General features: G+C 41.8%; 1 protein-coding gene across 1 annotated transcript; it reads left to right on the top strand.

The window, feature by feature from the left end:
- Positions 1-25,777: 25,777 nt before the first annotated feature.
- LOC121623069 (potassium/sodium hyperpolarization-activated cyclic nucleotide-gated channel 1) lies at positions 25,778-93,030 on the top strand. Its single transcript, XM_041960207.1, has 9 exons — positions 25,778-26,215; positions 32,901-33,324; positions 54,626-54,787; positions 67,175-67,393; positions 73,834-73,980; positions 77,801-78,041; positions 85,052-85,216; positions 91,922-92,043; positions 92,161-93,030. Exons 1-9 carry the CDS (start codon positions 25,860-25,862, stop codon positions 93,028-93,030), a joined length of 2,706 nt encoding a protein of 901 aa, XP_041816141.1. The 5' UTR covers positions 25,778-25,859.
- The last annotated feature ends 12,225 nt before the right edge of the window (positions 93,031-105,255 follow it).

The following is a 105,255-nucleotide window of genomic DNA, read 5'->3' as shown; positions in this document are numbered from 1 at the left end:
CTGAAATGGTCATGATGAAATAACCAACAATCAAATTAAAAAACCTCTGTAGGTATTATTTATATAAGTTTATGAGTCAAAAGCTGCAGGAAATCCTGATTGGTGCATGGACGTATGTTTTTCCAGCAGAGCCCCACCCGCTTCAAATCAGAGAGAAGAGCAAAGAGAAAAACAAAAAAGCCCTTTCAACTATGGCAGAAACTGGTGAATTTATGCAGAAAGCAAACGTTCATATTAAAGAAGCTGACAGAGCAAATCGGTGCTCGGGGCCTTTAAGCCTTTTTATTACATTTACCACATTAAGGCAAATAAAACAGAAAGCCACAACTTCCCTTATTACAAAAAGATATCTTAATTCAATTCCTGTGAGTCTAATGTTGTCTTGAGTCAGCACAGCTGGTGTGTCTGCAATTTGTCTGCGCTACTGAGAGGTATGTCGGCTGTGACCTTATTACCCATCTGTTTCCCTGCGTGCAGCGCGGCCAGTAAGGCAGAATTCAACCTGCAGTCAGCAGCCCTGCAGCTGAGCGAGGGAAGCTTCCTCATGAGAGCCCTCACCAGGTGGAAATAAAACACCCATCTATCAGCTTAACAAGTACACACATTTGGAAAGGCCATTTTAAAAAAGGAATTTGTTTGGTACGGCTGAATTACGCTGCCAGGACTTTACCGGATGTTTCCTCTGTGATTCAGACGTGGATCACATTAAATCCTAACCACAACCAAAAACATCCTGGCTGGAATTACATGCATTTAACACAAGTAAAAGGGATAATCTGGACCTGAAAGGAACTGTAAACTCTCTGTATAAAGAACTCATGCCTTCACTTTTTGTCTGCAGCAGGACATGCATTCATTCCACTTGACGCTCATGCAGGTAAAAGGAATTGAACACAAACTTGAAAGCTGGCTTTGAAAATGAACCCTCTCTGCATCTGCGTTCCATTAATCACATCAGCTGGGGCCTTAAAATTCATATTTCATGAAGACAGATATAATATTCTTGCAGCAGCAAAACCTTTGCTGTATCTTAATTAGGATATTTTTCCTGTCAGTGTGAATGGACCCGGTTATGAATATGTAATACTTCCAATTCCCACAGGAGGGCAGTCTGGGTGTGGCATTCAGATGAACCGCTGCACAAAGCAAGTTCAAGAGAGCACTGAGAATAAACAGAGATCATCTACACACACACACACACACACACACACACACACAGATCCTGAACCCCCCCCACCCCACCTCCCCTGCACGCTCCCCTCCTAGCTGATGATGCATTTCTCTGTCAGCTAATTTCTGTCACCCTGTTTTCTCTCAGATAATTTGATCTGTACAATGGATGACAACATAATAGATGACAAACAGCATGCGATCAAATGACTCCAATAATACACCTTTTAAAACCTGAGTAACATTCACGTATGCATGTTTTGGACTGAGATGTTTGAGTTGAGGTCAAATAAGTGCAACTGGCCTTAGTTTGCATCAGGAAATTTTCTAACTAGGACATCTACGTTTGTTTCAACCCAGGTGCAATTCACAAAAAATGTCAGTTTAAAGCGATCCTTTAGGATGGCATGTTTGTCATAAAGTGGACTACATGAATTAAGGCAGTACTGTGGCGAGAGAGGGGAGGGGGTTGACAGAATAATTTAGGGCACAGCATGGAAGCAATTCAGCACAAGTACTGTGGTAGCAGTGCGGCACGCATCCAGTGGAAGTATGAGCTCTGCCTTAGTGACGCTCGCAAAAAAGGATTTTAATTAACGATCAGGCAATTATGGATGCGCTATGGAGATATCACGTTCCCGAGCCTACTCTGCACCCACCACAGTGTCACGATGACATGACAGTGTTACCATGTTAATAGATTATTTTGAGCCAGGAGGGGGTTAGCTTAGCTTACCATAAAGGCTGGAAACAGGGAGGAAAAGAGCCTGCCTCTGTCCAAAGGTAACAAAATCTTCCTGTGAGCAGAACTACAGGTCACCAATTAATACTCTGTATTAATTTCCCTCTGCCTTCAGACTTTATGCTAGGCTAAAGTGCTACAGATCTTCTCTTCTGACTCCCAGCAAAAAATAAACAACATAACATTATTCCCAAAAATGATAAAGTATTCCTTTAAATGGCATCAGCAGGGGCCTTGCTAGAAATTCTGGTGCTCCCACCTGAAGGTCACCCAGGGCCCCTGTCCACAGAAGAGTGCACCGGACTCCTTCAATTCATGTAACTGCGGTTTAAATAAAGCCAATCCAGCCTGTTTGTGGTATTATTTATTTCTTTAAATGCTCTTTATATAATGGAATGATTTATTATTTAAATGTTAACCTATTGTTTTATGGTCTCTCTCCATTTAGGTGCATGCAATCAACAGCTTGCCCTCATTCTCCTGTGTTTGAGTCGTATTGTGAAGATTCATGCAGTAGAATATCACCATGCAGACAGCCACCCTCTTCTATTTCAGAAACATCTAAAATCTTAAAGCGTTTGCCACAAAAAATAACCTCAGGTGTAAAAAAACAGAATTGAGCCTGCTCCGCTGAGCTTGTCATTATCTTTTAGATGTCCACATAAAATCACAACATCACCACAGAAAGTGCAAAGTCATTCCATTAATATAATTCTATCCCCCCAGGGGAAATAGATCATTTGTTTGCATTCTTTTACAGACTGAATTCTCATCCCGACTATGACAAAAAGCAACATTTTTGTTCTAAAAACTGCTATTAAACAGCACTTTTAAAACTGAAGGTTATAAAGTACTTCATGTCCTAAAAGAATTAAACCAACAAACAACAACAACAACAAAAATACGAATAGAGGATCATGAAGTGTCGCCTTGCTGATAAATAGAACTGAAGGTGAAACAGCAATAAAAATAGCAGCTTTCATGAGATTTAAACAATGATTGTGCTGACCTGAGCTCCACATGCGGTCACCTGCACACAGAGTAAAAGCTCTGGCTGCAGCTTCATTTCAGCCTTGTTTTGCAAAACCACTCGAAGTTTTATATTTATTCGCAGTCAAATATTTTTTCATGCCTCTGCAGAATGGAGCAGGTCTCTCCATCCTGAATTTTTAATTAGGCAAAGGAGGGTGTGACCTACATAGTCTCACTGAGGCAACACAGGAGTGACTGGCCACCTGATCCCCCACCCCCACCTCGCGCTCCCCTCCTAAATCAGAGGCGCTCATTTCATCCGCACAGTGAATGGACGGGGGCTGCTGTGAAAACAAGGGCACTTGGGCGCGGGTCAGTGAGTTGCTGAGGTAACGCGGTGATGTGATGTGTGTCTGGGCTGCAGAGGGCTTGTTTGAGTATCCGCGCTGGCACCCCCTCTTCTCTTATTACAGGACAGGACAGGCAGAGTGTGACCCATGTACCTCGGAGACACCTAAGACTCTGGTACGGTTTCAGCCGGTGAAGTGATACGGACGTGCTCGCCTCCCTGCCAACCGACATCCAGGCTGCTGTGATATGTGGCAGATAGACAACAGGAAGGAGTTGAGGTTGTGGTGAAAGGCTTTAAGTCTGACGTACCCGTTAGCTAAATGTGAATTCGCTGAGGTACCGGAATTAATCAGTTTATGAGAAAACCCTTAGGCAACACAGTGGTTTGACATTTTCGGAAATACACTCGTGGCGAGCATCAATACCACTCTCATGTTAACCTATGTTAAATTTTAAGCTACATCCAGCGGGCAGTTAGCGTAGCTAAGCGCAAAGGCTAGCCTGGCTCAGTCCAAACCTCTGATAAACAAGGCTAAAGCTGAGTTCCCACAGAAAACAAAGTGAGTTCTCAGTTCATGTCATTCATGCTAACACGAACCATGTGTTTATTCACCCCAAACAGCCCATAAACCAGCTGTGCAGACATTAGCTGTAAGCTAGCTAGCAATGGACACACGTTCCTTCTTCGTCCTGTCCGGCGCTAATCTGCAAGTCACAAACAACTCTGACCTGTCATTGTCAACAGTTCTTGAAATGTTGTTTTCTTAGCTAGCTGTTAGCCAGCGTTAAACAAACATGGCAACACGTATTAAGTGTGCGCAGAGCTGTTTGACCGTGTAGCAGAAGTGACGTAGGTACCAACGAAATCTGAACACCAAGAGGTCAGCTGGACACTGTGGAGACGTGTGATAGACAAAGGTGACACTTAGATCACCAGAGACCCATGTTAATACCAGGTGTAAACAGGGTTAAAGTTACCTTATTCTGGAGACCCTCAGATCAAACCTTTCTGGTACTTACAAGGAATGTGATGAAGACTAATAGTGACCCTTCTTTTTCCATCAGGGTATCATTTTTAAGCATTTAAAACGAACTACCTTTTCAGTACTTTACTGCTGGTTTGGACAGTTATATGTTACTGTGTGCTTTGCTGAATATTATCTTACTACGAGCAGGTGTTGCTGTCGTGATGGAAACCTCTTACCACCTTGCTCTTTAGTCGTGGTTCCCCTCGAATGGCCTGTGGAGTGAAAAGGTGAGGTTTGTCATGGGGTTTAAGGAGGATTTAAGTGGCACTAGGTGGAAACCTGGTGAGACTGCTCTGATTAATAATGCAGTGTCTGAAGGGGCAACACAATCTTCTCATACTACTGGACCGTTCTAGGATGAATCAAAAGAGGACTCTAAAACTCTTGTATCAGGTGCACCTGTTTAATTCATTGGGACAGGTTATTAAGGTTTAAATTGTTTGCTATTTTTAAGCTTCGGTTTAGCACGGCTCAAGGATGCCAGTGTGCCAGTGACGCCAGACCCCAAACTAAGACTGCCAACTCGGTGAAAATTGTTCCCTCTAAACTTTTTAGCATTGTCTTTGTGAGCATGTTAGCTTTTCAGCTCAAAGCGCTGTAAAAACAGTCTCACAGAGGCACTAACATCTTGTTACTTCGCATTACCCATCGCTATATTTACCAGCAGACCACAGCTGCCTACAGCAACGCGTCTACCAGAAACATTCACTTGATAGTGTAAATCCAAAGCATACTGCTGCTGTCAGTGAAACATCAATTGCTAGAAGGCTACTATACTGTAATCACTTAACAGACAGCATTGCTATTGTCAGTAATTAGATTTTTGTCATGCACAATTAATAAAGCCAGTGAAATTATTTACTGGGGTGTCCTGGCAGTCCAGGGGCCCACATGTGTCAACTACTGCAGCGTCAGCCAAAACTCTTGTGTCGTGACTCATCGCTGTGGAACATGAGACGCAACAGCACCATCTCCCTTTTCCAGTATCTTCTCAAATGAACCTGAATGCATCATGTCCTACATTGCAACATTTACAGTACATTGTATTTATATTTGTCCTTTCCCGTTCAATACCATTACTTCTGCTGCAATCTAATTTCAGACTAATCTCATCTAAAGAGTGATGCTCCTCTGCCCCACCACTTTGGCTCCTCTGGCTCAAAGGCACTTGCAAGAAACACCAGATGTCAATTCAGATGGCTTTAAAATTAACTCCATATATGAGAGCAAATTTTACTCTGATTTTTTTTCCCTGAGGTTAAAGAGAACCAGGGTGTGAGCACTGAAGGGAGAAGAGCACAAAAAGTATAAATCTGTTGGTGTTTTTGTTAAGACTCTCAGAATTTAGGTTCACAATTCTGAATGTATTTGGCCAGATGTGCCACAGTGAGATATGCCCCATGCAACAAACTGCCTCTCATTCATTTCAGCTGCAGCATGCTTAATAGCATTTTCAATCAGATTTTTACGTCATGTAATAAGCTACAAGTCCATTTCTTGCGCCTCAAAAAACCTAACATGCTCTTCTCAGTGTGATTGAGCAGTAGTCTGATATTTTCTGGCCAATCAGTCTTTCTCACCACTTTCGAATAAACGTCAATGAAATCCTGCATGCAGCTGACACAAAATACCCACAGAGGCTCAGTGAATCCTCTTTCATTTAAATCCAAGTTATGATACGTCATCTCTGCTAAATGTGTATGGAGCTGCTGTTGTCTAATGTCTCTGGCTTGTCCATCCGTCCCTTGGCTTGTGGGACAGTTCATCGTCAATGGACGTGGCTTTGCCTCCTGCGGCTGGCAGTGGACATCAGCTCAGCTTCATGCAGCCAAAGCTGACCGGCTGCTCCCAGAGGTGGAAGCCAATACTAAACAACAGAGCTTTCATTTTCAATGAGCTATTACGCAACAACATCTGGACAAGGGACCTTGCTGAGACCAGCCCATCCTTTCATAAAGCAGCGGTGATTACATCAACACCAGCTAGCCCCCCCCCCCGGGGGGGATCAAAACGCGAAGGGCATTCCTATTTGCTTTGTTGATTCAGAGCCAGAAACAGGAATTTCCTCCCCCCCCACCTCTTTTTTATTTGCTAATGATGTTGAAATCGGGAATCATTTTGTATTCTCAGTAATCATGAACATCTGGTGCGCGCCATCTGGCCATGTTGTTGTCTGATGGGCTTGACCATGATCATTAGTCAAAAAAGAAGAGACATATAAATGTACGAGCTGGTTTAGGCTGAGCTATTTTTGTAAGATTAGTGATGTACCAATATTTCCGAGCACAGGAGGTGGAGTGTTACATGAATGAAGACTTTTTGTTCTTTCGTTTGATGGTTTGGACATAAAAATAATTAAAAAAAAACTCTTTTGGCAGCAGAAATAAACAAGGCAATGTTTTGATGTGTTGCAGAATATTATCTGGTGTTGGCTTCGAGACCCTCAGAGATATATTTTCTGGGACAACACAAGCCCATATGTCTCCACCATACCTGCTTACAAATACAACCCCCTGTTCACATGCTGTAGGGTCGGGACAGAGAGATGATGACACAGGAGAACGGGAAGGGCGAGATGTGTTGGTGAGGGACCTAGTTAAGCTCCCTGTGAGCTTAAAATACCAAACAAAGTAGGGCTGTATCATACAGTACAAACCTGACACCTGGGATAATGCACCTATAGCACAGGTCCACAAACAGCATGCTACACACTAACATGCACACATTCACACAACTGTCAAACAGCCTAAACCAGCTGCCAAGCTGTGTCTGCAGGGTAATCACACAGACCAAAATAACTGTGTATCAACCTTTCTCATCATTCATGTTCCGTTACAATTTACACCATTCAGTCCTCCCTCAGGTTTTACCTCAAAGACACCTTCCCTCCTCACACTACATGATCCATGATTCTCACACGCTGAGACCAAAAATCACTTCATCATGTGTGCAGAGCTCTTTCGGGATACAAGAAAAAAAATGAGCATCACCAAGACAGAAGAAAATGACAAATGAAAGAATAGCCACAGAATGTCAACTATCACAGCGACGAAGCTCTTGCATGAAATGAATATCAAAGACTCTGACGAGGAGGAGGCAGTAAAGCACTGCAATGCAGTGAGTGTATGCCACCGTACAGTACCTGTACAGTATGTGTGAGGAACAGACAGAGAACATAGAGCACACTGCACGAAAACATGCCTCACTGATGGTGAAATACAGCCTCCTCTGCGCTGTGCACACACCTCAGCCTCTAAGAATGAGGACCTACAGTACATGCATGCACTTCAAAAATAAACACTTCAAACTGAAAAATATTCGTCTCATGCGCAAAGAACCATCTGAGGCACAAGAGAGGGTCTTCAGGGAGGGTCGATGCAGAACACACAAGTGGCTGCTGCGTTGGGCCATTAGCCTGAAGAGCAGCAAGAAGCAGTAATGGTCAAGAGGGCTTGAAATGGGCTGCATATCCACTTGAGTGCGCCGTTAACACAACAGCAGCACGACTGCATGTGTGTGTGTGCGTGCACAGAGCCGGCATGAGCTGGAAAACATGTATGAGAATGCAGGTGGAGCGAGCTGCTGTAGGTACAACACATATAACGGCAACTCGACATCAGTACTTCAGTTTTTTTTCTCAAGAGGCTGAACATTTCTCCACCCTTCATGTACTGCAGCTATGTTTACTCTGGTTTTTGAGGCAACAGCTCAAATGGAAGTTGCACTGAATGAGGTTCACAGGGCTGCGGTATATCCAAGGTACAAACCTTAAATGAGATATTAGATTAGATTACTTTGTGAGAAAATCCAGATAAAAATTCCAGATCTGATCTTATACTGTATATTTCATATCTGTGAAAATACAATTTATTACCCTGACCCACATAAAAGTCCTTGTATACAGTTGTGCTGACATCAAAGCCTTGAAGATTATATTTTAAGCAGGGCCTGTGATTTATCTTCAGCTTCTTGGCTAACTGCAATATTAATCATGCAGTGAACTGTGCCTCGTGTATTATCCAAAACCTGCAAATGCAACCAACTCTCTCTGTGCCTGTGACGTTCTTGTTTATGTTCAGCAAGATAAAGAAAGAATACAGTGAGGAGCTCTCGCATTGCATGGCCGGGGATTTCATCTGTGTTTACTGGAATTGTTCAAGGTATAGTTTTTAAGCATTTGGCCCATTTGGTCATATAAAAATGTCTGTGCTGCAGATTTGTACTGCAGTGTACACTTCTCGGTCATATAGACCAAATAAAATACAGCATTCATAAAGTATTTGTTTGTTAAGGATAATATTCCCAGAGATTTAGCCTCTGATGGACTGTCCTTTCTTTGCACTTGAGGTGCCTGTGATCAAATCTTATCCTGCAGTGCCGGTGTGACTGTTGTGGGTACTGTTCTAATATTACACACAAAGTGTCAGGTGCCCTGGTTGCACTTGTAAACACATCCCAGCTCGCAGACGGAGAGAAGTGGCACTGTGAAACTCGAGCGCTTCTGCCCACCTTATCCAGAAGCATCATGAACGATTATAGCTCAAACCCACAGAGCTGAGCTTGCACACGAACGTCTCCCAGTTCACACAGAACGAAATCTAGGTAGCCTAAAAGAGTAATGCATCATGCAAATGTGCAGTTTTAGACTTGCATGAATGATTAAATGTCACCCTGTATGCACAGTACAGTAGATAGTAAGATCAGACACTGGATACACACACATCCACACAAAGGTCTAGCAGTATCTGTTGAGGCAGGAAGTACTAACAAGGAAACATTTGTGCCAGTTGGCAACAGTTAAGTCTTCCTCATTCATCATTAAAAAGTAGATTTACAGTGCTGTAACGATCTTGTCTGGGCTATAAGGTACGGTATAACATTCTTAACTAGAAGGGAGAAATGGTTTAACATGTGCAAACATGTAACATAGCTCTCAAATCATGTGAAAATTCAAAATGACTCATTCACTATAGTTTAGATTCTGTAGTTAATATTTGTGCCAATGCTGAGACGCATTTTGCAAAATGACATGTTTTTATTAGGATTTTGTGATAATTCAGGATTTCATTTTTCATGTGTTAATGCAGATACCTTAAAGTGGCTAAAATCCATATTTTCAGAATAGCGATGCATCAAATGTGAAACCAGTGTGACACTGTTGAACCTACAGACGTGCAAACCTGCAGCTCCCTTCAGTTTTACAGGGCTTTATAACAACTTTCAGCTCGTTTATCTGTCCGACACACAATTATTCACTCTCAGCACTCTAATGGCGTTGTTTTTGGCTGCAGCGGGCAGCTGTTTTCGAAAGGAAAAAAGCTTTAAAAACCCACTGTGCACCAACAGCAGACAGACACAGTCATCGACTAGCTGGTGAACATAGTGGAGCATTAAGTGGCTAAAAAGCCACATATATGCACATAATGCAGTTAATGTGTCAACAAATCACAGTTGACTTAAATCTGAGAGTGTGTACTGTACACCGTGAATGCACTGACCTGCTGTGCAACTGAGAGATCTTTATTCTGTTAATGTGATGTTTTTATATTTTTCTGGGTGAGACCTGCCTTGGTTTGACAGTAAAGTTTATTCTCTTGTATCCTGTTCCTTCAGGAGGAGGTAGGGACCAAAAAGAGAGCTAAAAAAGAGCAAATATGGGACTTATATTCATCAGGTGGCCGGAAACATGAAATTCGAACGAATGACAATGATTCTCCATAACTTCTGTTTGCGTAGATAAGCAACTGTTTGCTTACAAGTTCATCCTATCAGCTGGAAAGATGTCATGTTCACATTGTGTTTGCAATTTGCCACCAGGTAGCCAAAAAAAACCCCAAAAAACTTTATGGCAGGTTTAATTGTAAATAGTTCTCCACACAATGCCGATATGCTAATCTCATGGCTTCATGCAGAGTTACAGTGTCTTGGTAGGACAGCAGCCTCCCTGACGTAACATAAATCTAACATAAATCTCTAATCTGATAAGGAACTGTGGCCTGTATTGTACATTAGCCTAAAACTGACCCCCCAGATTAAAGCTTACGCTCTTAAATGACAAAAGATACATTATATGACCTTATATAATTATTATGATAATCACGAGAGGGTTTTGCCAATGATGTTAATGGCAAAGAGGAAGTCTCTATATTAAGAATACATCACAACAGCATATAAAATAGATATAGCAGCTGAGTCACCCGTTTCACTGACATTGGTTTTAAGAGGACTGTGTTTAAAATTAGCATGAATCATCAGAGATAACAGGTATTTAAAAGCAGCATCAAACCTGAATCTCTCTCCCGGAAAAACCCAGAGTCACCACGAAGCATCCGGCATTTATAGGGAAACATTAACAAGCAGCGAATTGCATAATGAGATGAAACAAGGGGAATGGTGCACAGCTGACCTCCCGGGGTAAGGATGCTGGCAGGGAGAAGAGGGGGGCTGGAACTGGCCACATTTGGACTGGTAGCTGTACCAGCTGTTCACCACGTGTTACACTGGCTGCGCTATTAGTATGTTGTCGAAGTCAGATAATACATCCTCACAGGCCTTTTTGGTTTGTTGCATAAGGGCTTTTGGTTAGCCACAAAAGGAGGGAAAGATGTAGAACAGGCAGACAAAAACAAAGGCGAATGAATGGGATCGCTTGTGAGGCTAGTGTGTGCGTGTTGCCTTTATTCATGCATAAAGTATGTACGAGTGTGTGCCTGTTTGTTTCAAGCTGATATCCCTGGTGAGCACACCGTCTTCAATTAAGGCAATGTTTGGGCTTATCAATCATGATATAGCTCGTTCCCTGCGTGGCGGGCGCTCAGTCACATGTCCCAGACAGCTGCTGTTTACTTTTGCTGCTGCTGCATAACATTACGTTGGGTTTATGGCGAGTTTTCATCATCTCTTTGGAGTGCAGCATTTTGCCTTGGGATCCGAATGTATGGCTGCGAATGCACCGTGGTGCTCAGGCACAATACACGGCGAGCGACACGTGCCGCTTGCATCATTATTCATTAGCGAGACCTCAGTTCCATCGGGCCATCTCGTGCATTGAGTAACGAGGACGGCAAGAGGAAGGAACCCTCGGCCCTGACATCCATAAAGGTGGAAAGTTGAGAGCAATCCATCAGTGGCTGTATGTTCTGCCTCCGAAACCTAATTTTCTTGAAAGCTTCCTCATGGTTATAACATCAGTCAATGGCAGGACGCTGCCAGCTTCCCGCCACCGCCGACTCTGAAATACAGCGCCAGTTTATACCCACTCAGCTGGAGGCTTTCTGTATTACTTGATAGCTTTCTGTCAGTGGGGTTACAGCTGCAAAGCCAAAGGTTTCTCACATGTGATGCATGACTGTGTGATGTAAGTAGGTGGGCTGATTCTGAGTCATCCTGTCCCAGCAGAGCAGATTTATTGCAAGCTTGGAAGACAGAGCAATGGATGACAGAAAAAAAGCAACACCCACTATCTTCCTCTATCCTACACAAACAGAGATATACTGTGTGTGTGTGTGTGTGTGTACTTGATCTTAATGTATATTGATCTTGATGTGTTGTTGTTGGCGCACCATCATAAAAAGCAACAAAATGATCAAATAACGTCTCATGTTGACCAATAAAATGCCAAATCATTTTAAAATTGTGGGTTAGTTTTGGCCCTGTAGACGTGTATGTGGCCATCCCTAAAGGCAGCAACACTCTGACTCGGGGTCACCATATAACAGGTCCTCATTAGTGAGTTTAGACTTGGCTCCCCCGCTAAAGCCGGGCATCTTAATTATCAAAATGGCAATTGCGTTCTACCAGTGGAAAGATTAGAGCAATTTCCACATCCCATCAAACGTTGTAAACACAGAGTGACAGCTTGCCATGCCGGACAAAAGTTTGCAGGCACACGAGTGATATGAGCAGATTATCAGGTCTTAGTTGAGTTAAAAGTCTGGCTTCTGGCATTAAAATGGACAAATAGAAACCTGGTCTGTTTTATGACTGCCAGAAGTTTTGACAAAAACATGAGGATATAAAGGTGAGAGCAGGTAGAATGACAGAATGAAGGAGTCTCAGTGGGGCCAATAGTTCTTAATGCGTCTGCACATATTTAAATGACAGAACATCTAGAGGATGGCTAAAGAATATCTTCAGACACTGGATCTATTTTCTGCAAACTCCTCACATTGCTGGACAGAGAAGGTGTGAGCAAGAGGATTAACAAGGCGACGCATCGTCTTGAACAACAACTAAAATTTGCAGCCTTGAGATCGTCTTTCTCAGTCCACGTCGAACGTGAAGGAAATGTTTTCTGACAGTTGAGCTCTGGTTTTGTCTGCCAGCCCCTGAGAAAAGTAACGAGCGTTTTGCCTCGCTTCTACTATCTTCACCAGCCACTTGTTTGCTTTGGCTCGCCGCCATCCTGCGCTGTCCAGGTAGTGTATAATCAGCTTGCACGAGCTTGAGGGCTGAGAGTCGCAGCCCACAGTTTATTGAACAATGTTTTGGTTTGCCAGGAACTAATATTGATCCGGCGACCTCTCAGTCAGAGGGTCGCGAGAATATCTCTAGAAGCCGCTGGGGCTGATGTTTTTGTCAGAGCCCAGCATTAATTATTTCTAAGTACAATGCATTCGTATTTATGTCCGAATGGGATTTTAGGTTTGTGGTTATTGACTTACACGTGGGAGGGAACGTACAGCAACATCGTATTTTTACATCCAATGGCTCATGTGTTCTTAAGGTTAATTCACTTAGGAATATAGGGATTAGATAGGAATAAAAGATAGGAATTAAAGTCGCATTACCTTTTTAGCAGCAAATTTTACTGCCATACACAACCAGTTTCAACTTATCTCTGGGCTAGCAGTTTCTCTCTGCTTCATATATTGAAAACAACAATGGCGTCTCTTAAAAAGGTTAGTGCAGATGCTGCTATAGCATCCATTAAATCAGATCTGGAGAGTATATTCATTGAAAGAAGAGCAAAGAACGGCACACAAGGCTTTTCTCCAGGGACAAAATTCACTCGCTCTTCTCCGACTCGCTTTAACTACATCATGTGGTTCGTTGATATGATTGGTTGAAGTGAGCCCATGATAGCAAGCAAGCAAAGTTTATTTATATAGCACGTGTCATTCCAGGTGGAAGCACAATGATAAAGGTATGTGGCTGTGTGGGTAGTAAAATATTAAACATAAATAAGCACTATGAAAACAAACGCAAATAGAACATGTGAGTTCAAAACCATTAAGAAAATGAAATAATTAAGACCAGTAACCAACCATTAAAAATAAGACACAAATTAGAACCATTAAAAAGAATAAACTAAATAAAGATACTATTTAAGACCAACAGTTGAACAATAAAAAATGACGAGATACAAGTTAAAACCAAGTAGATTTAAAAGTAAAATAAAATAAAGTTATAATTAAGACAGGCGCAGCTACATTTTTCAGCTTATTTCAGCAGGTGATTTTTGCATTGATACTAGAGCTCTGTTATTGTATGACGGTTTCCACTAACACTATCAATGCTGGTATTGCTTTAAGTTGACCTTGTGACATCGGAACTTAAGTTTCTTACAGAATTTAATATTTCATCTTACATAAAGATTTGGCTGCTTCTGTGACTTCTTTGGAAAGAGTCCCTGCAGCTCAGGCATCGGGAGGGCATTGACCAGAGCTACAGAGGTACGTAGATAGTTAAAAACTGTCACTCTGCTGCACAACATAACAGACGGGGGAAACCACTAAAAACAGGGGACAGCATTAGGCTCCAGCAAATTACACTCAACTAATAATGAGACATGTAGCAGATAAGATAAATCCACCCAAAGAGAACAGGGATTAAAATGCAGGAAAAAACAAGATTAGGTCAGTAAATCTAACCTCCATCCCATTAACGTCTCAATATTTTAGAAGAATAAGACAGGCAGGATAATAAAAACAATTGTCCTTCCCCTGCTACACCCTCTGGGGAAATAAGAGTTGCTGGAGAAAGAAGAGGAGCTTTGACACCTCCGGCTAACACTTCATGCTAACAGAGTCGTGCTGAAGTGTTGTTGGTTAAATGTTGGGTCTACTGATGTCAAGACTGATGAGCTAAGCGGGTCATTAGTGATTGATTCATTAGCTCGGGATCGAACTGGGGCACCTTGCCATTGTGGGCTCCTTAATTATTCATAAGGATGAGCTTAAAGGACTTAAACCTGGATTTAGAGCTTTGTCCTGGGCCTCGTTTGGTTCTAATGAATGCTGAAAAGACGCAGTGTAAAACACAGTCACTTCATGTTGCTATGGAAGACAATATGTTCCATGTACTGTCCAGTAGCTGTTCTCTCTCCATGTACAGTTTTCTTAGAGAAAAACACAACCTCCCTAACTAGTGCTGGGTCACACTGGATCAAACTGCCTCCACAGAATGTATCTGCTTATCATCACACTCCAGTTATCAATAAATCAGATAAATCACTCACAAAGGAATTACATGTTTAAGTGGGGGTGGCTGTTTGAAATGGACACTGCACACATTAAAAACTTGATTCCTCATGGTCAATTAAACATTAAGGGATCCTGACAGTGTGGCAGCGACCAGGAGGTTCCTATCTCACTTTCTGATCCTCGCAGACTTGAGGATGCAATAAATATTGTATTGGCTTAGCCCTGCTAAAGCAATCCAAACCAATGCAATGCGTCAGTAACTGATTGTATCATGTTAAAAAGCAAAATAAAGATGTTTTAGGCTAGAATTCACCTGAAACTGGCACCTCTCTCTCTTCTGGGCCAGTGCTTTACGGATAGGAAATGCTATTCATGAAAAGCCCAGTTTATTTGTTGCATTAAGCTTCTGAATGCATTCCTGTTCACCACTGGGACATGAAAGAATTCAGACAAACTTCATCAAAGCCGCATTTCAACATAGCAGCATACGTGGTAAGGCAAGCAGATGATTCAGTTTTAGTAAAATATTTACTGCAATGCGCTGTATAATATGTATATTAACCACGTGTAAAGCCATGTTGTAGCCCATTGGTTTATGGACATTTCCAAGGCCTCTTGTGTGGCATTGTGGCCGTCACCATCTTGGTTTCTCGGAGCCAAAAGCGACCATATTTGGAGGTGAGGGCAGAGCTGGGGAGGATACGCATTGCTATGCCTCTATCCTGATTGGATCTGACTGACAACTGGAGGAAACGCCCCGGTAGCGACTTGTCAGTGACAAGGCAGTCACACGCTACAGCACACCCTGCTTTATCATCTACTTTACTCGAAATGGGACCATCATTAACTAAATGAACATCATGCTGTACTGAAGAGGACTTGAAACTAACGACTCAGACCTCAACTCATGAGGAAACTGTTTACTGAGATAAAAAATCTAGTGAGAAGTGGAGTCATTTTCTCATAAGTATACATACAATCTGACTTCGGTGTGCAACCTGTGGAGTCGCCCCCTGCTGGCTGTTAGAAAGAATGCAGAGTTAAGGTACTTCTGCATTCACTTTTCAGACCTGGAAGCTTTGTTTGCTATATATACGGGCTACAATATTAATTTAAATAGACAGGACTGGGACTTGTATTTGCAAAATTCAAATACATCTTTGCTGAGCAGGAGAAATTAACATTTAAAATGAACAGAGAGGGTGGGGGTGAAAATGTGCGAAACGCTGTGCTGTTATACGCTGATGCCTCATTAATACGACCTGTCGGAGAGCCTGGTCCAACATGCAGATAAAGAGACACACAATTAAGCGATTGAAGACAATGAGGATACAGATAGCCCACATGAGAGTCTCTAATCAATAGCTCCTTCTTTAACAACTTCATAATTCTGAAGTGGTTCTTAATTATCTCTCAGCACTCTGTTTCTGTCTGGACTCGGCAATATTACACACAGTTAATAGGCTTTTCTCATAGTGGACATGTTGACATCGGGAAACGCACAGGTGGGACTAATAACCATAATGATCAATTGAAGGGCCCCTCAAGCCCTGCTGGTCAGTGCGGCAGGGACCAGGAACTGGACAGCCATTGTAACTAATGTTATTAGTTACACCTGTGCACAGCTGTGGCTGCATCTACATGAAGCAATTAACATGGTGAGTACAATGTTTTTATCACTGACAGGAACGATGGCTAAAACTGTGAAAGTAATCCTTTAATAATTGTGCAACATGTAATCATGTATTATGCTAAAGGATAAGTCTGATGTTCTGTCTCTTGTTATCATGATAAACAAATCCCCAAAACCTTCATCAGGGACTTTCTCGTCACGAGTTGAGCGTCTGAGACAACGCTTTGCCTGCTTACAAATCTTGGCTTCTTCACGAGGATTTGCAGACCCTGAACATAATCATTTGACTGGTGGAGCTTGTTGAGGGGCAGCTTGGGATTAAATGCTGCCTCAAGGGCTGGATTCAAGGCAAGAAATATCAGAGATTAAGAGACTTTGCCACTGTGAAATGGCCTTGACTCATCCTTGACCACCCCTGAGCTGGACACCTTCACCTTTATCACGACTCTCTGAGCCGCTCTAATTTGCTTTAATTTGAACATAAGTTTACTGCACTGATTGCATATTTTAGGTCAGTTTTAATTTCCTTTAAACTTTCTTTTATTCCTAAAAAGTTGGTCTTTGCCTATTCTTTTCCTGCACTTTTCCTTCACACCAAATATTTTTCTTTATCTATTTTCTGATGATTTTATGACTCGTCTTTATTTTGCCGCCTTCGTGAAGCACTTTGTGACGCAGATTTTGAAAAGAAATGTATAATCAAGCCTGAACACTGTCACTCTTCCAAGGTGAGGGCACCGTATGTCGTAATGGCTAGAGCAGCAGGGAGCCTCTTTCTCCTCCGACGTTTAACCTTGCTGTGCTGCTGAGGCAGCAGACCGAAACACCAGGAAGCCTCACCGCCATGACAAAACGGGAAAAATATAAAGAGCTGAGTGAGGGCTTGGGGCTTAGGGAGGACAGATGAAGAGGCATAAGAGGTACCAGGAGGATGAAAAAGGGTTGGGAAAAGGTGAGGGCTCGAGTGTCACTACTAAAAATATTGGTTGAGAGGCATAGTCGTCAGGGAGGCTCAGTGTTTGGACAGGAAAAAGGGGGATAAGGCAGAGAGGTGACGTCACAGGTTACGTATTTGAGTTCTGTAGAGCACCCTTCAGTTCATTTCCCCATCCTTGGACCAGGAACACGTCGTATCCTCTTACCCTAAAACGTTCTGAATTCATCTAAAGTAATTCCCTCCTCTCGTTCGCTGCCCCAAATGCAGACAGACACACAAGCGTGGGCACACACAGATGCACACTTGTCTGTCTGCAACTGGCTGTTGTCTGCGCTGTCTGGGAGCTAGAGTACTTCAGATCACCATGGATTACTCTGGGATTTTCCCAAAATCTCTGGCTTTCAACGTTTAGGCGATTTGACTTTTTGGAGCCATAATTAACGTTTAGATTCCTCTCATACTCAGCCAGCGCTGACGTAGCCGTCGCTTTACTCCGGGGGTTTCAACTTGCTCATAGCGCGGCAGACATGTATACGCAACATTTCAGGCATGATAAGGTTTAAAAGCTGTTTTTTTATGTATCCTAAAAACAGTCCACAAGTCATCCTCATTGCATAAAGTTGTGAGACAAGAAACAGCTGTAAAAATAAATAAAAAAAAGAGACATAATGACAGCAGCAGGCTCATCCACTGCGAGGTAAATGCACTGCATGCGACAGGTGCCTCAGAGAGAAAAGACAGACAGCTGCAGTAATACAGCAGATATTGAAAGTAATAATGCGCACAGACAGAAAGGCAGTGCTAAAACATGAGACTTCCCAGAAGCTTATTCATATATTAATATTGTTTCAAGTAAAAGAAGAGACTCTTTCTGTCCTAAACTGCACAGAGATACACAGAGAGAACAGAAAAGCTTCTTCCTTCTCCGTAATTGCTGGACCAAATTGCTTCCAAAGATTCGGCGAGGTGAAAAACACTCACATTTCAGCTTGATTCTCGGGATGGGAACACAAAAGTGTGATGGTGCAGAAAGAGACCAAGCAATTACTGATGCATTAGCAGAAGCACTTTGAAAGCAGATCTGTCTCGTAAACGGTACGTGTGGGTCAGTGCAGTGTTTAAAAGATGTTTTGGAGTATTTTAAAGGTGGAACATTGCTCTCTTGTAGTATCTTTAATGCGTAAAGTCAAATGAGGGTATTAAAACGGCGATTTCCTCAACAGCTCTTATTTCAGATCAGAAGACACAGGTCATCAACCAAACACTAACAAACCCTGCTTTAAAAATCAGTTCAGTTTCCAGTTGCACTGTGAACACTGTGGAGCAGAAAAGATGAAGAGAAACCGAGCAGGACCGGCACAGTCCAACAAACCAACATTTCTGACGAGTGTCTGATAGTCACTGTGAGGAGATCTTCATCAGATTCTCATTTGGTTTCACAATGAGTTTCAGATCAGACGGCAGACAGAAAGACATTCCAACTTTCTTAAGTTTGAATGGAAGAAAACCTGAGTGCCTGTCTCCATCGGGTTTGCTCCATTATTCAAGCAGCAGCCCTGCAAGAAGACGGTTAAGAGCCGACGCACAACCTCACGTGCATACTGATAAACACTTTGCTCAGCAAGGCTGGGGCGGCCCATTGCTCCATGCCTGTTCTGAAAGACGCCACCCATCAAGGGATCAACGGACGCCAGTAAATCCATTACTAAAAATACTTGCCAATCCTTTGGGATTACTCCGCGTAGCAAGTGGACACTGTGTATGCCACAAATCTGGAATTAGGCAGTGAAAGGCTGTCAATGGTGCATCAACACCTGATCCACTGTCTAGGCATGTGTGTTCGGAGGGCAAAGGTGCCTACAACTGTGCGGCTTGAGCCGACCTACACCATATGTTACACTGAACTTTGTTCGTGTTCTTGAAAAAGGTTAAAAGGAAAAGGGCAGCAAAGCCACTTTCAAAATGTTTGATTTTATGGAGAAAATAGCTGCTTAAAGGCTTTGCCCAATCTGTGCCACTATACTAGAAATAAACATGAATGAACAGCAAAATCCACTATAAACGTAACTGGATAAACGTGCGCTGTTATTTGAAATTCAATAGGCAATAGTAGGCTGCAGTGTTGGAGGACTCGAGGGCACACACTGAGAGGAGAGAGGAGATTCCAGGGCGAGGTACAGTGCACACACCGAGCTAATGGGCGTCTAAAATTAAGTAACTTGGAATAGCCACCAAGTGTTAGTCTACCAAGCTAATCAAGATCAGGTGTTCACTGGTAAAGCTGGGTTGCATCCAGGTTAGGCAGGCGGCCCTCTATGGTATTTGGAACTAACTTCTGCTGTGTCTCAATTCCAGATTACCTGATACAAATATAACACACACACGCGGTTTTTCTTAGTATGCGGTTTTTAGCATGAAATCAACGTGGAAAAAAGGACAAAAAACAGAATACAGAATGTAAAATAAGAAGGAGAATAAAACCCACTTGATGATGATGAAAATAAGGATGAAGATAAAAATAAAGGCAATGCATAAAACCACAGAATCAGAATAAGTTATGGACAAAAATAGAGCTGAATAAGGATGAAAATAAAAATAAGGATAAAGCATCAAATCACAGCACAAAATAATGAAATACAGGCAAAAATAGATTACATAGAATGAATAAAGACAGAAATGCTACGATCCCTAAACTGGTTAGAAATGAATGTAGTCTGGAGCTGAGGTACACGGCATGACACACCTGCCATCAAAGCATGACAAGCAGCGGAAAGTCGTCAGTGCTTATGCTGCGTTCAAGTCATATCAGAGTAATTTCTAGCTGCCGGTTTCTGACTCACGTCAATATCAAAGTCATAACTCTGGCTGAGCAAAGTTTTTCTGAAGGCTGCCAGATGTCTGACTAAGAGCTTGATAAAACGTAAGTGGCTGAAATGATGAATAAACACACATTTGTCTTTCAAGGTAACATTCTGCTATTCCATGTCAATGCACGGTATTTTTAACCCTCACATGGCCAAGATGTCCAGTGACTCACATGTACAAATTAAAGTCCAACAACAGGGTTTAATTTGAAGTCAGAGGTTGTGGGATAGTGAGCAGCTTTATGTGTGGTTCAGGCACGGTCGTCCTTTATCAATATTCCCTGATACTGTGCAGCCGTTGACCGCACTGTGTCACAGGGCCTCATTAGCTTTGAGGCAAACAAAATCTCTTTCTTATGTAATGTTGATAAGCAGTTGATGACCATTAATTCATGGATATGAGCTGAAAGGTTAAGTGTAGCTGTAGCCTCATGGCTGCATAATCTGCAGAGGTTAAACAAGAGCTCAGCTGTGTGGATCTAATTATGATATGGTGACGCCAACTGTCACATTAACCCCACTGACACGTAACTGGTTTACTTATTTGATTGATGCATAAAGTCCCATCCGACTGTCCTGCTGCAAATGACACCAAGTTAAAGACATGAGATGTTCTGCAAGTGCAATTTTTTTGATGAAATATTGCACAGGGTTTTTATATCGTACTGGAAACTCTAATTGATATATAAGGTGTGAATTCTTGTGGATGAGTTCATAGACAGGTAAAACTGCTCACTGGTAAAGAAGGGCAACAATTATTTCATTAATTGGTTTGCTCTTTTTGATGTTTACGAATCTATACCCCATCATTTCATCGTAATCATCACCTTGACTGAGCTCTGTAATGCTCTCATTTCTTTATAGCAGTCAGTTTGCTGATTAAGTCAACCTTGGCCTAAGCTGGGCCCCATCCAATGCCGCAGCCTCATCCCTGACGTCCATGATACCCTGATAGCCTCGGCTGGAGACCGACCAAAGCTTGCAATCCTATTACAACACTACCGTCTTCCCAGCCCCAATCATGGTTTAATTAAAGTAGTCAGTCATGGGACAGGAGTCCAAAGAGGACAAGTGAATTAGTGGTGATGTCTGGCCCAAGAGGTGGTAGATTTGGATTTTTAATTTGTGTCAGTTATTGAGCTTGGTCTCTCAGATGTTTTGGTAACAATATAGGTGATTTTCTCCAAAATCTGCTCCACGATAGATACCACTACAGATGACTTATTCCAGTAGATTCACAACAACTTTTGTTTTTTATTCCATTGTCAGCATCACGCTTAATGTTACCTGCAAATGTTGTGAGCAGAAACAAAGCGCCTCTGTAGGATAAACCTGCTATACATTGAATGACTTGCAGAAAATGAAAGGGGCCAAGGGGGGCATTGTAACACAATGCTGCCATCCTGTAGCCGGCTGATGCTATTTGTGGCATAAGCAATGGCTGGCAGTCCGGGGGTATGTAATGCTTCATGTCCAGATGAGGTATTGACTGTAAGCAGAGATGACTGGATGTAATCTTAGAGACACAATGCAATTTCAGCAGGGCCAATGAGACCGCCATAGGAATCAGGGCATATTTCATCGTGCAGAAAGCAGGATATTTGGTACATTTTCTGGATATTCTGTATTATAATATAAAGCAGGATTAAGTCCCACTGGGATCACATCAAATCTGATACGATGTACAGAATGTTCAACTGTTTGGTGTATTTTTTTGTATAAGGTTGGACATCTAACACTGAGATCTTAATATATTTTGCAATAATTTTCAATTTAACTAAAAAACGCGTATCACCTATCTGATTTCTGACATTTTCACCTGGAGCATCACACCCCACACACTCTCACAATAACTCACTGTTGCTTTATTAGACGAGTTATCTGGTACTTCAGATGCATGACATCACTTGGAATCTAAATGAAGGTTTACCGTTCACGAATCCATCTCTTTCTTCTTCTTCTCCACTCTGTAAATGCATTCTTGTTGTACTTGTTCCCTGACACGTGAATGGGCCATCTGGGATTTGCACTTTGTTCAATATCAGTATTACTTTAAGCCATAAATCTTATGCAACATTTTTTTTCCCCCTGTGTCAGTACCCCTCCCTGCCCCATTAACTGTGCAACTGAAGTTACACAAGCGTTGTGTAGGGGAAACAGTTGGCATGCCAACTAATCCAACCCAACACAAACCCAGCTGAGAGTGAAAACGCACAAAAAAAAAAAAAAAAAAAAAAATCAAGGGATGTCTGTTTCAATTACGCTAACATTTGGATCATTACATAATAATCCACTTCCAAACATGCAATATATCCGAGCTAATGTCCTCTCTGGTGATGTACGCGGCCAGCTGTGGTTCTGGGCAGCCATGAAAAGACTGAGTGTGTGGGTTCAGTGTGGGCATGCAATGCCACAGTATGACTGGTGGTCAAGAATGTTAATGAACATTTTAAGTCATAATAAAAGGTACAAATATATAGAGAGGAAAAAGTCTAAAAGGGTCTGAAAAGGGTTTTTACTTAAAGAGTAAAATAACTCAATGGATGAGCACTCCATTACAAGTAAAAGTGCTGCTTTCAAACTCTCACTCATGTAAAAGTACAGAAGTGATAAAATGCTAATTTAAACTGCTAAAATTAACAATACTCATTATGCAGCAATGCACCCTGTGAGTGTTTTATCATCATACATTATTTATTCTTGGATTATTTTAACTGACGCAGCAGCATTTTGCTATTTTAGTTAAGATGGAGCTAGTTTTACTAATTTACATACTGTCAGGTAGTTTAATCTCTAATAATACACCGTAATTATGAACTGATCACATGTTTTGTTTATACAATTTTAATCTGAGAAGTAGCCCATAAATTAAAATGTTAAACGTAGTGGAGTAAAAAGTGCAATTTTTCCTTCTGAAATGGAGTGAAGGGTAAAGTGGCAAGAAATAGAAACACAAGTGCCTCAAATTATACTCGATAAGTGAAATTACATTCCACCATTCACGGGTTGTACAGAATAACCCTGTGATGAAGTCTATATGCATCTGTGGTGGTGCTGCTGAAGATCTGGGTGGATGTGATGTGGAGCAGGACTAACCAAACCTTACCTCAAGATTAAAAAACTCAACAACAACATCGTACTTCATCGTTAAGTTTGGAGGACTTGTTGATACTTCCTGCACATATTAAAGCGAGGCTGGAGTCAACAGGAACAGTACAAGAACAATAATCAATTAACAAAGTAGTTGCTGATTACTTTTCTATCGATTGACTGATTAAACCTCTACAGTTATCTGCTGTGCATCCTGTGTTGCTCTCACATGCCATTAAGCCAACTCCCTCTGCTCTCTCCACTGTCGTTTCATTCCTCGGATATTTTCTCAGAAAAAATCAATATTTTCTAACCCCAAACACACCTCCCTCTTTAAACTTCCTCTGTCCCATCACCCCATCTTTATTTTCACATTCTTGCTTTTCAGCGGTGCAATATAATTAAGTACATTTCTTCAAGTACTGCATTTACTTGTACCCGAGTATTTTCTCTCCATGCCACTTTACACTTTTACTCAACTTGAATTCAGAGGGAAATATTGTGGGGAGAACCAGTGAGAGATTAGTGGGGGAAGAACATACAGCAGAAACCTGTGGATACGTCATATTTTTGCAGCATTTTACCCAAAAATCTGTTTTGGATAGCAACAGTTGTTTATTTTGTCCCTCTACAGTGACGAGCGTTACTGTTGCCTCTTAATTTTTCATCAAGCTAAAAGACATATGTTTGGAATTGCATATTAACAAGGACTTCGTCAGACATTTTAATAAAAGCAAGAATAATAAAAACAATTAAAGCTCATACTGTCGTATTACTTTTGTCCTGACTGACGGGGTTGAAAGTAACAATGCACAACTTTAAATTAAACTAAATTAAAATTAGGTAAATTCACGTTTGTACAAAGTAACACCTGGTATTGACAGAAAACACGTGAATCTATGATTCTGTCTTTCTATCTGTACCACTATGTTTTAAAATGACACTGATCTGAAAAGTGTTTCTTTTGTTCTGGTTCTCCTCTACTTTTTACTGCACTACATCCTTTAATTGCTAATTACTTTACAAATTAAGACTCTTTCATTAAAAACACATGAAGTGTTTAATATACTTGATGTTTTCTCATGAATCAAACTCACATTATATGCAAGTGCCAGCTGAAAGGCTTAGTTGGTTAATCAATTGGATGATGCAAAATGCAAAAACGTTTAAATTGTTTCAGCTTCTGAAATGTGAAGATTTGATTATTTTCATAAATCACATTAAAATGTATTTTATTCATTCATCATATAATATCAAGAGTTGTACTGTTGGTTGGACAAAACAAGCATTGTGAAGGTGTCACTTTGTGCTCTGGCTAACTATGATTTCTCTCTACTTTAACTATGATTAATGATTAATCAAGAAAACAATCAGCAGATTAATCCACAATGAAACTAATCATCAACTACAACAGTTAACGCCTATTTTAATATTAATGCATGAGGAATCACAGTCTAAAAATGCAGTATAAAGTACTATAACACTCACTGCAATGAGTACTTTTACTTTTAATACTTTAAATACATTTTCCTGATTACTTGCATTCTTTAACTCAAGTAACATTCTGAATGCAGGTCTTTTAATGGAGTTTTTACAATGTGGTATTAGTACTTTCATTTAATAAAAGGCTCAGTAATCACCTTCATTTATTTTGGCTAGTTTGCAGAGTACATGTGGCTGTTTTACCAGAACAATTAACCCTGTAATGCAATTCTAAATATCTCTTCAAGCATGGTTGAAAAAGCTAATATGTTGCTTTATCAAAGTTTGCAGATCAGAGGAGCAGTTTGTTAATGCATTCTGCAGCCATTACCTGATTACCTCTGGGTTAAAATGCACCATGCAGATGATTTTATCTGGAACAAATGAAGCCCAGGCTGCTGGAGAAAGTAGTCCCTGCAAACAAGTGCTTCTAGCTCGCAACTATGGACGGCAGAGCACACTCATACTCTAAATGTTGGATCATATCTGCGACACCTTGCAAGGTGTGATATCCACAAGATGTTCGACTAGTTTTCTCATACGACCAGCGGCTCAAACCACGATCGCACCGACATCACAATCTGTTTCACCGTGTTGTCTTCTATTATCACTCCTCGGTGGGGAGCAAACCTACCGCCAGCAAGCCCACAAGCTGTCCCAATTGATTTCAAAACACACGTGTCTTCATTAACTGCATATACCTTTGAATTGCACTAATCACACTGGCTTCCTCCTGTCATGTTTGAAAGTGGTGGCAGGGGGGGGGGAGAGGGGAGACGGAGGGGGCTATCATGAGCCACATTATGTAAATAAGGTGCAGGGGCATGTGCCAGTTAAACCGCAGTGCCGTGCGAAGCCTAGCCAAGGCAGAGGCTTTGGACGGCAGGAGCCGGGGCCGTCGGTAGATGGCGGTAACCCAAGAAACCTGATCCACCGGGCTCTCGGGCGCTCTGTCTCAGTTTGCAGCACTCGCACTGGAGGCAGAGGAGCTTGAACAGTTTGAAGGACATAAAAAAAAAAAAAAAAAAAAAAAAAAAGGAAGGAAGGAAGGAAGAGGCAGGAGAGGAGAGAGCTCACGGCGGGTCCTCTCGACTTCAGCGCGCAGCCCTCCCGAGCAGGAGACGGAACGCTTTGCCGCACAGAAAAACGGGAAAACTCCGAGCACCATGGAAGACAAATCTAATTCGTTCTCCAGCAGCAAGGAGGAGAAGGCGGATGGGAATAATGTTTTTCAGAGGCAAGACTCGATACAGAAAAACAACACGGGGAGCCAGAACATGAAGGACCACGGCAACTCAGTGGGCTTCAAGGGGGAGCGGGAAGAGGCCATGGTCGGGTTTGACGATCTGGAGGGGGCGTCCAGGCAACATGGTTTTATGCAGAGGCAATTTGGGGCCATGATGCAGCCCGGAGTCAATAAGTTCTCCTTGCGTATGTTCGGCAGTCAGAAAGCCGTGGAGAAAGAGCAAGAGAGGGTTCAAACGGCCGGATACTGGATCATTCATCCATATAGCGATTTTAGGTAAGGGCTGAAAAGACACCTGCTCATCCACACTCCCTCCCTTCCAACCCCCCCACCCCTCCCGCCACCCTCGGGTCTGCAAGCTATACACTCTCACACATAACGCTCTGTCATCGGCACACGCACAACCTGCCCAGAAGCGCAAACGCTAATCCACCTCTGAATTCAGGCTCCGCCGGCTCACGGCTTCACTGGCAGAATGTGTCCAGTGAGTGTGTGTGTCTCATTGCGGCATTTTTGTTTTTATCCTAATAGAGGGAGGGGGGCGCATTAAGGCTCCAAAGGTGTATCAGTGAAATGTCCTTGGAAAAAGCATGGTGAATGTCATGATCACAAAGCGCACGCACAAGCGCACCTTTTTTTTCTGATAGCCCCACATCAACAGCAGGGCTTCAGCTCCTCATTGCGACATATCCCCGCGTAGAGGCGACAGTACCTGCACACAGCGTGACAATGCCACTGCACCATCGCGGTTGTAAACATTTCATTGTAGGCGGCGTTGTAAGACGACGGGCCTGTGTGGGCAAAAAAAAAAAAAAAAAAAAAAAAATGCACAGGATGCGGTAAATCGTGCAGGCGAATAGAGAGGAGGGAATATGCGTGTTTTGAATTAATCAGCTGAAACTGAGATCAGAATGTGATGGCAGAGGTGCAAACATTTGGCAGCACTAATGACTGAGCGGTGTGTGTGTGTGTGTGTGTGTGTTTGGAGCTGAGGAAATGTGATGGAATGTGTTTGATTCGGAGGAGCTGCAGAAGCATCGTTGCCACAAATTCACTTGTGTGCACTAAATGCCACAGTGACGCGATTACTGGCTTCTATTTGTTTATTTATTTATTTACCGGCCTGTCATTCTTTCACCTGCGCAACTGCATCGTCCTATTCCCCTAAAGTGTGAGGCTGCAAGTGAAAACTGTCCCTGTTATCGCACATTTCTGATGAGCACTGGAGCAAATGAGCCCCGGTCTTTCTGAGTTGAGACGAGCCGCTTGTAATGTGCTGCGATTTGTTTCACAGTTCTCGCACAGTGCGTTCAAAGGGTAAACAAATGAGATCAGATACAGCCAGGTTCCCCACAAGCTGCGTGTTTACAGTTCGCCACTTAACCAATTAAGCGTCTCATCTGGCCCAGTCTCTGCACCAGTGTCCCCTGGCACGGCTTGATGGTGACAGTCAAGCCCGTTTTTCCATTGAAGCTGCTGTGCATGTAACGTGCCAGGGCACGTTAGAGCTGTCCGTGGTCCTGAACTCGGAGCAGGCCCGAGTCTGCAGCACTGCTGATGCAGAGCTGCTGGAGTCTGCACGCTCAGTTCAAACCTGGACAACCGGCGCACTGAAAGTTGCAAGTGCACTTCCACTGGCCTGTGCGACTTATTCATGCACAGTTATTAAAAAGCAAATGGGGTAAATTCATCACGATAGGCCTAAACTGCAGGCACCGTGTAATTACACATGAAAATAATGGTAACTAGGATATCCTGTACTCGCCTGTGCAAACACACAGGCATATGCACATGTCCTTATGTGCACACAGATGTACAGGGATGGTGGGCAAGGATTAGCAGCACAACACAGCAGTCAATGAGCTTAACAGTCTCTGAAAACAATTATGTAAGGAGATTGACCCCCCCTCTACAAAATGGCCAAAGGGCAGGGCCTGAACGTTTCAGTGATATGCATACCCTTTTCAGTTATTAATCAATCTAGCTATTAATTAGTTGACTAAAGTGTTTGGGCTGTATTTGTAATCTACTGTGGAACTTTTTTGCATACATAATGGAAAATGATGGATCATGTAGTAGTACACATGCAGCATGAATGTCTTAACATTTATAGTCTAAATATGTAAAATAAGAGACAAACTGGGCCATCTGTGGTGATTTTTGTGATATAATCTCTGCTCAAGGAGACTGGCCCTTTTATTTTCTGCTGTATTAGAAAACGTTTCACTAACTCAGGGCCCCTAAGCTTCCTTCCTTGTGACATTTTTTTTTTTTTTTCCTACAAAGTCATTGTCCTCCAGCCAGTTTAAAGGCGCAACCCCTCCCTGCCAGTGAGATTACCCCCTGGCTTGAAAGTGGTACAGTGCTGCGAGGTTTTAGTGCTTCAAGCTACCTGTCATGCTGGTGCATAAATGATGGAGGTGCAAGGGTACAATGTGCTTGGCAGGTCCTCTTCTACTGTAGCTTAAAAGGTAATCTGTTTCTCCACTGCGGGGCTTAACAACTTAATTATTTCTGTTTGTTTGCTTTTCGCAACAGGACTCTATATCACTAGCAACCTTTCATCACCATGTAATTATATTAAGCATTTTGTATACTGTAGCTGAACCTTGTATTACAGAAAAAGAGAGAAAACAAAACTGTATGGTGCTTTAATGAACAGTCTTACGTAAGTACAGTCCATGAATGACACCACTATTCACACAGGCTTTATATCGCTTTGTGGGAGTGTTTGAAACTCAATATCCAACATATTCTTTGTACACAGTGGCTGCTTAAAGATTAATGGCAGGTTAGTAATATTCATTATTCATAGATTTTTAGAGAGGCCTCATGCACGGCCTCATACACCTCTGGTTATGCTAAGGAGAGGCCTTTGTCGTAGTCTAAAAGACTCTCAGTGATGTTTTCTTTCAGACTCTGTTATAAAGAAGGCGTCTGTTTGGTCAGGACAGATGGCTGTGCTTCAGCCATTACAAAGGAGCATATGATCATAGTTGAAATGCCAAATTGCTGTTCATGCTCACATTATTATCATTATTTATTTTATTTTTTATTTTTTTGGAATGTTGCATTGTGCAGTAGAAATTAGGGGCAGTTTCTTTGCTGGCAGCCTCACTACTAATACCAAACTGTGAAAATACTGCAGTAAAGGTAAAAGTCCTGCATTCGCAACCTTATTTATGTATACATATGTAAGTATTATCAGCAAAATGTACTTAAAGTATTGAAGTAGAAGCACTGATTGTGCAGTAAAATGCTCTCTGCCAGTGTTTTACTATTATTGATTAATATTACTGCTGCATTAATGTGTATGTTTTACTGCTATAGATGTTTAGGGTAGAGCTCATTTTAACTACTTTATATACTGTTGGCTAGTTTAATCTACAGCAGTGCATCATATTCTGTAAGATCATCATATGTTTGTAGCGTCCTGTGAGAACCACAAATCTCCAACAAGCCGTCTTTTCATGAGCTCAGAAAAACAGCCCGTCTTCAGATGCATTTCCCAGCTCACCCAAGAGCGTTTTTCAGTTGTTTATTCAGAATAAGAAGTAGGAGAACATTTAGGAACATTTAGTCCCTCAGTTTATCAGGAGCATTCAAATTTAAAATCACCAAATTTGGAGATATACGGTCTTTACTGGACAGGAAGGGTCGTGGGTAGTGGAGAGACAAGTATTTGCCTCTGACATGTGGTCTAGTAGAAGTATGAAGTTGCATAAAATGGAAATAAGAACCTTGTATTTGCATTTGACCGAATGTGCTTAGTTACATTCCACCACCGTTGTGGCCGATTGAAACAAATGTGACGCCCACCAAGAGACAGACATACAGAGGATGATGCTGCCTCTCTTCACTTGATCTGCAGTCCATATTAGTTCAGCATGTGACACTGAGTGTGTACACTGCAGACTGGATCAGGTCGGGCTGCGCTGAGTACGATTGTGTGGGGTTCCCTCTGTTGCTTGGCAGGAGAGGTCTGGCATTGATTATAATGGAGCACTTGTTATAGGGAGGAAACTTACAAGAAGAAATGAGCCGGCTTGATTTGGAGCAGGATTGTTGCGATAACGACTGCTCTGCCTCGGATGGAGCGGGTTCAGGTAGTAGCTACATCACTGGTGCTTCACAGCCTTTCTTTTTGGGGGTTCTACGACAGCTCCCAGCTCACAGTTTTAGGTGGGTCCAAGGGGGCTGGTGACTAAGTGCATTGCTGGAGTAGAGCTGCAGTTACAGCTGGTTGCACTGCCCTCAGCTACTGGTTCAACTGGGGCTGGGTGCATTCGCAGAGTGGGAGCAATGAAGCAAGAGCTTTAATAGTATGATGAAGCAAGAGCTTGGTGCTGTTGCTGGAGATGACGGTGTTGGCACGCTTCCTGGCTGGCTCTTTAAAAAGAAAAGGGGGCAACTGCCTTAAAATGTCACTTAGCATTCAAACATCTGAAAGGCTCTTCTTTTCTCAGGGATTTTATCTGTTCTTTACCTTTGTAAACAACGTCTCCCTCACGGAGCCTGTTGTGTGGTTTCCTCTTTTGTAGTTTCCAATTCTAGAAGTGAAGCACAATGTTTTATTCATTAGCTGAGTGGGCGTCTTAGAGGTCGTGCACAGCATGAATACCACCAGCCCAGGTCATGAGAGAAATAGAAACATGTGGGCACTCTGTGGGCTTTTGATTATATTATTATGAGTGGAAAACATTTCCATTACTTGAAATTTAACAGCTCCTGATATTGAGTTCTATAAGGATGCATCTTATTTTGCCTTTAAACCCTCATTGTCATTTTTTTGTGACTTTTGCTCTGTTTTGTTACCTCGTTTTAGATGAGTTCAACAGTTAGCTGTTGCCCTGTTTTCAGTCGTAGATGACTTTATTTCAGATCATGAACTTTGACTATTTGAGGTCTCGTTTTAAAACTGTTCCTGTTTTATTTGTCTCTTTGTTCTAACATTTTTAAATCAATCGCATCAATAGACTGAAAAATTGACGATAGTGTGTGTGTGTGTGTTTTCAAACCGGCGTTATTCATGGTGTGTGTGGTATTAGCTAAGTCAAATCCTGCAGTTTTGTTCCTCGTTGTTGCAGAAGTCTGTTGTGATGAATGGATCACATCAAATAATCCAAAGTGCATCATGTTTTGTGCTTTGATATCTCACTCAGGGTGATAAGTTAAGGCTTTCCATATGAGGAGTCCACTTCGCAGGCCCCAGTTCAATGCCAGCTGGTGTAAAAATATCTAAGGTGGATATTATGAACCACCTAGATGACCGCTGTTTAGTTGAAGTGAAGACAATTATCAGACACATGATCTGTGGATATTTATAAAGCCAAGGCCCCATCTTAATTCATTCAAACAGATCCATTACCGAGTGGCCAGTCTGCCAGACAGGCAGCCTGCCAACCAGCCAGCCAGTCCATTTCCATCTCCAACAGCAGCAATGAACGGGCAGCAAGGCAGGGCAGAGGCAGGCAGTCGGGCAGGCAGCTGCGATGGCGTCAGAGGAGAGTTTTTAGCACGAGATAGGATTCCTGAAAGCATCTATTTTCATTCATGGTTGCTCTGCCTTTATCGAGGCCCAGGACACTTCGTGAAAAGAGCAGGGCACTGATGAATCACTTCTGGCTCTGTTCATCACAAGACAGAGGGCAGGGACATTAACACAGCCGGGAAGGATGAGAGGGTCTCACTCTAACAGGGCCCTGAATACGTACGTGCAGTAAGTGCTAGCAGCACATTTCTGGATGTCCTTGAAACAGAGTTAACTTTCGCAAAAAGACTCAGAAATTTAGAAACAACACAAGCATACGGTATGTAGCTGTCAGAGCTGGACCTCATGCTCATGACTTCCCTTTGTAGGATAGCATGTGAGGACCCTCTACACATCGACAGACCCCACGCTTGAAGAAGTTACTACTGATTATTGTTAGTTGTTTAGACACATTGGCCACAAGTTACATAATGTATGCTGACATTACTGAGACAGACAGTATAGCTGGAAATAAGTCAAACTGTAGTAATAACATTGTTGTTTAGCCACATTAGCTGTATGGATTTAGGAAATGGTGGTTGAGGCGTTTATGTCCCCCTCAGGATGAACTACAATGACTTTGGTGATCCTCTGACTTTTCATCCAGTGGTATCATCAGGTCAATTTGTTTTTTTTGGCATTCAGTTCTTTGGTTTATGACCAAATGCCCTCTAAGTAATGACATTTCCATCGGCCTCAGCTGTACTTTGTGTTTAGTAATAACTAGCAACTGTTAGAATGCTAACGTGGTATACTAGGATGTGTTTAGCATAATGACTTCTTAGTTTACCATGTTGGCATGCTAACTAGCAAATGTCAGCATGCTAATGTGCTAAACTAAGATGGTGATTATGGTAAACACTATCTGCTACACATCAGCATGTTAGTGTCGCATTGTCATTGTGAATATGTTGTCATGTTGATGTTAGCATTTAGTTCCAATGTGCCTAGCTCCAGCCTCACAGAGCTGCTAGCGTGGCTGTAGACTCATTGAACTGTAATAATGTTGGTGATCCTTTCAGTTTTCATCTATAGCGCCATCATCAGGTCAAATACTTTGATTTATGACATCATCCTCAGCTGTGCTTTATACTTAGTGCTATTTGCAAATGTTAGCACGCTAATACAATAAGCTAACATGGTGAACAACCTAGTAAAACATTAGCATTTTAGCATTGTCATTGTATTTTAGCATGCCAATGTTAGCGTCTTATTTTCTTTTATTATTATGCTTTCTAGCCTCACTCACAGCCGTAACAGTGGATTCTGATGAAAGTTTTAGACTCTCAATCAAAGTCCTCGAAATGTATTTCCATTCTTTGGAAATGTGATTTCATGTACATCCACGTATGCGAACACACTCTGTCTGCATTCACCTTCTAAAACACGTTTTCTCCCTTGCATTACTGATTCATATGTGTTGCCCTGCAGGTTCTACTGGGACTTGATTATGCTCATCATGATGATGGGGAATCTAATCATCATTCCTGTGGGAATAACGTTCTTCTCAGAGCAGACTACCACCACCTGGCTGGTCTTCAATGTGGCCTCGGACACCATCTTCCTGGTGGACCTGGTCATGAACTTCAGGACGGGGATCGTCAACGAGGAGAGCTCCGAGATCATCCTCGACCCCAAGGTCATCAAGATGAATTACCTGAAGAGCTGGTTCGTTGTGGACTTCCTCTCGTCCATTCCAGTGGATTATATCTTTTTAATAGTGGAGAAAGGCTTTGACTCGGAGGTATATAAAACAGCCCGCGCCCTACGAATCGTCCGCTTCACCAAGATCCTCAGTCTTCTGCGTCTGTTGAGACTGTCCCGACTCATCAGATACATACATCAGTGGGAGGAGGTGTGTATATGTTTGTCTGTATATTATCAATTCACAGTAAGAAACACAAAAAAATGGATTGATGTATAAGAGCAGAGCGATAAAGTTATGGTTGTTTATATTTCTGGGCTGCATGGTGCTTCTCTGGGTGCTTTTCCCAGCAGCACGGCAACAACCTTGAAAGGTTAACACACAGAAATAATTGTGCACATATAGGACTAATAGGTGCTGTCAATCACCACCGGTCAGAGGGCTTATCTGTGGATAACAAGTGATGTCAGTTTCAGTTCATTGATGGGTGAAATTAATTCAGAATCAGAAATATAAAAAGTAATTGCCCCCATTTTCCAGAAAAAATGCCTTAGTTCTAACTATGTAATGGTTATATTTGGATTCAGGGCATAATATAATGTAATCAACTATTTCATCAAGAGAGGATAATACTGTACCTATATAAAGGTAATGTATATTAGAGGCTAAATGAACTCTTACTCTTCTTAATGTCCTGTTGGTGGTTGTTCTAGATGCCTCTGGTGGATTTTGTGTGAAGGTTAAACCCCACTGGACATAACTGAGAGTGATACATTATTACCCTCCATTGAGTCCTTGCACTCCCTGACTCAGACTGTTTAACCAAGCTTTAGCCTTCTCCTTCTCCCGGTAACGATTTCATTACACACTGACTGATTGAGAGATTGCGCTTCTCCATATCGTGACGGAAGCGCTCCAGCAGACGGATACGTGTCAGACGGCCAAAGCACAGACGTTCGGTTTGATTTGAAACGTAGCGTAGATAAAATGCAAATGGTTGACTATAACGCCGCTTCATCCGGAACGTCCTTGCCCCACAGCTCCCTGTCCGTCCCTTATTGTCCGACTCCCCTGTTGCTATCGCTGCTGTTATCCGTGCTGCTTGTTACACTGGTTGAAGCAAATTGTGTTGCTGTCAGGGCTCAACCTTACACTCCTTGGAGCTCACACTCTGTATGGTTCAATGAGATATCGGTAACAAAGGAAGGGCAAAAATAGACAATTTTTTGTACAAAGATGCATTTGGCAAACTAAATCTTATAAGCCTGTAAATATAAGCTAAATATAATGGCTCTAGTTATGAACATCCAACCAGAACTTAAGTATAAATGGCACAATTGTGCAGCGTGTCCAATTCCCAGCCGCGCAATGGATCAGTGAACATTTATGGAGCAGGAAAAGATCATCTTTGTGCTCAAGTACCAATGAGGCAGCAGACTTTTATAGTGTTTATGGTAGCGTATACTTTCCCGTCACTGTGTGTTATAAACTGTGTTATATTACCCTTACTGCATAACGTGGCATTTGGAAAACAAAAGCATTACTCGCGCTTCAGCAAAGCGTTATTCAAGCTTTCCAAAATATAGAGTTAACTGTAGGATACACACGCCAACATCACAAACCATATTCTGAAAAGTGAACACCATATGGACTGCAGTTGCTTGGCGTTATTATCTTGCTTTGCACACTGTGTAGGAAGTCGATTATGCATTTCAGATACGGCAGTGCTGTTTAGTTTGCAGGGCTGTATGCGGTGGGAGGATGAGATGGTATGGACCAGGTTAGATACACAAATAGACGCCGCCGCGAGGTTAATGAAAATCTGCAGCGAGCATGCAGGCAGGAAAGCAGTGCAGTATATAGGGATGTGTCATAATGCTTTGCTGCCACAGCCCTGCACTCCCAGTTCATCTCTCACGCTCAGTCATTCCTCTTTGTCTTCATTCGCCTTTCTGCTTATCAAACTCTGTTTCCTCCTCTCTGGTTCTCTCCCTCACATGCTCTCCTCTCCCTCACGGTATGTCATCCTCCTTTAGCGCTCTGTCTCTCTCCAAAACGCTGCTGTGTCTAACCTCGGGACTCTTTAAAAATACAGTATAGGGATCGGATAGAATCATTTTGGTGTGAACACATTACATAGACACAGTGAATAATAAAACAAACAGCGAATCAGACACATCCACATGAGACGTGAGAGGAAAGAAAAGGCACTCGGTGGAAAAATTCCAAGCTGTCGTAACATGTTAGGTGTGGGATGCAGGATTAGCACTTTAATGGAGGGACAAATGCAGTCTCCTGCCATCATAATGGGTTTCAAGCCGTGAACCATCATTACATCAGCCTCGGGATGGGCTCAGTTAGTTATTCAGACAGTGAGTTTCGACAATAAATTATCTTCCAGCCCGCACGTCCGTCATTCCTTCATCTGTCGTGTGCTCCCTGCCCCCCTCTTCACTTTGTCACCATCCCTTCCCGCCATCTGCGAAGCAACGAGGGCCGTTATTTCATCAGCGCAGGCTGGACACTCAGAACTGGGCTAAGTCAGATTTGTTGTTTCGCCAGCACTCTCTGTCAGAGCTGTTCCTCTACATTTTGCAGAGATCTTAACGTCAACACCCGTTGCAAAATCTGCAGCAGGCAGAGGCTGCATCTGAACGTGAGCTGGTCTTCTTCTCGCAGACCTCATGCTCCTGCAAGCGTCATTTTTACCTCACAGGAGCAGAGCATAGTATGATAGAAATCTGAGAAATAAAAGGTGCTCGTCTCTATTGTTTTCATTTATACCCCCATTATCTAAGTAAATCCGACGTTGAAGGAGCCTGTGCTGAAACAGGACCCTCTTAGTGGCTGCTGCTGGGTATTGTGGTCTGAGTGGCTACAGAATTATTACCCACAAAAAACTGATGCACGTTATTTAAGCGACTCGCTCGATGGTCACTCATTAGAGAGGAGTAGCAGATTACTCCATCTGGCCGTGCCAATTAGTCCCAAAAATGTATCTGATGCAGTAGTTTGAAAACGCATTAATAGGCTACTACCTCAGTAGATATGAAGATGACCAGTGAGATGGACTGTGTGATACAGGTTCTGACCTCAGCTTACTTGCTGCTACGATTTGAATCTGTATGCATGAATCTGTGTGCTTGTTCAATCATTCTCTCAATTGTGTGCTAACACATAATTATTGCAATGCGGCGTGCTTAGGGAAATTACAGCGTACAGTGTGAAGGTCATGCAGAGGAGTAAATACATTATGTACTCAAACAAACCACAATTTAAACAAGCACCAACCAGATGGAGGCTGGGGCACTGTTTACACATCTGGAAGCGACTCAGTGGTTATTCTTATAATCCTGTGGCCATGTAGACACTTGAGGTAAATATTCTAAGTGACAACATGTTTTCGCTGTATAATACGTGACTTAAAGACATGTATAACACGCATCCTACCCTGAGCACACAGTGTTTTAGCCACTTCGTATGCGCACCAGAGGGGGCAATAAGAAATGTAGACCACTGTAAGCTACATCTTCTGCCTGGGGTAATGTGCTTTCAAGGGCATGTTGTTTGCCTCTTTGACATGATCATAAGCATCTTAGTAATTTAAAAAACAGTTTTACAACTACAGAGCATTTTAGCATCTTTCAGCTCATTCTTGTTTTGCTGCCCCCTTGTGGCCCCCTCCAAAAATAAGTACTCGCTCGATACAGAGAGCTCTGGAAAAAAATCTCCTAGTCATCGGTTCCTATGGCTCACCTAGTGGCCCACAGGAGAATCATATTTAATGGCTGACTAGTTAATAATTCAATGAAATAATGAGAACAGTTATCGGGGGCATTTTTTTTGCCCTTTCGTCTTTAATTTCACAGGCATCTTTAGATCTTTCAAGGGCATTTTTGCCCCCTGCTCCGATTCATTTCTAACCCTGCTTCCCTTATGCTTTCTTTATTATTTCATGTCCTCTCAGATACAGAGCTAATTATCCCAACGACCTTACAGCCACAACAGACACTTTTTCCCTCCAACTTCTGCTGTTACCTAACGTTTAGGAGAACCTTGTGATTTATGCTACCAGGAACAAATTTAGATACCTTGTCCAGTGTTGATTTGGGTTCACTGTAATTAATAAAAATGCAAAAGCAGACTAAAGGGATAACATTTTTAAACTGCTGTAAAGAATCCCCACAGCTCCCAGTGCCACATCTGGCTCATCGCAGCCACCAGGCTTCCCGCCAGAACCCAGCTCAGGCAGAAGGGCTCAGGTTGGGCTTGTGGCAGCATACCAGCCCCCAGGGGTGGCTGCACCCTCTCTGAGGCCCCAGGCACAATTTGCCTGTTACTCTAATGTTGTTTAAAACATACCAGTAACAACTCAGTAAACCTGATCTTTAGAGCGTTGCTTTTTGTTCTCACTATAAATAATGACACATGGTGGATGTTCTATATTAGGCAGTGACATTAAAATGGCAAAAATACAAACATCAATTTTAATTAGTTACTTGATTTGCCATCTGCAGCAGAGTCATCAGTGATTGCTTTAAAAGACATCTGCTGGAGCCTAATTATTGTTTCCTTCTGTGAGTTGAAATTTCACATGGATACATTCATATGACATTTTACAAGCTAATTCAGCAAACTGCGTAACCCGAGAGCTGACGCCAGTCGAAGCTTGTATAATCCCGGGAAGTCTGTTGTTACTAATAAGTGACACGTGACAATCTATTTCTTGTTGATAAACTGATAGTGAGGGAGATTTTGACATTTAACTGTGAAACTGTTTTGCCTTGTGGCAGCTGAGGCTGTTTTTTTTACAGCTTACATTAGAATGATTTGTGTGTGTGTGTGTGCGTGTACACACGCGTGTGTAGAGAGATAAAACGGCACACACTCTGCTGATTGAACATAATTAAAATACATATTTCGTAATACAGTGGATATATAATATATATGTATTTTGACACATTTGCCCTCCAATTGAGTTTTTTTTCCTCTTAAGTTAAACAGATATTGCGATGATCAGAATACAACCTCAATTCCAAAAAAGTTGGAAGGCCGTGTGAAACGTAAATAAAAACAGGATGAACCTCGCTCCATCCTCACTTGTGAACCACTGAGCCTTTCCAGGAAGCCCCTTTCATACCCAATCATGATACTATCACCTGTTACCAATCAACCTGTTTACCTGTGGAATGATCCAAACAGGTGTTTTTGGAGCGTTCCACAACCTCCCCAGTCTTTAGTTGCTCCTGTCCCAACTTGTTTGAAACGTGTTGCTGCATCAAATTTAGAATAAGCAGTATTATAAGAAGTCAGATATTAAATATATTGTCTTTGTGCTGTTTTCAACTGAGTATATGTGAAAAAGGATTAGCAAGTTATCACACTCTGCTCTGTTTGTTTTGCACAGCATCCCAGCTTCTTCAGAATCAGGCTTGTACATGTTGTCTGGTCTTGTTTCAGAGTCAACTGTATTTTGATACTGTGGTAACACATTGTCACACTATAGTCAGTATAAAGACATTACAGAAACAAGACATGATGCTGTTACTAGCTTTACCTGCATTGCTACCGTAGCTACCACCTTCCTGTATTCTTATTATTTATTCTTATTCCTACCTAAAAGTGGCAAACATTGATAAAACAAACAGTATAGTTCCTGAGTGGTGCACTTTTTTTCATTTTATTTTTTCATCCCTCTTCCAGTTTCTTTTTATGCTTCTGAAAGTGTGCTCCTGCTCATGAAACTGTGCCGTCATCCCATGCCATCATGTCATCACCAGAGTTGGGTTTGTTCCGTAAATTTGCCCCCGAAGCGTCATATTTCAGGGGCCTCTGCCAATCATTCTTGATGTGCTGGTGGGGCCCTCCCCGAATCAGTGACGTGGGTTTCTTTTATCATCTCTCAAGTACAACTAAAACTTTATTTATAGGAAAACAAAGTGAATGCATGTGAGGCAGTTTGCACCAGAATCACGGAGCTGTCAGCTGTTTCTGTGAACGTCAACCTGGCTGATGAGTCACTTCTCAGGCTCACATTGTTGTATTAGTTCAGTTGCTGGCAAAGACACCGGTCAATAATTTGTCATTTAAGATGCCTATTTAAGAAGCGTATCTGCTACAGCCGACAGCAGAGCATGGTGCAAGTGATCTGTTTAATTATAGCGTGTGCAGGGATACCTCATCCTAAGCGAGGGCGCACGGTTGATTCGCAGCTCACTCGGTAAATTGATCTGAAAGGGGGGAAAATGTGAGCCAACTGACCCAGGTATCTAGTTCACTGCGTGGGAACAGTAGAGGAGACTGTAACTACATTACACTGGCTAAATTTGGTCTCTGCTGAAATAACCCATACTATTGCGTGACAGCCTGACAGCAGACATTGTTTTAACCCTTCCATCGCGGAGGAGAGAATGTTTGTCTGCACCCTTTCACAGGTGCCTTATGGGTTTTATTGCTGAATTAAAAGCAGGACACAGCTCAAAGGTATTTCTTGATATATATTGTTGCAAAAATAGCTTTTCTTTATCTGCTGCACACACCACTTACACATAATTTACAGTGCAGTAACAATGCATTCATGTTAAGAAAACCAGAATTTGAAATAAGGTTACAAGACACGAGAGGTTCGAAGCAGAGCTGCAACTAATGATCATTTCCTGTGTGTATATTATTTATTTGGCAAGCAGCCATTGCAATTTCCCATAGCCCAAAGTTATGTCTTTAAGTTGCTTTTTCTCCAATCAGCAGTCAGGTTACAACGACATAAAGAAGAGAAAAAAAAAGCAAATCCTCACATTAGGCAAACTGGAAACAGTGCATTTTGGGCATTTTTATTTCAAGAATTATTCAATTATCTATAGCTGATCAGTTTTCTGTTGATTAGTAATAGTTTAAGCAGTAGTTGAAAATAAATAAACCACTATCCCACTAATTTATATGATAAACTTGAAGGCAGAGGCATCATAAGGTGAATACAGGAGATCGTAATGAAGCCACTGTGTACGGTAATTTGCCGCCTCAGCAACAGAGTGTGTGGTGTCAAAGGAGATTAGTCGGCTTTGGTTTATAGAGTCCTGTGGACTTCATTCACCTGTCTCTGAATAGGCCATGCCAAGTCCTCGGTGCCTTGAGGCCTCCGCCCGAGTCTCATGCAGGGACACAGGTGCATTAGCGCACACACACAGACACACACATGCACAACACACACACACACAGAAGGTGTGCTGAATCATGAAGTGCTGAATCATGTGTGAGGTTGAAAGAGAGAGCAGGAGAGGCAGAAAGAGGGATGGCAACAGAGAGAAAGAGTAGAAACAAAGGGAGGAAGGCAGTGTGCATTACATTTTATCTTTGTGTGTATCATACAGCTGTGATTCCTGCTCTACGGTCCCCTGATTGATTTTCTATTGTGTTGACCCTATTCCTCTCTGTAATTACAGCTTGTAAATGAAGTAAGGACAAAGCGTTTTAAATGTGACCTGGCAGTGTTTGTTTTTGTCTGTTTGTATTTCAGCGCATAAAATCTGCTCTTTTAAAGCTGCACCTACATGCAATTTATCACAGCGGCTGCAGCTCTGAAACAAATGACACAAATCTATACAGAAAGTATACAATGCATTCATCACAGAGAGCAGCAAATGACATTTATGGGAGGATAATTAAAAGGAGCCTGGCCTCATTACCATCTTCTCTCAAATGGCATTTAGTTGTAGGACAGACATTGAGGAGTGAGGAGCGGGAATGTGACCGGCTGCAGGACTCTAGTCTGTGAAAGAGCTGTGTTGGAGCACAGCCGTCGGCTGATGACTGTACACGACCGTTTCCTGTTATGTGACGTGATTTGATCTGATGTGATGTGTGAGGCGGAGGATTGCGGTGGGAATGTGTCATGTCTATGTGTTTGTGTGTGTATGTGTGTGTGTATCCGGATATTTCTATACACTGTAGCCTCGAGGTGGCATATGGCAGCTTGGTAGCATGACCAATCTTTCCCATTCCTAAAAGACACGGTGTTTTTACAATCCGCCAATACCATGTATGGGTTCCATGTAGTGAAGACAAATAATGGAAATAATGACCATGAGTGATGTCTTCAAGTGTTTGAAGACATCAAATCAAAACTAATAAGTAACTTCCAAGCAAAACACTCACACACACAAAAAGTTCAACATCCTTGATGGTGTAGTTACACAGCCCAGGACTTGTTTAAGCTTTGGAGCAGGTGTTAGTTAGCCCAGAATCTGTATCTGCTGCAGCACAGCTGTTTTTTTATATTCAACATCCCAACAAGAAGAAGTTGTCACACTGGACAAAGCACACAAAGGTCTGGTTTCACTTGAAGGTATGTTGAGGACACTGAGGGGCACCTGGAGACGCACATGTCATTTATCAAGCTGAGGCAGCTATCTGAGGTGCGGCTTGTGTGTCCTGTGTGATGTTTTCCTTTTCTTTATGCATATGCATTGGATAAATGGCCCACAGAGCTGTGCAGAGAGTATGGAGGTTAATGAAGACACAGATTGATATGCAGGTTTGAGTGGAATTTCTCCACCTTTAAAGAGAAAGTGCAAATGTTTCGGTGATTAACTTGGTGCCCGGTGCGCAGTGTGATTCCAGCGTGGCATCTCGATGTGCATTTTGGACACAGTAACGTGGGAGTTGAGGGAGAAACCAGTCATATATCACCGCCACCTACATCCTCCATACATCTCCGATCTGAGCTTCTGCTGGAGCAGCTGCTTTGTCTGGGTCTCCTGTCTCAGCTTTATTGCTTCTCTACAGTTTGAAAAACTCCACCACGAAACTTGCACCTAGTAAGCTCAATGCAGCCAGAATGTGGGCAGAGCTTCTGTTGTGTAGTCTGCTGACTTTATTAAATTAAAAAGCTTATGAGATAAAACGTGCAGCGCATGTCTGGCCTGTGCTTTCAGCTACATAAACGTGGCCCTGAATCTTAGACCAGGAATTAAACAACAGTAACAAAAGTAAAGGAACATAATACAAAGAAATTAAGCAACAGCTTGGCTAATATCAGTAAACACAAGGCCTGTGCAGAAACTAGTGACTAATATCCACAATTGCACACATTGAATTTGTCACAAAAGCATGAAGAGAAGCAAATTTGCTGTCCAGTGCTACCAAGCACTATGGAAGAGTGAATTCACTGTTCCTTCTTCACTCTTGAATTTTTCATCAGCATTCAAGCTCCATAGCGATGTTTGTTCATGTTTTATGCCGTTTGGTTGAGCAAGTCTTAAAACAGCAACTCACTGTGTGGAAAAAGCTAACAAATGTTCGTTCTTTGCATCTTCTTATTCGGGTTTGGCTTTCTGGCAGGATACTTTGCGAATGCCGTTATTTTAGATCCAAATCAGATTGTATTCCACGTTGGACTGGCATGCAAACGGATGATAGCTATGGATGAGTTGTGCTGTTGCTGTGCAGGGTTTTTGCAGCATGCTGGTGGTCACTGGCATGAGCAGATTTGGGAACCCCACCCTGTGTTTAGTACTGCAGAGCATGACCGAGCCGGCTGTTGGAGGTGAAGCAGACTTTTGTTGTCTTTTCTGTGGGAGTTGCAGCCTGCGGGGGGCTAAAGAGCTCTGTCACGTGTCTTTATGTGTGACAATCTGCCTGTCACACATTTGACATGTTGTGAGGAGGGGGGTGGCTTTCCCTGCTCAAGAGGCACCCATATTGTCAGAACAGTACTGACCAACGCTATTGTTAAACATGCTGGTCAAGAGTGCATCATTCTGTCGATGCAAATTACAAGATATATTAAAAATGTAGGAAATGCGCTTTCTAATCTTTATATTGTGCTTCATTGAATAGATTAAAAAACATGATCTCCCTCCATCTCCATTTCTCTCCCTGTCACACACACACCTGCACACAAACAAGCACCTAAAGTCCCACACGACAGCCTAATGGACTCCTCCAGTCCAATTTTGTCTAGCAGACAAAAAAAATGAAGGACAATGCTTTTTCCCCTCTCATGCTGTCTGTGTTCTTGTCCTCTCTGTTTTAAGACACGGCTCTCTGACAATGAACATAATGTGCTTTGAATCGTGTTCTTGCTCAGCTCACTGAGGGAAGCTCACTCTTGGCCCACGGGGTGGAAAATCCCAGGCTCCACTGCCTGAAAGAAAGACTTTTTCTCCTTGTCCCCTGTAGATTTAACCCATTTTCCCTTGCCAAGTCACTCAGTGCTCCTTCTGTTGCTAGTTGGTCTTGTTAACTGCGGTAGAGAGTGTTAATTGCTTGACCATATGGTTTAGAGTACAGAGTTAATTGTCAGTCCCACAGTGTTAAAGTAGAGAGAAAATATCGCTTTTAACACACTGATTACAGCACCACTGCAAGGCTTTATTCCTCTGTTTTATTGAATTAGAGACTGGATCTAAAAAGAGAAACATCACTATAAATACAAGGTTATTATAATGAGTATGTCAACAATAATGACTGCACAGGTCCTCCAAACCACAGCATGACTTAAAGTGCGGTTAAATTAATAAAAGTATGGTCTGAGGTAGTGTGCAGGAGGAATATTAGATGCAGCACACATGCATTAAACGACCAAAGTGCGTCTTTTAGGTGCCTCCATATATCGAACAGGGAGGGAGGGGGGGTCTAGAAAGCATTCAAGTGAGAGGAAATATGGGTTAAAAATAGGCTACGCTGTCAGTATCCATGTGTTTCAAACTTAATGAAATAAACAAACAAAACCATATCACAATGTCCAGTGAAAACTATGTACTTCCACTGTAGGCAAATTTGGTTGAAGGATAAATTTATGCTCTTTATTCTTTATTAGTTTTCATGGAGCTTAAAGCAGAGCCGGTTTTCTTAATTTGTGCAAAGTTAACATTTTGGACATACATACATTCACATCAGCCGAATGTAGGAAGACAAATATGAATGATGTGTTTGAAAGTGTTTAAAGCACAGTTTTTTCAACAACATGTGAAGCCATTTGTCACATGTGCAGGCCTATAGCAGCGAAAAGGTCCAACATATGTGTAAACATGTCATGCTGAGTCAGTTGCAAAAATAAAGATAGATCATATCTGTCAAGCGTACATCCATATATACTCACGACTGCTGGCTTCACAGGTCACTTTGTATCATACTGTCACTGTAAGCTGATGTATGACATTTAAAATATTGTATTCTCCTCCACCAGGAGTACCTCTCTCTCTCTCTCTCTCTGTCTTTCTGTCTGCCTCGGCCTTTTCATCTCTTCCTGTCACTGTCAGTCTGTCTCTCAGCTCGGCCCTTTATTTGATGTAAGATATAAACAGACACGTCTGCACAGTAAAGACAGAGAGACAGAAAGGCAGTGACACCGAGAGGCACGGACTGAGAAAAAGAGAAGGAATACTTTGTCTAGACAGGGGGGCGAAATCCCATGTCATATAAAAATAAGAGCATTTTAATCATAAATATTTATAAGACAAGCGGAACCAGGTTTTATTCTATACAAATGAGAGAAGTAAGCAATACATGCAGTGCCCTCAAACTGCTGCCGTGCTATTTGAGCCTGGGGTATAACTGTTTCAGCAGTCAAACAAAATCAACATCTGCTATTTTCCTCCAAACATCTGCTGCTTATTTTTAGCATATTTTGTTTTTTTATCTCATGTCACATTTTGATATTCAGCTATTTTTTTTTTCTGTATTTAACCCGCTCCCGAGTAAGAAAACAGTCAGTGAAAGCAGCCTTGATCTCCTGTCCATCCCCATGGGATATCCCACTGCGAACACAAGTTTCCCCCCCGCATGGTGTGCACAGTACAGTAAGCAGACAGATGACAGATATAGTCTTGGGAGGGTGGCTAAAGTGATAAGTGTGGAGATTAGGCTAATCTTGGTTATTTTTGTCCACTGGGCTGTTGTTGTTGGTGGTTGCTGTGTGTGTAGGAGGTATGTGCTGGTGGCGGTGTGTGGGTGGAGGGTTCACTCCGATGCACTGGTGATCCCCTGCAGTTAGCTGAGAAAAGCTCTTATGATCTACAGACTCTGCATACTTGACTGACTGATTCTCCATGAGCCACATGATGATCCCTTGTTATTTAGAGGGGGGTAACACCACTCATGGCAGACATCCCATAATGATGTCTTGTGCAAAATAATTAATTAGTAACTAGTGAAGCATTTAGGGTTCTTCTACTCTCACTTCCCCAGAGTTAATGTCATATAGTGGATGGATTTGCCGAAGCAACCTCCATCCATCCGTCATGATGACAGCTAGGCTCATCTACTGAAGCCTCGCTGTTAATATGAATGGAAACACAACATTTCATATTCGCTGTTGTCTCACATAGGGGCGATGAACTATTATTACACCACAGCGGAGTATTATTATGGATGTCCATTTGTGACTGCAGCACAGATTAGATTATGTAGCATATCAAGTGTGGTTGCTCATGTTGCTACAGCTAACATAGTCAGAGGTATGTGAGACTAGATAATGTGTTGCGGCTCCACTCTGAGTTATATGATTATAATATCACACTGGCCCCATAGGACAGCACTATTGTAAGGGTATGTAGCACTTATTGTTTTGCTGTTTAGGCCTACAGTGTGTATCTTCTTTCCACATCATACTAATATGAATCATGACTAGAGCCATCATAAGTCACAGGTTCCGAATCTGGGGGTCCTGAATCCCACTAGGGGTCTCCAAAGCTTCACAGGGGGTTGTGAGGCCTTCTTGATTTCAACGGGTGTAGGAAAACGTTTTAAAAACACAAAATCTACAATTATCCTATATCTCAGCATTTCATTCATTTCTGTGATGAATGTTAAATTAAATTGTCATTTTTGAAGCCTCTACACAGCCTCATCCTGCAGCTAAAACAAAGAGCCAACAGAACAATTTTCCAAACACGAGGAAGAAAAAAATGCTGAATTTGTCAAAAAAAGAAGCCTATGAAGAATGTATGATTGTTAACATTTTAAGAAATACATGATACATACAAAAAATCGCATAAAAGGTCACTAAAAAGATCAGGAAAACTCATCTTTGATGCAAAATTCAAAGGAAATAATCTCGAAATTCATCCAAATCACTTAATTTACACAAACTTCCTACAGTTAATGAGTTCACTATTTGAGTTAAAAGGTTGGGAATAACTGTCGGAAGTGAGAGCTTGAGGCCATAGCGGAAAGGGTGTGTCCTCTTTGCAGGCGGCGGTAGGAATGGTCCATCTTGCTGATGTATACATGAGCACAGCAGGGTCACCCTGTGCAATCCAGTCAAATCCCTCCTGCTCTCACATGGGCGCTAATCTTCCCTGACTGCCTTCTTAGCCCAACCACAGCTACACCCTTCTTCTCCTTCACTCCTCCATGACACTTGCAAAAACTGCACCTCGCTTGGCTTCCTGCAGTAAATTCTCTGTATTTGTGAATTAAACACGGTTAAAATTCAAATAATAGATGCCTGCAAGTCGTACAAAGATGTCAATTTTCATGCTAATTAAAGCTGTCAAACAGTTCAGTTTATATCAGGAAACACTGAAATCTTTACATTAAAGGAAAAGTTCAACTTTTCTAATTTGCTGAGGGTTAGATTGAAGATTGATACCACGGTTACATCTGTACGTTAAGTATAGAGCCACAGCCAGACATCCATTAGCTTAGCTTAGCATTAAGACTGGAAGCAGGGGGTAACAGCTAGCCTGACTGGTTTGATACATAAACAAACAGAAATGTAAAGATAACAAGTTGTGCTTTAAGTGGAAGTTATGTGATGGAACTATTTTTTGTGACCGAGGTGAGCTTTAGAGGTGCTGGTATGTGTTTTTTGAAGTTTGGAAACCGACTCTAGCTCCAAAGTCTGAATGGATGGGCTTTACTATCGCAACTTTAGTCAGTATTAAATGACAATGTGAAAGCATTGTGGCAGTGTGAAAGAGATCAATTGTAGAGAGAATTATCACTTGACAAGCTCCCTTCTGTGTTAGTGAGCTTTCTGTGAGTTTCAGCTGCTCACTGTCGCTGTGACTTTACTGTTTTGGTTCACTCTCATTGTTCTCATAGTGTCGTTTCCAGAGGCAGCAGGCAGATGTGTTCAGAGGAAAAACCCCACTGTGCACTACCTGCTCAGCACCAAACAGCAGGCAGACACAGGTAGCAAATAGCTGATGAGCATTTAGCAGCTTAAAGGGCCAGATATTTCCCTCAGGAGTTGGTAGAGACCAAAAACAGAGCTAAAAGAGAGTGAATGTTGGACTTATATTCATCAACTAACCAGAAACATGACTCCAATTGAAATATAATGTTGTTTGCTTATAAGTTCACCTCTTCAACTTAGATAGTGATGAAAAATGAAAAAGTTATTGCAGGTTTTATTAAACGAAAAGGCTGGTAATTTCCAATATTGACTCACAATACAAATAAAATATATAGTGTAAGATGTTCATTCTGCATAGCAACGGGAACATATTATCAAAACATATCTAAACCAACTGCAGACCAACGAGACTAACTGAAATCAAACAGAATGATCAGTTTCTGTTTTGTGCCTTGGCTCGATGCCTCTCTGTTTCCTCCCTGTTATCTCTCAGCTTTATCTCTTCCCTCCTTCCCTCCATCACAGACTCACTCACTGACTGAGGACGCTGATTTAATTCCTGGAATGATGTTGTCAAACTGTCATCCTGAAACAGACTTGCATAACCAGACAATTGGAGGGAAAATGGGTCATGTGGGAAAACAGTTGTTTTTGAGCCTACTGGCATGGTTTTTTGAACAGTACGTCCACGCGCACCGAATTCTTTTGTTTTCTCAGCGGTCGCCTCGGTGCACCCGTGAGCAATCCGTGCACACGCGGCGCTCTCTGAGCTATAAGTGCGACTTGTTTTTGGAGATGTCAGTCATGTGGACATGTTTCCTTAGAGCTGAGTCGGTGTTGTTGTTTTGTTGCCGCTGCTCAGGTTACAGGTACAAATCAATAGAACATTCATCCTCCTCCTCATCCATAAATACATTTACTTGTTCCCCTGACGCACGGAGCCTTTCCTCACACACAGCAGACTTTAATAAGCCTTAAAAGAAATTATGAAAATAATGTGCATACATTAGCTGCATACATTAATCCCTATGGAATAACGTAAACACAAGGATGTTATTATAGCCAAAAAGACGGCTTAGCACACTGTGTGGGCCAGAGTATATAAGCACTGATAGAAGAGGTGCAGGACTCTTATATAACATTTCAAGTTAATGTTCACCATCCTCAAGTTTTTAACAACACAGTATCCTCACAGAATCCACCAATGAAGTCCACGCAGAAAGCATCATAAATGTGACCCCTGTGGCTGTGTGAGCTTCTGCCCCAGAGGATGCTGCCTCTGCCAATGCAGCTCTGAATGGTTGAGCACAGATTAAGGCGGAACAGTAGTGTTGAGGTTATCACGCTCACACGACCAAAATAGACGCAGAGCGGGTGAGACAGCGGGCAAGGCAGCTCCGCTCGCGCTACAGCGTGATGTGCTTAGTGGAGGAACAGGAGAATACTGCTGACGGACACAGGAGGGATGGAAAACAGAGCGCAGGAAAGAGCTGCTTGGGCAGAAAAAGTCTTTATTTTAACTGGTGACTGTCGGTTAAATGAACGCATTGATTGATGGTTGGTATGAGCTAATCCAGTTAAGAACAGTATCACCACACCTACCGTCTATTTTTATCCCTGCTGAGGCTACATTCAAACGTTTGCAGATTAGATGTTCTGCAGAACGTACATCAAAGCAACTGCACCCAATTAAAAGCACATAAAAATATAGAAATAGGCCATCATTTGTTAAGACAGACTTTAAAAGAAAGCTAACTGTGAGTAACATTTCAAGGTGTGATTCCCAATTAGTTTAAGCGGTCATTACTACGATTGTATTCCTTGTAGCTAATTGATTGCAGTGCACTGATGCAAATATTTTAGTGTCTTTGCAAAAAATACTGTTGTTTTTCATTAAAGGTTAGCTGTTGATGCAACAGTCAAGCTCAGTCCAACTTCAAATGGGAACAAAACATATAAGATTAAACAATAAATGCACAAAGGATAATAACGAAATCAGTATCAGGAGGAATGACTGTGATTGACATTATTTTGGATCATCTTTAGGTTTCTCAAGTAAATTCAGGCACTGTATTTAAATACAGTTCTGAGGTATTAATCTTATACATGTCCATACTTCTACCCACTACAATCTAGAGGGAAATATTGTACTTTTCACTCCACATTTACTTCTAACACTTCATATTAAGGCACACATTGTAACTAGTTGCTGTTAGCATGCATATTAGTCACATATCACATATATAACTAGTCAATGATAAGTATGTGCCTTATTGCAAAGTGTTGTTGTATATTTTACTGGTATCAATTCTGCACTTTTACTTACTTTAAAGTACTTCCAAGTACTTCTGCTCTGCTGTGCATGTAAAGCAGGGGTGCATGCAGTGAGGAAATAATGACCTTCCTTCCCTGTTACATTAATAGATCACTACTTGTTTTCTGGCTGTGTAAAGATCCCATTGATCACCACCTGCCTTTTAATTAAGTCTGTGGCTACAAATTACTGTTGGGCCTCATTACCTAAATGGACTGCTCGGAGCTGAAGATCCAGAGCTTTTCATGCAGAGAAACAACTCCTTACACAGCTTCAACTCAGCTCGGAGAGGACCAAGTTGCATGTACAACATTGCTGAAAAGACATCCTTTCTTCTCTCCTCTTCTTATGTAGTCTAGTCTATTCTAGTCTGTATTGAGGACAGATCTGCAGACTGGTTATATATACAGTATGCTGCCTGAAGCACTGAAATAATGCCAACTCTATTTATGTTTATTTATTGCTGAACTATTCATATATCAACATGATTACGCATAGGGCATTGCACACATGTGAACTGTAATTACTTCCAGAAAGCTGCTGCTCTATTTCCAGTGTATATAAAATGTTCCATGTTCAGCTTTATCTGCTCAGACATACATTGTCTTCAGGAGTTTTTTCTTGCGTTTTCTTTTTTTAATGGCCAACAACGTATTTGGTATACAGACGAAGAGAGACAGAGGAAGAAAACATGAGACTCTCTAAATCCCAGTGAATTCCCATTACATGATAATATGATTTTTCAAATCCAAGTTCAACTGTAATTTTGTGATTAAGCAAAACCAAGAGAGATCCAAAAGGAGATTTACAAGACGATGTTAAGCGGGAGAATTCCAGATTTTCCTGGAAGCAGTTTTGTCATCCTTCAACGTAATAGCCAGTGGTGGATTTAATCCCCTCAAATTAGTCCCTCGCTAATCCTCACTAACCTCAAACAGAGGTCACTCATGTCCAATTTGAAGATGCATAAAGAACACTTTGTAATTGCGTGTTGAAGGCCCACAGCTTGATGATGAGTAATTCTCCTGCATGCTCTTTTCTCTGCACATCAGATTCAAAAAAAGCCAGCGTACAGTACAAACATCAGCCTGACAGATTTCATACTGTAACACACGGACTCTGACATTAAAAATCTGCGCCTTCCCTGCAGGTTGTGAAGTGATTATTCAGTCGGAATGTAACAATTCTCCATAAGGTGGCATCGAGTCAAATTCTGGTGCCTGCAGTATAATAAATCCCATTTTTACTGTGTGTATTTGTGTATGTAAACACACAACACCTCCCAGGCTGACATCCAAATCCTCATCCGCTGTACTCCACTGTACCGTACTGTTGAATGGATGGGGATGTGCCAAATGTGAATGAGCGTCGCGCTGTTTGGACACGACCAGCGTGCGACCTTGTACTGCTATCACATCACATCTTGGCTCTTTGCGTCCGCTGTATTAGAGGATTATGCTGACCTATGCCCCCGGCCCCGGTCAAATTTAAGCTTGATGCACTTAATTCTAAGCCTATATTTTGCCAATGCCAGCCGAGAGTATTGGCGGTGCTTCTGGCTCTCAGTCAGTGCTACCTATTTCCTGTCGTCATGATGAGAGCATGTACTGGCAGAGAGAGCGCTGTGAAAATGAATTCAGATCTTTCCTGTGGACACGCACGACTCGGTCAACTGCCTTCCTCTCCCATGTGTTTGCAATGTGGTTGACAATTCGTACGTACCCCCCCCCCCCCCCCCCTTTCAACCTGTGACACATGGGCACAAATTCACAAACGCTGCGCCAAGGGAGTAGACGTGTTTGATTATACATGCCAGGCTCCGCTATGGAACTACAACACAAACATGACTGCCGCAGACTCAAATTCAAATCAATACATTGATGAAGGGACAGCAATACAACACATCAGACCACAGAGCTGCAAAAAGAAGCAGGGTCTTGCATGACTGGACACAGTGAAAGCTTCTGCTAGATCCTGCTTTTGCACAGCAGCCTCGCTCACATCTTCTCAGAAACACGCGGATGGAAGAACAGACTCAGACAGTGTGACAGGCTGGGACTGCAACCAATCAGGAGCACAGAATCACCTATTTATTGAAACAAGCAGTTGATTAACTGATTAGTGGACAGAGGAGGAATTAGCAACTATTCTAATAACTGTTTAGTCAGTCAAGTGAAAATGGCAACCATTGGCTCCCAAAGTGTAAAGATTAACTTCCTGTTCTGTTTTCTATCAATGTAAACTGAAAATCTATTGCTTTTGGATGGTTTGAAGGTGTCACTTTGGGTTTTGGGAAATAATTAATCAAGAAAATAATTATCAGATTAAGTGACAATGAAAATTACTGTTAGTTGCAGAGGTTGCAGACGTAGTTTACTGAGCTCCAATGTAACTTCCTCCAGCATGATCACGTTTGTCTGTCGTGAAAGATTTAGTAAAAAGGCTCAAACATGCTGTAGTCAGTGCGGTGGTGCTCTTAATTTTAGATCTGGTTTGATTACCTTTCCTTTACATGTTGAACAAGGCAGTGGCTGGCCTATATTTCTATCCTGTCCATCAACATAATGTGCCGCGCAGACACATGACTGTCTCCTTCTCTGTAGCCTCAGTGCGACTCATAAAGAAATGTTTGGCAGCTGCAGTTGCAGGTGCTAAATCTAGAAAGAGCTTGGATGTATTTAGTATTTTTAACATGCACAGAAAAGTTGCACAAACGCATTATATTCTTTGTATTACTACAAATCAAATTTTTGCATTGCAACATGGAGACGCTGCATCACAGTAAACGTTATCCTGTATAATCCTGTGACCTGACCAGTGATCTACACCTGGAGCCTTTATTATTAAGAACTCCATTAATAGACCCTACCTCGTGGCTACTTGCTGCCATTAACAGACTTTTCAAACCGGTGCCCCTGAAATACAAACCCAAACAAATCCTGCATTTGTGGCAATGAGTTGCTACATTTCCTCTCTGCCCCGCGGTGACTCAGTGTGACCCAAAGGTCGCAGAGGCTTCCCAGCAAAGTGAAACGGTGCCTGGGAATTTGTAAAACCTCTCTACACGCGTCACCTTATCGCTTCTGAAAAGCCTGCACCTCTTTTCTCGTGTTTTTCGATTATGCATTAGTTTAAAGAGGAAAGTGCAGACAAGCAGTCGACCCTTTTCTATTTCTGCCTGGTGTGAATCATTTGCAATTCAAAGTGGGGCCAAAGTGCTATTTCCTGTTTTCCAGTCTTGTTGCAATACCAATAATGTGTACCTTTATTAGTTACCTCTCTTGTCTGTCTTTGTTTTTGTTTGCCCTATTCTCTCTCTGTCTGCTGTTCTCTCCTATTATGTCATCAAGCCAGACACACACAGAGAGAGAGAGAGAGAGGGAGGGAGAGTTCTGCTAAATTAAGGATAAAGATGTAGGCAGCAGAAGAGATACTGGGTGCATTGAGACAGCCATCCTGTAAGCTAGTGGCTAATTTTAGCCTGTCAGGGCAGTGCACTGTATCCCCTTGTGGATGAGTTGAACCATAGAGGGATCTGAGCATCAGCTCAGCCTCTTGTTCTCTCATCTGTTCTGTGTGTGGACACTGTCCTTTGTGCAGAAAGGTTACAGGACAGTCACAATAGACCGGAGGGAGGAGGGATGTGGATTCAAAGAGCCTTTAAAACACCTGGGGTTTGGGGGCGGGGGATGGCAGATTTTGCATACAGATGGCAAAACTGGTCCAGAATTATGGCAGAATACATGTCAGCACAGCAAGTCCATGCTCAGGCTCCTTTTTTCTTCTGATTGCACTCTATGAGAAGAGGCAGTAAGTAGCCTTTGCAATTTGGTCAAAAGCGTTCAGTGTTTTTCCAAATCCTGAAGTGAACTAGTCAGAAAACGCAAAAATAGAACTGAGGAGAAAACATCCAAAATAAAGGCTGCACCTGGAGTGAAATATTATGCGAGTGTGTGTGTAATTGAATGTAACGTAAACATTGTGTGACTTCAACCCTGTATACGTGTCTTTTATAATGAGGCATCATTTACAACTTTGAAACTCTGTTTAAGCTTTTATCACCAGTGTCGAAAAACGTAGCTGAAACAAAAAGTTAATCATGTCTCACTTTGTTTCACCTCATGGGTCCCAATTACGATTTCATTACTTCTTGATAAGTAGAACGGGCAGTTTACAGAGAATGGAAAGCCATCAACTTAAAAATAGATCATAATTACCTGAAATCTCTTTCACACAAAAAGGGGCAGGTTTATTATGCAAAACCAACCAATCAGCAATCACCAATTTATTTTTTTTTCCATATTTAACTTTTTTAGATGGAAAAACTGAGCTTCAGTGTGAGAGCGATTATGGAATAACTAACCTGGAAAGAAGTAATGGGTTTCTCATGCTAATGAGAAACTCTGAATTAGTGGCACAGCCAACCGGCCGTGAGTCAATTCTCCTCGCCCAGATCCCGTGTAAATGAAACTGCTTCACATTGCACACAAGCTTACTCACCCTGCTGATGACTTTCTATTCTGAAACTTCCTGCTCTGATTAAATAGCCACACCGGCGGTAACACTTGCCCCCCAGCTGATGGCATTTAAGCACACGTAGCGGGTCATTATTCCAGAGGTCTGCGCTCTTGCTATCATTCAGCGCTCCACTCACCTCTCTCGCTCTGCGTTACCTACTCTGTGCTGTATGTGTATTTCCTCCAGCGGTCAGTTTGTTTTGGAGAGCAGCCATGTTGAATTATGCAGCTCAACATCTGTGAGACGCGCACACACGCGCAAGCGCACACACACATGCAGGCGGCAGACCAAATTCTCTGGTGGCCACACCATGCCCTCCGCTTCAAAGGTGACTTTGTACTTTTGTGAACGTTTTAAGTATCTTTTTAATCTTTTATTTTTGTGTGTATCTTTTTGTGCCTCTGAAATACCAACGCATGTGATGTCTCACAGACACAGCGGATCTGAATGTGAACCCCTGTCTGCGCTGACCGTCTGAGTTCATGACATGATGAGTCTGAATCTGATGTGTGATGAAAAGTGGAGCGTACATTTTCATACTGAAGAGGTCTAACCGAGGTCTCTCTGTGTCTCTCTTCGCCCCTCTTTCTCTTTGGCAGATTTTCCACATGACCTATGACCTGGCCAGTGCAGTGGTAAGAATATTTAATTTAATAGGGATGATGCTGCTTCTGTGTCACTGGGATGGCTGTCTCCAGTATCTGGTGCCTCTCCTCCAAGACTTCCCCCCTGACTGCTGGGTGTCCCTAAACGGTATGGTTGTAAGTATTACACACTCTTCTCTTTTGTTTGTTATTTTGGCATTTGGTATATAGTCTATATAAGCTGCATATGCAGTGTGTGTCCGTACCACTGGATATACTCTTCCAATTGACCGCTTGCTAAGCCCTGGAAGCCCCCTATAGATACTCTTATGATGCCCGTCAAGATTTCCAGTCTCACTCTCAGTGTTAAATGTTAACGCCGGCAGATTTAGCGCTCTAACAATCTTTCAATCTATGAAGCAATCATACCTTGATTTCAGACAAAGGCGGGCTTCTCGTTTCTTGGGGGCAGTGGTCGATTTGGACGGCTGAAGGAACCTCACCTGTGGCTGGCTAGCAAATTCAGCGAACGTTGCCATGCACACTGCTTCAGCATGCAATGAATTCCACAGCTTGACAAACCTGCCGTACCCAGCTCCTAAGCTCTGTTGTGGACAGTTGAGGGGAGGGTTTAGCCAACGGTCAGTTCATATTTATACTTGATAGTAGTGTGCTTGAGTTACTGTGGAATATTTGAAGAAAATCATTAAAAAATGTGCGACACAACTTATGGCATAACTGTCCAGAGCCAACGTTTGATGAGATAGTGAAGAAGCAGCACTTTTTTTTTTTCGCTCTACACACATTGAAAAAGGTATTAAATCAGGAAAACTGAAAGAAATGTGGACAAATGAAACAGATTTGTGTGTGTCTGTGTGTATTCCTGCATCACATGACCCATAAAGGTCATAACCCCTCTCAGAGTCTCATCATTGCAGGTTTCATAATCAGTCTCAGAGACCCCTGCTTCAGACCTCATGTTGTCTGTTGAAGCACCATTTTTCTGCTGCATCACTGTACACATAATACTCTCTCTCTCACACACACACACACACATTCACACCACACACACACACAGGACAACGACATGGCTTTCAGTTTTGTATGAAAGAAAAAAGAAAGACAGCCCACTCCACTGTCTTTTCTCACCACTGTGCTGCTCGCAGCTATGGTGGTGAAAGCTTGCGAGGTCGGTTTAACCATGGACCCGATTCTGTTACCGCTTTCTCTACCACCGGCCAGCGTGAACACCACTTTGGGCTGACAGCGCTGTCACAAGCGATGCAGGGAACGCACTCCGCAGTGGACTTTGATTAGAGCACACACTTTTTTATTTCTCTCACAGTGTGAACATCATGTGATGGTGCTGTTAGATCCCGGTGAGGGCACTAAATGCAAATCTTGCAGGTACAAACGATGTTCAGTCTGGGGAGGCCGCTCTGCACAGGGACTGTGGTGTTATTGGGCAGAGACCATGAATATTATTTCTCATAATTACAGGTGTGTTGATAAAAGCTCTGCAGATATAATGAGTATTCTTGAAAACATTAACATATCCAGAGATAAAAAGCAGGAACCTCTAACTCATAAATAAATGATAGAAAGTAGCTGTTCACGTTGAGTGGGCTTGTACTCTCTTGGGCTTTTGTTTTGATATAGTATGGATTTAGCCTTGAGTCTATCCATAAACAAGAGTGGCAGGCACATTTCATCAGGGACGTTGTTGTAGGTACATTATTGCGCTGCAAATCTACAATGACACATAGTTTAACCACAGATCACTACAGCACATGCATAACACTTGTATTCTAACAGTGATGTGCTGCATTTTATGCTTTTTTGTATGACAGTGAAGTAGGCACATTAAAAACAGTTTTTCTTCTTCTTTTAATGTTTTGGCCTCTACTTCACCTAAAGGCAGTTCCATACAGAAGCTTAGTTTGAGGTGTGAATCTGTCCCCCGTCTGTCTGCGCTTTTTATTCCACTGTGTTTTTCCATGTCTTTCCATCTCGCTCTCTTTCTGTGAGTCGGGGTCAAACGGACTCTAGCTGCTCCTCTCCGAGCGATGTGATAGTGTAGAAGTGTGTACGGGCCTCATGGGTAATGCTGATTGTAAATGCTCGCCCAAGGAGCTCTTCTGCCTTCTCATCTCTGAACATTTCTGTACTCCACATGCACACTGACTGCTCAGAGGCATCAGACTGGAGGTGCAAATGTCAGCTTTCCTCAACATCACAACTCTGCATCCCGCTCTTATTTGTACTTTGAGGCAAGGAGTTGCCCAAGTGAGCCCAGTACCAAGTAGCATGTGTTATTCACCCAAACAGACATTATCCATCTCTGTTTGCACCAAAATTAATTTGCAGTGATATAATTTCCCACATAACTGTCACAATTCATCCTTGTGAATGGTTATGTACACAAAACTGGGCAAACAGCTCCGTCACTGACTGCAGCACCACAGATTCTTTCTTTAAATCAACATTGCTCTGGATTCATACCCACAACTCTAAGCTTAATTATAAATGCCTCCTTGAACTTGTGCTGCACGTTGCTCCTCCGCCTGAGAATTAATCAGATATTGTTCTCCTTCTTGCATGCAAATCGATATGGAATGGGAATCTTATTAAAAGGCTAATTTGCTGCTCCCTGTGTGGCAAGATCATTTGCACTGTGGAAATCTATAGCCATAAGTGGGCCTCTGAAACAAAGAGTGAATGTACTGTAGGATACCTGTGTGCTGAAAGCTTATAGGTGAGTTACAATGACTGCTCAATCTCAATTCTCTCTCCTTGGTAAAATGAAACTGTGGAATAATTTGTATTTATTATGTAGAGACAACTTTACAAAGATGTCTCCCAGCTCTTCACAGAGATAAGGTTTCCAGTGACATGTTCTGCCTCCTGTCTGCAGACTAGTACACCTATATATAGAAGCTCACAGAGTGTGTCTGTACAGGAGTCTAAAAAGCACAATAATACTTTCAGATCTCAGCACTTTCACTGGTTTTTGGGACTGGTGGATTAGGATTACCATATATTTCATAAATTGAGTCAATTTTTGTGCTCATGTGTGAAAATACAGATTTTGACAGCAATGAGACTGCTGAAAGGATTACTTGGATCATTAATTCGTCAATTGACAGGAAATTAATGCACATCAATTTTGATAATGTATCTATCGCTGCCATATACATTTTCAACTTCAAATTTATTTATTAATCTAATAGCATGTCCAGCAATTTAACTTGAAAAAAGTCCAAGTATATATGTAATCCAATCTACAAGAGTCAGAAGATCTGTGTAAAATGCCAAAAAACAAACCTAATAAACAGAAAAAACTGCCCTGAAACCATACTTACCAGGTCCAGTGCAGGTATTAAACCAAAAAACTAGACCTTCGTCAGGGCAAATGCTTGAACGCAGGGGATCTCAGTGCTTATAATGACACTAAAGAGACCAAATCTGTGTTTTTTAATTAAGGTCCACATAGGAAATGCAGTTCACAATTGCAAGCTCCAGAAACACATAACTGAGGGTAAATCAATACACAACAGTCTATTTTGTGATGCCTGAATACTTGCAGGCTCCTTTCTCAAGATGCAGTATGCAATTAATCCAAAAACAGTAGCCAAAAGTAATTAGGTAATGGCTAATTAAGATGTATTGGAGGCCAAACCTTTGTATACGGGATTGGTGCTTAGGATGTCAGCTCATGAGCAGCTAACATAGTGTTACTGACTGTGATGTGGTAGAATGAGCAATTTGTGGAATCTCTTCCCTGTGGATCTTTGCAGAAGTGGAGGCCTGTGTGCTGACTGTGGAGCTGGCAAATCCAAAGTGAAAAGCCCTGCCCACACGTGGGATTTCTCTTCTCACACCATCACAATGCATTAGTTCATAAGCTAAGAAATCTTGATAAGATATCTGCCCTTCTGTTTACTGCAGGTATGAAGACATGATGTGACTCTCTGGCTGTCAGGAGAGGGTGAATTTTGTCTTTTAGCTGCGTTTGCTCAGGAACGACTGCTTTACATTCAGATTGCATCATATTTATTTATTTTTTTTGTGCTTGGTACTTTCTGTCTCCAGCTGTGAGGAGAAGAGTGGGGCCAACGAGGACGGCAGATACTGCTGAGTGGTGCAGTACAGGGTGTAGGACTGTTATCTTCATGACTAATGGCCTGAGAGTAGCTTCTTACTCTTTAGAGGCTGCATTTACTTAATCACCAGACAAGATAATGCTGCTGTCGCTGTGTTGGCTCGGGTGAGAGGGTGATGGGGTGTTGCTTTTGTCTGCATGTGCAAAGATACGTGTTTAGGAGCATGGAGGAACATATGCATTTTGTGTTACTGGTCCTGTCCAGGCTCATTTTAAGAGACAGGCAGCGCAGCAGAGGCCTGCTGAGGATTCATGTCTCACAGAGATTTACAGGCAGACCGATACTGCAGGTATAAACAAAAAAGAAAAACAAAGAAGAAGAAAGGCCTGGCTGACCATGCATAACTGCCCTTCAGCATCAGTCACCCCTCCTGGTCTCTTTTATCCCTAGACCACCCACTCCTTTCCCATCTCTTTCTTCCCCAACCCCTGAATGAGTCACGAATCACTTCCAACAGCTGAGCTCAATCCAGAGTTAATGAATAAATCAAACTTTTCTCTCCTCTCTCCTGGCATGCCCCCCAACAAGAGGACACGTTGCTTTCATCTAAGTAAAATGCAAGACTGCTTTTGGCCTGATTTGAACATCTTGTTTTTTTGACTCTCTTGGTTAATTATTTGGTGCAGGGTATGGAGTTGGCGACCGAACTTCCTCCTTTTAAGAGTACCGACGAATGATGTCAGTCACACCAAGTACTGATTCATTTTAAGTCAATCAGTAAACTTTGGTACCGGAGAGCGACTTTGAGATTAGTGTGGGTATACAGAAAAAGAGACAGAGCAAGACTACGTCGTCCCTGCAGCTTGTTCAAGTCGCAGTGAGTCAGGACCATGATGAGCCGAAAGCAGCCGCAAGTCTGGCTGCTTTTTTCAAAACTCAACACAGACAATATTTACTTCTAATGCGAAATTCAACACGTCAAACCTGAGGAAACACCTGGTCAAACACAAAGTGTATTTAAAAGCTGAAAAGCTATGCCTGCTGGGGACAGGGGATGGGTTTGGGAGGGGAGAAGAAGGTAAGGAGGGGTTTAATTTTGTGCAAATGTTCTAAACAATGTTGAAATTGAAAAGTTTGGACTTGTTTTCTAACCCCAATCACATTTTTGTTGTTACAGAGTGAGTAAAATACTGACCAAATGGTACAGAATTCCAGGTACCAGTTCAAGTGTGAACCTTAGCGGGGTATGGTTTGGACGGTTGGCATTTTTGGGTGTATTATTTGGTGCTGAAACAAGTTTGATTGTCACACGTGGAGGCTACCGTCATCTGGAGAGTGCAGCTCCACCCACGAAACAGGTCGCTTCCTTGCTTAGTTTAACCTTTCTGATTGAGGGTGTGCTCATCAGTGAAAGTGGCTGCGGCATGCGTGATTGCACATGATTGGACACCAAAAAGAAAAAGTCACCTCGCTCCTCAGAATGTCATTCCTGCTGCAGACGTTTACTTATTACCCCTCAGAGGACGTAGAGAGAAAGGGCTTCTATCGAGGTGACAGGAGTAAGTTATGCATTATGCGATTAAAAAAATACAGAGGAGTAAACACATCACAAAGCGTAGAATAATTAATCTGTTTGAGAGATCGCCTTATCCACTAGTTCCCAACGTAGGGGTCCCGACCCACTCCAGGGTCACCAAAGCTTCATGAGGGGTTGCTTCTTGATTTTGAGGGGTGTAAGAAAACTTTTTTTTTTGCAAAGTATACAGTATACCTTCCTGTAAACTTAAAGAGAATCTCACATGATGAGACCTGAACACAAGCTATATTCACAGTGGCTTCACTCTCTGCTAAACTTCCTCATCAGTAGAAAAGCAAGCAGCTAAAACAACAAGAGAGTTAATGGAACAGTGGTCAAGTGTCAGGGAGAAGAAAAGACTGAGTTCGACAATAGAAGCCCATGAAATGTGTATGATTGTTAAAAATAAAATAAAAAACATAATACAGACAGAGAATCATATAAAAAGTTCCTAAAAATATCAAGAAAATTCATCTGATGGAATATTCACAGGAAATAATCTGCTCAAAATTCATCAAGGTGCTCATTTTATGCAAACTTCCTGCAGTTTTTGAGTTCACTATTTGGATTAATTGTACAGTTTATTAGTTGGTCTGTATTGTTAATGTTATGCTTTGAATACAATAAGAAATATCCATAAAATATGCCACTTAGTCAGAGGTCGTCAGTTTGCTCAATGGTAGAAAAGGAGCCATAGGTCAATCCCACACCAACAACTAGAGTCAAAATGAGTATTTGATTAATTAATCGATCGACAGAAACTTAATCTGTCACTATTTTGATAGTTGCTTAAATTTTTAACATTTATTAGTTCAAGCTACTCAAATGGGGCAATGTGTTGCTCTTTATGCAATGCAGCAGTAAAATGAAAATCTTTGAGTTTTGCTGGAAAGATTAATAAGAATTTTTCACTATGTTCGGACATTTTATAGACCAAATGATTAATCACTCACTACCCAGCTTTACAACCCCGAGGAGAGGAAGCCAGCAGCATCCTTCATCAGGACTGCTGAGCAGGCGATAAGAACGAGAACTTCGGAGACAAACGGAACCGCAGCCTTCACACTGAGATGCACCACTGTGAGCGCTTCTCTTGCCAACTCACAGTCTGGTGCTCGTGCAGGCCTGCAGACCCCTTCACTTCCTCGCTTATGTGTTCAGAGACTGTTGTGCCTTCTGTGCACTCCCAGGGAGAACAGCTTGTAGTTTGATTATGTAATTGAAAAAATGAATATTGTGCAGCACATGCATGGGACAGCCTGCTGGGTTTTAGAGAGTTATACGATTGAGTAATTAAAACCGTCAGTTAATGCGGATGTTTTGCTCATTCTTTTTAAATATGGATTAAAAAAACACATTTGGGGAGCATTTACCTGGAATGAAACATGGAAACAATGCTTGTAAATTCAAGATATATAATTTAGCACTGAAATATATTCAAAATGAAAACAAAAATGTACTAATTACTAATGCTGCGATGAAACCAGGACAGCTACTGAATCAGTGTGCATCTGTGGGAGTACAGATGAGAAATCACACTCATTTTTTGTTATGTGCCCTGTGAGCACTTGTTCTGTCGTGGGGTCAAATCCTGTCCTTTGCAGCCGTGCGCTACATCCTGTTAGTCTCATACTTATTCACTGGTATCAACAACAACCGACGCCTCTGGGTCACACTCGACACTGTGGCGAGGGTGAATCATCGATCGCCTTCCCGGTCACGTAACCGGTAACATCTTGTGTTGGAGGCACGATGTTGTGACTAATGACTTGAAAAGCAAGTTGCTAAACGTACAAGCGCAAACACTGGGCTCAGTCTAATTATAGAAACTTTAAAGTTGTTGATTTGAATGCTTTGACAATGGCGTGGGGTGAGATTAGTATAAATGCATGTGATGATGAAGTCTGTGAGTTCACTTTGCTGTTCTGCTAATAAACAGAGGCAGAGCTGCTGGAAGATGAATATGCAGTATCTGATGTCACTTGTTTAGCTGCGTCCAGAGCTTAATTATATTTAGAACTCTGGAGGAACTGAATACATCTGCTGTGTTAGCCACATTTATTAAAATCAAGGGGATTGTAGGGGGGAAAAAAGTAGAAACTGCATTTTCTGGAGAAAATGTGTCAATACTGCAATGACTCACTCTTCCCAAAGGACAGAGGGCTATATGGCAAGAAGCAACAGTTAAATAATTCTTAAAATCTGGGAGATTTCTGGTGTTTTTCTGGGGAAAAAATACATGTTTATGTCTGTCCTGATGGACAAAACAAATATAATGTTTAGTGTAAGATTGGCTGCTCCAATCATAATGCAACAGCTTGCTGTGAATCACTTACTGTAATAGTAGGAAAAATATATGCTCAAGCAATCAAAACATTAATAATGCAGACGTTGCTGCTGCAATGTTCTTTCTTCGCCTGATCTCAAGGGAGGATCTCATATTAAGAGCACACCACTTTTGAGGACATTTCGCGAGTCATGTCGACGTCAGCTTTTCACGTCATTCTACGGCATCGGTGACCTTCCTGGTTCCGGTGACCTCTATCATCATGGTAACAATAATGAAGACGTGGTTAGCGGTTGCTGTTTGGTTCGGCTAAGGCACCGAAAAAAGTAATACTTGGTTAAAAAAAATGTTGCTGCAGTTGAACAAACACCACTCATTAGCCTCTTTAGACTCATTAGCATCTAAAAATCTAAAAATACCTGTTTGTTTGACTGTCTGCTTAAGGGAGCGCTACAATTTGTAACCCAAAAACCTGCAACTATTTGAGCTGCTTTGCTTTTTTTTTTTTTTTTTTTTTGATTGATTTGGAAATACTTTTAACAATCTGCATTATTAAGACATGATCTAATATTGACAGACCATCAATCATGTCTCACCTGTTGAATTAAGAACCACGCCTGTGAGAGCTGAGTCTAAAACAAACAGTGATTGGTTAGTTCACTAATAAGCTGACCACCACTGTGCTGAGGGCTTATTTTTATTTCAAAATCATGATTTAAAAGAGCAATTTTCAAATTGCAAGAGCTGTAGCTTTAACTGGATATGCTAATGTAATTGCTTAGTTAAATTTAAATTAGCAGCTCTAGTTCAAAGAGCTTTCCACTAACTACTGTTACCACATGTGTACTACTAAAATAAGGTATAAGCTTAACAAATGTGAGCTACATTTTCTAAGATTCCTTAGAAATGGGCTTTTGTCTGAAAAAAGACCCCTAGGAGCACCTAAACTATAATCAACTGCCTTACTTTATCTGATTCTATTCATGTACAAACAAGATAAATGTGTTTCTAAAGACAGAAAAAAATCCATTTCAATAGTAAGTGTAATATTGGTCAGAAATTGTTAGATGTTTTCCTCATGTCGTTCAGCTCTAACTGGGCTGTTTGGCATAAACATTCACAGCTCTGCTCGATAAGAACACATTTCTTTGTACAGGGAGAAAGTCTCAAGTTACTGCAGTGGATGACAATATCTTCAACATGTGCTCCTTTTAGATTTCACTATTCATCTTCATTCAAAAGTCTGTACTGAAATGTGCCCCAAAATAGCTCCTCCATCGTATGTTCTATATATAAACATCAGAAATATGATGTACAGCTCAGTGAAATGTGACTTCAAATCCAAAGCCCTATATAAACCATACTACACAAGATCACGCGCTATGCTCACGCTGTGCAGACATTGGCTGCTGGATCTGTTTATCTATGCAACAAACACATACAAGAACAAACAGCAAAAGGTGCAGCGAGTCAGCCCAGCTTATACGTTTTCATCTGGCAAAACTACACTTCTCTGCGTTTCCTCCGTGCGAATACGTCAACACAAACATTCTGCAGTGTTGCTCAATAAACAGCTGCCGACCACCTCAGCTGCACATGCTAGACACACACATGTGAAAGGACACCTAAGGCCTGTGACCTTACAAATGGCATTTGTTCCTGTTACATGCTTGGGTTGGTTTGTTTTGTGTGTGTGGATAAATAGATTATTGTGTGTGTGTGTGTTGTGTGTGCCACAGTAAAATACCACATATTTGTGCTCATGTAGTGGCTGCGCATGTTTCCATTACAGTGTATATTGTGGAAAAAATGGCAATGATTTGCCTGGCACTTGAAGGCAGTATTTTTGCTGGCTAAACCTTCTGAAGGAAAAAAGAAATCGAAGCTGCCAAGAGAAACAAACTGGACTCCATTTGTTATTATAGCTGGCAAGTGTAATTATCACAAATTTTCTAACCAGTCTCGGAAGAAAGAACTTATCAGCATGGAGATGAGAACTGGTGAGTCAACCAGGGCTGATGATTAGCTGTAAATTTGCTCATTTTCTAAATCCCAGCTGATGAACAGTCGAGGCCGCAGAAACAAAAGCAGCCACCGGCTTGTGGACATGATGGGATGCGCTATGTTACAGTGCGGCATGTGGCTCTATGGCAGCTTGTGGAAAAGACAGAGATTAACTATATTTTCTGGAGGTTTCATATTTCTTTCATTAGCTATTCCGTTTTGGGTGAGATAGGTAGTCTGCATGAAGCGCCTCCTCAGCACTTCTTGCTCACAGGAGGTGAAACTATTGGAGGAGTCAGCAACTCGGCTGTAGCTACGAGGCCTGTTCCGGAGAGCTGTCACATTTGCCTCCAGATAGGAACTTACTGGGTTCCACAGATGTAGCCTCGATGGGCCTGTTCGGGTGCTCACTAGAGATTTTGCATATCTCCAGGCAAAAGGCACACATGTGACGTGTACTGTATTAATGAGGAGTCTAAATCCTGTTCTGAATCCAAGACATGACTTCTCCAGAGGCTGAGACCCAACAAAAAGTAGAAATCTGTAAAATATGGTATGCAAACTAAAAAGGTAGTAAAACCTCTCATATTGCCTGACAACAGGGTTGGATTATAAAATAGGCATATGTCCAGACACCCAAGGGAACAGGGGTCCTACATAAGAGCAGGAGTGTGGGAAGTGGCTGTATACAGTGTGTATACAAGATTTTTCTTTGTATTATAAAGGGGCAAGCAAGTCTTAAAGGCTCAAGAAGGCTATGCTCAAAGCAAACGAGTTCGCACGACATGCTGTCCAACAATGTTCTGTATGGCTCAAAGCCAACCGCAATTGCTGGTTTCCGATTAGAAATTACTGGAGGCGGTCCCCCAATTCAGACATCGGAGATGTGGAGGAAGGCGGCTTCAAATGCCGTTCAATGATTTGACCAGCACTTTACTTGAAGCATGCTGACCCCTAAAACATTCACTTCGAGGTTGTTACATGTACGAAACGTCCTAACAACTTCACAGGGACTGTTTATTCCCTCACCACTTATGTAGCATGTTAGGTTTAAGACCACCAGGGGTTTCACGGAATAGTGGACTTTCAAAACCACAAGTCCACACTGTGCATCGTTGCAGGCTAATCGTTCATCTGCGGTTTTAGCACAGTGTGGTAATAAAGCCGTGGCAATGCATCTAGAGCAGATACAGCTGGGGCGCTGTGGGTGGATGCTGATGAGTTATAGTTGTCATCTTTAACACTGTGCGACGGGCAGCAAGACGCAGGAAGAAACGTGGCCAATCATATCGCGGCTCATTTCTAAACAGCCTCTCAGAGCCAATCAAGGAATATATATATATATATATACTATATTTCACCTACCCGCACGCTGGTTCCACCTACATTAGTTAAAAAAGTAGTAAAAAATACAATACCGACAATACAACATCAACTGCTCGACTACTTTCTGAGAGCAGTTGATGAGGAAGAAGATGCAGAAATCGTGAATACCCAAGTGACAGCATGCAGTATTGGCCCTCTGAATCTGCCGAACTGTGTGGTGACTTGACTACCAAAGATGGAGGAGGAGACCCTTAAGGCGTAATCCATCCATGCCTCATAATACCTCAGTCTTGGAGCGCATATTTTTAAAAACTAATGACAGACAAGAGGAGTCATAGGAGCGGAGCTTGAGTGGCTGAATTACACTTCGGCCTGGCTGTGTCTCTGCTCGTTTCTGATCAGGTTCTTTTCAAACAACTCAGTCTGAGTAATGACGAGGTGGCAATGAAATGCCTTCTCATAAAGAGAGCTGGACACATTGTTGGGTAATAGGGACCTCGTGACCAACTCAAATCTTATTGTGCAGTTAAAGGCACGTCACTTTGGTGTGAAAGATGAAAGGAATGACTCTCAGCCAGCGAAATCACTTCCCTTTGTTCCTAACAAAGAGCTGTTCAAAAGAGTCATGACCGACTACCTAAATGTTCAGCAATGCAGGACTGTTATACACTCGAGCTGATATGATGTATGGGTGTGTGTGTGTGTATGTGTGTGTGGAGACTGCAGAAGAGTTACCTCCCTCCCAGCTCTGTATTTCTGCTTCTGCAACATACTGAATCCAATTGCAACACTTATAAAAATCAAACCTGAGAGAGAGGGCCCAACAATCCAGGCCAGTCCCCCCCTCCCTGTGAAAGATGCCCTGGGCTTTTCAAGGGAAAGAAAGTCTCAGACTTCTGTAAATAATGCAAGTTTTTTTTTGTTTTTTTTTGAGCACTTGCAAACATGAACCGTTTTCCACCCTTTGGCAAATGGGAAAATGAATGAGGCCACATAGGTCCAGGCGGCGGGAGAGCAGAGAGGGTGTTGAAAGGCTGAAGACTGATTGAAAGAGGAAGGAGAAAGCGAGACAGGTAGAAAGTTCAGCCACTCAGTGAGGGCATTAGGCTGTGAGGCATGAAGAGTACGGTGGCAGGATGTTTGGTAGAGGTTCAGTGATCCATCAAAGGAAAGCCTGTCTTTCCACCCTGCCCGCTGCGGAGCCTTCCCTCGCTGCCTTGCCTTGCAGTAACTCCCTGCACCCCCTCTCTGTCTCTCTGTCCTTACAGAACGTTTCCTGGGGTAAGCAGTACTCTTATGCCCTCTTCAAAGCCATGAGCCACATGCTGTGCATCGGGTATGGTGCCCGGGCACCCGTCAGCATGTCTGACCTGTGGATCACCATGCTGAGTATGATTGTAGGCGCCACGTGCTACGCCATGTTTGTGGGCCACGCTACAGCTCTAATCCAGTCACTGGACTCCTCACGCAGGCAATACCAAGAGAAGGTAAGAACCAAACAATGACACACATTCTAATATTAATACCTGCGGATTATAAAAAGATTGGGTTTAACATGATTTACGTGATATTGGATGTATTTCAATTAAGTAACTATTTTAAAAAGGCATATATGAAGTCCAAATCTTTAATGTTTTGTTGTTTCAAGGTAAGTAATGCTAATTACCGCTGAGATGGTCTTAAAGTATTAATCTGAGGGTTTTGCTCTTTCCGGCTGCATAAAATCCTGCTCATTGGCGCTAGACTTAAATAAATTAGGGCTTCTCTCAGTCGCCTTGTGGACCAATGGGTTGAGCTCTCACAGATCACAATATCCGGGGCGATGACTAGGAAAGAGGATTTTCTCCGCCCAAGCAGATCGTGCAAGGCCAATGGGGTGAGGAGGTCTATGACATGACCAGTCACCTCATTGTCTGTATGCTGCCAGTGAACACATTTATTCTTCCCTTTCATTTCAGTCCCTATTACATCACTTTTTCTTTTTTTTTCTTTTTTTTTTTGTTGCGTGGAGGGGTGATTATCCAGCATTTCAGCCGAGCCACCATCTGTGATCCCGCTGAGGGGCCTGGGCAATTCCCAGAACACACGGCCATGACTGATGCGCTCCGTGTTCGCATGCAAGAGCCCGAGTTTAACTCCCAAACTTTTCCTGCGCTTATGCTGCAGAATTCCATGTACATACAGCAGTGCAGAGCCGGGATTATAGTCCTCTACAGTTTGTCTTGATCCACCTACTAAAATGAAGAGCTGACCTTTAACCCATGCGGTAACACACATGATGTAAGCTCAGACACATGAATTCATCTACCATGTGTATATACATACACAAGAAGAATGTCAGGAAACATAACATGTCCTTTCAGGCTGTTGAGTCCATTGAAAGAGCGGTGAACTGAAACTGGTAATGATCTGCTCTTGTAGTTGCATTCATATGAATCTTACATTTATACACTGTGTATTAGAGATGAAACAATAAGTACATTTTTAGAAAAATAATCTGCAACTATTTCAATAATTGATTAATTTTTGTCTTATTCTGTTCACATGCATTTTCACGTTTTTCTATCTTGTGTCATCGTAAAGTGATTTGACGGCAAGAAATTCGATGGCACAAACATGGAAAATTGTATTCCACCATTCCATCATGTCATTACCGTGACATTTAATAGACTGCAGCCTTAATCAGGAAAATAATATGCAAATTAAGGCTGCAATTATTTTCATCATTGATTAATATGCTGATTATTTTCTCGGTTAACAATTTAGCCTGTATAATAATCCTCAAGGAATTTGTTGCGCCAAAAGTGCACAACACATGTTTGACTGGCTGGAACCAGTAAATGTGACACTGTTTTTGCTTGAGAAAATGAGACCAAGAATATTTTTTTACCAATCAACAAATCAATTAATCAGTGAATGGCTTCAGCTCTGCAGCATATTAAAGGAAGATGAAACAATATTTGTTAGTTGCAGCCCTGCTGCAGACACCCACATGCTTTAAGGCAGGACTGTACAGATCAGTTATCCTGCTGGAGGTTGTTGCCATAATTCTTATCAGAGCGTCGTCAGAGTCACCTTGACTGTGACTATAACAGGACATACTAAAATACCAGTTCATTAATTTACACCTTGCATATAAAGGCAATGATGGCCTGACCTTGCCAGCCATTTCCATGGTCAATGCAATCTAGAGAAATAACACCTCAGGTTTTATGGCGCAGTGTTGCAGTATTGTTATACACGAAACTTAGGAACACAAAGCTTGTGTCTCTCTTTCATACCTTTGCAAAATACAAATACAGGAAGAGACTCATCTAGCAAAAGAAATGGGATCCTGAAATGCTTTTCATTCAGCTTTATCATCCTCTGATAGAGACAAAGAGGAAGAGAATTTCATCCACACACTAATCATCAACAGGTCTTAACTCAGGTGTGGACTGACACAGAAGTGACACGAGACCGGAACAGCACTCCGGGAGCAAGACAAGAACATGCAGATGTGGCAGCACAGAGCAGGCTCAGCCACTATTAATCATTCAATCAATCACTTTGCAGAGTAACACCCCTATCTGTGGCCTGAGTAGTTCATTCACACCACACCAGAGCTTATTCCTTCATATACTTGATTCATCATAACCCAAAAGAAAGTTTCCTGATTGACCATAAATAGTCAGATACATACATAGATGTCGCAGCGCACTCTGCCGAAAATTAATGACAGCAGGTCGCCCACAGCAAACAAGTCAGCCATTCGTTGCTTGAATTAGTGACATGTGTCTTCCTCTGTATGTGATGTACATCTGCTTCATAGCAAAACTGCTTAATCTACATCCCACTTTAGCTTTTCAACATCCCTCCAGGCATAGAACTGACAGCTTTGAGGCTGCAAATGCCATGTTCATGGTAACAGAGCCCCAGTGTGGAGCCAGAGTCGGCTCGGGCTGATTTGCTGCATGGCTGTGCATATCAGCGGAGCAGGCTGAGGAGCAGCAGGGATGGGTTCAGGGTGCCCAGCCTCTAGTCATTACATCTATCACTGCCACAGCTGGGGGGTACTTACAAACACGGATGGAGAGATGCATGTGGGTGTGAGGTTAGAGGTTAGCTAAGGATAGAGGACGTTGCAGAAAATGACGAAGTATGTCATTATTCTTGTCAGTAGGTTCTGCTTAAATTACAAAAAACATATCCTCAACTGAGTTGTTATAACGTATTATTTATGCTCTCTTGTGTTTTGAAAAGGAGAAAAGAAAAAAAAGCAACATGATTAAAGAGATAATGTAAAAGGATGGAAGGAAACAGAAGAAAAGGATAAAGAGTAAGAGAGGAATCAGAGAAATGGTGGGAGAGGGTGGAAGGAACTGATGATGTAAAGCATGCATGGTCTCAAGACATGCCTGCTGTGATGCCCTGCTGCTGAATCACTGTAACACTGCATACAGCTGCGTGTCATCCAGCAGCTGAACAGCCAGTGGTGGGAGAAGTATTCAGATCCTTTACTGAAGTAAAAGTACTAACACCACACTGCAAAAATACTCCACTCCAGGTAAACGTTCTTCATTATTGAAGTAAAAGCATGTAAGTGTTATCAGCAGAATGTGCTTAATGTATCAAAGTGAAAGTACTGATGCAGTAAAATGCTCCCTGTCAGTGTTTTACTATCATACATGATGTTTTTCAATTAATATTACTGCAGTATTAATGTGTATGTTGCATTTTACTGCTGGAGATGTTTTAAGTTGAGCTCATTTTAACCACTTATACTGTCTGGTAGTTTATACTACAGCAGTGCATCATGTTCTATAAGATCTTCATATGTTTGTAGTCGCTGTCCTGTGAGGACCACGTATCTCTAAAAAGCCAACTCATCAACTCAGAAAAACAGCCGGTTTTCAGCTTTGTGACAATGCATTTTCCAGCTAATCCAAGAGGGGTTTTAAATATTTTTTTAACTTACCACATTGGAGAATTTTTTCAAACCATAAAGGAACACTTCAAAACTTTGGAGATACATGATTTTTACTTGACAGGAAGGGAATGAAAAATTGTCATTTAAAACAAACTAACTATGGATGTCAGACAAATGCAGTGGAGTTTAAAGTCCAATATTTACATCTGACCATAACTCTATGTAGTAGAGTAGAACTATAAGGCTGCACAGAATGCACATACACAGGTAATGTACAAGTACCTCAAATTTTTACCTGAGTACAGTACTTGAGTAAATGTACTTTGTTACATTCCACCATGGTTAAGAGCCCTGCAGTAAGACAAATTAAAGCTGTACCTTGTTGCATTTACAGCCTGTAGTGTAAACCTTAACTACTTGCCTACCCTGAAATAAAAAATAAGGTTTAAAAAAAGTGAAAATAAAATGCCAATTGTGAAAGCGAAATGGCAAACGAGCCAGTAACATGTTGACTATGCAGCCATCAGGGTCAAACAGAGGCCAGTATAGACACTGAAACCTGGATGCAGCCAGATATGAAAATACTCTGTGCATGTTTTTGGGATTTGCATTATACGAGCAGCCATGCTTAACAGCAGATGCCCTTTTTTGCAAACAGATAAAACAAGTCATATTTAATTAGGATTCACCACATCTTGCAATAATGCCACAGGATGTTATTATTTGCAGATAACAAAGTGCCCCTCATGCTGTATCATATCAACAGGAATGCCTGACAGTGCTACTGGCAAGAGCAGAAGTGGGTTCATTGTATACCACATGGTCCATCCCAGTGCGAGTGCAGGACTGACTGACTACCTCCAGAGAGGGAGGGAGAGACACAAACAGAAATATGGATGATGGGGTCCATAGTCAGCATTCATCTAAACTGCTCCACCAGAACATAGAAGCAGATAATTTACCAATAACATTCAACATTTGTAGTTTTGGAAATCATCATAATCAAAAGATTACATGACCTAAAACTGGAAGCCACATATCAAAACTGTCATGTCATGCTCAGCGCCACCTTGGCCTGACCCTGCGCCCTATGACCACCCTCAGTCAAAAGAGCCAGGCCGGACCACTGCCGGCTCTCCAGCTCAGTCACCTTTCTGCAGCCGGGAGAGGAATCAATGTGACTCAAGCCTCTTCAATCGCACTGACAAGTTTCATTTTGTGGGCCATGCTTGCGTCACACCAGCCACAGAGTCTGCCACTGGACTGTGCTACCTCACAGCTGCTGTTGGCTCCGACCTACCGCTCTACTGTGGTTACCAGGAGCAGCGAGTGTGACAGAGTGTTTATTTTCAGGTGTCAGGGCAGCGGACTGGCTGGGAAGATTGTTTTCACGGCCTTGTCTGTGGAGAAGCTCTGTGAGGAAACAGAGACTGATCAAAATGGATGAGCTGGAGTGTTTTCTCTCTCTTTCCCACTGCTTTGGGTCAATACTACTAGAATTTTAACTCCCACTAAGATTCAATTAATTAGCAGAAACAGGACGGTTCTCCCATCTTTGTTGCTGGCAGTATTGCACAAATGGAAAAGTCCTGAGTCAGAGGCCATCTGGCTCTGTGACAGTAAGGCCAAAAGATATTTCCTCCATCTATTTTCTCTCTTTTGGTCCCTCCATCCCCGTCCACCACAACATCGTTTTAATATTATTATGCATTTGTTTCAGCCATTCATGAGCCACAAACATCCCTCTCCTGGGTGAGAGTCCTGTGTTTGTTTGACCTATCCAGCCCCCCACTCTTCCCTCCAAATGTGGACTTTCTTGCTCTTTATACTATGTCACCTGATATCCTCCTTTGCTCCCGTCATAATTGCTACAGCCACTAGAGGTCGCTGCCTAACAACAAACACAAAAAAAGGTTGCAATAGCCTACTAGCATAGACGACCTATACGCTTGTTTTTCTGGTGCGAACGGGCTCTAATTGTAGTACATCCATCTGAAAATCCTAAAAAATAATTGCCAACTTTGCCTAATTAATTTATGGTCGCTAGAGTGGTTCTAACTGTGAATTCCACTTTACTATTCACATTCCAACATAACATGGCAAGTCAGTTACATTTCCTTGCTGCATGACTTAATAAGGAAACTATAAAGGACATAAAATGTTTAATATTATCACTAATAAATGATTGTGAAATGTACAATTTTTTTATTTTTTTTTTTTGCTAATTAATGTTCCCTGAGCATGAAATTTAGGTGAATTCTCATTAGACTTGATGATACATTAACAGCTTGTAGGAAAAGCAAGTTCACTTACAGAGCACAATTTATACACTGAGACAGTTTCAGTGCTCTACCTGCATTTTTTTTTCCATTTTAAACAGAAAATAAAAGAAGATCGTTACAGACAGAGAGAGGAGAAAGATCCCTTTGGAAACCACTTGGCAGACCCTAAAAACAATACTGCGCACAGCACTACTCATGCACTCGAAATTAAAGAAATCATAACAGAATATTCAAGAGGAGTCATGTAAATAACTATCACGTGACCATGCAGTCTGTGCCATCTGGTTCACAGTCTACGCAGTTCCTAAATCTCTCCAGGATATCAGGTATACCTTGCTAGTTCACATCAGATCATAGCTTAGTTGCCTATTAGGGCTCGGCTTCCTGCATGGGTGAGATAATCGGAGCTGCTACCTTGGTCTGACATAGCCTCAAGCCTGTACTTGTTCCTGCTTTCGTTCACCACCTGCCTCCCTCGTTCTGCCTCTCCCTCCCCACACACACAGAACCAGGACATGGCACTGTGACTATGTGCGAGCACGGATTGTCCTCAATACAGAAACACAAACACACACTCTGAGGGCCACATTTTCGCTTGTTTATTCAAGGTGTGCTCTGAAAACCTCTGCTTGTTTCTATTACTAATTAACACTGCCATTAGAATATTTGGTGTTTTACATATAGATGCTTGCAACAGCTTGAACTGACATCCCATCTGCTACTTTTGCCTTCACAGTACAAGCAAGTGGAGCAATACATGTCCTTCCACAAGCTTCCAGCAGACATGCGTCAGAAAATCCACGACTACTATGAACATCGCTACCAAGGCAAAATCTTCGACGAGGACAACATCCTGAGTGAACTCAACGACCCGCTCAAAGAGGTAAGACGACTTCTCTCTGAAGACCTAAAAACTGAACTCGAGCACTGGTTCTTTCAGAAGCTCCTTAACTTAACAGCATTTATAAATCTTTTGGAGTTTCCGTTTAAAGGGTTTATTTTTGGAACAGGCAAAAAATACACACACCTTAAATAAAAAGAAAAAAAAAGTCCTTGACAAGTAAGCTGTCACACAGTGGTTTTAGTTTGGGGAACAGGAATGAGTTTATTCCCTCAAGATGAGAAGTGAATCTTCATCTGACATCTTTTAAGTGCACAGTACCTGAAACTGAAATACCAACAGCTGTCATCTCATCTTACAAGGTCAAAAACAGCAGAACGGATTCTCCTCAGCATCCTGGGTGAACCCAGAATGAGCAGCCGTCAAGATGTGAAAATATTCTGCACAGAAACATTACCTACGCCTCGGTTTCACCTGAGCAACCGGAGCCGCTGAACAATCTTTTATTCACAATATCTACAAGGCCTGGCGTGTAGCATAGTAAGAGTAGACGAAGAGAGCTAATGAGAAGGAATAATGAAGTTTATTGTGGAGTCTGTGACCAGATTTTAAGTTCTTGGCTGACCTCCTCATGTCAGCAGATCACATGGGTAATTATGCGATGGTAGCTGGGAGAGGAGAGGAGCAAAAGCAAAGCAAGCGTAGGAATCGTGACCATCTCTCACTTAGCCCCATTAAGTCACCTTGCAGAGTGGAATGCTGAGGCGAGGGGAGCCGCTGCACGATCCCAGACACTCGCAGGGAGGTGTGGGGACTTAAAGGTATGACTTACTACACAGAAAGTCCCGCAGGCTTGGTTCACCGTGCCGAGCAAGCAAAGCTAGAATCTGCATACAGACAGCTGTGCCCATGGGACTGACGGGGAAAAACAAACTGAGTCGCACCGGAGCAAACAGGACACGCAAACTAGCTTAGGTTGCCATTTCACTGAATAACTGCTCTTAAAATATGTCAGTTATGGATTATTTCAACAGCCTCTTCCTCCCAGAGGAGGTAGAGGAAGGAGGTTAACTCTACTGAAACTACTTTTCAGGCAAAGGACCATGCAAGCTTTTTTGTGGCTCACTTTTTTCCAATAAGGCAGCCCTGCTTCCTGTGTGAAAATTAATTTGCAGAGACCTGAAAATTGTTTGAGATCGTGCTAATATTGCATTGTTGTTGCACGTTAATGCAGGTGCAAGTGAAGATTCAGGTTTCTGTTGCCTCCTTCCCTCCTTGTTTGCTGGCTTGCTGTTTTTGCACAAGATCTAAAAATAAGACTCAAGTTAACTCTATGGAGTGCAATGAATTGTTCCCCCCATGTCAGGTATGCGCATGTTTATTCTGTTGTCTCTAACATGTTTTTTTGTCTGATCATCCGTTATGATAAGGTCATCTGAGGCTTGATTGAGTAATACGTCCATAATTACTATGGTAGCAGAATGTGTTATTATCTCATTTCAGGTTTTTCCAAAAAACACAATAAAAACAGAAACCTCTAAAGCAGTCAGAGAACAGTGAATGAAACAAAACAAGTGAGGAAAATGCTTTGAAATACAGTATTAATGCTGCATCCATACTGTTTATTCTGAGCTGCAAAATGAATGTGAAAGAAAGCAACTGTGCTGTAAGTCCCTTTCAGCAAATATCTGCTATGTTTCCAGCTGTTGCCAGGTTTGTGTTTCTTCTTCCTACACCGTCCTTTTAAAAAGCTTGATGCCAACCTTCATGAAAGTGGCCTCTGCCACCTCTCCAAACAAGCTTGCTTTTGCCAACTCCTATTTGCATCAGATTAGACTAAAAGCAACTGCACACTTTACAAACAGGGATAAATTATAGCTTAGTCAGTTAGATAAATCTTGATTTGTCAGTGTGGCACAGCCCTCTCAGTTGTGCAAGGTTCAGCTCGCTTGGCGGCTGCAGTAAAGTGGCCGTCAGCTTTGTTTTTAGGGATAAAGGATGGGAGCAGTGGGGTTTGTTTTTCAAGCTCTGCATCCCTGGTCTGTATCTTAGTCCCTAGCCATTTAGCAGCCAGAAATCAAATAACAAAGCTTCAAGGCAGACCCATTCCAGGTAAACCGGCGGAGACTGAGGGAGCTGAGTCGGGCTGATTGCCGCTGAGTGTCGGCACGTCATGTTCCAGCACAATTTTGGGGGCGCTGACTTATAGGTCAATTTGGGATCCGAATCAGCTCCACTTAGCAGCACTCAGACTCACTTTGGGCCGAAGCTGGGCCATGAAATCAGTCCAAGTGTACTTCAGCTGATTCTGGCACGTCATTTATCACAAGTCTTGCCTAGGTCTGTCTATAATGTGTGCCAGATTCAGGCTGCCGTTGGTTTGAGCAGTTATAACTACCTGGGAATCACAGGACAACTCTGCTTCAGTGGATAAGAACAGCTTTGGGGTTGTGGAGGTCAGAGGTAATGATGCTTACACCAAAGTCCCCAGTTAATCATCCTGATGTGCCACAATGTACAATGAATTAAAAACAGATCTGCTGAGGTTGTTTTTTTTTGTTTTCTTGTCCATTATTGTATCTACGAATTCTTTCTAAGAACCTTCTGCTGGTTTGTATTCGTTTGGTACACGACGAAAATCAACTTGCAGTGAATTTAAACTCGTTTTAAGGCAGGTCATCCATCACATGGAACTGTTTGTTGCTGTACTGCAGCTGGGGGCAGAAACCACTCTAAAAACTCTCCTTGGTGTTGCTCTCAAGGACGCTCCAACATCCGATAATTGATTGTTAGCTGCCAAAAAGCATTTAATTGATAGGCTGGTCAACAACACACGAGCAGACGTGAAAACGGCGAAAAGGCAAACCGCATTGCATTAAAAGGTTTGCTGTTGAGCGGCCATGTCTCAGATTTGAAAGTGTCCATTAATGCCCCAACAGGGAGAATTTTCCAAACAGCTGCAGCTCACAAACTGTATGACCACAAAATGGTAAAGTGACTTTGACAAAAAAACTAATGAATACGTTTTTTCCATTTTCAGACGAGTAAAACAAACAATGTCAAATGCAAATATACGCAGTTTGTCATTAACAGGCTAAAATATAACTGAACCCCTAGACTGTGTTGCTGACTCTCTCCTCCCCTCTTTAGTTTCCTCTGTCTTGCTGCCTCTCATCTCCTCCATATGACAAATCTTTAAATAGGCATAGCCAAAGATTGTTTCCCCAAGAGGACTCCTGGCTGGGCATGAAAATTGCTTACTCTCTAATTCATTAGTTCTGGTGCATGATTGAGGTCAGAGCCCCGTGGCATTAGCTGACACCGGCATCTGAGGCTGAGCTAACATCCCTTTGCGTCGCCCTCATGGAGCTCGCGAGTGTCCCAGAGATTGGTTATCTCTCTGTTAATGTCCTGTTGTCACTGGAGGAGAGTTATCCCTCATGGGGGGGTCAACAACACACCGCCGCAGATGCCAAGTGCCCCGGCTTTCCATCTGCACAGCAACAGAGATGTATGGGTAAACAGACAACAAGCTCCTAATCTCCTGCTGGGTCTGAGGGGACAGGATGAGACCGGAGAGATGGCCTGCAGCCGGCACCGGAGGGCAAACTCATCAGGATCTGTCTCGTGTGCCAAAAAGTTTCTTCTCAGGAGTGATGTGCTTTAGAAGTATTAGGGATAAAGCAGCAATACGCGTCCAAATCATTTACGCACACAGATAAAACAAGCAGAAATGAAGGATTTGTGGCGTTGTTGTGTCAGACTTCCTAACTGACGCTCATTTTTCAAGTTGTGGGCAGAAATGACTGAATTATTACTGATCTCATCTGTTTGACCAACACTTCCCTCGTCTCTCCACCAGGAAATTGTCAACTTCAATTGCCGTAAGCTTGTGGCCACCATGCCTCTGTTTGCCAACGCCGACCCCAACTTTGTGACGGGGATGCTGAGCAAGTTGAAGTTTGAGGTCTTTCAGCCCAACGACTACATCATCCGAGAGGGCACGGTCGGGAAGAAGATGTACTTCATTCAACATGGCGTCGCAAGCGTCATCACCAAGTTCAACAAGGAGATGAAGCTGACTGACGGGTCTTACTTTGGAGGTAAGATCAAAAACATGCATATTTGGTTTTGTTTAATTTCCTTTTTATGCACTTTTACATGAATTATATACGTTGATACTGCCATGCAAGAACAGCACACTCACAGTAACACATGCATTCCTGCAGTATGTTCGTACGGTTATATATTGAGACATGAGCCTGAGGTCTTGCGTTTGATGCTGTTTGAAGTTAAGTTATTGTAGATGTAGATTCTCATTAACCAGTGTTGGACGCTAGTCAGTTTCTGCAGTTACGTAACCTCTCATCTGGTTGTTGGAGTAGGCCAAGGCGTGGATCAGGCATCCCTGAGGACACACAGAGGTTCCTCCCCCACCTCCTCACACACACACACACACACACACACACACACACACACACACACACACACACACACACACACACACACACACACACACACACACACACACACACACACATACAAACACACACTCTTCCCCCACTCCATACGCTCCTGCTGCATACACTTGGCGCTGACAAGAGCAGCTAGCCGTTCCTTCTGTGTAAAATCAGGAGCTATTCCCTCGCTCTGTTCTCGGCTTTCATTCTCTGTCCTCCAACCCTCTTTTTCTCTCCAAAACATTACAGAAATCATTAATTTTTCAAAAGTCAAATGTCATTTTGTTGCACGTTGTTTACCCAGACACGACAAGGTCTGCCTGCCGGTTTTGCCAACGTGAAAGCAAAGCTAAGTTTCCTATTTTAGAGATTCTTGCATATTTTATCTCATGAGTTCATCCCCACTATGGAAGGAGGCTGAGGAGTCTAAGAATACCTTCGCTTTGGTGTGTCTGCTGCATGCAGTTCATGTCTCACAGGCGAGCTGAGGACAGCAGCGAATCCAAAAAGAAATTGGTCGTCTGTTTTCCTGCTTATTCAATCCACGGGACAGCTGTCATGACACTGTGTGCAAAGCTGCATTTTAAATTCTGCATAGAGTGCACATATCATATTGTAAATAATGTGGCAGTTGCAGTGCAGCATTCAAGCAATTAATCCTCTGGGGCTGCAGCTTGAGAGATATTCTGCTAAACAAACAGAACAAGTACAACTTGTTTAAGACACTAAGCTGAAATGTCAGGTTGAAACCTTCAGCCAATAAGACTCTGTCAAATGGATCTGAATGGCAGTGAGTGTGAGTGCATTTATCAAATGATTTCAGCCAAGAAGAAAAGAAAGCACAGCTTAATTGGCTATTGTTTCCAGTTAGACGATGAATAAAAATAATGGTAGTTCGAAGTAGACTGAACAGTGGTGAGCGATGCTGTATTTTCGCAGTTTGACACCATATACCATCATTTAAATTCAACTGCTGCTTATCCCTGGAGGTTGTTCTGGTTTTAATTAAGTTAAAGCAGCAATAATCAATATTTTTGTTATAAAAATGTGTCAAATTACAATGTGATCGTGTGAGAGATAAAAGGAGTGATGAATCAACAGAGAATATTCACTTGAATCTGCAGCTCCCCTCGACTCTACAGAGCTTATTGTTTATCTGTCCAGCTGCAATTTTACTGTTTAGTGCTGCATTTAGCAGCTAAAGAGCCACATATTTTCCTCACGAGTTCGTGGATACCAAAAACAGAGCTAGAAGGAGGGTGGATATTGGATTGGACAGACGACTCCAAATGAAGGATTTTCATGTTTTTAAACTTCTGAATAAGCAACATTTGCTAGCAAGTTCAATATATCAACTTAACGGTATTGATATATCAATGTTGTGTCCATAGCTTGTTTCTGCTGCCCCCTAGTGGCCAAATAAATCAAATTATTGTCATTACATTTTCTCAGTTAATTGATTGACAGTTTTGTTCACAAAATGTCAGAACACAGTGAAAAATTACCCCAGCTAACACTTTCTTTAGTTTACTATCTTATAACCCAAAAAAGGAAGCAAATCCTCACATTTCAGGAGTTGGAAATAAGAAATGTAGCATAAAAATTGACTGAAACAATTTATCAGTTATCAAAACAGTCTGGAGTATAATGGAAGCATGTAGTAAGACAGGAGCTAGGCTTCCTGCTGGAGATAAAGTGCTGGGCTGTTAACTAACAGGAGTTTCAGCAAACTGCTCCCCAGAAAACTGACCTCCGGAGACCAAATTTATTAATCCAGGAAATGTGCTGAGGCAGCTCGGCAGTTGCTTTGCAGTGCTTTTCAGGGATTTTTGGATTATCTTTTTCAAGCTTTGTCTAAAACATTTTGAAGGCTATTCTGTACCACGAAACATTAACTCTAATTTTTTTGCTGTCTGGTGCTCTTATTCTGTGCAGAGGTTCCCAGATAACAGCTCGGTCCAGATTGATTCAGCAGCCTGCGAAAGAGTTCACAAGTGCAGTTATTTGTGCAAGAAACTGGAGGAGAGTTTACAGCGAAAGATCACGTCAGCATCTACAATCAGTTCAATGAAAAAGAAAAAAAACAGATAACATGGAGAACATATAGTAGATGTTCCCATTGAATTAATCATTTAATCTTTTAATTAAAAGATATGTGTTATATCTGTCCAAAGAATAAAGTGTGCACTGCTCATTTTGCTGTGTTCTGCCGGTGCCCGGCCACCTGCTGTTGCCTTCTGCCCAGCTGGTATTTTCACCCGTTTGTATGGCATTAGTAGATGAGCCCTGAGTTGGGAGCAGCTGGCTGTGCCAGGCACCTCACTCTTCTCCCTTTTCTCTGATGATTCACACTCCCCGTACAACCAGGCCAAACCGTGGCCAGAATGAGAATCAGTGAGCGGGACTGAGACAGAAACAGAGGAAGGGAGAGTAACAAAACCGAGCCCAGCCACAGGAAACTATTAGCATGGTAATGAGAAGGACATCTATGGGGACAGTGGGTCACAAAGCACCTCCAACCATGGTCAATGCCATGCCTGCATGCTAAAAAGGTATCGTAGTAATGGCTCCTGGGCCTCCACGAATGGGATTACATATTGGTACCACACAGCTCTGTAGTGAAGTCACTCTGAGGCTAAGGGACTAATAGAGTATAATGCTAGGACAATGACAGACTGAGGATGAAAATCCCTACTGGGCTGGAACGTCTTAGTCATATGGGACTCCCTCTCTCTTCAGTCCCAGCCATGGGAGGAGAAGGGGAAGTGGAGCTGGTTGCCATGAGAGGACGTGACACATGAAGTGATGGCAAATTATCCGCAATGCTCCTGGGGTCACCAGTGATGCTTTGTGGCACAGCAACAGACACGTGTCAAACCGCATCATGTGAGGTGTTAACAGGGCCTTGACTTGCGTATACACACACAAGCGCACACACACAGTAGATTTTCCAGGTGACAGTGCTAATGTTTCCCTCGGAAAGCGTTTGAAAATATGCATCGCCACCTGTCAGGGAGAGAATTGCAGCAGAAATGCAGCATTTTTGTCTGATCAAAAGTAGTTTGGTATTAGGCAAGGAGAATCCGACCTCAATCATAAGTCATTTTTGGGAGTCAAATGCCGCTTTTCAAGTCAAAGTCAAAGTCAAAGTCAGCTTTATTGTCAATTCTGCAGTATGTACAAGCTGGCTTTAAGAAACTGATATGTTTCTCTCTCCAACTTACGATTTCTTTTAAAGAGAGCAAGAGCATAGCTGAACATTTTGTTGTATGACGTATGTATACAGTGTATACAGTGACTTTCTCTCTCTCTGTCAGCTCGCAGTCAGCGCGATGCTTTCACATCCTCAAACAATCGCTCACAACTGGAGTTCAGTGCAGTCGGACAGAACGAATTTGCACAGTTTGAGAGTGCTACTCCAACAGAGGAAAGAAATAAATAGAAAAAAGTCTCCCACTGTTGCTCGCACCATTATTCTACTGCTGGTAAAATTCAGTTATCAGGTGGTGTTGCTACCTGACAACAGAGGCAAAGCAGAGCAATTTGTCCACCTCACTGATGTTTATGAGAATAAACAGGATGTGGACGGCTCAAAAAAACTGCTGGTAATACTTTCAGCTCCCACCACAGAGGCCTGTTTGAGTCCTGATATTTTAATGCATTCACAGGTGGGAAGCTGGCAAGCGCTCTAATGTTTTTTGCTCTGTGACTCCTAAAGACATTATGAGAAATACACTCATTCTGTTGTTGAGAATTCGAAGAGAAGACTGATACCACTCTCATACATGTACGACAGATATGAAGCTAGAGCTCGAGGGCTGTTAGCGTAGCTTAGCATAAAGACTGAAAGCAGGGGGAAACAGCTAGCCTGGCTCTGTCCAGACATAAAATACTTGTGCTTTGTTTGTAAGAGTGCAGACCATCTAGCAACCACTGCATGGCTTTCAGGTCACATTGTTTTTACTAGTCAATTACAATTACAGCCTACCTGGCGATATGTTTGAAGAACAACAGATGCACAGCAGCTTAGCTTGGCAGTCTGTTCTAACTAAGGATTTGCTTGTACTGGCTGCATCTGTATTTCGCTGGGGACACACATGAGGTGGAAATTCAGGATAAGCATATAATTACTAAAATCAATGAAACTGATGAGGTCACACATTAAATATATTGTGTTTGCAATAAGTTCTAAACTCTGGAGATGATTATAAATCAGCTCTATGTGCGATTAGAAAAGGAGCAGAGGATTGGCTTCAGGTGTGAGCAGCCAGGCTTTTGCTCGCACTACAACTGACCTCCTGTGTGCCTGTTTCCAATATGACCTGAAGTGACAAAACAGTAGTTAGAAGCCACTGGTGCTTGTGGGAGAACTTCATTTTAACTAGTTTCAAAGCTGTATATTGCATTAGCGCCGCAGCAGGCAGTAATTCGGGGGGCAAGAGTTGCTTTCAGCCCACCTTTCTGGACCTGAGCCACATGTCGCTCACTGTCAGGTAACAGAGGCATTCACCTCTGGATGCAGCCACACAGCGCATTATGTAAGCTTGTGGATGAACCACTCAGCCTTTGTTTCTGCCTCTGTTTCTCCCCCTTTGTGAATTTACACTACCCAGATTTCTCTCCGTCTTGTTTTTCACTGTGTATCTTCTTGTGTTAACAGATGAACCACTTAAAGGGAGCTTATCCATAATAACAGCACTAACACCTTATTCACACCCACAGCTTGAGAGCGCTGCTCTCACACCTTGCGCACTCCACGCTCCATTTTCATGACAGCTCATGGCACGACCGAGAAAGATCACACCGTGACAAGCTAACATTTAACGATTTAATGAAGATGGAATCTGTAGGTTTGGACAGCAGTGCAAATGTGGGTGGAGGTTGAGTGGTGTTTGCAGGGAAGATGATACTTAGAAGTCGGGTGAAAGACAAAGAGAAGAATGGATGTCAAGTGTTACAATAATAGCTAGCTGAGATTTAGTCTCCTTCACACATGCTGTATGAAATCATCTTGTTGAATCACTGCGTCACAGAAACTGGAATTAGTCCTATTAGTCGTTACTGACATCAGAAGCGAAACGTTGGTCATTAAAATTTTAGGTAGAATCAAAAGCGTGGTCTTTGTCACACAAAGTGAGCTCTGTTTGCAATCATCTAATTGCTGTTCAAAAGATTTCAGAACAAATGAGCATCAGCAATAACAAGCTCCCTACTTAGAGGAAATGTTCTGACATATTTCACATCCTTGTAATTAAGTGGCCTGGCTTAGTGTTGGCATGTAGGGTCAGAGTGGGGTCAACGAATGGGCAGACGCTCTTTATTTCCTCTGAAGGCTGCTTCATATCACAGACGCCACTGAAACATTTCAGCATTTCAAAGACAGAGCTTTGGATTTAAGACAGAGTCAGAATTTCAACAACATTTTCATCAGAGATGTGACTTATTGATTTACTATTGTAGCAAATTCAAAAATGCACTTTTTACTCCCCTACATGTTTCTGAGAATCAGATCACTAGTTACTTTACTGACTTTTTCTTGTTTCCTGCCCCATTAATAATGCAACCTCTTAGATTTATCTTGTGACCCTTTGGAAAGGCCTGATCCCCAGGTTGGGAACCACTGGGCTAAACTACCAAACTGTGTATAAAGTAGCTAAAACTAGCTCCACATCAACCAGCTACAACAGTAAACTGCATCTAATGATATATCCGCCACAGGGGCCAGCTTTCAGAACAAGTACTTTTATCTTTACTACTTACTTTTGATCCTTTAAGTAAATTTTGCTGTTAATTCTTTTGGCAATTGTTAATTTAACATTGTTGTATTGTTACATTTATTGTTACTAAGATGTCAGTCCTGGTTGATTTGGCGACACCTGTGGTTACTGCTGGTAACAGCAAATGCAGTTTAATACTACCGGTCAGAAAAACAAACTGTTGCTGTATTTATAATGAAGTCTGGTAACAATTGGCCTTTATCCATCATTTTGTGAGCAACCGTGATCTGATTACACGCTGCACACGCCGTGAGTCTGCAGACAGCAGGGCTCGGTGAAAAGTGTTTGTTACCTAACTGAAAAGTTGGAGGTGTGCAAACACGTTGCCTTTCCTGTGACTACATAATATAAGTCAACTCGTGCTCTGGCAGTTAAATACTTTTAATGTGAAGCTAGTGTATAAATATTGCAATTCTTTCATCAGTTTTTCTATCGATCAAAAGACGAGACAAAGCAATGTGTTCTCTTCACATCTCTCCATGTAATAAACCACCGTGACTGAGCAGAATGCAGGCATGCTATGTAACCATACTCCTGTTAAGTTATACATTACATCTGAGAAGTGATGCAGCGATGCAGTGATGCCTGCAGTGACGCTGACCACTGTATCGTATTATGCGACCATTAGCTCTCTGCTGGATGATGAATTGTCTTAGTATAATGCAAGTGACAGCGCCACTGATGGGCCTCTCATTTTATTTACACTCACATGAGCTTCTGCTTGTGGACCTTTTGTACTCCTGATTCATCTATATGGTAATCTTTATTGTAATTACTGGGATGATTTCCTTTATGTCCCTCTGCACGCTCCGCTCCTGGTACTGTTCCTTCATGTGTCAGAATATTTGTCTTCTTTTGTCTTTCTCTGCCATACAGAGATCTGCCTGCTCACCAAGGGCAGACGAACTGCGAGTGTGCGTGCAGACACCTACTGCCGACTCTTCTCCCTCTCTGTTGACCATTTCAATGAGGTGCTAGAAGAGTACCCCATGATGCGACGCGCTTTCGAAACTGTCGCCATTGACCGATTGGACCGCATTGGTAAGACCTGCCTACATCAAATCCTTGTCCTGTCTGATTGGTCGAACCTCTTGCCTGTCATCGTGCCTTGTCGTCTTGTCTTTATCAGTATTTGTTTGCCTTCTTTCTTCATGAAAGCATTGTGTCTGCCATCTTGTGCTGCATGACCTGTATGCTATCTTCTTTTTTTTTTAACTTCCGTCTCTTTGTCTGAAATAACATTAATGAAAATTTGTTGTAACCAGCATTAATCCTTCTAAAGAACCAAAGTAGCGTTTTGTGGTTGGATTAACTGGAAGGCAGTGCATGTCGCTGTCCGGGAGGGAGTCAGTTCGCCCCCTCGTTGGTTTGGTGTTGACCCCCCCACTGGATGCCAGCGAGTGGATGGAAGCTAACCTCACATGCATGTGTGTCTGGCCCTCTTTCCACTCATCTGCACTCCTGGGTATGAGCAGCACCCCACCCCATATCAGAGTTCTCAAAATCAACCAGACCCTGTTAAAAAAAAGAAAAGAAACAAATAGCAGGGCCAGGTGACATCAGGGAGTTGTTCCAGGCTCTAACGCCCCCACATCCATCAGGTCCAGCCCAGTTTGCCAACAGGCAGGACCCTGTATAGTTTCAGCTATACCCTCATCAACAATGCTTCCTTATTTTCACTGTCTGATAGAGCAACATTTATACAAGCACTTGGCCTTGACGCTGTAGTTGAAATAGTGACAACGATTCAGACACACATGGATTTGTTTAAAAAAGGGGCACATGTATGTAATGCAAACAGGGCAATAATTGGTTGCATTGACCCTTATGTTGCACTCCTCTTTTAACAGTCTGCTCTAACACTTTGATTGGAACTGGCACATTGATAAATTAAACACATAGAAGATAATATGATATGAAAGTGTCATCTAAAAGGATCATTTTTTCAACTGACAGAAGTAGAACATATGTCTTTGTCCTTTATGTTTTGCTGCATTAATTACTTGTATATTTTCAAAATGATAATGTTCTCCTTTATTATCTTTTATATATGAATAACGAAAAGCCTGTCAGTGTGTATAGTGTATTTTAAGTGAGAGTTATTTCATCATGTGTCTCAGATACTGCTGTATGCATTTTAAGATCTGTTTATTAGAAAATAAGAACTTGAATAGTACCGATTGAAAATTAATCAAGTGTGAACAGCACACGTTCAGTTCTTATAGAGCCTTATTGTTTTCTTTAAAGCTCGGCTACTGTATGCTGTCAGTGAGGCAGTAGAATCATTTGTGTATTTTCACCAACAGAATCTAAAATATAAAAATAGGGTCACTGCAAAACCTATAAACTCATCTAGTTATGATCCAATTCCTTAGGAATTTTACACAGGACTTGTTATATTACATGACCTTGAAGCTCCAGAGGATTGTAGGATACGTGTTAATAGCATTTCCCACCTGTATAAGGCTTGCTTGTATTCAAACTCTTCTTAAATTGCAGGATACTCTCCAAATAAATCAGTATTTGCATATTACAGGTTACCAGTGACAGGTTACTGGTTGTAGCTCTATCAAATGCTTCTACCTGCTTTATAACAGAAATCAAAAAAGAATTTTAGAACTAATTACCATTTCTTACACATGAAGAAGCAGGATTTGTTAAATAAAGCCCTTTTCGAATGATTTATGGCTCATATCATTAGCTTTTATGGCATCAGCAGAAGTAAGCCAAACCCTCTCAGCGCATTGCCGCCGGCTTTGCCAATAAATTTGCCTCCTTGTCAGCAAACTTTAATGCCTACCATTAACAATAGAGACCATCATGTTTGGTGATTTGTTTCCCTTTTATACAAACCAGAAACCTAAGTTGAGTTTACATAATGACAGTGTGCCAATGTTGTCTCTTATCAGTGGTTAAGCTTGCAGTCTGTATCTACTTCTCTATCTGTTATTGCTGTTTTTCTTTGTTATGGATTTGTATTTGTGTATTTCTTTGCCTGACACAGGCACATCAACATTGAATTGATCGCTGAAACACTGTAGTGTCAGCAGCAAGCAATGAACAATAGATCTGGAACAAGAGAATCCAACAACAGATGTGTGTCGCTGTTGAGACAACCTTTTCTCCTCAGAATTATGTTCAGATACAACTATTTTTAGGGGCGAGGGGGGACAAAACACATCTTTAATTTACACAAACCATGTCTGCAGAAGTTAACATTGAACAAACCTCCAAGACGTTGATCAGTTTTTATTCCTGCAATATCAGCTCATGTCAGCTGAAGCATGGTTAAGATATTCTAAACATGAGGCAAATATAACAAAGAATGTGGTCGTGATTGAATTTTACAACCTTATTTCAACACAAACACAAGGCTCCAGCTTTAGCTTTGCACGTCCATCCACTCTGACAATTAACACCCACACTTTTCTCTGCGCCATATGAATGTCACACTACCTCTTGCATTGGAACTGAACTTCAATAAACTGTGAAGTAGTTGCATATGAGCGTAATCCAAAGGAGACAAGGTTGCATTTTTTCTTCTTCTTTTTTTTGTTTTGGACTAGCATAAAATAAACAAAATAAAAACAGAATCTTCATCTGCCCTGTAGTGAAGTGTACGCCCTTTGGCCTCAACAGCCCAAATCTACATTTGCCCTTTTTCTGACAGCTACCAGCTTTTCACCAGAGCTAAACGAAAGCTGCCCACTCTGACTGACACCTCTCAGAGTGACATAGATTCGATCCGTCCTTTCAGACTAACCATGAAGGGGGTTTTGTCTCATACGAGGGAAGATACTTTGTCATGATCCGTGCTGGTTGTATCGTTTCTATATATGAACTGCATTTGGTTACATGCTTGTCTTGCTCTAAAAAGGAAAGAAAAAAGTAACCATGCTTTGAAACCAATAACGTGTTGCACATTTGACATTATCTTTTATCTATCTAAAAATTATTTGACCAGGAGTCCGTCTTGAGACGAGCACATCTCGTTTTCAAGAGTGTCCTGGCCGACGAGTAGGCATCAGGTAAACACTTTATTCCAATTCCAATATTCGAACAGGGACAAATTGACCTATGGAGGCTTGCTAAATGGATCCGGTCTCAAATTCATCCTTCAAGAGTTTGACCGCTTGCTGAAGGCTAACATTAACTGTTTAATTCCTGCATCAGTGAGTCAAGTCACCCACACCAGTCCTGCAGATGTTTTGATGGACACATTCAAAATGTCAAACACTAAGACAATCAAAGAAACAAAAGATATCTCATTCAGTGTCACATGCCATGTTTATTTTGTAACAGACCTTCACAGAATAATCACAGGATTATGAACACATGCTCAGCTCTATTGGTGTGGCATTTTTTTTATTTAATCTTTGAATCCTTTGTTCAAAGTCTACTCACAAATGAAGTCATGTCTGCAGATTAGTAAAACCTTTACTAATGCAAGGCTACATACACTTTTTGTCACATGCAGAAATACCATTTCATTTCTTACTCATGTTTTCACCAATAGAAAAAAAAACAAGTTTGTTTCTGATTGTCTGACTTGAAATAGAAACTTCTGTCTTTTGTGCAGATAATTTGGGAACATATTTAGCCTTTACTGACACAGATGAGAGGAGAGTTAATCTCATCATCACACACAGAGCCGCAGTGACGTCATGTTGACCGCAAAAGTCTGTTTAATCCACGGAGAATCATTGTCTCGCACACCTCTTTAAAATAAGTTCTTTTTTTTTTTTTTAGTAATGATGTATTGAATAACCCTCAACAAGACAAAAGTGTGGAAAACATTTTCTGCAGTGACTCATAAATTAAAAAAAGCTATTTATTACAGATTATTGGTGAAATTAATTATCAGATTGCTATGTGTAATTTCTCTGTTCAGCCTTGAATGCATCTCAGAATTTGTGTATTTTATTTTCTTTAACAAATACAGCCCTCATTATTTCTATGGTGTTTGTTAACATGATGATGTTTGTGTTTTGCTTGTTTTTGATTTGTTTGTTTGGTGTTTTAGTCGGCTTTCAGACTGTTTTACAATGATTATGTTTCAGATTTCAGATATGGGTTGATTACTGCAATACTATCATTTTTCTATCATATTGATGGGTGATGTTTGTGTTTTATACTAACCTCACTGGGTCTGCTGTGCCAGAAAAGACAAATTACTAACACAGCATTGGAATTGGATTATTTTGAAAAGGTGGCTCGACCCATATCTGATCAATTTTTATTTAGATTTTAAAATTTTGTATTTAAAAAAGAAAAAGAAACCTTTCTTTACCCATGAGTGGTGTTTACATTTTGTTTACATTTTTGTTTGTTTGTTTGTTTTCATTTTGTTTTGAAGGGATAATATTTTTTACAATCTCCTGATAATGTTTCAGTCAGACAAAGTTTACAGATCAGGTAAAATGTTAGAGTACAGAATATTTTTAATATAACATATAATATACAGCATAAGTGAAGTGTCTGTTCCCGTCTCATTCACTTACAATCTGCGTCTATAGAGATTTGCACTGTAAAAACAGTGACACAGTCAGAGCAAGCCAGTTTTTTTATAAGAACAAGGTGTGTGTTACGGCACCAATCAAACTCATGTTACTGTCAGTGTGTGTGTGTGTGTGTATATATATATATATTTCAGAAGGGGGCATTTACTGTAATATAGTTGTTAAGTAGGACATAGTGAAGTTCTTCATCTGACCATTAAAAGCATTAAAGTTGACTTTAAGTGAAATTTAGATGTTTTACACTTCGTATATACTGTACCTACATATTCTACTAAAGCACCGTAGACTTTCACAGCCATTCAGAGGATAGAAAAACAATCTCTGCTGCTGTAGACATGATATAGAATGGAAATATACTCTCAGATAAGTGTCTATTTATCTTTTGCACACCAGTGACTGATAGAATTTCAAAGAGACTAGAGGTGAAATAAGAAGAGGCCAGAAGAATGTAGAGGGGCAGCGGGAACAGCAACAGATAAGACAGGCGGCACGCTCTAATACATCATAACTGTCCTGTTACGATTGATGAAATTTCACGCGCTGACTGATGCCTGTTGCCCTGAAATCCCAACAATGCTCCTGTGTCGAACTATCGGCAAACATTCACATCTTCACAGGTTCAATTTGGAGAAATGATAAATATGTGCTGTCCTTCAAATCTACAGAGTTTAACCCCGTCACCTTTAAAAATGCAATGAGGGCAGCCTTGTAAGTCAACAGTACTCGTACATGTGGTGCTAGTTGTAGCCCTTAACTACCCGACCCTGTAGTAGTAGGACTTGATTCTGAGAAATGGCTGCGAAACACATCAATCCATTCTCAGCTGCTGCAGCCGTGAAAGTCCTGTCTTATAGCTGAATGCACGGCTTGTTGGCAGTGTTGAGAGGAGAGGAAGCCGCCCAGCAAATGCTGCTCATCTGTAAACTCAGTGCAGAAATCTTGTGCCCTCAAGGACAGGCTTAATGATTGATTGGCTAAAGCCTTCAGCATACTAAAAGTCAACTCTATCTTCTTTACAACGCTGCACAGCCTGTCGATACACAAGGTCAACAGTTGTGGCAGGAAACACATCCTCTACATAAATTTGAACACAGTCACTCAAAGTCAAAATGTCGCCATTATTATTGTCAAACGTGGCCATTCTTCCTACAACAGACCGGTTTCCAGACGTCTTTCGTGCTTTTAGTACCACTTAGCATTTTACCACAGTTTTGCTCCCAAACTCCCAAAAGCAACAGAAGTGGCTTGTGTTTAAAGAAGCCATCTGTCAAGCTTTTATCATCATGCTCCATGACTTGTGACAGCTGTGAAACATTTCGGGGCCTGTTAGCTCAAAATGCCCTTTACAGTGCACAAATATAACACTTTAAAAATCTGTTTTTTGAATTAGAGAAAAATGCAATATTATTTTGTTAGCAGAAAAATTGTGTATTTTCATCAAATTATTTATATAAGGATTATAAAGCTTCAGATAATTCCATGCAAATTTTAATGATCAAGCTTAACAACATAGCATTCTGTGGTAAAATGGGTAAAGTTTAGTTCTTCATTAAGGTATTTCATGTATAATCATGTGGTTCTGTGTTAGGAATAGACTTCTGTGGCTTTCTTTGCTTTTATTGTCACATTGTTCATAAAATTAAGAAAAAAAAGGTTATTCTTTGTGTCCTTGTGTTGTGTTTTAGCCAAGTTGTCATAGTGATTTAAATAGGACGTGGCCTTAAATTTATTCTTAGAGCTTAGACTTCTGTCTTCCTTGAAAAAAAAAAACTGTCCAGTAGCTTGATGTGTGGGTACAACTCATCAGTATTCTGTGTTTCACTGTCCACATCAGCACCTTCACAGTCTCCGCTATCACGTCACTTTCAGTATTCTTTGTCTCCTTATGTGTCCTTCACTCCTCTCAAACTGTATATTTCCCATAGTCATTACCATTCAATGTCCTTCACACTTTATACATATGATATGAAAGATCTTAGTGGACGTGAAAAGATGCAGCTTGTAAGATTAAGAGAGTTGAACGAAAAAATGTATTAGTATCAAGAAGATGAGGCTCCTCTAGAACGGATTAAAAAGAAACTTCAAACACGCTAAATTCTTCCTACTAAAACATACAAGCTGCATCTTCATCATCACTGTCCTGAATCCTGCCCTTTTCCTGTGGTTTAGGGCAACCAAAGTTTGCCATGGCTTTATGTGCTCACCTCTCCTGACTGCACCCCAACAGGGAAGAAGAACTCCTTGCTGCTGCAGAAGTTCCAGAAGGATCTGAACGCCGGCGTTTTCAACACGCAGGAGAACGAGATATTGAAGCAGATTATCCGCCAGGACAGGGAGATGGTGATGATGGTGGACCGCAAGCAGTCAGTCACCGGGATGAACTCAACACCAATGTCAGGAAACTCCATCATTAACTCACCAGCCCAACCTCCCTTCCCCACTGCTTTCGGCACCAATCAGCTCCAGCAGTCCTCCGTACCCATGACCTACAGTGCTTCAGCTATTGCCAATGCTTCTGCTGCCCGCATGCTGCCAGCCGCTGCCGCTGCTGCTGCTGCAGCGCAGGGGGTTTACCCTGCACCCAGTCTTTCACATGGCAACCTGAATTCCTCCTTAACCAATCCACAGACCCCACTCCAGCAGCAAGGCGCGATCATGTCACCCTGCTCCTTCACGGCCGCCATGTGTAGTCCGCCTGTGCAAACCCCTCTGGCAAGCCGGAGCTTCCAGTACGGCTCGCGCACGGCCTCCCAGCTGTCGCTTATCCAGCAGCCCATTGCCCAACCATCTCTCTCCACACAACAACAGCTCGCCCAGCAGCCTGCGGCGTCGACTGCGGCCGCAGCTCCGGCGCCACAGCAGCCGCAGCAGCCGTCACCTCAGCAGCAGCAGCAGCAGGTCCCCTCGCCTCAGCGGGGAGACATCCAGAAGAGCACACAGGCTCTCCAGTCAGGCAGCTTGAGTCGAGATGTTAGACACTTATCGGCCTCCCAACCATCACTGCCACATGACACATCTCTGGGGCCCAGAGCACCCCCAGCCTCAGGAGACTCTCTGGCCTCCATCGTGCCACCGACGGCGGCGGCGATCCAGGGGATGAATCTGCAGAGCGGCATCCGCACCACAGTGCCCCAGCGGGTCAATCTGTTCCGGCAGATGTCGTCAGGAGCGCTGCCACCGGTGCGCTCGGCCGCTGCAGCAGCGGCGGCGGCGGCAGCGGCATCGGCATCATCATCCTCGACCCAGCACAGGGAATCCCCCGGATCTAGGAGAGATTCTGTCCTGAGCAGTACAGAGACTGAGCAAGACAAAATGCGCTTCGCATCAAATTTATGATCCCGTTTTTCCCCCGTTTCATTTTTTAAACTTAAATCTGTTTCAATTCATTTTTAAAAACGGAGATACAACAAAAGAGATTAACACGAGGAACTTCAGCATTTTTGTTTCTCTCCAGTTTTCTTCTAAAATAACCTCATAGAAATCCTGTACATACAAGCCCTTGTATTATATTTTAGACACATTGTCTCCCTAAACTTAAGAATGTATATTATACAGCTACATCTGTCTTTTCTTTTATGTTACACATATATATCTATTTATATAGATATATGTGTGTGTGTGTATATATACTGCTGTATGTATGGGTGTGTGAGAGTACGTGTGTGTGTGTGCATGTGAACGCGTGTGTAAAATCCAACTAGAATATTTGGCAATGGCAATTTAAAAGCTGTAGTATAAACATGAGTCTTCCTTTCTGAGAAATATAAAGAATTATATACAATGTATGAGGTTTTTTATTTTCTTCTCTTCTTTTTGCTTTGTTTTTTTTTTAAACTGGAATGCATTGTGAATTCTGACCACTATATCTTTTTCCTTTCTTTTTTTTTTTTTTTAACCATTGAGGAAGAGACAAATTATCTTCTCCAATTAAGCAGCTTTAGGCACCACTGTGGAATACTACTGTAAATGCAAGCAACTCTGACAAATAATCTCAAAAAGCACACACTCGTAAAACGATTTCTCGTACTGAATTTCCTGAACGCTCATTTCAGACTACTGTAACTAAGTGTTATGTTGCTCTCAGTAACAGAAATCCAGTGTGCTGAGCCACTACATCCCCGCAGCGGCTCACATACGAACCATGACAGTGTTATGGGTCCAAAGGGAATAGATAATAGAAATGCTGCTTTCTTTGTTTGTTTTCAAGGAGAATGGCGTGTGGAGAAAGATATGGATGGATGCTATTGTTTTCTATTTCTAATTTCAGATGGCTGAGATGTTATGTAATGTTGCTTAAAAATTCTGTGTATATTTATAATATTTATAAACTAAAGATTATCACCATTATGCAATAGACTGTGACATAAAGATTACCTATATGTGTGCTGTAAATAGTTTTGTAGATCTAGTATTTACAGATACTGTGTGGTGCATTCTCTATCATAACAATGTCTTACTTCTATCAGGAACCTGGATATCATCTATATGCGAAAAAGGTTAAGTGACAAAATACATATGTTTCATAAGAGATAAACAAACCTTAATGCAATAGCTAGCACTACTCGATGCTGAGAAATGCCTGATCAGAGGACTTTTAAGGATCCCTATCTCTCTCTGTATACTATCCCTAGTCCTAGTATAGTTTTTGATTTCACATCAAGTGAACATATACAATATTTACCTACAATAACCAACTTTATTTCAAAGTCATCCTACTGAGAGCAAATATGTCATTTCTAGCGACTCATGTCCCAAAACTGCTGGGGATCATTTTCAGAACGATTCTTTGGTTTATGTTGCAGTTAAACTGATTGTTTTACGGATTCCTCGTGGAGAAATTAGGCCTACGGGTTTTTTTTCTTTATACTCATGACCCCTTCCTTTTTAAATCTACAGTTTAAATTCTGTGCTTGCTCATCTGCTTCTTGAGTGAAACTGTACTGTACGCTGTCATATCACAATTACTGGAGTCGAAGAGCCTGGCGTGACGTTTTCTACACATATATTATAGGCGAGAGAAGTCAGGTATCCAGTCACTCAAGTGTACAGGGGGGACATTTTCACCCAGAGGTGAGAAAAGGTCAGAAAAGGAACTGCTGGTTTGCATTAAGGTTTCTGTCTCGTGTAAATCCATTATGTGGGCTTAAGTACTTTAAACTGACCTGGACTGATGTTGAGGCAGGGAATCAAGGTCAAGCCAGAATACTGTGACTCTATCAAAAAGGATAAGAGCTATTTTGAATATTCTGATCTTACAATAACCAAAGTATGTGACGACTCAAATGAAATAAGCCACCCATTAATGGCTCACAGGCCATTTCTCTGCACACACAGTGGATTGTCGCTCGTGCACAAGGCCTTCTTCAGGCAGCGAGTCAAATGTGACAACATATTCTCCTGTCAGTCATATCAGAGTTTCTATTTAGAGTCATAGTTTTCATGGCAACCAAATATCCCATCAGTTCAAAGTGACTAAGCCCCTTGAGATACCGTTTTAAAAAGATCTTTAAAAAGTCTTTGCTACAGATTGTGTCGATAGTGTACCAATACAGTCAACCCACCAATGTCATGAAAGCATGCACTGTCACAAATACTTAAAAAGATACTATCTCAAAAATGTTGACGTTAAATGTAATGTTAGATTATGTTTTGTTCATTGTCTGTCTGCCTAGACGTTATCTGTGTGTGAACAGAAGCATTGACTTTTCACATGGACATTCTTAAGTATTTGTGCCTAAACTATAGCCATGTTCCACCCTTTGTTATGAGTGTGAGCTCGGTGCGTACGGAGGGGGGAGGGGGGGACACTTCTGCACACAACTGCGCATTCATCCTTACTATACTCTACGTGTTCTATGTCTCAGTGTTTTTAGACAGGAAGGGAGTAAGTAAGCAATGAGGATGGCCAAATGTCTCAGTTTATCCAATTGGTATCTTTACTTACAATGTGAACTTCTAGAGGCAGGTTTTTTCTAACATTGTCAGTCAAGCTATATAGAATATTCATTGAGGTCATGTACAGTTTAAAAGAAAAGTGCAATCTTTAGACTTGCAGTAATATCACGCTCAATGAGACATTGTACAAATCCGGAGCACCTTTATACCTTTCTTTGTAGCTAGCCGCTGATGTTTGGGTTGAGTATCAATGTGAGGAAGAAAACTGGCCAAAGCAAAACATTCTAAGTCATTGTCTTTGTTTTAAATTGCACTTTCTGATTTACTAATAAAAAAGGTACAGATCCTTTCAGAATGGGTTAGATGTTGAATGAGTTAGTAAGGGAGCAATATCCCCGAGAATTTGTGCTGCCCTGATCCTGTATGAGGTCTAAATGAGGGGGGAGATGTTCTATTTCCAACGACGAGCGCTTAATCGTGAATATGCCATAGTGTATAGGAACTAGTACACAGTCAAGATGGATAGCAGCACTGTTAGTTTGTGCTGTTTTTGATACTTGCCTTTGGAGGGAGAGCTTCCCAACTATGTGCTTTTTTCACTATACCAATCACAACAAACATACTGGAATGGGCATTAATGGTGATGTACAACACAAACTAATGAGCTTACATATTAGCAGTATAGAGACTCTCAACAAACCAGCACATATATTTGTATATTTCTTTTTGTTTGTCGTTTTGTTGGTCGAGAAAAAAAAAAAAAGAGATGCAAAAAGAAGTGAGACTCATGCCCAGAGAGGACGAACCAAATGTGAGTTTGGTTTGGACGAGCGCAGGTTTCATATGTTTACTGATGATGTGCGTAGTGGAGAGAGGGGCAGAAGCTACGACGAGCTGCTCGGTCCTCTTAAACCCCACTCACATGGTCATTGTTCAGCTCATTTATGTAATCCAAGGCTTCGACAAAAAGAACTATCAGTTGGTTACTTGATACAGATGAAAGAAAGATAAATGTAAACTTTCTTACAACAATATGCAGACAAACAGTGTTTGTCAAAAAATCTTTTTGATTTTTTTTGTTTATTTTGTTTGTAAATAATAAACCTTTAAAATATAGAAAATAAACGACATATTGTCATCTAAAAATGAGCGTGTGTGTCGTTCTATTATGTGTGGCGGGCGAAGCGTGATGGGCTTTCACTCATTTACAATTTGATGGAGGGAGAAAATGGAGAGATGATTTGAGAGATGAAGCGATGATGGAGAGGGTCGCAGAGTATTGAGGAACCGTGTCTGTCAGCAGTTACAGACTAGGTGAAAAATCGGTCCATGTGGCCACCAGGGATTTCCACTCATTACCTACAAATCCAGTTATCAGTCATGAAGTCATCACACAGAAGACAGCTTTCTCTGTATGCCTCTGCACTCATAGGTGGGACAAGTTTCTAAATGCAGGGAAATGTCGTGCTTTTCAGAGCGAACACAACCTCGCTTATATTAAAGCTACATTGATTTTCGATTGCAGTTTCAACAGAGCTGCAAAGATTAAACAGAGGACGACACTGCAGCAGTTAGCAATGTCGCCTCACAGCAAGACGTTCTAGGTTTGAACCCGCCAGCCAGCTGCAGCCTTTCTGTGTGGAGTTTCTGTGGTCTCAGGTTTAATTTAGACTCTAAAGGCCATAACCCTGTAGGTGTGAATGTGAGCATGAATGGTTGTATGTCTCCGTGCATCAGCCCTGTGATGAGCTGCCAGGATCTAATCACCTCTCGCCCCATACCAGCTCCAAGTGGTTAAAGATAATGGATTGACAAACATTCACTGGTTCCAGCTTCTCAAATATCTGGATTTGATGATTTTCTTCATTGTATGTATGTATGTTAGTGAACAGAATATCTTTTTCTGCTTTTGGTTGGACAAACGGAGGCACTGTAACGCCAAATTATAACAGGCATTTTTCACTCTTTTCTGACATTTCAAGGTCTAGTGTGTAGGATTTAGTGACATCTACTGGCGAGGTTGCAGATTGCAAAAGCATGTATGAGAACCTACAGTGGCTGTGAAATTCAGGAAAAACGTGAAAGGCACTCAGTGTTTAGGAATCAGAGTTTAGTTGGTCTTTTCTAGGTTACTATAGAAACATGGCACTGCAACATGGTGGATTCCATGGAACCTGCTGCCTCCATAGATATAAAGAGCTCCTTGTCAGCTAAGGAAAACACAGTGTTTCTTATTTTCAGGTGACTAAAGAAAACATATTTTTGAATATTTTATTCCATGTCTGCCAATAGATCCTCCTAAATCCAACACCCTGGACCTTTAATAGACAAAACGATTGATTAATGGAGAAAATAATCTTTAAATACTAAATCAACTCACTAGCTCTAATGTCCAAACTATAACATATATAAATGCATTTGTCAACAACTTTTAATGATATAAAGTCAGTACTTTGCACTGCAACATTGTCTTTTTTCTCCTCCCCAATTCAAATAGAATAGAAGCTGAGCACAGCTCAAATTGCAGGGGTGGTTTGCGGTGACCTTTTGAAAGCCGGGCTCACGGGGTTACGGCAGGGTGACGCACGCTTCAGCTGATCTGTAGCTCCATTCTCAGACAAACACAGACCCTAAATTAGGCATTTATGCTCCATTAAATGTGACAAATTGTATTCAGGGTAAATTCATTTTTCAGCAGGTGCTTGTGTGATGTGACTCAAGATATGAGAAAGAAAGTTCGTCTTCTGAGCCATCATCTCAGGAGCGTCATTGCTGGCCACATAATGACTGCAGACATTCCATTCAAAGTAATACTAATACATACTGAGAATATACAGAGATAAGATTTATCCCTTGAAAAAAACAAAACCAAAAATAACACAATACATTGTTTCTAGCTTGAAAAGAAGTGTCTGCGTACGTTTTCCACAGCCATTTAAACCATAGCTGCTTCAGGTAACGATTAAAACAGGTTCATACGAATAGCATCTGGGGTCTCAAGCTCTACCTTATGTCTCCACAGATGTGCAATGGATATACTCCAGTCTCTACACTGTGGCAGCGCTGCATATGCCAGGTCTCTGCAACTCTGTGTTACTGTTCTGTGAGCTACGGTGTGCCACAGGAACAAAGCACATCCATTCATCTTCCACTCAGCTGGCAAAATTGTTCTGTTAAATTATAGAGATAGCCACGCTTAATGGGATGAATGAGCAGCCTGATTAGAATGCTTAAACACTGGTAATGGAACCACATCGAACATTATTTGTCTCCATGAAAATTGCACATGATTTATTTACAGGGTATGTTCAAAACAGAACTTTGCATTGATGTGTTTACCTCTTTAAATGTCCACAAAAAAGTGACTAGGATGTCCTTCAGCGACAGTCCAGTAGACTGTGGTACTGGTACGCACCATCAAGAACGGAGAGAAATGCGACTGAGTATACAAGGCCTTTATTTGAGGCCAAGAAAGATACTAGAATGAATAGCCATGGATTTGGAGAAGGGCACATAAAGAATAACTATGTAAAGGGTTCAGACTTTTGTGCTACGCCCCTGCTCCTCATAGTTTCCCCTATTAAGCAATAAAGCAGGGGCATCAATGCCTTGGCGGCCACCTTGAGAGGGGTACACTTTGGACCTGATTTATGTATTTGGATCCTCTCACATCAGTCAGGTCTGAGCGTTCAGACATCAAGCACATATTACAATGATCACCTCAGCTTATGCCAACATCTCTGACCCCAACCTGGAAAAACATCCATACATCCACTCTGACACTCCTTATAACTTCAGTTACTTTATCATTATCAACATAGTTCGTATATGCATGAAACCCTCACATTCATCTCTATCCATTTATATAAAGATACTGTATTTGTCTGGAAACCTGTTGATATACAAGCAAAGAATACAAATAATTAACTACTAAACTGTTTAATCATCGGCATGCCAGCTAATGGCACTTATGACTTCTTATTGGGAGGGTGGTGCTTATGACTTATGTTTTTTGTTTGTTTGTTTGTTTGTTTTTTTTTTAAATTGTACCATCAGGCTACCACGATTCAGTTCCTGGCCTGTTCAGGTTCCATCTCTGGAACTGTGACGTCAAACCAGGTTGTTATGAATGTGTTAGTAGGTCTAGCTCCCAGATTGCACCTGTCAACATCATTAAAACTAAAAGTCCCAGCAATCTTTCACCTGTCACTTCCTTTCAAACGTTCATACGCCCAGTCAGGCTTTGTCCTCTCTTACAGGCCCGCAGGGTTACAGTTAGGATTAGTTGGAGGGTTATCGTCTTTGAAATAAGACTAAAATAAGGTTACAGGCTTATGCTTAACCCTCACTGATCCAGCAGTAACTCAAGGTTGACAAATGTGTTTGAGAGAAAGCAAAGGTGTAATCATTTTATTATCAATCGCTAGAATATGCCAATTCCATAAGAAAGCAACCTTCACTTGGACGTCATATGTTTTGACTGTAAGCTGTACGTATTTGTTCTGTACTCAACTTGCTACCTGATTCCACTGCTGAAATGTATTCAGTCAGGTACAGTTTAAGGTCCTTGCATAATATCGGTGTGAAAGAACATGCACCGTAACCTTGATATGACCATTAAAATAACTTGTGACCTACAGCTAAATGTTTGTCCTTTAGAATAATGTTATCCTCGGGATTCAATTATTTAAGACTGCATATCAAGGCACTTCATTTACTGTAACCTGCAGCACTGAGGTCAACAATCATGTAAGTTAAATCATACCAAGGACAGCATGGTACAGTGTGGGGGACAGAAGTATGTAGCAAAGCTTTTCATTGGTGACCAACAGTCATAGAGTCAGCCTGGAATAAAATGTGGAGCGTTCTCCGGAGAAATAATGGATTTGGAATTTAATTACTTTCCCATTCAGATATATTCTAATGAATCTGTACCATAAGTGGTCATAATTTATGATTTATCTGGCAACAGTCTACCATTTATGAAGGGCTTAATGAGCTCCTCTGCTTACCCCACACCAAGTACTTTAATGGGTTTGGGGGCATTTCTATGTTTTATCCACTGCTGTACTCGTGGATGTCATGCTGCAAAAAGCCTGGCAATATCACAGATATTCTAATATAACCCACATATAGCAGTAACAGCTGTATTGCAGTAAGTGATACATTATGAATTTTGTTTGCTGCGACTTTGCTGATGTTAACTCCTTATTTTTCCCACTTCCACCATAAGTAGCTTTAAGGTGTTCTGACAGTGGTACATATATTCTGCAAACAGCTTGTTCAAGCTCTTAATTGAAACCAAGACATTTAGACTGAGAGAAATATATCCATAGAATTTAAATATCTTAGATGTCAAGTCCACTTGCCATCTTTGGAAACTTTTGGATCTGCACTAGAAATTAAAAAAAGGTTCTGTGGGTTTGAACAGTTTTTGGCTGGACTGCAATAATGATACAAACTGCAAGAGGCTCCTCTTTTATCCTTGTCTGCAACATGCTATTAATTACTGCTTGCATAACGACACAGCCCCTTCAGTTTGTGTCCCGTTTGTCCCTGTGATCGAATTTCATCAGGCCAGTCAAATTGATGTCAGATAACTTCCTTTCCTCCATCGCATTTCATTTTAAACAATCACCTCAAGACGTTTGTAACATTAAGAACGGCACGACCGTCCTCAGTGAGGTCACATCCAACAGGAAGGACAACCAGACTAATCCACAAGGTGATTTCCTGAGCTTTTGATCTGAAATTAATCACATTTATTCACATTTTCATTTCAACAGCCGTCTGGAGATTGTTTGTGGACTCGCTTTAGAGAGGCCACCTCATTTTCCGTCTGTCCCACGGTCAGCCGCCGTCTTTCACATTGGATGTCTCCCCACTGTCCCGAGTCAGATTCATTTGGCCCAGTCAGTGTGTGTGTGCATTTCTGTTTACTCAGATTCTGTGCAAGCACTGATGTGCTACACAGTGTCCTGGCCTGCTGGGTGAGAGCTTCCTGGGAGCCAAAACAGGAGACTCTGATTAGAATGCAAAAGCTGTTGTTTGGCCTCTTCCTCTGCTGCTTTGTTTCTGTCTGCGTCTGCCCGCCTTATTTGTCTACAGATCACTCACACACACAGAGATGTGATTTCCATAAGGATGGCAAGTCCCCACACAAACCCATGTTGATGTAGAACACCACAGGTATGGTTTTAATCTAATCAACATGAATCTCACAGCAAATAAAAACTTAAATAATCATGTCTTAAAGTGTGCTGGGCTTGATTTAGCTCAGGCTCGGGCTCATTTACATGCGCTACTGTGGGGAGCAAAAAGGTCAGAGGTTATTATGCATTGCAGTGAAAATGGAGGCATTTTATTGCTCATCTTCTTCAAAGAGGACACAGCAGGTGTGCCACCTCTGTGCTCTGAGCTCAATATTGAAGTCTGCAGCAACAGAAAAGTCAATCAAGATTAGCTCCGTGAGGTCTCGGTCTGCCCTTCACGGGAGGCCATTTCCAATGTGTTGCTCTCTAAGTTCGCTTTTAAAATCCTTCCAATGAAAGCAACACAGAGTCCTCACAATGCTGCTTCCAGGCCTTTCCACTGTGATATTTAGGTTGATTCATTTGCATGTCATCTAAAAACATTTCACTGTACAAACTGAAGTTTTGCTTTGCTGAAATGTGCGTTTAATTTGTTCGCTTCAAGAATTTAAATCACCTCAGATTTGACAGGTTTGGCCAGTGATGACAAGCAAAGTCACACATGGCAACAGCAACATCGCAACATAACAGCTACAGAGAGCCAAAGTCAGGATGTCACGCTCAGGTTAGCCTCTGTTCCACTAGCTTCTGCAAATCAGTACAATCTCGGACTGAGCAAACAGCCAAACATGTTCCCAGGTTTCACTTTCCTTGTTCAAATCAGCATCCACTGCAGCACTAGCGCAATTAAATGTTAAAACCTACCTTATTTCAACAAAGTTAAACAATGATTACCTTGTGACAATACCAAAAACTACAGCTACCAAATTTACCAGTGCATCATCCTAACATTGTTTCATTCACATCGATAAAGTTCACCAACACTCTCACACTCTCTTCTAAAGACATGTATTCAACTGTGTAGCTACGGTGGTGCATCAGTGGTGGCTGAGGTGAGCTCTCCCCCACCCCTCACTGAAGTATCACGATAAAGCGCTATATAAACGTAATCCATTCTAATCTCTGCCGTCAGCAAACATCTACGCTGTTTACTCCTGCTGTTACAGACATGCCTGAACTAACCGCGACCCCTCACCTCGCACATGGACTCACCTCTTCTGTCACACTATGATGCTTAACCTCTAAGGGCTTATGGGAAATGCTCTTTGTTAAATGCTGCTAAAAAAAAGAAAAACTGAAAAAAAAAAAAAACGCCTTTACCCAGAAATATTGCTGAGTAAAGCTCTGCTCCGAGGTCGGGTGTTTTGTTCTGTCAACAGGATTTTGAATAAGGTTTCCTCACTCCAGAGGTCGGACATTCCAGTTCCTCTTTGGCTCTGGATGGCAGATCACCCCATTGCTTACATCTCGCAGCAGCCAGTGCTCTTTTATAGGGATAAGCACTCAGATATTGGCACTTTGGACCCAGTCAAATGAGAAAACATGTTCTTACAAATAGATGCTTACATACCACGAAGGCACACATATGCTGGCCCTTGTGGGAATGCAGCCGTTGGTTTGCCACAGCTGCGCTCTTTGGAGTTTAAGACTGTGGACCAAGCAGGCCAAAGCTGCACAGCCTTTTGACCATGGGTCTGGGCTGATTTCTGCCCCATCCACTGAGATATCTACCGCCCATTATAGTCATATCTGATATCAGAGTGGCTCAAATCAAGATGCATCTGCTGCTCTTGCATTACAAACCTTTTTTGAAATACAGTTTCGTGTTACGGCAGATTTGATTACTTTCCAAGGGACAATTTCACAACTGAATTGTTGTGCAAATTATTCACGACATGCTCTATGTATAAAAAAAAAAAAGCCTTAATTCTACTGACTGAATGTATGATAACAGCTACCCTGTATCTACAGATCAGATCCCAAAAATCCAGCCAGGTCTGACTTTCTGGTCCTTAGAAATGGTCAAATCTGGCGAAGGTGGAGATAGAGCAATAGACATTAACATTAGAAATGACTGGAAATGAATAAGATGTCAATTAAAGTCAAACACAATAGCGATGTCAGTGTGGCTTAACATAACACATCATCATAACACATCTAAAAATACTTTTTTGACACATGGCTGAGGAGGAAACAGAGGTGTATCAATAAAATCAAATGCTACTGGGTGCAATGGAAATCAATTAAATTGTGACACACGTCAAACATGTGACCTCAGCATCCACCGAGGCTTGTTTTGCATTGAAGAGACTAAAAGCAGCAGCAGATTACATCAGATCTGAAACATTCCTCAAATGAATGAAACAAACTGAAATGCCAAATTTCTACCATGTTTTCAGTGTTTGTGTTGGCTTAATGGCACCTGACCCCTTATCCCTATCAACCAACTTCCAATATTCATATACTTTGCATATCTTCTGGAAATTTGGTTAAAATTTGCATTGCAGTTGGATGTAAGCCTCACGAATGTAGGTAGTGAAATGAAAGAGGGAATAGCTGCAAATCTTGCTCACAGCTCGGAAAATATACAGCAACCAGCAAATTATTGACAATTAGTTGATAATAAATTGATTGTCATTGTCATTGATTCATTTTCAGTTGGCTGAGCAATTGATCCTCTCAGCACCTCCACATGAACTCATGCTGCATGCAGCAGCCTTCCTCACCTCCCACCAGAATCACGCTGAAGACAGGAGGCATTTCCTTTGTCCAGTCCATGTTTTTTCCATGTTTTTTTTTTTTGTTTTGTTTTTTTTTTTTGTTTCTTGCGTGTGGTACCCAGATGTGCTGTGAGTCACTTTAACCTTTCCCAAGCACCTCGCCTTCACATAGCGTTTAACCTCAGATATGACTGCTGGACGTCTGCACTGACCTCACAGTAGAGGCTAGAGGCTTCTTGTTATCTTGTTCCTCACATGCAGTCTCACACACAGACACACAGACACACACACTCTGTTTCTTCCCAGAGCAAAAGCTCTATATATATATCTCCTGTGTTGGCAAAATCTGAATCCTGACTATCAGCAAAAGACATGATGAGCATGAGGGTACTAATATACATATATATTATATATATGCAAAAACAATACAGTTAAATTAGCCACCTTGGCTTTCTTTCTACTGGCCCTTCATGTTGTTGATGCTGCCTCACCTCCACCACTCAAACAGTTATTGATAAACTGTCAGCACATGGTGTCTGCCATCCCCTTCATGGAACACATCTTTCCATTTCCGTAACTCCCGTTCCTGCATCTTTATTCTCCTCTGTTTTTTCCCCACAACCCACATGGTGCTGTTGGTACAGAGTCTGTGTCTGCAGATCCAAGAGGCTTTTATAGGTGGGATTGAGTTTATTGATGACTGAGTCTGATAGTCCATAACAAACTACATTAAATTTGCGTATTCAATAACCATTAAATCTCTTCAGTAACACCAAATGATGTGAAAATCTATAGAGCTGTTTTGTAATTATAAAAAAGAAAACAGAAAGCAAATCTCAAAGGGACAACATAGT

The sequence above is a fragment of the Chelmon rostratus genome, chromosome 19, assembly GCF_017976325.1.
Source record: "Chelmon rostratus isolate fCheRos1 chromosome 19, fCheRos1.pri, whole genome shotgun sequence".
Lineage (NCBI taxonomy): Eukaryota > Metazoa > Chordata > Actinopteri > Chaetodontiformes > Chaetodontidae > Chelmon > Chelmon rostratus.
Note: the sequence above shows the minus strand (reverse complement) of the source record. Positions and strands in the feature narration are given on the sequence as shown.

Bases quoted from the DNA above. Each gene is read 5' to 3' on its own strand.
- LOC121623069 (XM_041960207.1), top strand. From the start codon at position 25,860: ATGGAAGACAAATCTAATTCGTTCTCCAGCAGCAAGGAGGAGAAGGCG. The intron at 78,042-85,051 runs GTAAGATCAAAA...TCTGCCATACAG, and splicing joins TGACGGGTCTTACTTTGGAG to AGATCTGCCTGCTCACCAAG. The intron at 92,044-92,160 runs GTGGACCGCAAG...AATCAGCTCCAG, and splicing joins ACAGGGAGATGGTGATGATG to CAGTCCTCCGTACCCATGAC.